This window comes from Rattus rattus, chromosome 14 (genome assembly GCF_011064425.1).
Source record: "Rattus rattus isolate New Zealand chromosome 14, Rrattus_CSIRO_v1, whole genome shotgun sequence".
NCBI classification, from domain to species: domain Eukaryota; kingdom Metazoa; phylum Chordata; class Mammalia; order Rodentia; family Muridae; genus Rattus; species Rattus rattus.
In genome coordinates, this window is record NC_046167.1 from 22,479,197 (window position 1) to 22,623,375 (window position 144,179).

Sequence of the window (144,179 nt, forward strand, 5' to 3'; positions counted from 1 at the left end):
GCTCTCGTGTGCGTCTGAAGTCACCCTGTTGGCATTACTAAGCTTCAAGAACTTGAGCACCAGCCATTAACAGGAGTTGCCTCCCGTGTGTAGAAGAGAACAGTCTCTGAGCTACTTTATATTATCTCCCCGAAGCTTCTTTCAGTGCTGCTTTACCCATTGCTTGATATTACTCACAGCGAAACCCCCTCTTACGGGGAAAAATGGTCAACCATGTTTGGAAATGAGTGGCCAGGGTCTTGGTAACCCCTTTAAACTTAATAGTTCTACATACCCGTCCAAAGCATTCCTCAAGCCAGTCAGAACCCTGCCTGCCCTAGCCTGGAGCAGAGACATCTTTCTGGTGGCATTTTTCTTTCTTGTTGAGATTTTTTTTTTTGAACACGGAACATGAAGTTTATGATATATTGTCTTTGTAAAAGGTTTCAGCTCAGCGTCTGTTCCCAAGGAGAGAAACTTAGAATCTACTCCAACTCTTAAAATGCGATCAGTACACATGAAGGTTGAAGGACGAAATGGCCACAGCTGTGGGTGTTCAGCTCTATGATTGATCACACCCTTGTCTACTTTGGAGCTGTTAAATCAAGTTCCTTTAGTCGAGTTTCACACAATGACAGAAATACACTCCTTCCAGTGAGGTTCGGAAAGCCACTCTCCTTAAAGGGCCAGCTTCAAAGAAAAGACACGCAGAAGATGAAATGCAAAGGCGTGGGTGGGGTTGCAGCTCAGTTGGCAGCATCCTTGCCTTGCATGAATGAGATTCTAAGTTAGATCCTCAATACCACATCAACTGGTATGGCAGTGCGTGCAAGCCTGCAGTCCAAGAGCTTCAGAGGTAGAGTCATTTGGAGGCTCAGAGGTGCTCTGTCACTCTTGGCTCTAGATTGAATTTGAGACCAGCTTTGGCCAGAGACCTTGTCTCAAGAAGAAAGAAGATGAAGCATGAATAGAGCTAAAGATGATCGCGATGATGATCACGATACTGACGACAAGGCCAAGTACTGATACACCTCAAAGCAGTCGCTCTCAGCCCCCTACTCTTCCATTAAAAATTGCTTGACTACACCTAAAATTGAACTCAGAAAGAACTTCAGAGGTATGTCTGCGTGTGAACATTTTTGTATGTGCATGTACATGTGTGTGTGCGTGCATGTGGAAGTCAGAAATCAACCATAGGCATCATTTTCTTTCAGTAACCGTATACCTAGTTTCTGAGCTCTAATCTGGAACTCTCCAAGAAAGCTAGCCTGGCTGGCTAGTGAGCCCAGTAATGTGTATTTCTAACTTCCCAGGGATGAGATTATAAGCATATGCTACGAGTGCCTGGCTTTGGTTGTTGTGCAGTGCTAGGGAATGAACTCAGGTCTTTATGCTTATAAAGCAAGCCCTGTACTGAATGAGCTACCCCAGGTCCTAACATTGGCTTCCTTGCTCAGAACTCAGGTTAGCCATACCATTTTGACAAATACCTGGCCCTTATTCTAAAAAGTAAATTTCATGAACTCTTCAACAAGAGCTAAGTTTGCTTCTGAGAAGAAGTGAGCTCAGGCAAAAGAGCAGAAGCGTGATTCTTCAGATTCAGAAAATGGATTTCTAGTCCCGGCAGGGTCATCGGTCATCTCTCTGGCTGTCAAGCTGCTTTGCTCTGTCAGGAAATGTAGCCACACTTAACAGGTAGCTCAGGGGAGTGACTTACCTTTATAAACAACAACACTTAAAGATATCATAATATTAATGACAAGAGCACTAGTCCCCAAGAGGCAGGAAGTATTGGAGAATAGAACAGGGAATTTAACTCCCAGACAGCAATGAGTTGTCCTATAGAGTAACATGGTGCAATTTTTAGAATCTAAGAGAAGAAGAAAAAAATGTCAGAAAAAAATGATTGGTCAAGATATAGCTCAGTGGCAGAACACTTTCCTAACATGCATAAGAAAAACAGATAAAAACCAAAGTACAGAGACTTAGAGCAATTGTTCACTGCAACTAAGAGAAGGGGTGTTAGTGTTAAGGCCAAGATGCCATTAGACGTTCTGACTTTGTGAAGTAAGGCGAGACTGAGACCATAGAGAGAGACTGAAAATATAGGTGCTTCCTTAAAAGACTTCACTGGAACAAGAACAAGATAGACCAGTGGAACCGAGGAGGCTAGTTGGAGGGGTGAGCGTTCAACATACGGAGCTCAAGTGGGTATGCTCAGAAAAGAAGCTTGGCTCTTCTAGACATAACCGGAACCATTCAGGGACCAGTACAGGCAGGGGAAACCTCCAGAACTGACCTTATATGACCTTGTTCCCACTGCTATCCTGGACCCAACTCACCTTAGACGCAAACCAGATGTCACTGGAAAATCTTACGCGAGGAAAACCTTGGCCAGTATGGAAACTCTACCAAGACCCAGATTTGAGGCTTATGACTTTGCTCTGATTCTTTACTAAGGCACCCTCGGTGCTTCGCACACAGCTTTATTTAATAACTGTTCAAATAAGCAAAGGAATGTGCATTTCTATTGATGATGGGAACAACGCAGTAGGCAGCATAGAAGCAAGACTTGAGCAAGGCCAGGCTAATCTTTGTAGGCACTCGGCACAATTGCAAGCATTACTACCTTGCCATTTTAGCTTCTCTAAGTTAGACAGCACTCCGAGACTCAACACTGAGCAAACCTAAAAGTGCTTCTACCCTCTTTTCCTTTTGAAACCAAGACCTTAAACTGGAAATGCTCAGGAACGCACCCCTACTGCGCATGCTCTATAATGTGCCTGACCCTATCACACATACCAAGTGGGGAGGAAGAGACGAACCCATACAGATACACTCGGGCTCCCAAATGAAATCCTCACGCTTCCTTCGTTCAGAAAAGTCAATCTTTGGAAACAGCTCCTATGCATTCCTTAATGCTGGAGGTGTTAAACCTTTCTCCTCTTTTGTGCTTCTTGGATGTACTTATTCAGGTTCTGTGCCCACCACCATGCGAACCTACTGACTTTAATTCCATCATCTTCCCCATTCTCAGGGGAGTCCATAATCCAAGACTGGCATGGAAAACAAAAGTTGCCCTTCTTGCCCTCGGGAAGTGTAATTCTTCTTTACAATCTCCCCATGGAATCAAGCTGAAGCCCAATTTATCCCTGGCATTCTTCTTGATACCTTTGTTCTGAACGCACGGTCACTCTCTAGGTAAATCCCATGCTTCTGGCTTCCTCTCAGGCTCTGCGTCCGGCATCAGCCAGATAGGGAATTCTCCCCGCTATGGAAATGTGTCCAGGAGCTTGGCGTCCACAACGAACTGCAGCCCTTTATAAGGAATCTTTTGTTGTGTTTAAAAAGGGGAAATATTTCTTCCTGCTCTTGAAAATCGTTCTTCGTTTTTTGTTCTCAGCATAGCCAGAGTCACGGGTCGGTCGGTCACTTTTGTTGAGATTCTAAGCTTGTCCTGGTGAGTTAGAGAGTTTGTGAGAATCTGTTTTCAAAAGAGACCACGAGACTTCTCGGCCAATACTTACGCTAAACTTCACTCAAGTCTACGGAGTGGAGTGAATCCACTGCAGACATGAGGTCAGCCACTCACGGTCTGTCCCATGCCTTCATCGTTGTAAAGTCATGAGACGGATGAAGAAAGCAGAAGGGAACGAGCTATAATTGTTTTTGTTTTTTTTATTTTAAACAAATCTCCATAACATATGACTAAAAGGCTATGAAGCTGTATGCTCCTGTGACTAAATATGGAATGGAGAAAAGACGCGCCTTTACTTCTACATGAACTCAGGAGGATCTAGAGAGCACAGGGTGCCTGAAACCCTGAAGCCCAGATCTAGGGTACCTCCAAATGACAGGAATGCCCCTTGCACACCAATATGCCTCCTAAGGAGCCCTCACACAATTTCTCAAGTAGGTAGCCTGGAATATTTTTGCAAATATTTAATTGACATAAAGAACCTTGCCCCACCTTAGAATATGAAGACTTTAGAGGTGCAGTTCCCAAATTAGCATGCATAGCAAGAGTCCAGGAACAAAGCTCATTTTCGCTGGAGGCGTGTTCTAACCTACTGCTCAGGAAAGGTGCCCACTGCCTTTCCTAGGCCTTCCTGTTTCCTAAACTTCTTGTCCTCACAGGCCCTGACCCAGGCATTCTTCCTAGCTGGAGTTTCTCTTTCAAGGAAAGCAGTCTAACTCCTGACTGCATAAATTTAACTCGGCCATTAAGCCTCTTTGCATAAATATCAAAGACTGGTGTCTTGAAATTTTCTGTTCCCTGGGAAGAGCTATTTGCATTTCAAAAGAACCAGTACTACCCTGAAAGATCACTGGTGAAGACAGGGGCTACTCTGTGGATGGCACAATCTATTATCAAGTTCAGATTATCATGTCCATCCATCCAAAAGAAAGGGGGGATGTAAAAGCCAGACTGGGATCCGCTTTGCAGCTTTACCCTTAAGTGAGTTTTGTACATAATCGAGCTGCAGAACACTCTTCGCTGCTTTTCTTGCCCCGTGCCAGATGTGTGTGTGTGTGTGTGTGTGTGTGTGTGTGTGTGTGTGTGAGTTGTTTTCTGACAGTGAGCAGAAGATAATTTCACAAAGGCCGGCTGATGTCAGAAAGACCTCTGTCCTCTGTGCTTTCCAAAAGCTTCCATACTTACTCTCTTGCATCTCCAACTCTTCACTTGTTAATAGAATGATAACACCTGCATTGAAGGACCATTACAAAGGGTGACATGAGATGAGGTCCTAGAAGACAAAAGTAAGCACAAAGTGACTAACAGTAATGGTGGAGTTAGAATCAAGGCAGATGCTTTCCCCCACGTCCTACTCTCCTGGATGATCCCCATTTTCCCACCATTACTGGAACATCATCTGGTCATTGTACAAATGACTCAAGGTAACCACCATAGTAACCCTTTGAGCTCCCAAACTCCTTAATAAGTAAATATGTATTGAGCCTTACTGAGAACAAATCACAAGACCAAGTCCTTGGGAATAACAAAAAGAATAGGTGTTATTCTGGCTAGCTTTAACTGTTATCCTGACCTGGATTACCTGGGGAGAGAATATCAATTGAGGAATTACCCAGGTCATGTTATCCTGCGGGCATGTGTGTAACAGATTACCGTGATTGTTAGCTGATGTAAGAGTGGCCAAACTATTTTTGGCGGCACCATTCCCTAGGCAGGTAGTCCGGACTGCGTAGGGGCTGTAGAAATAGCTTAGCAGTTAAGAATGCCAGCTGTTCTTCTAGAGAATCTGGGCTCAATTTCCAAGCACCTACAAGGCAGCTCATAGCCACCTATAAATCGATCCCAAAGGATTTGATACCCTCTGTGGCCTCCTCAGGCATCAGAGGCAGACATGGTGCACAGACATACCTGAAGTAACAGCACCTTTACACATAAAATATTTTTTAATTAAAAAAAAAATCAGAGAATTTCCTAGCCGGCCTGCCTGCTAGCAAGAATACATCCGCCATGATTCCTAGCAGACTCCTTTAGTTGTGGAGTAAGATTCTTGGTCAGAAGCATGAAATAGCAGATAGACATGTCTTCAAGCTCCTGCCTTGACTTCCCTTAATGCTGGACCTGAAATTGTCAGCCAAATAAACCTTTCCCTGCCTCCTCATGTTGCTTTAGGTCATGATGTTTATATCACAGCAAAAGAAGAAGAAGGAGGAGGAGGAAGAGGAGGAGGAAGAGGAAGAGGAAGAGGAGGAGGAGGAGGAGGAAGAAGAGGAGGAGGAGGAGGAAAAGGAAGAGGAAGAAAAGAATAGAAGCTAAAGCAGGTACTTCCTGATATCTGGTATCAGAACTTGACAGATATGTTGATTAAACAGAACTTGAAAGCATAAAGAAATTGAATAGCAAACGCGGCATAGAAGTCGTATGGAAAAACCATAATAGCTCAGTGATAATGTGGAAAGCGTAGCAAATGAAAATCAAAGAAAACCATCAGAGCATTTCAAGCAAGAACAGACTGGAGCAGTGAGTGGCAGGTGATATTTGAGGAAAATAAGGAGACAAAGGTAGGAGGAGGAAACAAAGTCGGAGGCACGGAAAGCGACTCGGGAGAAAATAAAAAGCAGCGGTTTTATTTTTAATTAGCACACGAAGTAATAGGTTTCATCTGTTACGGCGAGGAGAAAGCACTGAGAAGCGGAGGGCCTCAGCGCGACTGCGTGAAGCACATAGGATAGCACTCAAAACCCGAATTCCTGGCGTGTGTGAGCTGTCATTGTGAACAAAGGTTCTTGGAACCCAGCTGCACCTTCCATCGAACTCGCCACAAAGCTTAACTGATTAGAACTCCACAGTCATGGAGACGTTGAAACATTGCAAGTTCGGGCCCCTAAATAGCTCTGCCTTGGCTACCTAACCTAACATCTTCGTCACTAAGAGGTGAAAAATCTCTTGGAATACATCAGCAGTTTTCACCAGCAAAGGGCCAAGAGTTTTCGCGAGACAGCATCTGAGGCCAGAGATTGCCCTGCTTTGTTTTAGCCTCCCACCGATGCGTTTGAGAAGTGCCTTGATTTACGACTCTTCATTCTGTCATTCATTAGACTCTTGTCACACTGGAACAGAGAACTTGAGGTGACCTGAAACTGTGTTCCCAAGCCATAGTCATTCAGGGGAGAATAAATTATCCCTTATCCCCTTTGAGGTGAGATATTGACAGTGCAGTTGCTTTGTTTTGTTGTTTTGTTATTGGTGTCATCGTCGTCGGCATTTAAGAGAGAAGGAAAATAAAGAAAATGTTTATTATGTACATATCATACAGCGTTCTGCCTGCATGGATAACTGCAGGCCAGAAGAGGGCGCCAGATCTCATTACAGGTGGTTGTGAGCCACCAAGTGGTTGCTGAGAATTGAACTCAGGACCTCTGGAAGAGCAGACAGTGCTCTTCACCTCTGAGCCATCTCTCTCCAGCCCAAGAAAATGTTACACCAGCCTGTTAACTGACCCATTATTATTAGACATCAGGAGAAAACTGTGCCTTGTGTCCAGGTTCATGTTATTCCCGCTTTGTCTAGACTGTATGCCGAAACAGCACCTCTTAGTCCTTGGAATACATTAACATGTGATCCAAAACTAAGAGCATTGCTAGAGGACCTAACTACACCAAAAAATTTTACGATAGATGGGCAGTGGTGGCCCAAGCCTTTAATCCCATCACTCAGGAGGCAGAGGCAGGCATAACTCTGAGTTCGAGGCCAGCCTGGTCCACAGAGTGAGTTCCAGGACACAGAGAAACCCTATCTTGAAAAATGAAAGCAAACAAACAAAACTCGGTTATAGTTGGAATCTCATGGAGAATCACAGAGGCGACTGATTATACATGGATGGGTTTTGGGGTTATTCACAATAGCAAAGAAGCCGGGCCAGTGCGGAAAAATGGGAGTGGAGCTGTAGTGCACATGTGAGGAAGGGGGACAAGGATAAAATGCATATGACATGGAAGTGAGGAGGAATTACTAGAGGCAAAATAGTCCAGGTGAGGACAGGAGGATGAGGGAGATGATGCAGAAGTGGGAAGGAAGGTCATAAAAAGAGAGCACTGTCTTGATACAATCACAGACGAGGGTGGTTCAGTGACCAAAAAGTTTAAAATATAAGGTTCCACACCACATCCGGAGCAGGCTGGTCTGCATTTGCTAAGAAACCCAAGCCAGTTCCAGCGCCTGTAGTGTCTGCTGCTCTTCCCCTGGCCTGTAGAGGGGGCACTTTCCTCCATCTCAAGAAGCTTATCATCAAAGGATTTTTATTGGTCACTGAAGAAGAACGCAAAGAAAACAGCGCTGGGTACGAGATCTTATGTCACAGAATCCACGGTGCTAGTGGGCAAAGCCGCCTGATCCGAAGCTTCAGTCGACAGAGAATCGCTCACGACTCAACGTCGTTAGATCTGACTAATTGATGAGCGTCAACGGCGAATGCTTTTCCTGACCGTTTCTAGAGCCTTTAAAGACACAGCCTCTCCCTTTGAGAAATTAGAGATTTCAGTATACTTGGGGGAAAGAAAGGATAAGGAAAACCTAGTTCGTCTGCACAGCGTGATTTTCTTCAGTCACCAAGATGTGGACAGGAACACATAGAGAACTGAAGAGCATTACGTTCTTAACATAAGCCAGGTTTAGGACGACAAATATCACTGTTTCCTTTTGTGTGTGGGATCTAGATTTAAATACGCGTGTGGGCATGCCTGAAAGCAGAGAGGGAACTGTGAGTGAGGAGGGAGACAAAGATGTTAATGGAAGGAGATTTGGGGGAAATAACGGGTAACAGAATACATGTAGCACAGAATCAAGTGCACGAACCCGCCCGTGTGCTGGAAAGGGGCTGTGCTTCATCACTGCACAGAAGCTTCTGGACTTGGGATCCATGCACACTTCATCTGTGTACCTCTTATCTGTCTCTTCATTATCATCTTCATAATAAGCTTAAACGTTTCCTTGAACCCCGTGGGTCTTCTTAGCAAATAAACCCAATATATCCAGGTAGATAGTATCAAAACTAAACTAAATAGCACCCTGTGGGTGACCGCTGGAGAGATACGTGGTGTCGGGGGATGAACATGCACCTGACCGTGGTGCTGAGCTGTGAATGTGTGAATGAAACTGTTCTTCTTAACAGTGTGGCCTCATACTGTGTGTTTATACATACAGAATGCATGCATATTTCCTTGTTCTGGCCAAGAAATAATAGCCCTCCCTCCCTCTCTGCAGCAACGAGAACTACAAACACCCGAATCTTGGCTCCTATACATCATCCAGGAGGAAAATGTCATCGCCCAGCGATTCTATGGAGAATTGGGTCATTTTTGGTCAGGGACAGGGAAAATGCACTATAAGCCTCAAATACCTTGTTGTACCAAAAGGTAATGGTGTCAAAAGAAGAAAGTGCACACGCACAATAGGGAGGTGGAGTCCAGGAACAGAGATGTCAACCTGAAAGAGATCCTTCCAATAGCCACGCATGGAACTGCTGTAGATGGACAGAAAGGAATGCAGTTCCCGGTCATAGCACTAAGTAACACAAATGCACATGTAAACTGGTTATTTAAGCAAGGGGTAAGAGGCTGGTGAGACCGTTCTTCCAGAGGTCCTGAGTTTGGTTCTCAGCACCTACATCAGGCAGGGCATAACCACCTCTAACTCCAGGTCCAGAGGCATTGTTCACCTCTGGTTTCTGCAGGCACCTGCACACACATACACACACACACACATACACACACAGACACATGCATACTCATAATCAAAACCAATAAAAATCTTAAAACTACTCAGAACAATGTAAAACACAAATGATTGCTGAGAATAGACAAATTTTCCTCATAGAATATTCCCAATGAAATAAGGAGGTGCCCCTCCCCCTTAGAAGGTAGAAATTAATTCACCCACACTTCCAATTCTAAGGAAGGGCTAAATGAAAGAAATGTTTCCAAAAACAGTTGGGGGGTACCTAGTTGTGGAAGCAGAACCTAGTTTTAAAACATACATTATATATTATATGTCATATATTACACATTATATATTATATATTAATTATATATTTTATAATCTATATTATATATTACATATTATATATTTTGGAAAAAAGTGTGAATATGTGTGTGCAAGTACCACAGTGTGTAAGTGAAGGTCACAGGTTAACTTTGAGGGATTAAGTCGGTTCTATCCTTCCACTGTGTGGGTTCTGGGATAGAATGTGGGTCAGCAGGTACAGCAATAAACATCTTTACCACCTGAGCATCTTGCTGGTCAAAAACCTAGTACTCTTAGAGTGGAGAGACATGGTTAGAAACTCATCAACTAAGGCCAACTCTTTCCCATACAATAAGGAGGTGCCCCTCTCCTTTAGAAGGTCTCCCACCTTCTAAATGTGGCAAATCACACTGATATGATGTGTCCCCAGATTATGCCATGAACATGAAGCATTCTTCCATAAAATATATCCCAACAGCCTAGTCTAACTGTGATACGAACAAGGTAGAAGCCCAAAGTAATGACTTGACCTCAAAGGACACCACTCCTCAAAACTGTCAAGGTCGGAGAAATAGGACCAAGCTGGTGTCAAAGGCATCCTGGACACTTTTGGACAAATGACGGTGAAGTGCAGTTCGGGGGGTCTTGGACGGAACCCTGGGACAGAAAAATATAAGTGGGAAAACTCAGAAAGGCAAAGAGAAGTCTGAAGGGTTTAGTCTATGCTCTTGAGCTGTTGTCAATCTGTTGGTGTTGAGTTTTCTCTAGTCACAAAGAAATATCCCAGAAGAGTATATACAGGAATTCTCCCTGCGTGCTGTTTCCAAGTTTTCTGAAAGTCTAAAATTATTCCAACATATATAACATAAGGAAAAGGAAAACAAGCCCTTAGGAAATTTAACCTATTAAAATCAATACAAATATTAATTGCTTTTCCTTTTTTGGACACCATATAGAAATACTTTCGATTTTTTAAAATATCACGTGGGTGGTTGTGTCTATGTGAGGTAGCCTGTGAACAAAATGTCTGAAGAGGCCAGAAGAGGGCGCCAGATCCTGTGGAGGTGGAGACAGAGGCAGTGGTGAGCCACTTAAAATGGGTGCTGGGAACCAAACCAGGATCCTGTGCAACCAACTGCAGTTTCAGGTCCAGAGGGTCGAACGCCCTCTTCTGGCTTCCATGGGTACTGTATGCGTACAGTGCACAGACATACATGCCAGGAAAAAACCCCATACACATAAAATAAAAATAAGTTATTTTAAAGACCTAAAGCTCTCTCACCATGTATCGGAGTGAGAAATCCTTTATAAGATTACATAGAAAACTACATCATCCTTGGGCTAGGCAAGGACTTTATGGATAAGATATAAAAATAAAACCTTGTAAAGAAAAAAAATAGGTAAACTTGAGAGATTAAAATTTTTAAATCCCTAGAATGGAAGATATGGGCAGCCTGCACAGTTGTCAAAATATCAGTTAATTATTCAAGGGGAAAAATCCAACCTCAGCAAAAAGTGAAACAGTTAGATACTATCCCTAACAGGGGAGATGTTCAGCAAAGACAAGGAAAGATCAGCCAAACCTCTGTGATGGCAGAAATGCAAATCACGAGCCGAGAGTAAATCTAATTACATGATAACCAGGCTAATACACGATTTAAACGTTTGAAAATGCCAGACACTGATGAAATGTCAAATATGAGATCATTTTCACATATGGCTGGCGGACTACACGCGGGTCAACAATTTTACATAATTCTCAAGACCAGCTGCCCACTATTCCTAGTACAAAATGTAAAAGCAAGATCCCTACTGATAACACACATACGAAGACAGCAGTAGAGGTTTACCAAGCTATCAAGGTGGCCCCATATCCATGTACACAGGGGAAGGCCAAATTAGACTTTAGGAAGGAGGAGGGGGAGGGGGAGGGGTAAGAGGGAGATGGGTGGGGGAGAAAGAGGAGGCGATGGGGAAGGGAGAGGGGAGAGGGGGTAGGGAGAAGGGAAGGAGAAAGAAGAGGAAGGGGAAGGAGAAAAGGGAGACAAAAGGAGGAGGAGAGAAGTCAGCCTTTGTACCGCAGCATGAAGTAGAGAAGAGGAAGTGAAGGGTGATGTGGAAGAAACTATGGGTGAGATGGGGCAGATCCGAGTGTATTTCATTATATACATGCAAAATAAGACTAAAGCCAGCAAGATGGCTCAGTAGGTGAGGATGCTTGCTAGCAAGCCTGACAGTCTGACTTGCATCACCAGGATACCTGAGGTAAAATGAGGGAGCTGACTCCCAAAGGCTGTCATGTAACTTTCACATGCACAGCACACACATGCACAGCATACAGCATGCACATGCACATGCACTAAATAATAATAATAATAATAATAATAATAATAATAATAATAATAATAATAAAGTTTAATAATCAAAGTCAAAATGGCAGTAGCAGAACTATACATCAGGTGAGGACCCCTGTGTTCCCAAGAAGCCAGATCCGATTATAAACATGGCTAAACATGTGAATATCTGACAGCACATGCATTCAGCATCTGTGATTGGCCCAAAAGAATGTCTGTACATGCACACAAATAGACATAATGTTTTGTTCATAACAGTAAATCTGCATTGTGTACTCAGAACAAGGAAGACTTAATGGGGAGCTCATAAGAATGTCTGTGCTAAGAGCGGCTGGAGACAGAATTGTCTCCACCGTGACCCCAGAGCAGCAGGACTTCTTCAGTGTTCCTGTCCCTCTACCAGAGACCGTGGGTTCACGGCTTGAGGATGCCGGTCCTTGCACCAGGCACAGAATCCCTCCAGTGTGACATACAAAATCACCACGTACCACTCCACAGCTGACTCCACACTGAGTCATTTTTCAAAATAAAGCAAAGTGTCAGGCAGGTTTCCGAAATTCCCTCCCAGGCCTGGCAAGCAATGGCCCCGGGGACTCCTGAAGGTGTGGGGAGGAAGCCAGAGCTGGGGATGTGGACAGGCAGAGCCAGGACATTCTGAAGGTTGAAATTAATCACCAGATGGCCTCAGAAGCTCATTTCTCCACACACCACCAACAGGAGTGGAATTTCTCATGAAATCTCAGAAGCAAAAACAAATGGGCACTTGAAGAAGCTTGAGGGTTTCGTGGAACAGTGTTCAGCACCTCCAATACCTGGGGTCCTATGCTTGTTGCTGGGAGGTAGAGACGGATAAACAAGGCTACCTTTGTGGAGCACGGTGTTCTGCTGAAGAAAACAGGCAGGTGGGGTTTTACAGGACATGGAAATCCTGAGAAAGAGCAGCATCTGTCTGCTGACCACTATGGTAGGTAAATGCTTCTTCATACATGATACAGGGAAAAGGGCCTTCACAACCTGTCACTAGAACACACCAGATAAATCTGCATCCCAGAGGGCTATGGTGCTAAACTTGGTCATACAGTTCATTTTTTTAAAGGTTACCAGTGTGTTACAAGATCCTGAGTTTTCTAGAAAAATCTGGAACAAGAAAATCATCATAATCCCTGTTGCCAGGAGAGCTGGCACAAGCCGGTAATCCCAGACTTGGGGAGACAGAGACAGGAGAATACCTGGGTCTTGCTGACCACCCTAATCTAGTTTCGTTAATGAGACCCAGGCCAATGAGAGATCCTATCTCAAAGGAGGTGGACATTTACCTCCTGTAACTCCAGCTCCAGAGGATCCAACACCTTCTTCCAGACATCAAGTACACCTGCACTCACATGTACATGCTCTAACACAGATTCACACACATACACAGTGTGTATTCAACAGTGGACATAATGCTCCTTCAGTGGTAAAGGATGAGTTTTGATGGTGAGGGGAAACAAGAGGAGAGGTAGCAGCTAGCCTTGGCCACTGGGAACCGGGCAAGAACACAAACTCCAAGTTTCTCTCCTTGGGCTTCCCTGTGAGGCCAGCTGCTTTTGTTTCAGATGGAGAGAGCCGTGTGCTGACTCCTTCCCATCCTCGTGTCTGCGTGACCCTATTTGGATCTCCTCTGTTGGCTATTTTTCTTACTGTTCCGACAAAAGCAACTTACGGGGGAAAGCATTTGTGCCACCCAACAGTCTGCAGGCACAACCCGTCACGAGAGGGGAGATGTCCAGTCAGCGGCATGACATAGCCCAACATGACATTGCATCTGTTGTCGGGACCCCAGCCCATGGGATAGCACTGCCCACATTCAGCGTGGGTCTCCCCTCCTCCCTTAATGCCTTCACAGACACCCCCAGGGGTGTGTCTCCTAGCAGATTCTAATTTTAGTCGGGCCGATAGTGACATTAACCATCACAGACTCCAAAGCCTGGGGCTCTTCTGCACATTCCTTTCCGGCCCACCAACTGCGCTTAGTGAACCTATGTGCTTAGATGCATGGATGGATATCTATGCCCATCAGCTGGCCCTCACATGGGTCCTAAGTTTATACAGACGCAGAGTCTTTTCGGGGTTGGGGATTTAGCTCAGTGGTAGAGCGCTTGCCTAGGAAGCGCAAGGGCCCCAGCACCGGAAAAAAAAAAACCAAAAAAAAAAAAAAAAAAAAAATGGAGTCTTTTCTTTTGCCAGGGGGAACGGGGGGGGTAGCTAATTGAGTCTCACTGTGTATCTCAGGCTTTTCTGGAACTTTCTCCCTCCTCCACCCCCTCAGGCCTCGGCTTGCAGACATGGGCCGTGCAGCCCAACTGAAGACATGTTGAAAGCCGTATTTCCAGTGTTCGCTGTGGGGGTGACCACAGAAGACCCAAAGGTGAAGGGTTTTCACCCTTAAGCTCCAGATCCTTCCCGTCTAACATCTTCCTCCGGGGCCCACTGCGGCAGAGTTGTGAAGATGTAGCCTTTGTGCACCAAGTTCCCTATGGGATGTGTTCACGCTACTCACCCTTAAGAGATCAGAAGAGAGGGAAATCGGCAAGATGACTCTCAGGATCTCTGCGTACGGCTTAGGAGTTGCTCACTTAGATGTCTGTATTGACAGATAACAGAAGGTTGTTTTTTGGTTGTTTTTTTTTTTTTTTTTCCCTCCAGAAGGCATCCCATATGGAGGCTCAGAAAATGGCGCTCTTCCTCTTGCAGTAAGAGAGTGCACATGCACGCACGCATAGGCTAACACACACGCCTTGCTAAACTCTTCTGAGCCAGCTTTGGAGAGAGCGTCTTCCCTCCATTACCCTCCTTAAAACGGATATCTGTTACACATCGCATCCTTTAAAAAAATCGTCTATGTATTAAGGGAAGCCATCGAATGCAGTCCGCAAGAGTGCTTATCGGGCTCAGAAACGAAAACCACACCGCTGTTTTTGATGAATTTGTTCTGTTCGTCTAAACACGGTGTGAGGAAAGTTAATGAGTGAGGTCCAGGTAAGCCTGAGGGGCTTCTCTAAATCAGTGCATCAAAAGTCCTAGCACACTCCCAACGGCTTTAAGAGCGGCTGTTGATGGGCATATTTCAAAGCAAACAACACCGCTGCTCTGACAAGCCAATTATATTACCTTACAGTGCCTACAGGCACATAAATTATACACTAACACATTATAGCCTACTCTTAAGAAAGCCGGTGCTTCTCCGGCAGACCCGACAGCATGTCTGCCCTCTGGTGGGCTCTCAGGGAAATACTCTGTCCCAACTGCACCATGCCCAGGGAGCTTGTGGAGTATCAAATACGTGAGCTCAGAGCCTTAGGACAGTGATTTGCATGCAGAGATGATTTGAAGGGTGAACCCAGCCTCAGAGTCTGTGGGGGGCGGGGGAGTTAGGCACCCTTTTAAAAACTTTTTAATTATTTTATTATCTTACGCTTATAAATGTTTTTCTTGCATGCATGTATGTGTCCCTGGAATTCCTCGGAAATCAGAAAAGGGTGTTGGATCCCCTGGAACTGGAGCTATGGGTGTTTGTGAGCCATTGTGTGGGTTCTAGAAACCGAACGTTGGTCCTCTGGAAGAGCAACGATTGTTCTTAGTTGTAGAGCCGACCCTCTGGACCCAAACAACCAGAATCCTAGGCTTCTGTTCTGATGTTAGGCAGAAGTCAAGAAGAGATGGTGACGTCTCAGTCTTTCACAGCTCTCATCGTGGGTCCTGCCAAACCATCTCCAAAAGCGGTAGAAAATTTCAAATCTTCTGAAGTGACCCAAACAAATCTATTGAGAGCTTTCCTCTTTCTATACCCAGCTGATACTCTCTCAACGGTTATCAGAAAAGTCCTGCAAAGAACCCAGGACTTGGGACGTGAAACCTTCGAAACACTGGTAGAGGCTGGAGAAGACGTTCAGCTGGTAACGTGCTTTAGCATAAGGACCTCAGCTCAGTGTCCAAATGTAATAATCCTGGTTCTGAAGAGGCAGACAGATCCCTGGGGCTCACTGATCAGATGACACAGCCTGCTTGTCAAGCTCTAAGCTATCAAAAGTTCTTATCTCAAAAATAAGGTGGATGACACCTGAGGAATGACACACAGCATTGACCTCTGGTCTCCATGCATGAGGTATACACACTCACACACACATACACATATGCACACATATATGTGCACACATACATATATGCATGCAACATGCATGTATATGTGCACATACATGTATGCATACATACATACATGGTTACATACATGGATACATACACATATGCACATACACATATATATACACATATGTATACATACATGCATACATACATACTGTCTTAGTCAGGGTTTCTATTCCTGCACAAATATCATGACCACGAAGCAAGCTGGGAAGGAAAGGGTTTATTCAGCTTACACTTCCACATTGCAGTTCTTCACCAAAGGAAGTCAGGACTGGAACTCAAGCAGGTCAGGAGGCAGGAGCTGATGCAGAGGCCATGGAGGGATGTTACTTACTGGCTTGCTTCCCCTGGCTTGCTCAGCTTCCTTTCTTATAGAACCCAAGACCACCAGCCCAGGGATGGCACCACCCACAATGGGCTGGGCCCTCCCAACTTGATCACTAATTGAAAATGCCTTGCAGCTGGATCTCATGGAGGCATTTCTTCAAGGGAGGCTCTGTTCTCTGTAATAACTCCAGCTTGTGTCAAGTTGACACACAAAACCAGACAGTACACACACATACACACATGCATACATACATGCATGCATGCATACACACACATTCACACATGCATGATTTTCGTGATTTTTGTTTTAAAGATCGTGAGAGTAAAGTGTAATCTAACTCCCATTTTCACTGGAACTCTTCAAATATGGACCACTGCCAAGATTACTTTCTACACCTGACGTGTATGCATATTCACAAATCAAAGCAATTTCCCATTTCCCAAACAAGCAGGAAGAAAGCAAATAATGCAAAAGTGCTGTGTCCTCTGTGAGCATTTCTGGCTGAGTTCGACCTACATTTTACAGAGGTTGGTCTTGAATGCCAGGAAGACTTCTGGTGAAGCCTAACGTTCTGGTCTCTCCCATTATAGACATTTGGTGCAAGATTTTGGTGCTGTTTATTGCTTTACCTATAGCAATATTATACCAGTTATTTCCACGACTTTAGGAAACATAGCAAATCTAATTTCTGGGATTCATGCTGTGATACCAACTAGTATTAGGCTCACCATGACCATCAGAGAGGCAAAGTCAGTTCAGCATTATACTCTACCTTCCCAAGTAGCAAACAGAGTCCTTTCACACCATTTCCTGTTGGCATAAAGCTCTGTGTTCCAAGTTCGGAGAAATTAAATTCGGGTGATAGGGAACTTTTGATTCATCCATTGCCAGAGCCAACCATCTGAAGCTTCTAAATAAGGTGAACATTCAGACGCTTGTGGGACAGTTTCAGCTTTCAAAGGAAGAAACTGGGAGGGTTTAAATCTCTGTGTGTGTGCAGGAAACTCGTGCACAAAATGCCGACCACATGGACATGGTCCGGCCTCAGTACGCTGTAATATAGAAGGTGAGCTTATTGCAGTGAGGAAAAAATAATTCTCTTCCTCCAAGGACCTGAAGTTTTTGGAAGAGAGAAACCCTCCTATGTGGCTCACTGTGGCACAGCATAGCGTGGGTATCTCTTTTGGCTGCCCCTGAAGCCCCTTTTGCAATTTGGGAAATCCTTACTTTCTATGGGAACCGGATGAATACGTGGAGGCCACGCCCTGGCTGGGGGTTTGTTCGACTGATGGTTATGAACACTACGATGCTCTCCATTTTCTTAAATATGTGCATGTGTGTGGGCTTGGACATAACACAGCATACGGACTGGTATGCACAGTAGAGGACACCTTTCAGGAATCAGTTCTCTGCATCCACCCACGGGTCCCGTTGGTGACGACAAGATTCCGTTCACACGAAGCCATCTATCTCACTAGCCCAGCAGCATTAACGCTTTTGATCAAGCTCTCTAAAGATTCTTTATGGGATGTAATCTTCGTTTACAAATGTTGAAAACTCAGGAAAGACTGTCATAAACCTCTGAATTGTGTTTAAAGGGGTAGCAAGGAACAATGGCGGACTACTGGAACATTTTCCTTTTATTCCTTTCCATTACTTCTTATTTTAAAAATGTCTTCATTCCATTCACATATATGATGCATTTCCGCCATTTCATCCCACTGTGCCTCTCACCTCTCCTCCTCCCAGGGGAGAAAAATCTCTGGGTCTTAGTGGAAGGTACATAATTCTCTCTGCCACGAATGACACTGTAAAATGCTTGAGCTTTGACCCAAGACTGTTACTGGTTGTGCTGTGAGAGCAGCCATTCTTGGGAATGGTGACTTCCCACTCTGTGGCCTTTACTAAGAAGACTGGAGCTGTCCCAGTCCAGAAGATTATCAGAATATGGTCAAAGCTTTTTTTCCATTTAAATCCACAGATTTAATGAACCTGCAACTGAGGGATTTGGCTGACTCATGCTGGTACCTGATAAACGGTACTGGTAGAAGTCCTGGTAAAGACCTAGATCTGTCTCACAACTCATCCAATAGCTACAAACCACAGCGTCCCATCCCTTAAAGATGTTGCTCTTTTCACACAGCCACCTTCCACCCTCCAGTGAGTTCCCACATTAAGTCAAGAATTCAAGTGGCACTGCTCTTAAGACAGTCACTGCTGCTTTTGCTCTATGAGCCATTTGGGAAAGGAGGTGCAATAGTTACTCTTCGATGTCAACTGAACTGGACTGACTTACCTAAGAGGGGAGACTTGAGGCACATCAATGAGGTGTTTCCGTAGATGCTTAACTAAGGTGGATCATCCACGAACTGAATAAAAGAGTGTGGGGTGAATAATAAAGCAAGCCAAGCACAAGAATCTACCTCCCTCCCTCTCCTTCCCTTTCTCTCTCTCCTCCCTCTCCACCCTGCCCTGGCCACCAGACTGGGGACACAGTGTGACTAGTCACCACAATGTGACTAGACATCGTACCATGTTCCTTCCTCAGCATGCCTTCCTGCCATGGTAGACTGTGCCTTTTGTCATATCCTTTGCCACAGCAACCAGAAAAGTAACTAACACAGACAAGAGAGTAAGACTAGGTGATGTGATAACCATTCACATGAAGAGTTTATTTCTTTTTTTTTTTTTTTTTTTTTTTTTTTTTTTACTAATTTGCAAGAGGAAATGGTAGCTGTTTGGAACCTAAAAATATTGCGAATGGAAAGCTTGGTGGGCTGTTATAATGATGCTGTGGAAGACCAGAAAGTGAAGAGACATGTGTACCGTGGGATCCCTGCACAGGATGTCTTAGAGGAGAACAAGGATTCTATTGGGCATTGGACTGGGCCGGTGCATTTTACAATCTGGCAAAATTATGGCTATATCCTGCACATGTCGTGAAAACTAAAAGGAGACTGGAATACAAAATACTGGACTGCCTGTTTGGCAGAGGAAATGTTGGGGGAGCATGGCAGTGAGGCTACCGCACAGTTACTACACAGCCCTGTGATGGGAGAATGGAAAGATAGGAAAAACGCTTGGCAGAAAGTGAGTCTTAAGATGCAACAAGGCAAACGTGGAAAAAGCAACTGTCACTGCCAAAGTAGTTAATGCCATTAGAGAGAAATCAACCCTCTCTACAGGAAAGGCTTCCTTAGGACAAGACAAGGAGCTGTAGATACAAGCATCACCAACAGAATACAAGAGATAGAAGAGAGAATCTCAGAAGCAGAAGATTCCATAAAAATCATCGATACGACTGTCAAAGATAATGTAAAACAGAAAAAGCTACTGGACCAAAACATACAGGAAATCCAGGACACAATGAGAAGATCAAACCTAAGGATAATAGGTATAGGAGAGAGTGAAGACTCACAACTCAAAGGACCAGTAAATATCTTCAACAAAAATCATAGAAGAAAACTTCCCTAACCTAAAGAAAGAGATGCCCATAAACATACAAGAAGCCTACAGAACTCCAAATAGATTGGACCAGAAAAGAAACTCTTCCCGTCATATAATAGTCAAAACACCAAATGCACAAAACAAAGAAAGAATATTAAAGGCAGTAAGGGGAAAAGGTCAAGTAACATATAAAGGCAGACCTATCAGAATTACACCAGAGACTATGAAAGCCAGAACATCCTGGACAGATGTCATACAGACCCTAAGAGAACACAAATGCCAGCCCAGGTTACTGTATCCAGCAAAATTCTCAATTAACATAGATGGAGAAACCAAGAAATTCCATGATAAAACGAAATTTACACAATATCTTTCTACAAATCCAGCTCTACAAAGGATAATAAATGGTAAAGCCCAACACAAGGAGGCAAGTTACACTCTAGAAAAAGCAAAAAACTAATCGTTTTGCAACAAAACAAAGAGAAGACAAGCACACAAACGTAATCTCACCTCCAAATACGAAGACAACAGGAACAAACAATCACTATTCCTTAATATCTATCAACATCAATGGACTCAATTCCCCAATAAAAAGACACAGATTAACAAACTGGATACATAATGAGGACCCAGCATTTTGCTGCCTACAGGAAACACACCTCAGAGACAAAGACAGACACTACCTCAGAGTAAAAGGCTGGAAAACAACTTTCCAAGCAAATGGTCCGAAGAAGCAAGCTGGAGTAGCCATTCTAATATCGAATAAAATTGCTTTTCAACCAAAAGTCATCAAAAAAGATAAGGAAAGACACTTCATATTCATCAAAGGAAAAACCCACCAAGATGAACTCTCAATTCTAAATATCTATGCTCAAATACAAGGGCACTTACATACATAAAAGAAACCTTACTAAACCTCAAAGCACACATTGCTCCTCACGCAATAATAGTAGGAGATTTCAACCCCACTCTTATCAATGGAAAAGAAATCAAACAGAAACATAGACAGACTAATAGAAGTTATGAACCAAATGGACTTGACAGATATTTATCCTATCTACATTAACATTCTATCCTAAAACAAAATGATATACCTTCTCACCACCTCATGGTACTTTCTCCAAAATTGACCATATATTCGAGCACAAAACAGGCCTCAACAGATACAGAAAGATAGAAATAATCCCATGGGTCCTATCAGATCTTCAATAACAATAAGGAAAGAACACCCACATATACATGGAAGTTGAACAATGCTCTACTCAATGATAACCTGGTCAAGGAAGAAATAAAGAAAGAAATTAAACACTTCTTAGAATTTAATGAAAATGAAGGTACAACATACCCAAACTTATGGGACATAATGAAAGTTGTGCTAAGAGGAAAACTCATAGCTCTGAGTGCCTGCAGAAAGAAACAGGAGAGAGTATATATCAGCAGCTTGACAGCACACCTAAAAGCTCTGGAAGAAAAAAAAGCAAATACACCTAGGAGGAGTAGAAGGCAGGAAATAATCAAACTCAAAGCTGAAATCAACCAAGTAGAAACAAAAAGAACTATACAAAGAATCAACAGAACCAAAAGCTAGTTCTTTGAGAAAATCAACAATATAAATAAACCCTTAGCCAGACTAACCAGAGGACACAGAGAGTGTGTCCAAATTAACAAAATCAGAAATGAAAATGGAGACATAACAACAGAACCAGAGGAAATTCAAAAAATCATCAGATCCTACTACAAAAGCCTATATTCAACAAAACTTGAAAATCTGGAGGAAATGGACAATTTCCTAGACAGATACCAGGTACCAAAGTTAAATCAGGAACATTTAAATAACTCCATAACTCCTAAAGAAACAGAAGCAGTCATTAAAAGTCTCCCATCCAAAAAGAGCCCAGGTCCAGATGGGTTCAGTGCAGAATTCTATCAGACCTTCATAGAAGAGCTCATACCAATACTATCCAAACTATTCCACAAAATTGAAGCAGATGGAGCGCTACCGAATTCCTTCTATGAAGCCACAGTTACTCTTATACCTAAACCACACAAAGGCCCAACAAAGAAAGAGAACTTCAGACCAGTTTCCCTTATGAATATCGACGCAAAATACTCAATAAAATTCTTGCAAACCGAATCCTATAGCACATCAAAACAATCATCCACCATGATCAAGTAGGCTTCATCCCAGGTATTCAGGGATGGTTATATACACAGAAAACCATCAATGTAATCCACAATATAAACAAACTGAAAGATAAAAACCACATGATCATTTCATTAGATGCTGAGAAAGCATTTGACAAAATTCAACACCCCTTCATGATAAAAGTCCTGGAAAGAACAGGAATTCAAGGCCCATACCCAAACATAATAAAAGCCATATACAGCAAACCAGTAGCTAACATTAAACTAAATAGAGAGAAGCTTGAAAAAAATCCTACTAAAATCAGGGACTAGACAAGGCTGCCCACTCTCTCCCTACTTATTCAATATAGTTCTCGAAGTCCTAGCCAGAGCAATCAGACAACAAAAGGAGGTCAAAGGGATACAGATTGGAAAAGAAGCCAAAATATCATTATTTGCAGATGATATGATAGTGTATTTAAGTGATCCCAAAAGTTCCACCACAGAACTACTAAACCTGATAAACACCTTAATCAAAGTGGCTAGGTATAAAATTAACTCAAATAAATCAGTAGCCTTCCTCTACATAAAAGAGACACAAGCCGAGAAAGAAATTAGGGAAATGACACCCTTCATAATAGTCCCAAATAATATAAAATACCTTGGTGTGACTTTAACCAAGCAAGTGAAAGATCTGTACGAAAAGAACTTCAAGCCTCTGAAGAAAGAAATTGAAGAAGACCTCAGAAAATGGAAAGATCTCCCATGCTCATGGATTGGCAGGATTAATATAGTAAAAATGGCCATTTTACCAAAAGCAATCTACAGATTCAATGCAATCCCCACCAAAATACCAATCCAATTCTTCAGAGAGTTAGACAGAACAATTTGCAAATTCATCTGGAATAACAAAAAACCCAGGATAGCTAAAACTATCCTCAACAATAAAAAGGACTTCAGGGAATGCTATCCCTGAACTCAAGCAGTATTACAGAGCAATAGTGATAAAAACTGTATGGTATTGGTACAGGGACAGGCAGATAGACAAGTGGAATAGAATTGAAGACCCAGAAATGAACCCACACACCTATGGGCACTTGATTTTTGACAAAGGAGCCAAAACCATCCAATGGAAAAAGATAGCATTTTCAGCAAATGGTGCTGGTTCAACCTGAGGTCAGCATGTAGAAGAATGCAGATCGATCCATGCTTATCACCCTTATAAAGCTTAAGTCCAAGTGGATCAAGGACCTCCACATCAAACCCGATATACTCAAACTAATAGAAGAAAAAGTGGGGAAGCATCTCGAACACATGGGCACTGGAGAAAATTTCCTGAACAAAACACCGATGGTCTATGCTCTAAGATCAAGAATCAACAAATGGAATCTCATAAAACTGCAAAGCTTCTGTAAGGCAAAGGACACTGTTGTTAGGACAAAACGGCAACCAACAGGTTGGGAAAAGATCTTTACTAATCCTACAACAGATAGAGGGCTTATATCCAAAATATACAAAGAACTCAAGAAGTTAGACAGCAGGGAGACAAATAACCCTATTTAAAAATGGGGTTCAGAGCTAAACAAAGAATTCACAGCTGAGGAATATCGAATGGCTGAGAAGCACCTAAAGAAATGTTCAACATCTTTAGGCATAAGGGAAATGAAAATCAAAACAACCCTGAGATTCCACCTCACACCAGTCAAAATGGCTAAGATCAAAAACTCAGGTGACAGCAGATGCTGGAGAGGATGTGGAGAAAGAGGAACACTCCTCCATTGTTGGTGGGATTGCAGACTGGTACAACCATTCTGGAAATCAGTCTGGAGGTTCCTCAGAGAATTGGACATTGAACTACCTGAGGACCCAGCTATACCTCTCTTGGGCATATACCCAAAAGATGCCCCAACATATAGCAAAGACACATGTTCCACTATGTTCAAAGCAGCCTTATTTAAAATAGCCAGAAGCTGGAAAGAACCCAGATGCCCTTCAACAGAGGAATGGATACAGAAAATGTGGTACATCTACACAATGGACTACTACTCAACTATCAAAAACAATGACTTTATGAAATTCATAGGCAAATGGAAGGAACTGGAAAATATCATCCTGAGTGAGCTAACCCAATCACAGAAAAACACACATGGTATGCATTCATTGATATTAGCCCAAATTGATATTAGCTCAGTGGATATTAGCCCAAATGCTCGAATTACCCACGATGCATAGAACACATGAAACTCAAGAAGGACGACCAAAATGCGGATGCTTCACTCCTTCTTTAAAAGGGGAACAAGAATACCCTTAGGAGAGGATAAGGAGGCAAAGTTTAGAACAGAGACTGAAGGATCGTCCATTCACAGCCTGCCCCACATGTGGCCCATACATATATTCAGACACCAAACTAGATAAGATGGATGAAGCAAAGAGGTGCAGGATGACAGGAACCGGATGTAGATCTCTTCTGAGAGACACAGCCAGAATATGGCAAATACATAGGCGAATGCCAGCAGCAAACCACTGAACTGAGAACGGGACCCCCGCTGAAGGAATCAGAGAAAGGACTGAAAGAGCTGAAGAGGCTCGAGACCCCATATGAACAACAATGCCAACCAACCAGAGCTTCCAGGGACTAAGCCACTACCCAAAGACTATACATGGACTGACCCTGGGCTCCAACTGCATAGATAGCAATGAATAGCCTAGTAAGGGCACCAGTGGAAGGGGAAGCCTTTGGTCTTGCCAAGGCTGGACCCCCAGTGAACGGAATTCTTGGGGGGAGGGCAGCAATGGGGGGAGGATGGGGAGGGGAACACCCATGTAGAAGGGGAGGGTAAGGGATTAGGGGGATGTTGACCTGGAAATCGGGAAAGAGAATAATATTTGAAATGTAAATAAGAAATACCCAATTTAATAAAGATTGAAAAATAAAAAAGAAAAGAAAATCCTATTTCGTCTGAATGAAGAGACCCTGAACTTAGAATGTCAACAAAGTTCTGTCCTTAAAAATAACCACCTAGGAAGCCAAGAGTGGCGGTGCTCTCCTTTAATCCCAGCACTCTGGAGACAGAGGTAGGCAGGCCAGCCTGGTCTAGAAAGCGGGTTCCAGGACAGCTAGGTCTGCTACACGGAGAAATCTTATCTAGAACAAACACCACCTAGGGATGTCTTCCCCTAAGCTCAGTCACCAACACTCACAAAGTCCACACAGCTGTGTAAAACGTACAAGTTCTGCATCAGAACCTGACCAAGTTATCCACATGGTGATGCTTCTGTAGGCATGCAAAATCCAGGTGTCCAGGTGTCGTGGAGGCTGCGCCCCAGCACGAGAAAGCCGCAGGCCAGCGTTCTACAGCAGAGAGATCGGTACGCGAAGCTGTGAAAGCGAGGCATTCTCCGTTGCATTTAGACTCCGGGCTTATCGAGAGTGTTTTCAGAGAGGCTCTATGAGAAGATGTACTTTAAATGTTGGCGGAAACATGCCGGGGCTCCAGATTAAATTTTAAAAAGTTTAAAGAGTGAAAATGAACTAAACACAAGCACTCACCTCTCTCTTCTACCTGAGTGCAGGTGCAATGAGGTCTTGACTTCCTGCTGCGCAGTGACAGCTGCCTTTATGGCCACACCCCAGACTGTGGGGTAAAATAATCCCTTCGTCGAAGTTGCTTTGGTCAGGAATTTTCCTATAGCAATGAGAAAAGTCACTAATAAAAAAAGCATTAAGGTCCCCATTTAGTCAATGTGACTGTATCCCACAAGGGTACACCGTCTCCTAGTTATCACAAACAGAACAGAATACATCCTCTAAAAGTATAGGGTGTATCTTATTTTAGAAAGACAGTTCAATTTATGATTCTGGAAAACTACCCATTGAACTGTGATGGTTTGTATCTGCTTGGTCCTCGGAGTGGCACTATTTGGAGGTGTGGCCCTATTGGAGGAAGTGTGTCACTGTGGGTGTGGGTTTTAAGACCCTCCTCCTAACCACATGGAAACCAGTCTCCTAGCAGCCTTCAGATGAAGATATAGAACTCTCAGCTCCTGCTGCACCATGCCTGCCTGGATGCTGCCATGCTCCTGCCTTGATGATAATGGACTGAACCTCTGAACCTGTAATCAGCCCCAATTAAATGTTGTCCTCGTAAGAGTTGCCTTGGTCATGGTGTCTGTTCACAGCAATAAAAACCCTAAGACATAAACCAATTCGAATTCTATCCTTCTTTTATTTTTCCTAAATTTCCTGAACTGGACCATGAAGACTATTGTACACGATAAATACGATTTAGTTCTTTGAAGTGTCCGATGTCCTCATGGAGACTCTTACTGTCCACTGCTTCTCATGAGGAGGCCTTCTGACATCACTTATCTTACCTTTCTTCACCAGCAGCCTCCATTAGCTTAGCTAAACCCCCCCCCACCTCCCTCCTTCCTCCCTCCTCTCTCTTGTGACCTCTAGCCTGACAGGACACCTTGAGGACGCCCCAGGCCTTCTTCCCAACTCCATTTCCTGTCACTTTGTAGGATTAACTACAAAGATCCACAACACCCTGGGAGTATCTTTCCAACCCTTTATGCCAGCCACGCATTCATCCTGGAAGGCAGCGCATCGATGACACCAAGTTCCGTCCGGCGAGTGTGGGTGGCACAGCTCCACCCGGCTGAGGTTCCTAGATGCAGACACATGCTGGGTGGATCATCTGACCGTACAAGACATGGCAAAACATGGAGCGCCGGGGTATCTGCAACTGAGGCAGGAAGAGCCACACAGGTGCCTCTGCCATGTTTCCGTGGTGCACATGTACATGAATCTCCTCAAACATGCTTGCATGTGACTACTCCCCTATATTCACACATGCAGTTTGTGTGCGGTCAGAGGTCATGGGTGTGTGCAGTGATGTGTGCTGCATATCTCCATTGTATAGTGTGAATGTGTATGCATGTGTCTTCAGCACTGTTCTGTGGTTGTGGAGAGACAACCATGACTGCAGCAACTCTTACAAAGGAAAGCATTTAACTGGGGCTTGCTTGCGGTTTTAGGGGTTTAGTCCATTATCACCATGGCAAGGAACATACAGGTAGACAAAGTGCTGGAGAAGTAGCTGAGGGTTCTAATCTGTATCTGCAGGCAGCGGGCAGGGAGAGATACTAGGTCTGGCTTGGGCTTTTAAAACCTGAAAGCCCACCCCAGTGACCCACTCCAACACCACCACACCTCCTAATCCGTCTCAAGTCGGGCCTCTCCCCGATGACCGAGCACCCAAATATATTCACTCACCTGTGGGGGCCATTTGTATTCAAGCCACCACATCGTACCTACATAAGTATGCTGTGAGCCTGTACAGGCATGTGTGTGTGTGGTGGGTACGTGTTTATGCTTACCTGTGCGTGTGCATATTTGTGTAGTGGGTATCTGTGTGAGAAAAAGAGGAGAGAGAGGAGGAGAGGAGAGGAGGAGGGGAGGGGAGGGGAGGGGAGAGGACAGGGGTAGAGAGGAGAGAAGAAGAGGAGAGGGGAGGGGAGGAAGAGAGATCAAGTGGAATTGAAGACCCAGGAGAGACAAACAACAAAAGGGAGCCCAAAGGCAAAGCTGACCATTGTCTCTGAGCATCCCCTGCAGCACCGCTTACCAGCTCCAGGCCTAGGTCAGGCCTCCTGTGTCACATGGGCTCTTGAGACCAGTTAAAAATGTCCCTGCTGTCGGTTAGGATCAATAGCTTCAGAAGGGCAGAGATTGTAGAAAATATTCCCTGTGTCCTTATTTCTCTCTCCTCCACAGAGAAAGGCAGCCAGAGCCCCTCAGTCTCGCAACAGATCGGGGTAGGTTTTTTTTTTCCTACCAGGCACTGATTTGCAGACAGGACTAATGTGCAGATTAAAACTGGACGCTGCTGAGTAAAGCGATTTCCACCCCGTGACATTTGAAAACACTGATAACTACCATAGAAACCCACCCGGTGGACATCAGCTTCCATCAGCCGTGACTATGATGGCTAAGAGGTTAAGACAGTGTTTGTGCCAAGCCAGGCAGAAATGTGGCTGGGACACTTGAAAGGAATTGGATGCTTTTTAAATTAGGGTCACATTGAAGGTATTTGTTTACTTATCTATTGACTTGTTTAGGGGTCCTAGGAGTTGAACTTGGGGCTTTGTGCACGATCAGCATGGACCCTACAACTAAACTACAGCTCCAGCCCCAAGAATGCAGAATACTGATTGCAAAGGCTACATGATAGAAGTGCGGACTTCTCACTGTAGGAATCTTTCCGTTGTTTCTCTATGGCCTTAAGATTTGGGAGTCTGGAACTCTGTGGAAACACTTTTCCTGCTATAATATTTTTTATCCAGGGCGTAAAATCCAACGCAAAATCTACCAGATGTTCTCAACCTGCTCACATCAAAAAAACGACATCATCAACAGAGCCTGTGCTGATGAACGGAGCAACTGAGTGCCATCAAAAATACATTTAGCCAAAACTGTCACAATGTTTCAAGTAAGTTTATAACTTTGTCCTGAGCTGCGTTCATCACTATCCTAGCCACACAGACTGTGGGTGATGGGTTGACATGTCTGACACCGTAGAAGCTGTCTCTGGAGATAACCATCTAGGCAATGATTGGCACCCGTGTGATGGACATTCACAGTCCTTCAAGATCCAGGTGGTTAATGGCACTGAGCAAAGTAGTGTAGAGTTGCTCAGGCTGCCCTAGATCACCCTCAGCCATGCAACCAGACCCCTGGCTCTCAGCTCCAGCTAAATGAAATATGGAAATTCTGGTTGCATTTTGTCTGGTTCCAATATTTTCAAGACGGAGTGGGGTGGGGTGGAGTCAAGTTGTAATTTGCATAAATAATGAGGTAGCACTTGCCTAGGTCAGTTCCTTTCTGCTAGCCCAGTTGTCTTCCTCCATGTGTTTCCGGACTATGAGATGGTAGGATGCTTCCTCTCCTCTTAACCAGTCATCTCTGGAAATGCCTTCACAGGTACAACCAGAGGTGCTTCGCTGACTTTCCAGAAGCTTCTCAATACAGTGAGTCTGATAACCAACAACTCTACCACAGTAGCCATTAAAGAATTGGAGCGATCCTAAGTGAACACTGGGGCCGTATGAGGCAGAAGTGACAGTGTTTAAAGCACACTGACAGCAGTAACTGACGGGCTCTATCAGTTACTTGTCTCACTGCTAACACAAAGCGCCTGACAGGAAGCAATTTAAGTAAATGGGGGTCTATTCTGGCTTACAGTTCAAGGGGATAGGGAAAGGAAATGGAGCCATGGTATAAAATCTCAAGGCTCACACCCAGCGAGCCACTTCCCCCAGCAAGGCCCCACCCCTTCCACAGGGCCACCAGCTGGGAGTTCAAACCTACAAGTCTCTCAGGGGCCTTTCCCATTCAAACCACAGCACCAGTACCTTTTAAAATTCTGCAGTGAGGGGTTGGGGATTTAGCTCAGTGGTAGAGCGCTTGCCTAGAAAGCGCAAGGCCCTGGGTTCAGTCCTCAGCTCCGAAAAAAAGAAAGGAAAAAAAAATCTGCAATGAGCAAGTCACACAAAAGTCTCAACGCCTATTGCTCTTCCAAAGGACCCAAGTGTAGTTCATGGTGCTCGCACGCCTGCTTTTTTTTTTTTTTTTTTTTTTTTCCATAAAGAGAAGCACAGTTTTTATTTAAAAACATATTTTGTTGGGTATACAAATCTTATTTAAAGGCTATACTGACCCAATAATATTTTTTTTATTAACTTGAATATTTCTTATATACATTTCGAGTGTTATTCCCTTTCCCGGTTTCCGGGCAAACATCCCCCCCCCCCCCCTTCCTTATGGGTGTTCCCCTCCCCACCCTCCCCCCATTGCCGCCCTCCCCCGACAGTCTAGTTCACTGGGGGGTTCAGTCTTAGCAGGACCCAGGGCTTCCCCTTCCACTGGTGCTCTTACTAGGATATTCATTGCTACCTATGAGGTCAGAGCCCAGGGTCAGTCCATGTATAGTCTTTAGGTAGTGGCTTAGTCCCTGGAAGCTCTGGTTGCTTGGCATTGTTGTACATATGGGGTCTCGAGCCCCTTCAAGCTCTTCCAGTTCTTTCTCTGATTCCTTCAACGAGGGTCCTATTCTCAGTTCAGTGGTTTGCTGCTGGCATTCGCCTCTGTATTTGCTGTATTCTGGCTGTGTCTCTCAGGAGCGATCTACACTTCTGCACATCTTTGCTTCATCCATCTTGTCTAATTGGGTGGCTGTATATATATGGGCCACATGTGGGGCAGGCTCTGAATGGGTGTCCCTTCAGTCTCTGTTTTAATCTTTGCCTCTCTCTTCCCTGCCAAGGGTATTCTTGTTCCCCTTTTAAAGAAGGAGTGAAGCATTCACATTTTGATCATCCGTCTTGAGTTTCATTTGTTCTAGGCATCTAGGGTAATTCAGGCATTTGGGCTAATAGCCACTTATCAATGAGTGCATACCATGTATGTCTTTCTGTGATTGGGTTAGGTCACTCAGGATGATATTTTCCAGTTCCAACCATTTGCCTACGAATTTCATAAAGTCGTTGTTTTTGATAGCTGAGTAATATTCCATTGTGTAGATGTACCACATTTTCTGTATCCATTCCTCTGTTGAAGGACATCTGGGTTCTTTCCAGCTTCTGGCTATTATAAATAAGGCTGCGATGAACATAGTGGAGCACGTGTCTTTTTATATGTTGGGGCATCTTTTGGGTATATGCCCAAGAGAGGTATAGCTGGATCCTCAGGCAGTTCAATGTCCAATTTTCTGAGGAACCTCCAGACTGATTTCCAGAATGGTTGTACCAGTCTGCAATCCCACCAACAATGGAGGAGTGTTCCTCTTTCTCCGCATCTCGCCAGCATTTGCTGTCACCTGAGTTTTTGATCTTAGCCATTCTAGGCAAAGGACACTGTGGTTAGGACAAAACGGCAACCAACAGATTGGGAAAAGATCTTTACCAATCCTACAACAGATAGAGGCCTTATATCCAAAATATACAAAGAACTCAAAAAGTTAGACCGCAGGGAGACAAATAACCCTATTAAAAAATGGGGTTCAGAGCTAAACAAAGAATTCACAGCTGAGGAATGCCGAATGGCTGAGAAACACCTAAAGAAATGTTCAACATCTTTAGTCATCAGGGAAATGCAAATCAAAACAACCCTGAGATTTCACCTGCTTTTTAATGTCTCTCCTCACAAATCACTGTTCACAAAAGGTGCTGCTTTCTCACTCACTCAACATATCTAGAGATGATAAAGTCTGTTTCTGACAACACTGACAAGGAAGCGTCATGAAATCACAGGGGCACATGATATCACAGGGGAAGAGAGATGTGAGTGGGAGCATGGGCTCGATAGAGTTTTGCACCCAGAATACAATGACTGCTGTGAAGTCCACAGAGATCCTACACCATCCAGAGCTACTGGCGGTGTTCACAATCACTTCATTTGCACTTCTTCCTACTGAATCAGCCCTGTGCGTATTCCAAACAGAGGCAGACTTCAGCTCTTTTCAGGCTCTGATGTTTACAATTCTTTTAAATTCAGTTCTACATTTTAAAAATACACATCCATTCTTCAGGAAGTGACTATTTGATGATGTTTCACATGGACAAAATTTTCGAGAAATATTATTTGGTTAAAGTAAACACAACCATAACAATTACCTTTGCCAACTTAACACAATCTAGCATCACCTGGGAAGTGTCTCTCAACAAGGGATTATCTTGAGTTGGCATGAACATGGACGTATCTGTAAGAGGTTGCTTGTCATGAGTAAATTATTGGTGAAGGCACAGCCCTCTGTGGACAGCACCATTCCCTAGGCAGAGGGTCTGGAGTTATGCAAAAGTAGAGAAATACAGCACAGCTGACCAAGGTAAATGAGTATGTATACATTTGTTTCTCTCTGCTCTTGATTGTGGACGGAATATGACCAGCTGTTTAAAGTTCCTGGACATAACCTGGAAATGTGAACCCTTTTTAAGTTGCTTTCTATCAGGGTATTTTATCACAATCACAATGAAAGTAAATTACCCACCATTGGGTAGTGTGTGTGTGTGTGTGTATCTACTTTTATTAAAATGTTTTTGCTTTAAAATAAAAGGAACAATAACTCAAAATAAAAATCATATAATATCAGTATTAAGAGATACTCATGAATATCAAGATTTTCATTATGTATTCAAAGCTGGCTTCAAACTCATAATCCTTCTGTCTTGGCTTTCTGAGTTAATGTTTCGTGTGTGTATCAAAGCCTGCATGGTTTAATTCATCTGTTACAAATACAAAAATGGCCCGAGTTCTGACTAACCTTGCAAAAGCAGCTCAACAGCATGAAAGGTAAAGGCTGGTAGTGTTTATAGGCCTACGTTTTCTCTCTGCTTTCCACAAGGAGTAGTTCGTGTAGTGTGGTGAGTTCTTCGGAATCTAGAGTCTAAACTGAAGGAGGGCCCTTCACTTACCAACTGACCACTGACCAGTGTGTCCACATGAAAACAAACAAACAAACAAACCAGAGACCATAAGAGACAGAGGAACTGTTAAAGATGACATGGAATTAAGACTAATTAATGATTGTCCCCTTTAGACAGAGCAGTGGGCACTGTGTAGTGTCAGAAAGATCTTTCCTCTGTTGTATAAAGTACCTAACGTGGGGAAAGCATCATTCTGGTTCTACCTAACACATCTTAAAAACAAGATCCAAAACCAAACAAACTACAACAACAAAAAAAAACAAAAACAAAAACAAAACAAACAAAAAATGCATTTAAAAATGACCATATGACTGGCCCAAGATCAAGAATATTTGTAGAAATATTAAAATATCCAGCACATTAAAAGATAAAATTCACTAGCTAACATATAATCAAATCTCACCATCTATATAAGAATACAAAATTAGAGTTAAAAATGGAAAAAAATCTGACATAGTTTCCTGTTGTTAGACTTAGCAAACATATTAAACGCTATTTTAATTAATCCCCATATGTTCCACACAGTAAAGTTGCTGAGTAGAGAGAAAAGAAGACACTAACTGGAATACCAGAGGTGACCACTCAGTCCAACTTAAAAGACATGGGATGAAGCTAATGTTAAACACAAGGTTACAAAACACAACACACAAGCATCAGGTTTATTGCAGAGACAGTGTTGGTGAGGATGTGCAGGGAAGGTCATACTCTCGCGCACTGTTGGAGAAAGGTTAGGTAGCATATCCACTAATAAAAGCAGTATGAATATTCCTTCCCCCAAATAAAAACAAAACCATCAAGTGATCCAGAAATCCCACCACTGGGCATTTATCCGAAGCAGAGGAAAGAGATCTGCATCCCCAATGTTTACAACAGCACTCCTCCCAACAGTCAGGAGATTAGGTCAGGCTGATGAATGCTTAAAGAGACTCTGGCATACACACACAGAGACAGACAGACAGACAGACAGACACACACACACACACACACACACACACGGACACACCGTAGGGACACACCACAGGGACACACACACAAACACACCAGACACAGTGGCAGACAGAGAAATGCACAGTCATACAGAGAGACACATGAATCCTTTTCAGCCATTGAGAGAGATGGAATCTTGCTATCTGCATCAATGTGAATATAATCCAGCGAGTCACGACAAACCCAGAAGGGTAAAGGGCACACAATTTCCCCACACATGTGTGATATACAAAGACTGATTCTCTAGAAGTTGAGAAGTAGAATGGCAGTGACTAGAAGCTGGACAGTGAAGAGGGAAGGAAGGGATGAGGAAAGTCAGTCAATGGTACTGTTATGATTAAATAGGTTATGCTAGTTCTGCTGCAGAGTGACTGTAGGAGATGTATATATATATATATATATATATATATATACACACACACACATACTAGGATTAACAGCAAGAAATGTTTGTAGAGATAGTTACACAATTTTAACACTATACAATGTACCCCTGTATCCAAACCACATGGCACTTCATACATATATGAGGTTATATATTGGGATATATACATATATGGGGATACATATTATTTATATATATATATACATATATATATACATATATATATCTGTATCCAAATATCAATAGTACTCCATATGTGTGTGTGTTTCTGAGTATATGTATGTAATAATATTGTACTATAGTGTCAATTTAAACATATATATTTTATATGTCAATTTAAAAATCCAAAATTGGCCTAGCAAGATGGTTCAATGGCTAAAAATGCTTGCTTCCAAGTCTGACATGAGTTCAAGCCCCAGAACCCACACAGGAGAAAAGACTCTCATTAAGTTGTCCTCTGACCTCCACATACATGCCATGGAGTAATAGTACATAGTAATACATACATACAACATACATCATACATACATGTATACATACATACATGCATACATAAAAGATCTCACTATGTAGCCTTGACTGTCCTGGAATTTGCCATGTAGATCAGGCTGGCCTCGAAAGCACAGAGATCCTTCTGCCTCTGCCTTCCTAGTGCTGGGACCAAAGGCATGTACCATGATGCCTGGGTAAATATAAAACTTTTTAAAAATGCAGAATAAAATGTTTTGGAAGACGAAACAAGTGAAAAATCATGAAACATGAGACACAAGGAGAAAAGGGACTAAAAGAAAATTTGAAGAGTCCATTATAGAAAACATGAGGCAATTGGATGGATAGATTGATTACTGGGGCCACTGAAACAGAACAAGGAACAGAGTGAGGTGAGATATTTGAAGAAACCATAGGCGAGTGAAACTTTGAAGGCACAGACATTTAATCCTATATTACAACTGCAGTCCCAGTATGCAAGATTATGAGCTCAGATTGAACCCCCTCGCTTACAGCAAGACGGGGGGAGGGGGGAGGAAGAGAAGAGGGAGATGGAGTTAAGAAATGAAGGAGGGAGAGAAAGGGGAGCAGAGAGCATAATGATGGGTAAATATATACAATAAAACTCCTCAAGCTCAACTCTTGAACTGTTTAGTGTCGTGTGTCCATGACAGCAAAACACAGCTGCTGAAAAACGGAGGGGAAGTGGATTTAGCTCCATCTAACAGAAATTAGTTACAGGAGAGAAATACATTTACCAACTGTACATTTTGCTTTTCTGCAGGGCTAGGGATGAGACCCAAGCACCACACCCCTGGGCTACACCCCGGCCCTGTTGCAAGAACGTTTTAGTATTATTGGAGAAGCAACTGGAATCAGAAAACGTGTGTAAAGCATACGTGTGGGAGAAAATGGCCCGATCCTGCAGAACATCCCCACCTATCCCTAAGATGCTGTTTTCACAAAACACAACCTGAAAGAATAAAAATGCATCTCTGCTCAACACAATTCTTGGACCGCCTCCCAGATCTGCAATGATCTTCAGTCTCAGTGTAAGAGCAACATAAGAAAATGACTTTGTTGTTTTACGTTCACACCTGGTAAATGAAATCCTTATTACAGTTGCTGCTTGGACACATGGAGTTGTAAAATGTATTTGAAAACAGCCCAATTCTGACACAGTATATAGCATACTGCCTTTGTCCAATTTCCTTAGTGACCATTTTTTCAAGAACACAAAATTGGCTTCATGGCCTCTTATGGGATATGTACAAACTGAATGACTGAGGATGAGCCGTCCATAAATGACGAAAGAACTGAAGAATCTGAAGTGAATAAAATAAAGAGACTATCATAAAGCATCAGCATTCACTTTACACACATTTGAAATAGCACACATTTTCCCTTTAATTTTAAGATTTACTCTTAATTATATACTATTATGATACACTAAAGGAATATTACATGTTATGAATTATGAAAAACTGAAACACCAAGATCCATGTTCTTACCATCCTTAAGGACAGGTGCGAGATGGCTCACGATCAGAGTTCAATCCCAACAAACTACATAAGCATAAAGAGAAAGCCTACTCCACTAAGGCGTCCTTTGACCTCCACACGTACGCCCTAGCACGTGCACGCATGCACACATACTTCTTAAAACTTGTCTTCACACAAATTAAACATGGGACTTGCAAAGCCCGAGCTTTCCCTATTTGACCCTCTGCCTTCCTACCCCGGCCATGCCAGCCCAGAAGACGTTAGACTAAATCTTGCATTTTGGTTTCTGTGTGATAACAGATAAGATGTGTAATTGTGATAGACAGACTTACATCTTCACTCACCATAAGGATCCAAAGAGCTCCTTGGGTTTAGCTGATAGCAATATTTCAGTGTGTAGACTTACCATCACTTATATATATGCCTGCCCCCCACAGATATTTGCACCTTCTAACTGCCGGATTATAGAAATAAACATTGTACCATACGACTTTCCAGAGACTGCAGTATCTCCTATCCCAGTTGACAATGTGCAAAAGTTCCAGTAGTCTGTATCATTAGTAGCTCCTTCAATCTAACGATGGGTCTCATTCCTGTTCCCGGTCTTCATTCTTACCTGCTGTCAGCTTCCGGTTCTCCTGTCGACATGTACAACTTTGATACAATACTCTCACATATATTGACTACTGACTTTCACCTCACTTTGTTTTTACAATGTCTCGCAATGAATGAAATCCATTATTTTACTTAAAAATAAGCAAAAACCCCTTTGCCTTTAATGTAATTTTCTTAAACCTTTATAGCATGGTTAACGCATTTTTATTGACTGCTCTTTTTGACAAGTTCACTCATATAAGCGCACACACACTAGTGTCTTTCTTTTAACGCTACCTTTGGTAGTAACTGATGGAGTGAGTAACCACTTTCTATTATTTTAATGTGTTATTTTGTGTGTCTGTTTGTCCAAGGAGGCTGGAGAGTGTATTAGATCCACTGGAGCTGGAGTTACTGATAGTTGAGAACTGCCGATGTGGGTGCTGGGAACCAAATTCTTAGTCTTCTAAAAGAGCGGCAAGCACCATTAACCGCTGCTGAGCCACACTGAAGCCCACGTGTTTTTATTTTTAAGTGATTGCACTTGAAAAACTTACATTTACCAATTTAAAAAGACTGCGATCCCTATCTCAATGCCCCAATTAAAGAAAGCTAAAAAGCCAGTAACATTAATCAGACATAACTGTCTGCTGATGCCTTTGGTTCATTTTAAAACCATTTCCTCCCTAACTTATTTCACACTTATTCTTCACATGTAGTTTCTCGCTGAGAACACACTTTGAAACACTCCCTGCTGTTTTCCCCTCAGATTAAAAGCATCACTAATAATTCTTGGAGCTTTACAGTTTACTTAAGAGAGAAACTGGCTCAACCAAGTCTCAGTCCAAAAGTTCAAGGGAGAGTCCTGATTGGCCATAGAAAAGAAGGGACTGCTCCTACTGTGTGTTTGTGGCTAAGTTGCGGGCACTACGTCAACTATGCCAATACTAGTGACAGTGCTAAGTGATAGTGACAAACTATCAAATTAACTTAGCAATGCTAACTTAATGTCTCACATGGTTGAAATTTCCTAATGTATTGTTTTTAAGGGGGAAATCCTTACCATCAGTATCTTAAATGACTTAGAGACCCTGACGAATGCGTTCACGAAGGTAGAATAGGCAGCTCTTCAGATACGTTCTGGATTGTGGCTGAAGTAATGCTTCCTTCCTGCAAGAACTACCTGTGTTAGCCCCAAAATAAACCTCAACCACATCTCCATGAAGAAGGAACAGATGGGGAGTGAGATGGTACCTCGCCCCAGGTCACCCACCTCACCCTATGCACTGCCACACTGTGGTGAGAGCCTGCATCCCACCAACTTCCTTCTCTGCCATCTGTGCGCGCAGCAACCTACCAACAGGAAGTGGTCCTGCAACTTTTTTTTTTTTCCTTTTCTTTTTTTTGGAGCTGGGGAACGAACCCAGGGCCTTGCGCTTCCTAGGCAAGCGCTCTACCACTGAGCTAAATCCCCAACCCCCGGTCCTGCAGCTTCTTATCTACTTACAACATTTAGGCTTTGGTTAAACGATGCCGTAACAAAGGCTTCTTGGCTAAACGATGTGACAGAGCTACTGAACGCCTCTGGACCTAGGCCCACAAGTCATGAGTCCCTAGGACACTGCCATCATTTCTTTCACACAGAATGCCCAGCATGCCAAAGATCCCTGCAATCTACTGTCATTTTGACCAAAGCTGCTGAACAAAAGCTATTTTAATGAAGCTAAAGTTAAATCTTGCAACCTCCATGACTTCATTTTCAGCTCCTTTCCACAACATGGCCCATACTCTTTTGCATAAGTGAAATGTTCCCAGTTTTCAAACATTTTTTTAATCCTAAGTTATTAGCAAAACCCAACATCTATAGATCTTATGCTATGAGAGATAAAAGATAAAAAATATAACTGGGTTTATGTCTAAGATAAAAATATTTTCAAACAGGCATTATAAGCAATGCACTCAATTTCTGGACAGCTATGATAGTTCTGTAACTCAGCAATGCTTCACAAAGTAACACATGAGGGGCGCAGTAAGAACACAAGACTCTCAACAACATAAGTCTTTATAATAGTAATTATGGAACACAGAGGTTTTAATGAACTTCGTATTTCAATGAAGACACTGAACATTTACAAACAGTTACATCAATACAGTAAGGATAACTGATTCCACAGAACACTTATAAATGCACTTTTCCCTCAAAAAAAAAAAAACACAAAACAAAATACAACCTTTTTTCACAGATTTAAGTAACAAATGATTTACATAGTCTTCAGATTCCCAAATATGTACAAAGTTTTTTTGACGCTACAGAAATCGGTATGCATCGGTTACGGTGGGGGCTGGGATATTCTGTTCAACAAATCTCTTGGGAAATTTTGTATTAATGCACATTTAGTAACCACATATTTCCCCTCCATTATTAAGTGAAATTCTGGACACTCCAGCACATAATAGTTCCAAACACTACTTCTGATAAGATGACTTGTGGCTGACAGCATGACTTATTGTCAGCCACATGCACACCAGCCTGCCAACATTCATGAGCCCGAGCCCGTGCCAGTCATGAACTCTTAAAGATAACACTGTGGTCACAGCAGCAGTGTGATGAGAACAGATGACGAACAGCAGCTAATAGAAGTCACATCCCGCTCCTGAGCTCTCATCGAGCACCATTAGGGTCTTCTGCCCTCATGGAATGAGTGAGGAGCCTCGATTCTGTGTCAGAGGCTGGTCCCTCCAGTTAGCCAAAGAAAATAAGCAGCCGCTGGCAGTGAAGATCACTGGTCTGCACAAAGTCGATGGTCACCAGGAACGATTTCTAAAGCTCCAAGACTATCGGGTAGGTCTTCTGTTGACTCTGCTGCTCACATTTGCATGCACATTCTCAATGCCCCTAACTATACCTCGACCTTCAGATTAAGATGCCAAGAACATAAGAGTGTGGCTTGTCACCGACATTAACAACTCTGACGAGAGTGGACTGGAGGGGATACGGAAACCTGCAGTGGCTGTGAAGCAGGCCACCAGGAACATCATACAGTGCTCCACCATCAAGCAAATACATTCCAGACAGCCAGAGCTGGCTCTTAACACTCTAGTCATCTACAGGGACCAGCCTGACTCAGCTCTCAAATACGCCGTGGTGAGACTTGTCATCAGAAACGGTCAGACTTTAAAAATACAGCCTCTTTTTTTTTTTTTTTTTTTTTTTTAAGTTGAAAAAACAAAATTACTCAAAGAATCTCTCTAAATGAGTCAGATACAAAGTTCCTAAGATCAGCAACTTTGGTGCCCGAGTCAAAGATGCCAATGACCAAGTTCCCAGTGGTGGAAAGTTACACATTACACATCTTACAGCCACTTCCTACCACTTAGTAGTTCAGGTGCCCTCCTGTGCCACCCGAGAGAAAACCAGGGCTAGGGGAGGGCAGGAGGTGAGGTAACCATAACAGCATAGATCACTCCTCTTCCCCCTAAACAGTCACTCTCCAAAGGGCAGTATGGACAGGATTAAGATACGAGGGGCAGTAACTGAGATGTCTCTTTATCAAAACTGTAACTCTGTACGAAACACAAACTCACGAACATCAGATGAACAGTGATCTCTAGAAGGCGAGAACAAAGGCTCACTCGTGCAGTAGAAGGACTGGTGTGAGAGGTCTCCAGGCTGTTCAAGACCTGTGAACTATCTGATATCACCTTCCGGCTACCTAGAGAGCCTTTCACCGTCAAGGTACATACGGTATGGTTGTCTTTCTCCTTCTACCTTGAAGTCAGTATTCCAGCTTTAAAGCAAGTGCTTATCCAGGCAGCAGTGAGACTCCAAAGGTTTCCCAATATTTATTTTGAGGTAGTGCTCATTTATTTGCATTCTTGGCTCTCAAACACCACCAAGGAAGTGAACCCATTTAAAAATATGAAAACTAAAGATGTAGAAAATAAATAAGATTTTGTCTTCAGGTAGCAGGGCCTTTGTATAAAGGTCAAGTCACATTCAATGGATAAATCATTTGAAACTTCTAAAAACTGTTTATAACCACAGCTATAAATTAAAGTGCTTTGAATTTTGTTTAATGTCTAAAATCAGTGATTAGAATAATCGTATTTTAAAATTTGCTTGTATGAGACCTCAAGAGATTGAAATAATTTTCTATAAAATAGCAGAAACATTTTCTTCTCAAAAGAAATTCTGCACAAACGTTGCAAATCCAGGTTACTTTTACAGAACTGGAACAGAAATCAAGAGTTGAAATGGAATTACACGACAGCGCATTCTACAACTTCACATAAACCAAGTACAAAATCCGTCTGTCCTGCCTCTTGCTAGCCTATGCGAATGAGCTCTGCAGTCTTCCCAGGACAAGGTAGTTGTGCAGTTACTCCAGACAACGTAACAGACGTTTATGTCTCACACGGATACACAGTTCACATTGGATTCATACAATGTAACGTAATGCCCTACTGCTCATCCGTCAGCATCAAGAACTCAAAGCATTTTGTATGCTATGTGGGAGGTGAGCTTCACTTCTACTGACCAGAGGATGCCAATATACACAAGACAAAAATAAAAACAGAATCACACATCTCTCTGTACACTTCATGCAAGCTGGGCACAATGTGAAAAGAACATATACAAGGCACCCTTCCCAGGGTCAAACGCTCACTAAAATGGCTGATTAATATGCAGAAGAGCCTGCATGAATCAAAAGTCCATGGCAAACTTCGAGCTAAGGAACATCAGTGACTTATTTTTCTTGTAACAGTGCAGGAATATTGATGTTCCAGCCAATAGCTTGCCTATCGAACCCACAGGTAAATAGATTGCATATGGGGTGGTCTTCACTCCACGCTGAGCAGCACACCATTCGTCTGTGACCCTAGCAACGAACACACAACACAAAATTAATGCATTATTCCTGAAACAAAATGTAATACTTGTGCCATGCTAGCTACAATCCTTAAATGAATAATGTAATAGCGAAACCCAACACACATGTAGCCAAGGGGGCCAAAAGCTGCTGTGCATGGCAAGGGGCTTTCAGAGCCAAGCATCAGGTGGGCAGTGTGTGTGAGAATGGGGAGTGATGGGGCTCGCACCAAATCATCACTGGTCTCCTGAGAAGACGACTAAGTGTGCAGTCACACACAAAGATGGTCACTTGGAAATGTTTAAATGAACAAATGAAGCTAGAAGACATATTTTCATACACACTAAACCAAATCAACTCAAAGACCTCAAATATCATATAATAAAGAGTTCCAATAATAAAAGAACTAAGTATGTGTGTGTTACACATACATATATACATATATATGTACACATATATATATGATACAAAATGAAACAAAAATAAGAAATGACCTTTTGTCTAGATCCTAGAATCATCAGGATTTCTAATTAAATATCAAAATATTGAAGGAAATTACTACAAAATAGTTTTGTAGTTTTGACTAGCTCATCATCTCATAAAACACATGCTAAAGTTAATTTTTATGTCTTCTACATGTTTTAATGTATCCTGTTTATATTTCCCCACGGCACCACTGATGTAAAACCGGAACTGTAAATTCCTGCATGTTCGCAATGAACCACCGTAACAATACCTGTCGGCTGCTCCGGGGAAGCCGTGCCAGTCGCACACCTGACATGTCAAACAACCGCACTTGCCGGTTGTCATGGGGGAGAGCTATGATTTTTTGGCCAACACATACATTGATCCTACAAAGAAGATACAGAAACAAGTTTGTAAAAACATGACAGGATAATGTTTTGAAATTACAGAAAATAATTTACATTTCAAGACAAACTAAATGAGTAAACCATAAGACTAGTCCGTCTATGACACTGGACAGAGATTAAGGCACACTCGACTGCCAGATCACAAGTGACCCCACACACATGCACAGTACAGTCACACACTGTCCAATAGCAGACAGGGCCTCAGAGAGTTCTCAAAGCCCTAAAACACCTGGCTACCAAAGGCCATGTCTGATCCTGTCTTACTACACTAACATACTACACAAGTGAGTAAGTTTAAGTAGTCACAGATACTGAATTCAAATAAGAGGATTCCCCAGGAAGTTGAACCCTCTTCCCAAAAACTGTATGGTCAAACAAGAAAATAGATTACAACTAACCCTTACCTATTAATGGCAGAGTCTGTACGAATTGTTGCAATTGGAGATCTCATATTTTTTAAATCCCAGACTTTTACTGTGCGGTCATCACTGCCTGAAACGACGTTGTCTCCCACAGTGAACACAGCAGAGGTCACAGTGCTACAAGTAAAGGTCAGACACAGTTAGAGTTCAGGATGTACCCATCACCCCCTCACAGTACATGCTACAGTTTTGCTTCCAGAGCGAGCAACAGAGGGCAAGGAAGTTGGAAACGTGCAGGCTTACAGTGTTTTCCACTCTGCAGGCCTGTGCCCCCTTCTTAAATTCTCCTTGTATATGTTAAAGACCTTCTTTATGTCCTAATAGAGGAGGGAAAACGTACTGTCTACTCTGTCCTATCATCCTCACACAGTGCAGCAAGATATTACTAGAAAAATATGGATTAAACAACCTACCAAATATCTATATAGTGGGATGAATTAAATAAAGATCTAATCCAATTGCAAATTTCAATTCAATCAAAACACAGGATTTGCAGAAAACACTGGGTAATTCACAAGTGGCAAAGTTCAACTGAGATTTTTTCCAAATAAGACACACCCGTGAGATGGCTCTGTCAGTAAAATGACTGCCACACAAGCATTAGTCCCAAATTCAATCCCCCAGATATCCCATATAAAAGCCAGGCATGGCGGCATGTAATCCTAGGGCTGAGGGGGTGAAGATTGGAGGATTTTCCTGTCTTCTGAAATCTGTGAACTCCAGATTCAATGAAAGAATCTGTCTCAAAAACTAAAGAGAACAGCAAATGAGTGATGAAGATACTAGATGTACACCTGCAGCCTCAACGTGCACACGTGTACATTTACTTACACACACACACACTCACACTCATACACACACTCATACACACACACTCATACACACACTCATACTCACACACTCATACACACACTCATACACACACACACACACACTCATACACACACTCACACACACTCATACACACACACACACACTCACACACTCACACACACACCACCACCACCACCACTACTCATTAGGAAAGTTGTCTCCATTAGAAGTGGCCACAGCCTACTGAGTTAATGTGTGATGCAGCCCTTCCTTTCAAGCCAAAGTCACCAACCATTTGCTAAGAAAGGGCTAAAATAATAAAATGGCACCTGAAGAAAACAACCTCAACACAACTACCTCTCTTCACTGGAGAGTTCTGTAAGAAGCCATGATACAAGCCTACGTCCCATGAACTAAGGACTGATAGTCCATTCTTTAAAACGCAACCTAAAGGGCTTGGGGATTTAGCTCAGCGGTAGAGCGCTTGCCTAGCGAGCGCAAGGCCCTGGGTTCGGTCCCCAGCTCCGAAAAAAAAATAAATAAATAAAAAATAAAACGCAACCTGGCACATCATGTAGGAATAATTCAGAGATGCTACTGTTTTGACTTCATATAGGCTAGTCTCCTCCATTTTACCATGCATCTCTGTAGTAGAACTGTTCAGGCCTTGCTTCCTGCCTGGTACAGTGTGGGCTGTGTGTGTTGGTTAATGTTTTAATATCTAATCTCCCCAGGATCAGTACATAAAGCAGAACACTGCCTGATTCCAAATGCCCAAATCAGCAGATCCAAAGATGCCAACGCAGAGGCCTTTCAAGACGCCAGCTTCACCTCCCAGCACTACAAAACCCAGGGCCATCCCTCCCTCCCACAGGAAGGCTCAGCACTCATAGGTGACAAGCAGGTAAGCTTGGTTATGGTGTCTTTTTATCCTCACAAATCATTAATTTGTAGAAACAAAAGCTTTGTTTCTGTTCCAAAATTTACACATCAACTGCTAAGAACTCAGAATTCCAATTTAAATGATACTTGGTCCTGTTCCACAATCTGTACAAAGATGTGATTTTATGTTCTATTTAGACTCTTGAGAGGAATCTAATCAGTCACTAGGTCCGATTTATGAAAACTCTATTAATGTGAATAGGCACAGCTAAGTTCTAATTAAGTCTAAGTTCTACTACATTAATCAAGGATTTTAAACACCACCACCAATGTAGCTACTAAGAACCAAAGGATCTGACAACAAACTATGGTCCAACACTGAAGGCCAGAGCACAACCAGAACTAACACTGGGCTTGTAAAACCATCTTCACATTAACACATCGTGCCTTATGCAGGGCAGCCTTTGCCACGGCACAGGCACAGCCCTAGAACTGTCTGACGGTGTACGTGCTGGACACTGACAAGTACTGCAGCCTTCTTCCCTCTACAAGATGATACCAGCGGGTACCTCCTCCCTGCATGTGACAATCAATGACTCACAGAACCATCTGTGTTAGAAACAGTGCACTACGTTTGGATGGGGCATAAATGACACATAATACACAGAAAGATATGATACCGGAGAAATGGACATATGGACAAACCTGTAAATCATGACTGACCAATCTGTATTATTTGATGATTATCTTTATTTTGAATGCACTGGGGTTTTGTCTGTGTGTATGTCTCTGTAGGATGTCGAATCCCTGGTACTAGTGTTACAGACAGCTCTGAGCTGCCACATAAATGCTGGGAACCGACACCAGGCTCCCTGGAAGAGGAGACAGTGCTGTTAACTGCTGAGTCATCTCTCCAACCCCACATATTCTTTATTTAAATAAGTAACAGAATAGGCCTGACTTTAAATGATGTATAGCAGAGGTTACAGGACCATTTAAAAACCTTTTTATACTGCCAGAGATTTCAAAAGCATGAGGTAAAGATATCCACTGACTTCTGTTTGCAGTATATTCTATATTCTAGGAGGTTTTGGCCAAGTTAAATTTCAGCTAGCATCTTGCTCAATTAATACAAAGGAAAAAAAGCCTCAACAAAAAGATCATCTGACCCTATGTTAATGAAATGCTAGAAGACATTAGGTTCTTAATAAATCACGATCCTGACAGGTATTGTAGGACATCAAAAGAAAAACCTGGCAAAGAGGCAGTAGTTTTAAAGGCACCCTTGGACCATGGGTCCCACAGGGAGGCTAGTGAGCTACAATCACTCACTGGAAAAGCTTCAGACTCTGCCAAACTGCAGCAAAGCTCATTTATCTTGTCGTGGAGGGCAGCCGAGCATGTACTTCCAGCTGACAGAATGGTACCTTCTCACCACACACCACTGCCTGATCTGGAACATTCTGCTCCCTCCGTGGGTCTCAATCAACGGAAATACTGTAATGCTAGCACTCCTCATTAGGACTAACAGCTGTCTTCCCAGTCACACAGAGACACAAAACTGTTTTGCATAACAATCTGCTGAAATTTCACAGCTAAGAAAAAAATATATGATGTGGAAAACACTGGACCATGAAATGCTAATGCAGTGTGCTTTTCTGGCATCATCTCAAAACTGACTACCAGGTCGCCATCCCTTGTTTGTTTGTTTGTTTGTTTGTTTGTTTAAAATTTCAGCTCCTACAAAAGAACAATTTTGTATCTGTGGAGCAGTAGACCTGGTGTTTACAGAAGGTAAGCAGTCCCTAAGCAGAAACACAACTGTACAAAACATCCCCTATTAGAACACAGGCTTCTGTGTTCCAGCACACATAATCCATCTTTGAAAAGAATGTGTTTCTCCCCCTGTCCACTTTAGCATGTCTACTGTTGTCCTTGCTCAACTCATGTTTAGGCAGTCCTGTTGATGTGACTTATGGTTATCCCCTCTGACACTACTAGGAGAACAATCTCATAGATGATCCCCTAATCCCCTTAACATCTTTTGGGAGTTGCTGTGGATGTAGCATAGAACAATAAAAAAAGAGGCCGTGAATTTGAAGGAGAACAAAGAAGGGTACATAGGAAGGAAAGAGGGGGAAAGAGAAGGAGAAATAATACATTTTAGTTATATTATAATCTCAAAAGCTATTTTAAAAGACATGTACAGGGAGCTGGAGATGGTTCAGCAGGTAAGAGACCTTGCTCTTGCAGAAGACTTGGGTTTGGTTCCTAGAACACAAATGGTAGCTCATAAACATCAGTTTAAGAATACAAATATATTTAAAATTATTACTAAAAAGTTAAAATACTAAGATTCATACAATAAGCTAGGCAGTGGTGATAAACACCTTTAATCCCAGCCCTGAGGCAGATCTCTGAGTTCAAGGCCAGCCTGGTCTACAAGAGCAAGTTCCAGGACAGCCAGGGCTACACAGAGAAACTGTCTCGAAAACCCAGAAGGCTTCATACAATGTCATCCTTGCAACAGCAAATGGCAAGGCTTATTTGCTTTCCTGAAACCTGGTCTTTCTGACTTAGAGCAATTGTAAGTTTAGAACACTTTTAATTATATCAATAATTTTAAAGAAACTGGCAACAAATATATCGTTTAAACTTAGTGAAAAGTGACCTCCCTCAGCCCAGAAAAAAAAAAAATGCTATAATGGCATTCTTGCAACCTCAAGGGTCAATTTGTTCTTTCTTAAAACCTGGTCTTTCTGACTTAAAAACATTGTATAGAGTGTTTTATTTTATTCTAAAGTAGTTTAGAATATTTTTAATTATATTGATAATTTTAAAGAAACTGGCAACAACTGTATTGTTTGAACTTGGTGAGAAGTGACCTCCCCTGGGTTTTAATTATTTAACTTTCCATTTATTTTTTGAACCCAAGATACTGACTGTCAATTAACAGTGACCAGCATCTCAAAAGCAGATATTATGAATTCATTTTTAAATATAAAAATTTGAAGGTTCTATTTTTTGAAATATTATAAATTACATTCTATAACAACTTTTAACATAATAGAATGCTTGGGCTGATGAGACGGCTGGGAAAAGAAAAAGGCGCTTCCCCCCTGACAGGCCTGACGGCCTGAGTCTGATTTCCAGACCCGTACGGTGGGAGGAGGAACTGACTCTCAAGGTGACCTCCAGACACCTGCCTAAGTGCCCTCTCATGTTCATACACATATGCACATGCACATGATACATACAGAATGTAAGTACCTTAATATAGTGCAGAAAAGACTTATTCATTAGAAAGATTAGAGAAGGTGAAGCTACTACAGTATAATTTTTTTTACTCTTAAATATTAACAAATTAGAAAAACCTCAAATGTCAAAACAAAACTCACTCCTGCTTGAATAAACAGAAGATAAGTCACTAAAGGCACCACACAGAGCAGAGTGGGCCACGTGGGGTACTTGTGCCCAGGCCTGGGTCAGCAGTGACTGTTCCAGGGCCTGAGAAAGGCCTTCACCCCAAAACAAGGAAGCTGACCAAAATGATTCCCCACTTGAGAATGGGGTTACTTCTACCTAATACTGGACTGAGTGTGCTGAAAGCAGCTGGCTACATCTTGAGCCACAAGGAGAGAAAACCTCTCAGAGGTGGAGTACGGTGTATATATCTACATGTGTGCACAGTATATATGTGTAGAACATTCCTACAACCTCCCCCAGACAGAAATAGATGCTACCAACAAGCAGACAAGGAACCCTTTAAAGCAAGGTACACTTGATTCTGCCCCTCATTGAGAAGGCTAAGGGAATAATAAGATGGTGTCAAGAAGGACCTGTGGGCTCTAGGCTTAGGCAAGGAAGAAAGACTGAAAATAAAATGTCACTTTTAAAGTTCAAAATGACATTAGGCATCGCAGTTCATGCCATAATTCAAAAGATGAAACAGGAGAGTTACCAAAAGATTGAAGCTAGCCTGTGCTACATAATTAGGTGCAGTTCAGCCTAGGTACAAGTTGAGATTCTGTTTCAAAAGGACAAGTCCACAAAAAAACCTTCAGAGTGGGTTATCATCACAACTCTCTAACACACAGGAATTCTTTAAAGAGAGCAAGCCAAGAAAACAGCTCAGTGCTTTCCCCCAGCATGTGGAGCATTCACACCCTGTCTACTTGCGGTTATTGGAGGACTGACACTTGATGGCAACCTTTATACGACATCAAAAACCCTCCATCCTTTACAATATGATGATGCCACAATGGTAAGCAGCCCTAGAGCGTCCATCATCAGACTGCTGGCAGAAATTCCTATAACTGCCCCTCCAACCTAGAAAAGCAGTGTGTCTCCGTCCAGCATCCCCACCAGATGTGGCTGACACAGGAGCAGGGAAGAGTTGTGACTGAAGCTCTGCAACGGGAAAGCCATGCCCTACTCATATTCATCAAGCTGGGGCCAGCACAAGCTAATGAGTGACACAGGCCAATCGACTTGCCTTCAAAGGGCCCACCAGTGCTGACTGGTAGGGAATGGCAGCCATGGTGCTACTGGTTTCTTCCTTGAAAGTTTCAGAGTCCAGACTACTAGACATTCTAATAGACTCAAGGTAGCTACGGATCTATAATCTTCATGACACCTTTGTAAACTTCCTCAATACGCTCTAGCCTGTCTGGCTTCCTTTGCGTTCCCCTGGAGAAACCACAACCTAATTCTGCAGCTCTGCACATCCCACACCTGCCTCTCCAAAGCAGACGCAATGGCCCTCATGCTCCTGGACTACGCCTGCTGATGCTCCACGCTACCCAGCCTCAGATGCCTGCCTACTTCTTCCCTTCACCGTTTACTTGAAGTGACTTCCATACCTAACTTCCAGGAAATGCCAAAAGCCACAGAGACCATTCAACCACCAGATTCTGCATTACCATCTGCCTGTGCGTGACAGGAAATGGCCACCATGAGGCCTCCCTCTGCTCTCCCAAGTGCTCAGCTCTAAGGCATTCTCCCAAACCCTCCCATCTAAAAACAAACCTTTAGAGTCCTCTCCACACCTCTTCAACAAACTCCTCAGAAATCAATGCCTGACCCCACAAAAGGAACAGGTAACGTCACTGCCAGCAGACAAGCTGTGACACAGGATGCAGCTCTACTGTTAGCCCCCGACAGCCATGGTAGCAGCTGGCCTAAGCTTCACTTCCACCTCACTGCCAGTAACTATCCATTTCACACTGAAGAATTAATTTTGTCTCATTCTTTTAAAATGGCAATTCATACCTACACCATTCATCAAAGATAGGTGTTTTTCCTAGTGAAATTTCACAGCTGTGTAATACGTGACATGTTTCAAATCATCTTCTTAGAAAAGATGCATACTGGCACAAATATAGTAACTTACTTTTTAAAACCTTCTCCACAGTACATGTTACTTGAAAAGCTACAATACTAACACCCTACAATATGCGGCAGCTTCCCTTCAACATGAGGCAAATGACACTTTTATTATGAACCAAATTTAACTACTTTTCTGAAACTGATTATAATTACTACTCTGAATACATACAAAGTTTTACCTTATTGCCTCAACACTGCAAACATAGTGACAGCCCTTTGGAGTTATTAACTAAGCAGAAGAAAAACATAGCATCTTGGTCATTTTACAAAGGGAAGCAGAATCACTGTAGAAATGCAACCCACGGTGCTAGAACAGCACTCTGCTTGGTGCTCTCTAGACTAAGCAGCAGTACTCATCTACCTCAGTGCTCTCTAGACTAAGCAGCAGTACTCATCTACCTCAGTGTCCTCTAGACTAAGCAGCAGTACTCATCTACCTCAGTGCCCTCTAGACTAAGCAACAGCACTCATCTACCTCAGTGCCCCCTAGACTAAGCAGCAGTACTCATCTACCTCAGTGCTCTCTAGACTAAGCAGCAGTACTCATCTACCTCAGTGCCCTCTAGACTAAGCAGCACTCATCTACCTCAGTGCCCTCTAGACTAAGCAGCAGTACTCATCTACCTCAGTGCTCTCTAGACTAAGCAGCAGTACTCATCTACCTCAGTGCCCTCTAGACTAAGCAGCAGTACTCATCTACCTCAGTGCCCTCTAGACTAAGCAGCAGTACTCATCTACCTCAGAGCTCTCTAGACTAAGCAGCAGTACTCATCTACCTCAGAGCTCTCTAGACTAACCAGCAGTACTCATCTACCTCAGTGTTCTCTAGACTAAGCAGCAGTACTCATCTACCTCAGTGCCCTCTAGACTAAGCAGCAGTACTCATCTACTCAGAGCTCTCTAGGCTAAGCAGCAGTATAAAACTATATGCTCTTGGCCCATTTTATAACACAGAAGGGAATACCTAAAACCCACACATTCAAGTCCTTGCTTTATAGGAATGTGCCTTAAGCTATTACTTAGAATTGACGTATGTTGATATGCCACCTGTGGTGGTTTGAATATGGTTGGCCTGGGAAGGGGCACTATTAGGAGGTACAGTTTTGTAGAGATGGACTTTGAGTTTTGTCTTAGAGTTTTATTGCTGTGAACAGACACCATGATCAATGCAAGTTTTATAAAGGCCAACATTTAATTGGGGCTGGCTTACAGGTTCAGAGGTTCAGTCCATTATTATCAAGGTAGGAGCATGGCAGCATCCAGGCAGACACGGTGCAGGAGGAGCTGAGTTCTACATCTTCACCCCAAAGAAGCCAGGAGCAGACTGAGCACCCTCAGGCAGCTAGGAGTAGGGTCTCCAAGCCCACCCCCACAGTGACACACTTCCTCCAACAAGGCCACACCTTCTAATAGTGCCACTCCCCCGGCCAAGCATATGCAAACCATCACAAGATCCTATGCTCAAGCTCTTCCCAGTGCAAAAGAAAGCCTTTTCATGGTTGCCTACAGAGGGAGTCTCTCCTGGTTGCCCTCAAACCAAGATGCAAAACTCTCAGCTCTTTCTCCAGCACCCTGTTTGCCTAGACACCGACATGCTTCCTGCTATGATGTTTGCCTGGACACTGACATGCTTCCTGCTATGATGTTTGCCTGGACACTGCCATGCTTCCTGCTATGATGTTTGCCTGGACACTGCCATGCTTCCTGCTATGATGTTTGCCTGGACACTGACATGCTTCCTGCTATGATGTTTGCCTGGACACTGACATGCTTCCTGCTATGATGTTTGCCTGGACACTGACATGCTTCCTGCTATGTTTGCCTGGACACTGACATGCTTCCTGCTATGATGATAGTGGACTAGACCAATGAACCTGTAAGCCAGCCCCAATTAAACGGTTGCCTTTGTAAGAGTTGCCTTTGTCACGGTGTCTCTTCACAGCAATGGAAACCCTAACTAAAACACTACCTTAAAATGTAAGGAGCAGGCAGGAAAGTAACTCAGTGGCAGAATGATTCCCTACCATATGAGGGTCAGAGTTTAATCACCAATATTTCTTCACCCTGGTATATCCATATATATACACACAAACATATTTATTTCTTTTAATATATGGAGCAGTAAATGAAGAAAATGAGGACTGAAAAAAGAAAGTATCATTAGACATTGTTTTAGACACTGTTCCATTGGCACCATGACCAAAGAAAAATATTTAATTGAGGCTGGCTTACAGTTCAGAGGTTTAGTCCATTACCAGCATGGTGGGAAGTAGGGCAGCACACAAGCAGACATGGTGCTGAAGAAGCAACAGGCAATTCCAACATCCGGATCCCAGGGAGCAGGCCAACAAGACCACACATCCTAAGCCTTCTCAAGTAGTGTCACTCCCTAATGACTAAGCATTCAAATATGAGCCTATGGTAGCCATTCCTATTCAAATCACCACAGACATTAGCAAAAGAACCATAACTGACTTCCAAAAAAGCCAAAACAAAAGACAAAGCAGAATGCCAACCTCGAAATGCACCAGTCCGTTTGATGTGGAAACAACATAATTCATACAGGATTCCTCACGGTATCCACATCTGTCTTGCTTTACTCAAACATGATATAGAGGAGCGAAAGTCATTTTCAAAGTTATAGTTCTTAAGATATTTGCAGATTTGAGTTCATCTGTTTATTTTTACTGTTTCAGAATTTCATACACACAAAGACTGTGTTTTAATCAAGTCTGGGCACCAGTCCTCCCTTCCAACTCCTTCCCTAACCCTTATCACCATTTCTGCCCAATGTCATGTGTGTGGTTTTAGCGCACTGAGTCCAGTCAGTGCTACAAGTGTGTGCACATGAGGGCCATCGACTGGCACATGGACAGCCTTTGAAGAGCCAAGTCCCTGGAGAACTCAGGTGTGATTCTGAAGCCACTGCAATCTTACACATCTTTTTATTTCTCAAACAGCCATTTCTACTTATGAACACACTTCTGGAGTCATACTGTCCCTAGAAAGCATTACTCACTGGTATCTGTGATCCCAAACTACTTCCTCCTCACACAGGAGAGGGGAAGGCTATTGTGGTGCTCACCTGGGAGAGAAGTTCAGGCTTACCCTCAGCGATACATTCAGTTCAATGCTAACCCGAGTTAAAAATAAAAAAAAGATTTTAGCATAGATTTAAGTGTAGTTATTAAGGAAGAGAGAGGCTCCATGAAACTCTGTCTCAAAAAAAAAAAAAAAAACACAAAACAAAATTTAAACAAATAATAACTAAAATAAAAAAACAAGTACCATCCTCTAAACTCTCCATCATGAGGCAGCTTGACAACAGAAAGCCATCCACTTCTCCCGAGCCTGTACCAGTGATTCCCACATGCTGACTTGGACAAAGAACAAAATACAGTTCTAATTAAAATCGACTACCATCTAGATACAAATGTCATTTTCCAAATAGTCTTTCTTAAAAGCAAAGAAAAAGATCCTGTTGCTATAAGACAAAGCTTCTTCCACATTGCCAAGTCTACCTGGAATTAAGCATTTAGTAGTAACTACCTCCCACCCACCAGATACTTTCCAATAAAGGCACACGAAAATCTCATAGCCTCAAAATAATCATTATGATTTCAAGATAATTCTTTTGTTTTGTTAGGTGCATTTCAGTTTCCTTAGAAGAAATCACCAAAGCTCACATTAAAAATAAAGTTACAGTTGTGTATAAGAAAACGTCAAAAAAAAAAAAAAAAAAAAAAAAACCCTCCGTTCTCAAATATTCGTCCACGCTGAGCTAATTTCAGACTGTTCTCAATGCCAAAGTTTATTCACACTTGTAAATAAACTGTCAGTCGGGTATAAACTAGAGTCATTGGCCACCCATTGAGAAAGTTTAATGACCAGTGACTGCCTCAACTGTCAACTCCTTCTCATAGTAAGGGAAACAAAACAAAGAGAGGGAGGGGAAGAGGAGGTTCAGAATGAGGAATGGGGGAGAGTGGAGAGGAAAGGAAAAATGCCACGCATGCAGACAAGACAATGGTACCAAGAGGATGAATCTGAGAAGACTGGAGTTGGGGCCTCAGGTTATTTGTAAGCAATCAATAGTCATCTGGAGTTAACCTAACAACCTCCATATTGGTAAGAGCCCCCTGCACATGCACGTCATCCACATAGTTCAAGACCTGTGTAGAGTCCAGCTCAAGAGGAGAGTGCTGGGTGAAGAGGGGAAACACTGGCTTGGGAAGTACATACTTGGGCTACTAACACTACCAGGTAAAAACCACATTATTATATAAAAGGGCCAATTCAGAAGAAAAACATTGAATTTTTCTGCCAGCTTAAGATAGAAATTCATGGAAAATAATCATTTCAGTCACTAGCTGAAATTCCTATATCAAATTTTTCAAAGTAATCATCTATTTTTCCAAAAGCAAGGCATGCAGTTTTGCATTCCTGCTACTAGGAAAAAAAAAAAGCTATATAGAGTACCTAAAATTATTCTGTAAACAAACTGGTATCCACAGAGCTACTAAAGACGGATCCAATAACAGATGCACCATTACATTCAATGAATACTACAACAGTAGATTTCCTATTATAATGAAGAAATACAGGATGAAAATCAATGGAACACATCAAAAACGTGTGCTAGAAGTAAGAGCCTTGAACACAGCTGACATCAAGAGCTCTGTCTGTACCCAGCAAACATAATGACAGTACACATCTCAAGGGACCATTTGGCTAGGTTTTTTTTTTTTTATCTTACAGTGAAGTATTATATCTTAAGCCCTAGTTTTTCAAAAAGGCACCCACACCACAGAAAAGTAGAGTGATAACAGAAAGAGAAAATGAAAAGGGAAAAAAAACCTCTCTCAATTCCTTGAGAAATTGAATCACAAAACTGAGCTAACAATCTTGATGCTTATATAATTACACTGCCTTTAAAAAAAAAATCAATATACAGAAATCCAGATTAACTAGACAGCTGTTAATTGTCCACACTAAAGGTATTGGTTCTTTATAAAGAACTTATGGTGAATTTCCATAAATAAGAACATACCTTAAAATACCATTTTCAAAAGAGCTGCCTATCGTGTTAATAGGGAATATGCAAGAATGGCCTCTGTAGAAATACTGTCTATCTCTAATCAAAGATTCACTAAACAACCTTCTCATATTCACCTTTTAGAGCTACACCAGTAAGAACAGCAAACCTAAGGGCTGAGAATGTGACTTCTGCTTGTAAGCGTTCAGGAAAAGACTCCAGAAAGAACGCACTAAAAGCCCCTTGCCGTCACTCACTCAGAGGATCCTCCAAACAGAGCATCAGGGTGCTACAGTCCACTGCAAGAGGCCTGCAGGGCCTCCGAGCTCTGCAACCCCACTGAATAGTAAAGTAGGAAGGCAGGGCCTGTTCTCTTAAGTCATGTTCAGAACAGCAGACTAAATGACTGACGAGAACACACGCACACTGCAGTCCCTGGCCATTCTTCCGTTCTTAACGGAGTCTGCTTTTAATAAAAGTATGCCCTTTATGGATCACACATGCACATCTATATGCATTTATTACCTGCTATTTGGTTGTATAGCTCAGGCTTCCGGAATCCATGACAAAGGCAGAAGGCAACAGTCACTATGAAGATCCCTCAGATAAAACCACAAGAAATGTCTTGTTTCCTGTTCTTCTAAATGTGAAGTGTTTCTAAAAGCTTACTGCTTACCGATCATTACTAGAAATATTCTGTGTTCAGTAAAGATATCTGCAGCTCCACCTGCTGACCAAGTCCTAAACCCACACGAGAAAGGCCAGCGGCTACTTTAACTCGGCTACGTTTTTTAATTTTATTTTATGTGTATGGGTGTTTTTCCTTTGTGCATGTATGTCTGTCCATCAAAGATCTGCTCACTTTTGCTGAGTGTGTCTGATTTTTAAATAGGGACTTGTGTGTGTTGTTCTGAGGAGGCCAGGAGAGTGCTTTGGATCCCCTGGACTAGCGTTCCAGACTGTAGGGCTGGAAATCAGACCCATCTCCTGTACAGAGCAGCTAATGCTCTTGACCACTGAGCCAACTACACAAAGTCTAGAAGCAAAAGAATCCAGCCAACTCCCGCCAATCCAGACAGGCCTTAAAATTTTTAAATGTGTCCTTTTTGACAGAGCAAGGAAATTAGTATCAAAGAAAAACCATTTGGATGCTTTTTAGATATACACATCAATGCAATGCTAGTTCTTGACTAATCAAGAAAGAAAAGAAAAACGTAAACAATCTGGGTTAGAATAACACCGATTCGTATATTTTACTCTCATTAAAATTCACGTTTATCCTGTGGTTAAAGCCAATCTAACAATATCCTACATCTCAGGAAAGCTGGGGGGGGAGACAAGGCTCGTGTGAATTAGAGACAATTACTCTAAGCCGCCTCCTCTTGGTCCCTATTTTAAAAATCAGACACACTCAGCAAAAGCGAGCAGATCTTTGAGCTCAAGTTTAGTCTAATTTACAAAGTGAGTTCCAGGACACTCAAAGCTATGTAAAGAGATCCTGTCTCAAGGTGTGCACCTGGAGTTGGGGGTGGGGGGCCAACAAACCTGTGAAATAGCCTTTATTAAAAATAAGGACTCAAGAGCTGCCCCTACCCCTGCCCCTACCCCTGCCCCTGCCCCTGCCGGCTGCAGCACTGGGTGAGCCAGCCCAAGGCAGGGCTGGAGAGCTCGCCCTGGTGGTCCGGGTGCAGGAGACCAACTCAGCGAACCCAGGCCCAGACGCAGGGCTTTGAGTTGAGCACCACAACACTTACCTCATCTATAAACAACTGAACAGTGTCAAGAAGTCAGTGTGCAGATGCAAAGCTGCCGGACCTCCATGACACAGGGCAACAACAGGGTATCTGAGAGCAGTCCTAGTGAGGGTCCAGTATTGATAGTGTAGCAGAAGCCAGAGGCCTCAAACCAGAACAATTACTCATTGCCGTGTACAGGTATGTGGACAAAAAGGTATACTGTGGGTCACATTACAGCTTTCATGACAAGATCTCATTTCTGTTTTGTTTTGGGTCCTTTTATTGGGGGGGGTGTTACAAGGGTAGAGGGCAAATATGAAGGAATGGAGAGACAAGTGGGATTGGGGTGCATGATGTAAAACTCACAAAGAATAGATAAAAGGTTATAAAAAATGAATGAATAAATGAATGAATGAATGCTCCTTAGGCCAGATGTGGTAGCACATGCCTTTAACCAGTGCAGGAGGATCTATGAGTTCAAGGTTAATCTAGTCTATACAGTGAGTTCCAGGACAACAACAGCCACATTGTAAGACCTTGCCTCACAAAGGGGGGTGGGGGGGGTGTCACAATCAGTAATGTTCCTCATGTTGCTAAAACAACTTCTATTTCATGTAATAGCAAGACCTAAAAGCAGTAACATGCATCTCCATCAGTTACCAATAATGTAAACATATTCTCCTCTCAAAGCATGAAACACAAATAAAAATATTTTAAATAACCAGAGTGTGGATTTTAAGTCTGTAAACAGCACCATGTGGCAAGCTGAGGACAGCAGAAAGAGTAATGTAGAGCACCCCTAGAATTAAAGCTCACTGAAGCCAGGCTGCCTCCTGGCCTCTCTGGCTTACTTCTCTGGAATGAAGATGATACCTGCCAAGACCTGGCAACCTCAGATCCAGTCTGTGACTTCTGACTGCATCTGGACAGGCACACCAAGGACTACAGAGCCGTGGCTGTCTGTACCTTTATCTGGACACAAGGCTCCAGCCTTCATCAGCTCCCCACAACTTCTATTCAGTCCTTGAAGCGTGGTTAAAGACAAGCTAGCCAGTGTCCCTTCCCGGTGATCCCCATCTGCTCTACCCTACCAAGTAAAGCTGTCTTACTCTCTGAAAACAAAACTCTCTTCTTGACCCAACTCAAATCTCTGATAGATTTTGCTTGCTCCAGTACAAGTAAACAGAACCAACTGAGTGAGATACCAGTGCTATTTTCCAGCCTAGGGCATCATCTCACCATAGGAAAAGGACAGCAATGGCTACGGACCTCGGCCAAGTAGAAGGTTCATGGCATCAAGAGCCAAAATTAAAATGACAATGAAGGACAATGACTATCAAAATGACAAGCATATCCAGAAATTTGTGTTTATTCTCAAAGGGTGAGGGCTGGCCATTGGGAGTGAATGGCAGAATGAGAAACCTGACCCCAGCACAACACTCTGGTACTAAGTTGGCACTCATCATCAATGTTAGACTCATGTGATAAAAGCTGCTGGGAAAAAGATAGCCACATATCTCAAAAAGTGTCATTTTAGCACCTCTAAACTGGAAGAATAACTTTCCAGAGAGGGACCTGGCAGACATTCCCTTAACTGTGTCATGAGGAGCTGACAAACAGTCTCCTTGTTTATTGAAAAGACCAAAGAATATACGTTTGTGAAAGAACTGTTAAGGTAGCCTTGTGCTTAACTTGCTTGACAGGAATGAGAGGGACACATACTAGACTGATGACATGTACGCTTGTGTGCGTATACACAGGTATAGAAACCTCCTCTCACTCAGTGTATCCATGTCTGTGTTGGGAGCCATGAGAGGGGCTGGAAAGTAGATCATAACGGAGGTGGGAAATAGAGAGTGTTGGAGTATGTAAGAGGAAAGCGTAAGGAGGCAAACTGGAGAAGTAAGGGAGCCAGATAAGGAAAGGGGAACATCTGAGAACAAAGTATAATGACACATGGGTATGTCAATGCCATTATCACACCCAATACTCTATTTGCTAGTCTAAATCAACTAATTTGCCAATCGATTAATTGTAAAGACAAATTACCATAATTTGTGAGTAAGCTGTGAAGAGCTTAAATTGGGCCCCTTAACAGATAACAAGGATTATGCTCCCACTAACCATGCCTGGAGTACTTGTTGATTTTTCCCTCACTGAGCCACCCACTCCCAGCCCCTGCCAGATTCAATCCCATTCAATTTCTTGAAAGACCACCAGAGCCTTCTTTTATAGTCTTCTTCTACGTCTTTGGAACCACATACCAAAATGTTTAGAGACAGAGTGATCATTGTGAAAAGGAGATAAATTTCAAACAGTAGAAATTAAGATTAAAGTTTCAATGGCAACCTACAAAACTTTCTTCATAGATAGTTAAGATCTCTAAAGAACTGTAACTCACTCCGTGTGTCCTTGGAAAACATTCACAGAGTGGATGGAAGGGTCCCTGAAATCCCAGAGACGGAAAGTTGTGTCACGGGAGGAGGTCACCACGAGCCGCTGGGTGGGGTGAGTGCAACAATGTGTTAACTCCTGGTCATGCCCTACAACCAAATACAACAAGATACAAGGTCATCCACCTGCAGACACACAATGACAGTGAAGCTTTTTAAAAACATAAGAATCAAAAATGTCCACCATCTTTACAGGCACCACTAATATCGAATGGAAAAGTAAACCTTGAGGAGTTACGTAAGTGGTGTGGAAGGCTATCTCTTCAGATGCCTCAAGTCTCTTCGCTATCTACATAAAAGAGTAGGGAACTAGATAAATCATAACTCAATTTCTAGTCGTAACAGCTAGAAGCTCAGACAAATTAACAGGCCGGCTGCAACAAGAATAACTGCTAATGGTGCCATTTTTATAGGCCATTGGAACACCCTGTCTTGCATTCGGGCAAAACCTGTAAATATATCTGTCTATAAATAGAATATACACTAGACCAAAGGAAATATCACATGTAACTAAGGTCCCTAAATCAGTCAACTCTCTGTTAATCAAAAGAAAGGCCTGGTCTAAACCACTGAAAAGACCAAAGTCCACCCAGAAACTAGAGAATCCAGGGCAAATGAGGCATGTCCTGCTGGCCTACAAGCCAGCACCCTGCATATGGGAAGGGGCCTTTCCTCAGACTCCTGGATGCTCAGACGAGACCCTAACTGACCACTACAAGGAGACACCCACAGCTGAGGAGCAGCCACCACAGGCATAAAAAGGCTGACAAGGAAACATTGAGTTAATAGTCTCCTGTTATTTACGTTTACTTAAAGGGTGGGAGGCTTATCAAAGAGAACAGAATACCAAGTACCACACTTGGGTACAAGAAACTGAATGGGTTTTCCCAGGAGCCAGTGAGCATGGAAGAACTCCAGTCCCAGAGACCCTGCCCAAGCTGTACCTTCACTTCGACCAAGGAGACACCCACAGCTGAGGGGCAGCCGCCACAGACACAGAACGGCTGACGAGGAAACACTGAGGTAATAGACTCCTGCCTGTTGTTTAAGTTTATTTAAGAGAGGTGGCAGGGGGTGGGGTGGGGTGGGGTGGGGTTGGGGGTGTCAAAGAGAAACAGAATACCAATATGACCATATTTCAAATGTTAAAATACCACATGCTACAGTTAACCTCCTGAAGATAAGATGCAATTAGCTACAAAGAGTTCTATTAATCAATCAGAAAGGGTCTCCAGGATGACAACCAAAGAGTCAAGAGCATTAAAACTAAGAGAGTGCTGGCCTGGAAGTAATTTATAAGTTCGACATAAAAACAGCCCAACCAGGAAGAATTTCAGATGTTTACTGCAAGATACCTGTCAGAGAATGAACAAGCTCAGATGTCTCCACATCATACAGGTTGGCAGTTCTGTCCCATGAGGCTGTCACCACTTGTTTCCCACCAACCAGCCAGTCAGCAGCAATAACCACGCCCTGATGGCTTTTGAGAGATGTCAGTGGGATGCGGACAGTAGGGCAGTCACTGGACACGTCTCCATCAAGGTCAGGCTCATCTTTATCAGAGCACTCTATTTCATCTTCACCAGAAATCTGTTGCTAAGGGTAAAAATCAGAAAAAAAGACTTTGTAGGAATCTTTAGTTTTTTTCTGAAAAGGCTACACCATATTACCTTTCTAGATTTAGTCACCATTAGGGTCAATGTAAGCATAGCATCTGACATGTAACTGGTGCTTAAGGAACGTTTTCTCAATGTTAAGTCTTAACTATAAAAATCAGAGCTATAATATCCTGAAAAATGCTAAAGCCACTATGGCACCAAAAGAATTAAAGTTCATTTTCACTAATCAATAAAACAGCAAATAAGCAATTTTTAACATTTTCCATTTTTACCACTTAATAAAAAACCCAGTAAGAAATTTAAAAAATACATTAAAAGTCAATATATCATAATACAAAATGCATTTTGATTCTTAGGAGCCTGTTTAAAATACTTAAAAGACTTCTAAGTTATAATAACTTATAATTCCATTGTTTTAACAATGAGAGATCACTTAATTTTCCTGTATCAATTAAATCTTTTGTTAAAAACCAGATAACACAAAAATGTAACAGCCAGTCTATAGTCCATCTCTTCAAGAAAATGTTTATTCGTTCAATAAATATTGATTAAACTGTCATGCTGTTTATACAGCAGAGAAGACAGAGGACATCCGTCATACCTAAGATGATGCTTACTGTAAATGATAAAAATGCTGGCATAAATACAATTGGCAAAGTTCCTGTCCTTAGAGGAGAGAGGTACGACACACACCCACAAAGCATACACACAGTGGCTAATATAAGAATGAACTTCATGGGCTGGAGAGACGGCTCAGTGATTGCTCTTGCCAAGGTCCTAAGTTCAATTCCCAGCAACCACATGGTGGTTTACAACCATCTGCAATGGGATCTGATGCCCTCTTCTGGTGTGTCTGAAGACAGCTACAGTGTACTCACACATACATACAATAAAAAAAAATTTTAATAAAAAAATGAATGTCATGTGTGTATACATACTAGTCTGAGCATATATCTCCTGAACAAAATACACAAGGAAGTATGTCGTCCATGTCTTCTGCACTCACGTGGTACGGAATGCACTGCATACACAATCAGGTGGGAGTGAATATGTTGAAGAAAATAAGAAAGGGAGCGGAAGACATAGGCAGCTGAAGGACTGCTGTCTTACACAAAATTACTGAAGAGAGACTAACAACAACTGAGTCCAATTCTGGAGAACAAACGAGAAAGGTATACAGACAGTGAAGGAATATCCTTCCAGGGAGAAAAACTAGTATAAAGACTTTTCTCTGCTACATAACTGGGCTTGCTAGTGTGTGCAGGGACACAGAGACAGGCTGAGAAGCCACGTAGCAGGTGATACGGAAAGCCTGGTGGGCCATGGAAAGGACTCTGCTCTACTCTGTACGTGGTAGAAAATCATCACTCTGAGCAGAGACATGTCACCTGAGTTAAACTCAGGAAAACGAGAGGAGGCTGCTGTGCCACCCACACTCACATGCCCAAGTCCCATCTCCAAGACCTCAGAATGTGACCCCAGTAGAAAAAGGCCCTTAAGAGGCGATTAAAGTTAGGCTGAGTGTAGGATCCAGTCTACCATGACTGATGTACTGCACTAAACATTACAATAGAGACACAAGGAAAGGTCATGCAAGGCACAGTGACAAGGTGACAACCTGCGAGGCAAGGACAGAGGCCTTAGAATAAACCAATCCTTCTGCTACCTTGCTCTTAGACTTCTAGTCTACAGACTGTGGGAACATAAATTTGATGCTAAAGTCACCAGCTATGGGAAGAACCAGGGAAAATATAACTAGTGGAAAGAGAAGTCTAGATGTGGATATGGTAATGAAGGTGATATCCACATGGAAAACACACACGTACACACACGCATGCGCGCACACGTACACTTTGAAAATTTAAAGGTCTATGGTCCAAACTCCTGAGTAGACTGGTGATAGCATAGCTGAAATGAGCAACAGGAAAAAAGCAGCAGTTGGGGAACATCCAGAACCCAGTAGCAAATACAGAACATCCAAACCAAGTAGGGATTAGTTACCTGAGGTCTGGAGTTGAAAGGAAAGTCAGTATACAAATTTTGAGACCCACAGCAATAGCTGGTGCTAAAGCCATAGATGCCGGATGAGACCAACTAGGACTAGTATAAGAAAGCAACAGTTGAGCAGCACACTCACGGTTACAGAACATCAGAGAGCCACCCAATAAGATGTAAGGGAAGGAAGAACAGGAGGAAAGGGTGTGTTAGAGTCTCCAAAAGCAGCTTCAGTGTCTGCTGGAGGAGCAGCCATGAAGGCAACACTGATGTCAGCAGTTGGGGGACACTAAACTAGACAGAGTGGGACTCGGGGGAAAAGTGAATTTTCACAGGCACTGCTGAAGGTGATGGTGTGGGTAGGGAAGTCAGTGAGCTAATAGCTCTGGGACAAACGTGTGCTGGTGTTATAAGAACTGTTCTAAGGACACAGGGAAGCACTGCAGAACATCATCAACAAGAGGAACAGAACTCTAATGACAAGGAATTAATTACTAGACTGTGCTAACATCTGCTAAGACTAGTGTAACTCTTCACGGAAGCCACACATGAGTGGCAGGAGAAGGAAGGAGAGCTTGGGGAAAACAGGTAGAGCCCAGGAAAGGAAAGAAGGTGATAGCTATACGGCTTTAAGCGTAGCCACGTTCAGTATGGGTTAGAGTGCAGAAGGAGTACAGACTAACCCCAGAAAGGTTTACAAAGGGAAACCAGAGCAGACCTCTAGTCCAAGAATGCAATAACTCCTGCCTATAATCCCTGCACTTTGGAGGCTAAGGCAGGGTCACCCTAAGTTCAAGGCCACCCAGAGTTAAACACTGAGGCTCTTTTAAAAGCAAACAACAGAAAGGCAAAGAAAGAACTCCATCTCAGAAGCAAAAAGGAGCCACTTACGTATGTATCAACATATCCATTATTCTAGAAAGACAACTCCTGACAAATTATGAAAGGGAGCCACAGTGGGATGCCACTAGATTAGATTTAACTGGCTAATATGGACAGTCTAAAAACTGTGAAAAGGTTAAAGGTCTGCAAAACCAGCTCCCTTCTGCATGCGATGAGCACTTCATTCCCAGGTTGTGCCGGTCAAGAGAATAATGACTCCCAGCATATAAACATATCAAGACAGGAAGGGCTGCTACAATCACTGGAAATGCCTGATGGGAACTTCTGCTGCAGCAACCCTAGGGCTCTGTTTCTGGATGCCTTCCAGCTCTGCTGTTGATCGCACTGTTCAGAAGCCTCCCCCCCACCCCCCACCCCGGTCTTTGTCATGGGGCTCCTCAGCTCCCACACCTGCACCTGAGAACTCTTACACCCCGTGCCTGTACTGCTGCACAGTTCTGGACAGCTCTGTGGACAAGGATCTCTTTGGCTAGGATCCCAACACGGCTTCAACAAAGAATATTGAATCTGACACATGGTCTTGTCTCTGTCTTATACTTCCTAGGTAACTATGTCCAATGGTGACCCGTAGGAAAACTCAGTGGGTATCTCTTTTGGATGCTATATAACTGTTTCCCAATGCACAGAAAAGACTGAACAACTAAACCCTTAAGATTTCATGAAGTGGCTAGAAACAGAGCAGAGATAAAGAGTGTGTCATAGAGAATTCCAAACTTCATGATAGGTGTGTTAACTGCTGGACTCCTGACTACAATAGTGAGCACAATAGGCTTTTACCTAGAGAACAAAAAATAAAAATAAAAAGACAGGCAGGCAGGCAGGCAGACAGACAGACCTCGAATGGAGTTAACTCCTCAGCTCCTCAGACAAGCAACACACAGAGGGAAGGATTTGAGAGTTAAGACCATGTATATATATGGTTTGGGCCATGTGTAGTATTAAGCACCTGTTCCACTGGAGACCACATAAAAAAGGCCCAAAAAAACCTGAATCCTCAGGTTGTAGAAGGTGAAATGGCATAGGTTAATTTTGGAGAGCAGACCTTGCTTTCTGATGAAAGGTCTTTCCTGCCAGGCAAACAGCTGCCTTTCACAGAATGGGGAAGTAAGAAAGCAGAGTCTCTGATGTCTTAAGAGCACTAATGTCATCAGACCAAGACCCCATTCTATGGTCTCATTAACCTGAACTACTTTCTTAAAGATATTGCCTCCAATTATAGCCACATTAGCATACAAATTTTGGGGTGACACAAACACCCAATTGTGGTTTGAATACGAATGGTTAGCCCATAGACTCATGTGTATGAATGCTTGGCCTACAAGGAGGGCACTATTAGGATGTGGCCTTGTTGGAGGAAGTGTGTCACTGTGGAGGTGGGCTTTGAGGTCTTAGAGGCTGAAGCCAGTTCACTTCCTGCTGCCTGTGGATCAAGATGTAGAATTCTCAGCTCCTTCCCCAGCATCGTGTCCACCTGCATGCTGCCACCATGCATTCTGAGATGTTGGCAGTGGACTAAACCTCTGCACCTGTGAGCCAGCCCCAGTTAAGTGTTTGCCTTTATAAAAGTTGCCTTGGTCATGGTATCGCTTCATAGCAATACAAACCCTAAGACACCATCCATAACATTCTAACCCTGTGCCTCCAAATTATAGAGCTTTTTTACACTGAAAAATATATTTATTCTATCCCAAAACATCAACTCATTCGAGCATTAATACTGAAGTCAAATGTACATTCCTAACAAAATACCATTCAGACTGGGAAGTCTGCATGAGAATCAAGATACACTTCACACCCAGGGAAATTCAAATCTAGCTACAGACCACAGAAAACAAACAAGTCATATTTATATAAAATACAACATCGAAGAAGTTCAGGACAGGTAATTCTATTTCAAAAGAGAGCCAAAGAAAAGAATGGGAGGACAGTGGGTTCCAAACATACCCCAAGTCCAGCAAAGCAAAATCCATTAGAGTTAAGTCTCAACATCAATGCTCTTAGGCTCCATTCCTTACCTTTCAGATCCACTGAGGTAGCGTCTTCACCAGTGACAGCTAGCTGGGCAGCCCCACCCACCCCTGCTGTGGCTTCCTACCTCCTCCCCAAACCAGAGAGAGGCCAAATAGACTGGCACAGGCTTATAATCCCAGCTCTAAGGAGGCTGGGGAAGAATGCAAAGTCAAGGTCAGCTTGGGTTGGGCTACAATGAAACCATGTCTCTTAAAAAGAAAAAGGGAGGAGAGAAAGAGGAAAATAAAACAGAAAGGCAGGGAGGATGAAAACCAAGAAGCCAGTTCTTTCAAAATGAGGATGAGCCAGCCCCAGGACTATGACATGGGAGTGACTATCTCTTATCACTAAATCACTCTCGGATCCTTGTTCCTCTGTCCAAAGGAAGGCGCTTTTATAGCCGGGCCGTTCCATTTCCTCATGTCTAGAGATCCCTGCACTCTGACAGCCTTCCTCCTTCTCACCCAATGTTCTGTTTCCTTTACCCCATCTGTCTACTAAGGTGGCTGATTAAATTCACAGTTCACAGCTACACTAATCTTTTAAAACATAAGTCAGTTAAGCCACATTCAACCACACCAGATACCATCAGCTTATTCTAAAATTTGAAAACATCCAGTCCTACATGAATAGACCAACGGAAAACTGTCAAGAGTAACTAAGCATGCTTACACTAGTGTCAGCAACAGGCTGAGGTGTCGGAAGCTGTACCACGTATCTCCAAATATGAGCAGTCTGATCTCCAGAAGCTAAAGAGACAAATGGGGAAGATTATCCACAGGGCACACCATGCATAAAGTAAGTGCTTCTTACACTTGTGGCCAAACATCAACCATGCATTTCTAACTTTCTGAACATTTGGTGAAACAAACATACTTTACTTAAACAGTGATTTCTGTACAAGGCTATTAATAGAATACATGTATTAAATTAGGATTATTATTCCTAATACTAAAGAAAACAATCCCCTTTCATTTGAGAAAATTTTTGAAGATTAAAAAATATTTAGATATTTTAATCTATGTAATAAATATTCTATTGCATTACACTTATGACTAGAACGGAGTCTGACATGTTTCCGGGACAGTGAATGATACTTTCATCCATTCATTATTAGTAGGACTTTACAATAAGCATCATTTATTCATGTTTGTGTTGCTTTCCTATTCCTGAAGCAGGAGTTTGCAAGGAAATGCTTTGACTAGGAATGAAAGACAAAGGACAACCACACAGGGCACTGAAGACCCTTCCTCTCCAGAGTGGTTGCTCTCACTCCTCACCACTCCCTTCACTGCTGCAGAACTTACCTAAAGAAGTTACCATGCACTGAAAGAGCATGTGTGATGGCCGAGTGAGCATCCTGACTTGCCAATTTCTCTTCAGTCAACACTATGTAAGAATTGCAGTCTAATTTTCTTTTCTCCTTTAGCTGTCTCAAAGTTCCTATTATTTCCTTTTTTAGATATCACTTGGTTTCACCTCTCCTTTCTAAGCCTTTGGTTGATATCCAAACACATCCAAATGCCCACTGGTCTGGTGTCCTCTCTCTCTACCAATCACATAATAAACCTTCAGGGTCTTACTCACTTTCACTCCTCAGATCTGTATTAAAGTAAATAAATCTTGGCTGTGACCACCTAGGACTGGGAAAATGATTAGAGAATCTTCCCACTACATCCTCCCACATGTGACGGTCTGACCAAAATGAGTAATCGCTGTACACCACACATGAAGAACTCATGTTGGACTCCATCTTTAATACATCACCTACACAAAGTACCCACCCTGTCATCTCAGCTTGCAGACACTACAAGTCAGCAGAATATGGCCCATGGGAAAAGCACAGGCACGTCCCTGTTTTTATAAATGAACAGTCAGGTCCCTTCATCTGCTGCGGATATATACTTTTGTGCCACAAAAGCAGGACAGAGCAGAGACAGGTGGATACGGTCTTTTTCAGAAATATACCAACCTCTGGCCCATCAAAACCAACACATACTCTCCAAGATTATCATCTGTATCCCAAAATATGACCCCATAGCTGACAATTTTATAGAAATAATCCTCAGTAAAAAAGGCTACTTTCCAAAGACAGCAAATGAAGCTATGTTTTTAATTGTTTAACTGGTTGGTTTGGTTGTTTTTTGAGACAGGATTTCTCTGTGTAGCCCTGGCTGTCCTGGAACTCACTCTCACTCTCAGAGATCTCCCTGCCTCTGCCTCCCGAGTCCTGAGATTAAAGAAATGTGCCAGCACTGCTGGAGCCAGCACAGAACGGGATGCATACAAGCTACTAAAGCTTAGATAAACGACCTAGAGGAATACAGTAATTCATAAAATACCTAACTTCCCTAAGTACCATGGGTAACTTTGCTAGCACTAACAAAAATTAAAATTATAGTTGTTTTAAGATTATTAATAATTTCATTCAAGAAAGAAGAAAAGCCAACATACCAGTAAGCGCCAACTGCTCTGAGGGATGGAATTTTATAGAATTTACTGCAAAATAAAAATATTACAAAAACAGGTTTAACATAACAAAAACATGATGCTAATATTTATTAACTATTTTATATATTACAAAGTTAATTATAAATTTAAAAAATTATGATAGTTCATTAGATCCTCTGATCTGATTAAACTATGAGTTAATGTATAAGTTAGAACAGAGGTATAATAAAAAGACTAAAATATGAATTAACTTGCAAAATTACAGAATATACAAGAAAGAATATTACCAATCTACTTTTATACACAGATTAAGTAATTTAGAGTTAAAATAAATCAGGATGAACAAAGAAAACAAGGTTATCTGACAAGAAGCAAAAGCAAACTGTAGTGTACAGTCACTGCCCACTGGCCTCACCCTGAATCTTCCCCAGCTTACAGAACCCTCATCTACTCCACAACAAATGAGACCACAGGAAAGAATTTCAACCAGACTCAAGTATGAATGGGGATTGCATTCTGTCCTCTCATTTTCTTACCCACCTTCAAGACACTCAAAGGTTAAGTTTTAGCAATGTTTCCTGAGGAAGTTTTCATTTTCTTAATAAGAAAGGATAAAGCCAACAAACAGACTCCCAGAGCCCCAGCAGCCTTCTGCCGTCCTTCTTTGTATTCGGCTGGACTATTTTAGTGGCTGGTCAGCAAGCTAACAAGCATGCACCCAACTCAATGGTCAGGTACTAAAAGATTGTAGGCCCATCTCCCTAGTCAGGACTTTGCTAAAGCAAACCCCAGGCTTTAGAATAGACTGAAACCAGGATTAGTCTAACCAGGAAGCCAAGAAGAAAGAAGCAACCTTCATGACTCTGCTTCACAAAGAAAATGCTTATCCCTTAGGCAGAATTGAAAAAATTCTACCAAATCTCAAAAAATTATGTCAGTACAATTTTATTAGCTATGCCTTTAAAATGATGGTATACTAAGAAACTACATTAAAGAGAGAGAGAATTCTATGTGTTTTCAATACTGGAATATAAATAATGTAGTAGAGCTGGTAAAAATGTTGTCATAAGTATTAAATGTTAAGCTATAATGCTACAAATAAGCAAATTTATCTTAAAAGTAAATTGAGAGTGGGGGATTAAGAGCTCCTGCTATTTTATAGAAAACCCAGGTTTGGACTGAAGAGATGGCTGAGCCATTAAAGGCCAGGCTCACAACCAAAAATATAAGAAAACCCAGGTTCAGCTCCCAGCATCCATGTAGCTGCTTGCAAGCTGCTGTAACTTGCATTCCAAGAGATTCAATACCCTCTTCTGACCTCCTTCGCACCAGGCACACATATGGGGCATATATTTTCAGACAAAAACAATACACATAAAATGAAAATAAATATATTTTTTTAAAGACATGGAGAAGGTAATACATGTTTTACAAACTTTTTTTTTTCTTTTTTTCGGAGCTGGGGACCGAACCCAGGGCCTTGCGTTTGCTAGGCAAGCGCTCTACCACTGAGCTAAATCTCCAACCCCTACAAACTTTTATCATAGTTTTGAGTCCCTAGTAATTAAAAATATACTTTAGGCACTGTATTTATAAACTAAAAAAGAAAAGACTAGGAAGAAAGAAAAAAAAAAAAAACAAGAGAGACAAGTAGCAGCAAGAACAGCTAAAGAAAAAGAAGAATTGGGGTCTACCAGTTAGAGCCCTCACCATAGAGCACACCACCAAGATGGTCAGGAAGGTGCTGGATTAAATTAGGATTCATTCATGGGTGTGGCTTTGCACAAGCTAAAAGGTGATGTTGAGTCTATAAATGTGAACCTAGGCTGAACTCCAATGGGAGCAGAGATATTCTCAAGAAAGACACTTGTATCCCTCTCTTTGGCTACCAAACTCTAACCTTTTCTCCACTGACAGAGCTGTCATGTTTTAACAGACATGCTGGAGTCCAGCTGAAGCTGACCTCCTCCAAAAACAAAAGGCTTCCACTCCATACACATAACTTAATCTACAAATAAAAAACGCTCAGGACTGGAGTGAGTGGGGATTGTATATATCCCAAAAGAGTCCTTCAAAAGTGAGATCTTTAAACTCCCTCTTTGGCTGAGACTTAGCACAAAGTTTCTGTGAGGAAACGGAGAAAACCTGGCTAAGTGGTAAGGGATCCTGCTGTTCTCACAGAGAACCCAGGGTCAGCTCCCAGCACCCACCAAGTTCCTTCCCTAGAGACGGTCTCATTGCTAAATTCATATTATGTTCTAGCCTTTGTCTTGTTGACTTCTATGAATTAGTGCAATCTTCAAAGGCACAGTGGAGAAGAATTCTCACACACTCATACACACACACACACACACACACACACACACACAAAGGTTCATGGACCTGAGTGCCCAATATCGAGACTATCTATCAAAGCTAAGGAACAGTGGAAGGGGGTGCATAGGTTGGCAGCCTTGCACAAAGACTGGATGAAGACATTCTAGGTGGAAGAAATTTGCATACATTTAGGAGAAAAGTACAAAAATAAAATTTGGTCAGAACACTGCTAATACCTAGGTATAACTGAAGGCAGAAGAGAGCTACTATAAAATATTATAAACTACAGTGTCATCAAATACACAATCAGTGGGAGCTTGACCAAAGCATTACAGATTAATCTCTAATACATGGTTTATAGTAAATAATTATAAAGTTATACAATGTAGACTAATATGTAGCAGCACTTAAACATTAAGCTTTTTCCCTTTATTACTCATACAAAGTAAAAACCAATTTATTCTAGTCTCTGACTACATTACACTGTACCCCGACCACCAAAATATTAAAATTTATATCAAGTGTAAAACTTTCTACTAATACTGTTAGTACTGTGAAAATTTTTAAAAAGAGGAACCAGGTGAAATACAAGTTCTGATTATTGTGTTCATTGAGGTTAATGCTTACCTGAGCCCACATGGCCGGCATATTTGACAAGACATTTGCCAGTCTCTATGCTCCACAACAAAGCCGTGTGATCTACAAAATGAAGAGTCATAGTTTAGCCATCACTAATTTTATAGACCCTTTAAAAACACAGTAATACTCTAAAATGGCAAGTCACATCACCCCTAACAGTTATTTTTATTTTTATTTTATGTGGATGGGCATTTTGCCTGCATGTGTGCCTTTGTATGCAGTACCCTTAAAGGACAGAAGAGGGCACTGGATCCATTGGGACTGGACAGTGTGAGCTTCTGAGTAGGTGCTGAGAATCGAAAGTTGAACCTAGATCTCTGGAAGAACAGCCAGTGCTCTGAACCACTGAGTCATCTCTCCATCCCTCAAACAGTTCCTGCAACTCTGATTCTACTACTCTGTACAACTCAACTGACCTAAGAAAAGTCTCCAACATCAGCGAGTCACGAGGCTGTGGCTTGTCTGAAGCCACAGAACTGGAAATGGACAAAAGGACTTGGTTTCCTAACTAGACCATTACACCAAGGCTATCCTGTGTGCAGCTGGCACACAGAAGCCATTGATACCACAGTTACATTATTTTATCCAAGTATTAGAGCTTTCCAGAACATCTTATCATTCTCGAAATCAGTTGTCTCCAAATTCAGTTCAATCATGTGAAATAACAGCTGTTCCTCTGTACTCTCATAGCTGTCCTCTCATAGGTACTGGGGGGGAGGGGAGAAAATTCTGAGAAGAGTTGCCAATTATCTAAATGAAATTTCAGAAATATTAGAAAAGTCATTTTAACTAATACGTTCAAACCATGGAAGATGTTTAAAGGATGAGAACAATTTCAAACAGGAAAAGAAACTCTCAAACACTCTAACTAGGTTTCATGTGTTATTTTACTTTTAAAAGTCAGAATCTAGGGGTTGGGGATTTAGCTCAGTGGTAGAGCGCTTGCCTAACAAGTGCAAGGCCCTGGGTTCGGTCCCCAGCTCCGAAAAAAAGAAAAAAAAGAAAAAAGAAGAAAAGTCAGAATCTAGTGAGAAAGTAACTTCTCACAAGCTAAGAAAGTCATTTTCAACGGCCAACCATCATTTTTAATTTTGGTAATTTTTACCTGAAAAGGTAGCATGTTAACTAGTCTGAGTTTTCACAAACTATCGAGCTGGGGTGAGACCTGTGACTCCTGAAGAGCAAACTCCTCTGACAACAAAGCTGGATAGAGAATATGCAGTTTTCGGTTGTTAGCATAACACTTTCATTGGTGGAAGAAAAATGACAAAACCTATCGCCCCCATGTTGTTCCTACCATGTAAATATTGATACCCTCACCTAATACATAACACACTTAGCTAAAGCCACGTATCCGCTTCCTCAAAAACAAGAGTCCAGCTTTGGCCGTGACATCCACCATAAGACTGCTACCAAGAAGACTACAGGTCTCAGGAAAACCAGGCATTCCCAAGTCAAAACGAAAGCTTCTCCTTTCCTTTTTCCTTCTTTCCCCTTTAGCTCATCTTTTTGTTTGAGACAGTGTGACAGGTTTTTACGTTGCAGCCCATGCTGGCCTAGAACTCCACCCTGCCACAAGTGGATCCAAAAGCTCGAGCTTGGAAAACTCTTCCAGCACACTGTTTTGTCCAGGAACTGCTCTGCTGCTGCCAAGTCAAAGTCACATCTATCAGTTATCAATCAAAGTCCTATCTTAATAAGCCAGCTGCAACAGTGTCTGGCTCACCGGCAGACGCTGTCCCAAGAACAATAGGCTGTGTCCTTGCAACACTGACATCCCAGATGCCATCCCTGTGGCCAATATACTCCTTCACAAGCTGGCAGATGGCCCTGGATGTGGTAGTCTTAAAGCTGGAGACAATCTAAATTGAGAAGAAAAGAAGCACTTTTAAACACTTACTAAATTAAATTTCTAAGTTAAAAAATGCAAACATCAAAAAGACATCTTTAAAAATACGTTAGTCACTTAATAGACTATGGTAAACACCACCAGAATATAATACAAGCATGAACAAAACTGAGATGCCTCGAACGGTAAGACTGGTCTCGCTCAGCTTGCTATCAGAGGCTTCAGAAACATTTCCCCACTCCACTAGTGGACAGAAGTCAGGCGGGTAGCTAATGTCTAACTGCAGAAGAAAGGCACAGATGGGCCTTTTTAAGACATTCATCCCCAAATCTCAATCACCAAACAAAATTCCCCATCTTTAAAACATACACAAAGAAAAAGAGACAGGGAGACAGAAAGAGAGAGAAAGACAGTCAGGGAGACAGAATCATAGAAACTAAGAGAAGGGGTTGGGGATTTAGCTCAGTGGTAGAGCGCTTGCCTAGCAAGCGCAAGGCCCTGGGTTCAGTCCCCAGCTCCTAAAAAAAAAAAAAAAAAAAAAAAAAGAAACTAAGAGAGAAGAGAGATAGTCAAAGAGGGAGAGTCATAGAGAGACAGAAAAAGACAAAGACCAGACTGATAGACAGACAGAGATATAAACAGACATGGAAAAGTTGAAGAAGAAAAAAAGTACCCCAACCTAATAACACTAAAGAAGGGTGCTCACAAAAGAACGTTCATCTTTTTCTGAATGTGATCATTTTACACCAACCACATATCAAAACAAAAAAAGCCCATGATGTAAGAGGAATCAAAAGACCACACTTGTAACAGATGAGGAGGTTTGTTAAAGATTGTTTATTGAGCACTTGCTTGAAGCCACGTGCTGCATTAGATGAAGACAGCTGAGAGATACAAAGAAGCTCTTAGAAGCTCTTAGTCTAATGGAAACAGACATGAGGTGATACAGACGAGGAACACACAATTAGATACTGTCCCATTTAATGACACATAATGAACAACTCTCATTTCCCTCATAATGAAGAATATAAAGTGAGGAAGATACTAAATGCAAAATATTCTTTAAACTTTGTAGTAGTGAAGCTGTTCTCAGATAAATGATAAAGTTTCAACTGTTAAAGTAAAACAGAAAAAATATAAAGAATAATGGATCTATTAAATCAAGCAAAAAAATCAGAATTTAATGAATTCATACAGCTTGCTTTTTAACAATTCTGCAGAGCCCAGGACATGTATATAAATTTACTCTTACATAAATATATGCAGATACAATCTATTACATCAATTAGGAATGTGCTTTCAGATTATCCCCAACACAGTAAAGACAAAAATAGAAAGCTCAAGAGACTGACATTTTACAAGTAATATAAATCAATTCTATTTACTTGGTTTAAACTTTACAGAAAACAGAAAAGGACTTGCTCAAATCTCAAACCCATCATTGTCAGCTTACCTTTCTGAAAGCTAGCCTCCCTCCTACAATCAACAAAAGCATCCCTCTACAATGCATAAGAGCTCCTGTTTACAGAAAACACCACTGAGATGCCGAACAGTAGTACATTTTAGGGGAGAGAAGTCACAGACCACATAAAACTTACTACCATCGTAAGTTATGGTAAATATCAACATTTCTAATATAAAGAAAGCTAGAATAAGAAACTACTGAGTCACACCGCTTACCTATCCCACTCACAGGGTAGAGTGGAAGCGCATTACCATGGAAATACAACCTTGTACATGAGACACAGGACACTCGGTGCTCATAAATGCCGTGGCAGCATCCCATTTCCCATGCTACTTCCACATGCTCAGTATACTTTACAAAACAAAGACACTGACTCAAGCCCGGGCACGGTGGAGCACACCTTTAATCCTAACAGTCATGAGGCATAGGTAGGAGACTCAGTTCTAGGACAGCCTCATTCACATAGGGAGTTCCAGGACAGTCAGGACTACATAGAGAGACCCTGTCTTAATAAAAAAACAGACAGACAAGCAAACACTGACTTGGTCAAGATAACAAAGAGAGCCAAAGACACAACTAAATGACTTAGAAGGAACGTTTGGACAGAACAGCAGCAGAGTAACAATGGTAGAATGGTTTCCTGGCATCCTAAATTTTTAACTAGAACACAGCCTACAGCACTTTAAAAACAAATCAAAAAGGGCCTTTTCCACTACAAAAAAATACCCTCTAAAGAATATCTGCAAACATTTCCACAGGTTTCTTTAAAGTAGTTTTCAGAGTAGAGTGTCTCCCCCATCCCACCCCATAAGCATTAGCAAACAGTTATGAGTTGCCCAGGCAATGGGAACCTCTGGGTTGACTTCATACACTTCTGCGCTCCCACTGTCTCACCAACATGCTACTTGCCTTTCATGGCTCTGAGTCACAAGGAGGGCAAGTACTGAATCTAGACTGTAGCATGTTCTTGTGGCATTCGTGCTTAGCTTTAATACCAAGAAGCCATGCTGTGGTACAAATCAGAATATAGCGTTACCAAATTATCTCTTCAATTTAGATGTCTTGCGTTTCATTATTTTTAAGATGAGTACATACAGTGTACAAATTGCTGCAAAGTTCATAGGAATATGCTTCTGACATATTCTAATCCTAAAATGCCTGCCATTAAATATTGTAGAACTCTAATATATTTTAAAGCAAAATACTATTGTGCATGCCCTTACCTTTGTCCAAACTTTGTTTTTTATTGATCATGGTAAAAGACTGCTATATATAAGCATATCTTCCTCTACTTCAGAAATAACCAGAAAGTTTTAAATCATAAGACCACACATTGTATACACAGAACTGTAAACATCAGAATAATCTAATTTAATTCAAATAATTCAAAATAATGTAACAAAAAATGAAGAACATAATTTTGCACTTCATTTTGAAGAAAAACTGAATTACAAATTTCAAAAGTAAGATGAATTAGACATTACAACGAACAAAAATCCAATGAAACAATTTACATTCCAGATGTTATCAAAGCACACAGTAGCAAAATGTCAACAATACTCATGTTCTCTCCTAAATAAAAATCACCAAGAATTTTTAAATAAGGAGAGCAGGCAGAAAGGCTAGACTTGTCCCCTTAACTGAAGTTTTCCTCAGTAGTCCTGCCGAATAAATGACTGTCAGTCCAAGACGATGAATTGTAAAAGTGAAAGGCTGGGAATATTCATGTAATCACGGCACACATTTCAATTTCTCCTCTCACATTTAACCAAAGGAGTATACATTCACCAAAGTTAGGTAATTGATTTATCTTTTATATATTCAAAATACTCCAAATTTGATATGTACAATATTACATCAAAATACTATTATACAATAGATTTCCAAACAGTTAACTCCTCGCCACTTCAAGTCAGTCCTAGGCATTGTGAAGGAGAACTCCTTGAACACCCTACATGCCTTACAAGCAAACCCTCACTTCTTTCTTGTACTTAGAAAATAGAAAAATAATAATGAAAATGTAATTTTAGCCAGATAGAACTTTCCCCCTATATATTTATCAATTATCTATCTCTCTGAATCCATATACTTTTTTATCAAGCCAATCAGCAGTACAAAAATGTTGTTCTTCTAATAATAAAAAATTGCTAATACACAATACATAGATCTCACTGGAGTTTGAATCTAAGTATTTAAGCATCTATATACTGTAACCATTTGGCAATGGTTGTTTCTAGAAACCAGACATTTTCCTATTACACATTTCTAACTGGAAAATATGCAAGTTAAAGTACACATCTGCACACCGCAAGCACCACATGACTGGCTCCAGAGCCAGTGCCTTGCATACCTTGCTGGTGGAAGCCTTGTAGGTGGTCTTAAGCTTCTGAGAAAGCTGACTAGTACTGTGACTGGCTGTGGAGACAGAGAATCGACAATCAACATCCTCAAACTCAAGAAGTGCAGCACGCCAACGTGCAGCTATGTCTTAGAAAGACAGGGAGACATAAAGAAGACACGGGGACAACAGCGGCACTAGCGGGGACCCAGGCTCTTTCTCATCTGACTTGTACCTGAATTATGTATTCCAAGTCTGGGGAACAGTAGAGAGCAAAGAGTCAGAATCCTCCATGAAATCCCAGTTTCCTTGATAAGTAATCTACATGCAATACCTTATAAATATCTTACCTTTTGTTTTGAGCTGGCCCTTACTCAATTCTGCCCCATCAATCGCTTGTCCTTCACCAGCTAAACGTTCATTAAGAGTATCAATTTCTCTGCGCACTAGAAATAAAAACATTTTTATATAAAAATGCATTCATCACTTGTAAACTAAAATACATGAGTGTTGAATTGGGACTGTCAAAACAAACACATGAAAAATATTCTAAAAAGCAAGGTGATAATTTATACTTTCCAAACACTCAAGCCATCATTCCATGAACAAAAAGTCAGGGCTGAGGATGCAGCTTGGTTGGTGGCGTGCTCACCGGCATGCGTGAAGAGCTGCTTCACCCACACACCACACAGACTGCCTGTGGATGCCTACAATCTCACACTTAGAAGGTGGACACAAGAAAACCAGAAGTTCAGGGTCATCCTCAGCTACATTTCAAGTTTAAGACCACTCTGGGCTACATGATACCCAATTTTTAGAAATAAATAAATGGAAATTCACTCTTGTGACCTGTGAAGGTGTTACTGTCAGGGTCTTAACCACACCGCTTGCACATATCCACATTCTTATTCAGTACAGCTTCTTTTTTGCTAATTTCATGCACTTAAAAACATTCTGAAACTGCCTAAAATTCAGTAAAATATTTATAGTTTACCTGCAACTGAAGAAAAACATAATATGTAACCACTGTCACATGACACCAGAAAAATCTCCACATCAGAACTATGTATAACCAAGATTTTAACATTCCAGAATGAAAAATTAGTAGGAAATTCAGGATTGGGAGTGTCAGGGGAGAGAAACATAGAAACTGAAGATACAGAAAACTCTGATCCTCCTTGCTACCTGAGGACATAGGGAATAACCTCAGGCATCCTCACTATAAACCCGAGAAATGACTTGCCCAAAAGTAATTGGTCTAAAAGCACCAAGTCGTAACCTAGCACAACTAGGACCTGGCTTACACACGTCATCCAGCTCCAGGGCCTACATGCTCGCCAGGACACCGTGAAGCCTCCTGGGACTGCAGGATACTTGTGAGGAACAGGCTAAGGACAAAGGCTCTATCCAGAACCCAGACTAAGCAATGAGGGCTTTATCTTATGGGCACCAAGAAGCTACAAACTCTCTCATGCTAGACAACATAAGATCAAAGTGCCTTTCAACATTAGTAATTTTTAAGGATTTATTTTTAACTGGGGTGGGGGTGGAGTGTTTTGTGAAAGAATGTCTTAAATCACAATGAAAACATCAAAAATATTTCAGTTGTTAAAACGTTGATGCTTATTAGTATCCATTCAATTCTTAGAGAAAGCACAAAGTCCTGTGATAGTTCATTTAAATGGTGTATGTGTTATAAACCCCCCCCCCATGAAAACTACCCCATAACAGAACACCAAAAGGGATAAAAGACACTAATTTCCCAATGGTGAAGCATTAACACATCTGGTCTCATCTAAAACTGACTGGAAGAAGATCACTTATGCTCAAAGAAACAATAACCAGAAGAACTCAAAGCAGCAAAAAAAAACAAAACAACAACAACAAAGGCACAAAGGCACAGTTAATGCATTCTGTCATCACACAAAATAAGTAGGAAATGTTTGTCCCTGGAGGTTCCAAAAAGGAACACAACTCTGCCAGGATTCAACACCATCCTGGAAGACTCACACTAGGCCCATAGAACTGTAAGATTCTTTTTTATGCGTATGACTTTTCTCCTGCATGTATGTCCATATACTACATGAATGCCTGGTGCCCTCTGAGGCCAGAAGAGGGCATCAGATCTCCTGAAACCAAAATTACAGTCATATGGATGCTGAGAACTGAACCCAGGACTTCTGGAAGAACAGCCAATGTTCTTAACAGCTGAACCACTGCTCCAGCCCCAATTAATATGATTAAGTCGGCATGTTTAACAACAGAGTGCAAAGTGAATAGAGTGATGAATCTCAACCCACAAACACTGTTCTCAGAGACTTCTATGGACAGGTAAGAATTTCTTTCTAAAAATACATTAAGATAGGAGATACTCACATTCTAAGTTTTCGATGTAAAGATTTTCAAATTCTCTTTCTATCTGACCAAACAGTTCCAGCAGTGTACTGCGTACTGAGGACGGTAGTTTAGAATCCTGTACAAGAGAAATATTTTCTGTTTAAAATAAATGAATAAATCATTTTAATACCAGGCAACAATATATTTTTTCAAAGTGAATTATCTTTATAAACTCTTACTTTATATAATGTATTTCTTATATGTATGGAGGCTTCAAGGGTTTAGAATTGGTTAGGGACACAGCTGAGGGACATAGCTCTGTCAGAGCATGTACTTAACACAGGTTCAATCCCTAAGACTCAAGAAAATCTAAGGCTCAAGTTTCTACAAAGTTGACAATTATCAAAATGTATTCCTAAAGGGATAAAAGATGTAAGAGCACAGAATAACCTAAGCTTTCCTTCTGCACATGTGAACGTACTTCTCTGAAGAAGCTGCGGATCCTCAAGACTGACTGACAGAAGCCACACACCTTCACTGTGGAGATGGAACGCTTCAGATTGAGAACCCCAGTGACCTTTTTAACAGCTCTGTACTGTCGGCCTCTGTGCCTACCTAACGTCCTGACTGTTCGGTAATCCTTTTAGAGTGCACTGTGACTGCACACCCCTAGGCATTCACCAAGCCTACAGCTAAGACTGTCAGAACATCTGACACCTACAGCAAAGACTCCCTGCTTTGCTAGGGCCTGCCTGCCAGATGTCCAGAGAATACATGTGGGTTAGTGCACCGATGTATGACCTTCCTCTGTTGTGTGACTGCAAAAGGCCTCCACCCTCTTCCACAACAGAATGTGTTATACAGGTGAACATAATCTGTGTTCTTGGGCCTTGGTCACACACACTAGGCTTAGAGTGAACTTTTTCCCACTGAAGGAAAAGCTCTGTTTTGCACTGACCCAGAGGGAACATGAGTTTACTTTATTCAAAATGTCCAAATTTGTAGAGAAGCAAGGCCATTCCCAAAAGTGAATCTGTTACAAATGCCTTTAGACTCTACCGCATGCTATTAAAAAACAAACAAACAACAGGTATGTCAATTGAGTATCTCAGTGGACTATACACACTAGGAGAAAGAGGTACCTCACCACCTAATTAGATCCATTGTGCTTCAATCTAAACAAACTGAGACCTCCTATAACTCTGAAACTAAGACACGATAAAGGGGGTGAGGCGGGTAGAAGATCTTGCCTACAATAGGAACAAAACATCTAGTAGTTTAGTCAACTTATAAAGCAGGTACCCATTTGGGCCACATTGCTCGTGCCTTTGCACATCGCCCCTTCCTTCTTCGTCTCTAAAGCAAACTGAAGGCAACAGGAGGCAGCAGCTCTCCAAGGCACCAAGTACATTCACAAAAGAATTTACTTTGCCCAAACACTGAGTAAACAGTGACTAGTTGATAAGCCATCTACTCTACTCTACCTACTCTACTCTACGCTCCACACGGGCATATCTCCATCATAATAGTATGTGTGCCCCACCCCTCCTCAGCACAAAAAGTGTATTTCAAAACTAAAAATCTCAAATACTTCTAATTAATATTCCAATATTTAAGTAACATCAGTATAATCTTCAAGTGATTTTTCAAGTTTATATACAGCACCAATATTTATTAAATTCTACCTCAAGTTCACTTCTTAGAACTATAAATTTCAGGAAAAAGTAAACATTTCCACAATTTGAGTTTTTCAATAATCATGTATTCTCATAAATTTCATAAACCACTTAAAATAAATACATGCTAGCTTAAACAATGAATCTGGTGGAGATGGCAATCTTAACATCCCTCTAAAAGTTTCACATTTACGACTTCAAGACACAGAACATTAATATAATCCCATGGAGAGTAATGGTCACCTTCTTTTTGATACTGTTCCCTAATAACGGAAAGAGCAGTGCTACACTGAGACTAATGACCACTCCAGTACATCAAGACTGCTGCCATGCAGTGCATCTCCACTCTCCCACTCAGTCAGTCCACTTACACCCACCATGCCAGCTGCAGGGTCAGACACCATCACTCTCCTCCCTCCTGTAAAGGGGAGGGTCACACTGGCCACTTATAGAGCCATCTATCATGCAAGTTGGTTCCAATTCAAGTAACTATACTCAGTAAACAATAAGCACTATCTAGCTAACAGGGGAAACTCAGAGAACCCTAAGAGCAGCACACAGGTCTGCGTTGCTCAGGTGAAAAGAATTGTGAATCACCTTGTAACGGTTACTACGAGCTACAATTATTACCTTATACTCCATCACAATGGAAGGCAACACTAAAAACAAAGTCACCTCGTGTGGGAGTAAGTCTAGAATATGCCAGCAAACAAAGTAGAATTTTCACTGGTAGAAATATAAGTCAAAAACGTTTAAGAACTGTTTTAGATTGTTTATCTCTACTGCCCAATTAGTAGCCACCAGCCATATATGACCATTTAAATTTCAATGTAATTCATGTTTGTTTAATCTACATTTTAAATCCTAAATCACACCAACCATGTTTAACTGACTACATGCTATATCCACCCTGTGACACCTTTATCAAAAGTGACACTTCCACCAAAGAAATCCTACCATGCAGCTGCAGCTTTACTCTTTCAAATGGACTGTGCCCCAAACCTGAATACCCCTGAATGTAAGTATATCAGAAGTCAAGATCTTTACTGAAGTGACCAATAAAATGCAGTCATAAGGTGATCCTAATTGATGATGACTGCTGGAGTTCTTAAAAGAATTAAGGAAGGGGCTAGAGAGATGGCTCAGAGGTGAAGAACACGGACTGTTCTTCTAGAGTCCTGAGTTCAAATCCCAGCAACCACATGGTGGCTCACAACCATCTGTAATGGGATCGGATGCCTTCTACTGGTGTGTCTGAAGACAGCTACAGTGCACTTATATATAAAAATAAATATAAAAAAAAAAAAAGAGTTAAGGAAAACACACAAAGAGGAAAGACCATGAGGATGCAAGAGGTGACAGCCGCAAGCTATAAGTGAGGCCTTGGGAGGCCCTTGATCTTGGATTTCATCCTCCAGAATTATGAAAAAAAAATTATGTTGTCTACCTACCTAATTTATAGCACTTTGTTACAACCTAACAAAGGTAAACACTGTCAAAGCTATTTTTATATTTTTATATCCACCACTAATTAAAATGTAACTTTTTATATAAAGCAGACAGGGCAGAGCTGAGCTTCTGTATTCAAAGTTGAATATCCATAGAGTCAACCAACTAACTGTAGGTGAGAAACATTTAGGCAAAAGCAAGAGAACACACAGCATGCCTATAATCCCAAGGCATGAGGAACTGTGACCAAAGGATCAAGTCCAAGTCCAAAGTCAGACTGGCCTATATATAACAAGACCCTCTCTTAAAACAACAGAAAAAATATAGCATGCACGTGTGTGTGTGTGTGTGTGTGTGTGTGTGTGTGTGTGTGTGAGAGAGAGTGTGCGAGAGCACACACGCGCGCGCGCGCATGCTGTAGCCAAAAAAAAAAAAAAAAAAAGAAGAAGAACCTGTAAAGAGTAGCCTGCACTGAACAAGTAGCAACCTTTCATCATTATTTCCTAAAGACAGTGTAACAATTACGTTCCCAGCATCAACACTATTAACTCTACAGCAGGCCATAATCCTTTTGGTTTTTTAGCTGAGCACTACTGCCAACAGTATTAAAGTATGGAATATAGAATTTATATACGAGAAGTCACATGTAGGAAGTTGCTTACACGGTTCTAATAAGATCCAACATTCATTTCTCATATTCAAGCCTTTTTATCCTACAGAACTATTGCTGATACAGTCTAATTGTGGAAAAAAAGCTACAAAAGTCTAAGTGCATTCTTACATAGGTAGCACTATATATGATTATTTTAATTAAGTTTACTTTATCTAAATTTCACAATAATACCCTTCAAAAAAACCTACCATTTTTTGACATCTATAAAGGCACTAGAAAAGTATAGGCAACACTTAACATTATTGGTCACGTATTAGTACATTCATCCAAAGACAGTATATTCACTATATATAACAGAGACAAGAACAAAGCAAGTCACTTCAGAAGCAGAAAGAGCATCAAAATTTTAATTCCCCTCTTTTCTTGAGAGCATTAGAAACAAAAAAACTTGGCTTGAAAATCTAGACAACTAGACTATACAAAGAATAAAATAAGTTCTTATTGTAATTGTCACACCCATATATTTTTGTTATAAACATACTAACCTTAGCCAGGCATGGTGGCACATGCCTTTAATTTTAGCACTTGGGAGGCAGGGTCAGGTGGATCTCTATGAGTTCGAGGCTAGCCTGGTCTATATACCAAGTTCTAAGACAGACAGGACTACATAGAGAGACTGTATCTCTAATAATAATAATGATGGATGATGATGATGATGGTGGTGGTCGTAGTGGTGGTGGTGATGATGATGATGATGATAAATAACCGAGAAATCTAATTCTCTCCATGTGTATGCTGCCAAATTTACTGCATTCTGTTTGGCCGTGTAAGCCTTCCTTCGGCTTTAGAAACCTACATGCATTAGTTTATTTCAATTACACTACAAGCATGACAGTCATCTGTAAGGTGGGCACTGACCAATGCTGACTTACTTGTCCTTCTAACATTTCTCTTGGTAGTCCAGTCCTCTCTTGTTCTGAGCTGTTAGTTCTTCGTATAGAAAGGCTATGAGATTTGCGCTTTTGTTTTGCTTGGCGAGCAGTTGAACAACTTCCGCTTTCTGTGGGCATTACTTCTAGAAGGCAGTGTCCTGGTCACTCCTGCAATGCGCTAAACAACAGCAGGGAAAACAGTGCTTCATTTCTGACACAGCAAATGGAAAGAATCAGCAGACAAGGGAAGGATTTCTTACTAAGGTTAGAGCTCACTAAACCATACAGAACTCAAGTTGAAGTCAGTTAAAATGATTCTTGTTTAAATCTTTCTCAAAACTGTTTAGCTATTCTAGTTCCTTAATATAACCCTCTAATTTCAAAAGATTTTTTTCACTCTCAAAAACTGCTGCTTTGTGGGTTAGAGATCACTCAGTGGTAAAGAGCCTGAGAGTTCAATTCCCCACACCCACGAGTTACCGTCTGTAACTCCAGTTCCAGGCGATCTGGCCTCCAGTGGCGCCAGGCACACATACTGCATAGACACACATGAAAGCACACCACCCATACAAGTAAAACTTTTTCTTTAATTCTTGCTATAACTTTAAAAAGAATTTTGCTAACTCTGTTATCAATTTGGGCCTTCAAACCAATGAAACATTTAATCTTTCATCAGTCTCCAGTTTACTGCTAAATGAACAACCCAATTCACTACAATATCTTTTATACTTTTTAAGCATTTTAAACACTATTTTCCTTTGCTTTCATATGTTAACTGCTAATATACAAAAATATAAACGACTACTGTGTATTGAGCTTATATCTGGCATTCTTACTGAATTTCTTTATAAATTTTAGGAAAAAAATTCTATAAATTACTTTGTCATGTTTTTTAATGTAAATTACCGTTCCACCTGAAAGAACAAGGACATTTCTTTCTTTTTAATTTGCAAGTCTATTTCCTTATACTTTTAGCTAGACATTTTAGTATATCCTGTTTTTTTTTTTTTTTTTTTTTTTTTTTTTTTTTTTTTTTTTTTCACCCCTGAGAATAAAGCTAGCTACAGGTTTTCTCTAGTTATTTCCCCGGGTGATATTTCTTTCGCATGTATTTTCTATGAGTGTGTTTCCTAAGTCCTGAATTGCCATGCTTTCTCTGTACAGATTAATATGCGGCCATAGATTCTCTTTGTTGACCTAAACAGGGTTTCATTACATTGATTATTTTCAAACACACAGCAATACTGATACCCATGGAAATTCAGTCTCCCTCTATCTCTACTTTCTTGTAGATTACCTAAACATGTTTAAACTTTTACACTGGGGACAGGGAGATGGCTTGGCAGGTAAAATCCACGTAAGGCTAACAACACAAGCTCAACCCCTTGAACTCATGAACCAAAACAAAAGACAAGAAACAGAATGCTGTGGCCCAAATCTATAATATAAACCCAGGAGCTGTCAAGCTAGCCCATACAGTACTATTATAAAACATACTTAGCTTTCTGAGGAGTCTCCCACTGACTGACAGCGTGAATGAACTGGTTTACATTCCCACCAACAGTATACAGAATCCGCTTTTCTCTACATCTTAGACAACATTTGGTTGTTTGGTTGGTTGGTTGTTTTCCTTTAAGATAGGTATACTGGCTGACACAACTTGACACAAATCTAGATATACCTGGGAAGAAGGCCTCTTAACTAAGAGTATGTCTCCACAGACTGACGACGTAGGGCCCAGCCCACTGTGGGAGACACCATCCCTGGGTTGTGTAGGGAAGCAAAGCAGGCTAAGCAATCCAAGGGGAATAACCAGTAAGCGCACTCCTCTGCGATCTCCACTTTAGCTCCTGTCTCCAGACTCTCCCTTGAGTTCCTCCTTGGAACACACTATAATCCATATATCAATTATACCCTTTGCACCCAGAGTTGCTTTTGGTCATGATGTTTAAGCACACAACAGAAAAACCAAATAAGAGTCAGGTGGTGTAGCACTTGAAAGGCAGAGGCAGAGAGATCTCCCAGTTGGAGGCCAGCCTTGTCTACAGATCAAGTTGCAGGGCAGCCTGAGCTACATAAACAGTTTCAAAAAACCAAAAATGAAGAAAAAAAAAAAAAGAAGAAAGAAGAAATTAGAAGAAAGACAAAAGCCAACTAAGATAACAGGCATTCTAACCGGGTGGAACAAAATCTCAACCTAGTCTGGATTTGCATTCACTGATGGATAAAGATGCTGAATATTAGCCATTTATAGTTCTTCATTTGAAAAGTATTTGGGGTTGGAGAGATGGCTCAGCAAGTAAAAGCACTGGCTGCTCTTCCAGAGGACCAGAGTTCAAATCCCAGTAATAGGGCAGCTCACACTGCCACATGTCACATGTCTGCAGGAGAACTGACACTCTCACACAGACATACATAAATGCAAAACACCAATGCACATAAAATTTTAAAAAGATAAAGTAAAAATTATCTTTGAAAAAGTATTTGCTCAATTCATTTTTTCCATGTATTGACTTTACTGATTCAGTTGTTTTTTGGTATGTAATTTTTAAAGTCTCTATATTCTGAATATTCTCTTTGGCTAGATAAATAGGTATCCAAAAAACATCCTGCCATTCTAAATGGTGTTTCTTCACTCTGCTGTTTCTTTTGCTGTGAAGCACCTTTGAATTACTGAAACCCCATCTGTCAATCCTTGTTATTTTCATAATAACTTCAGAGTCCTGGTGGGAAACCTCTTAACTGACTGTATCTTGAACTGTTTTCCTCTAGCAGTTTCAAATTTCCCATCTTCCAGGAAGATCTCTAATGCATTTGAGTAGATTTTGACAGGGTAGAAGGTTCTAATTTCAATCTTCTACATGTATATACAGAGTTTTTTCAACACAAATCAATGTTTTTCATACCTGTCAAAACTCAGATGCCTGTATTTGCATGATTTTCCTGGTTCTTCATACACCAACTGATTATTAATTGAAACCCTGACCCTTTGGACATGATGCTATCAGTCTTGGGATCTGCTTTGACAAACAGGAGTATTGCTTACTGCTGCAAGATGAGTAAGGAAAGCAGAATTGAATGAAGGCTCCCTATTCATGTACCATCACATGGGGAAGACTCCTAGTAACTTCTGAGAGGTAACACAGTAGGTCCACCTCCTCTCTGGCTCTCACTCAGATTGCCACGGCTGAGGATGCTCATTAGTGTTCCCCACAATTTCCTTGCCGCTACAGAGGGATAGCCCATTTTGATGTTTGAGTGTTTTGACTGTATGTATGCCTAGTGCCACCAAGACCAAGAAGGGCATCTGATTCGCTGGAGCTGCTGGAAATCAAACCACGGTGCCCTGCAAGAGCAACAACATGTGCTCTAAACTGCTGAGCCATCCCTCTGCCCCGGACAGAGATCTAGTTGATTTCTTTCTTCTGTTCTGTACTGTTCTTTGCCTGAGCCCTTTTGCTGTCCCTGGGTTGCAGACTTCTACAGCAACAAAGCAGGAACATGTGATGGAAAAGGAAACTAAATTGTACCTCACGTTTCAGATGCCAAGGAACTTACCCAGGCAATCTATTTACCTCTCCAGCTTTCAGTCTTCCATTCATTTTATGGACAAAACTGGGCTTCACTTTTTCTCTGTGGGAAATTATTTTTGTTAGTTTTCCCCAACCTTTTTTCCCCAAAAGCAGTGTTTTTATTTCCAGAGTTCTACCCTCATCAAAAAAAGTACAAAAGTACTCATCATCAAAAGTACAGGGATCTTTTATCATTCCAGGGGCCTCTATGCTGATATGTTATTAGCACACATACAGGCATGCAATATGCTGGATTTGATAAACTAATGACAATATTTAGTCTCTCTCTAGTAGAGCAACAGGTGTCAACTGGCCTTTGCTTCCATAGAATCCTGGATTTAGGATATTCATCCACAATTTTTATTTGTGAAGGTTTGGAAACAACTGAGAGAACAGTAGGCAGGAAAGAAAATGCAGTTTCCACCATGTAGTCAAATATCCAATTAAATTTCTTCATTTATTCTTCAAGAAAACTGGCTGATTCAGTTGCTTTAAATCCAGTCAGAATATGCAAGATCCCAAGAAGATGAAGCCTTATTCTTCATCTATTCCAATTAAAGAATACATCACAGTGCTCTCATTTTAGCATTTTGTGTGCAATTCTTTTGCATAGTATTCACAGTTTATTTCCAATTACTGCCTCATATTTTCTGTAACTGGGATATGTTGTCAGCTGTCACCCCTAGAATCACAGGCATCTAGTGATTGAACAAATGAGACACTATTGGAACCCAATAACTTGTCAGGTGCTTTTTTCCATATGACATTCTTGTCTTCTAACAGCCACTGATGTTGAGGTTACTATTAATAGCCTGAAAAGCAGACTGTAGCTAGGAAAGTTAGCCCCAGGTAATGTGGTAATGTGGAGGCCAAAACCAGCACTGGACCTACCAGACATGTCTGCACCCACAACTTCAAACTCAGCCTCTGAACCTGCAGCTCCTACCGTGGACACCAGCTCCTCTCAGTAGCTGTATCTGTCATCAGACACTCTCTGTGACAACTTCCTCCTCTTTACTTTTGCTTCTAGATTGATAACCTCTACCTTTCCCCTCAGCAATCTGTGCTGGTCCTGTGCCTGTTGACTTAACTGAATTAAATACAGAGGAATGAGCCACACATTTGATTGCATCTGTGAGATAAAATCTGTGAGAGAGCGGAGAGGAAGACACACATCCTAGTCTGTACATTGCCAGCTCTTGGGCTGGGGTCCGGGACTGAATGAAAAGGAGGGAGAAAGCTAGCAGAGCACCAACTCTGTGTGCTTCCTGACTGGTGCCATGGACTGGAGCACCCCTGACAACATGCCTTGATGGGCTGTATTCCTCTCCACTGTGAACCAAAACAAACCTCCCTGCTTTAGTTGCTTTGTGTTAGAAAGTTGGCCTCCGTGATAAAAGTAACTTCCAGGTCCTGTTATCATTTCCTTCCATTCACACTACATCAAAATATTAAAGAATATGAAAGCTTCTGCCCTGGTTCCAATGAGCCTGGTCCTGAGAGTGGGAAGTGTGGCACATTGGAGTGGGCGTGTCCTTGTTAGAGGAAGCAGATGCCTCCTAGATGCCTATAGACAGTCTTCTTCTCCTGTTTGACTTCAGAACAAGATGAAGAACTCTCAGCTCCTCCTGTACCATGTCTGCCTGGACTGAACCTCTGAACCTATAAGCCAGCCACAATTAAATGTCCTTTATAAGAGTTGCCCTGTCATGGTGTCTCTTCACTGCAATGGAAACCCTAACTAAAACAGCTTCCAAACCATGTACTGGTATTAACAAAAAAGTAATCAGAGAAGAAGTGGCAGGAGGATCAAAATTCTAATCTAGCCTTGGCTGAAAAGAGAATTCAAGGCCATCCTGGGTTACCTGAAACCCTGTCTGAAAAAAATAAAAAGATGACTCAGAGGTTAAGAGCCCATGGTGCTCTTCCAAAGAATCCAAGTTCACTGCAAAAACAGTCAACTCACCACTACCTGCAACTCCAGCTCTAGGGCTTGACCTTACTAATGCTGCAACCCTTTAATACAGTTCTTCACGTCGTCATGACCCCTATCATAAAACTGCTTCATTGCTACTTCATAAGTGTAAGTTTGCTACTGTATGAATCATAATGTAAATATCTTTGTTCTCCAATGGTCTCAGGCAACCCCTGTGAAGGTCAGAACCCAAAACTGAGAACCTCTGCTCTAGAGAACCTGATTTCCTCTTCCATCTTCTGTGGCCACTGCACTTACATGGCACTGATGCAGATACAATTAATCAAATGTTTGAATTACTAAATTTCAGAGGCTTGAGGTTTGTTATCCTAGCAAGAAGGTACACAAGGTAGTAATTACTTGTAAAAGAAATACTGAAACAGTATGCACAGACCCAAGGTAGACAAGTGAAAACAGAAAGAATAGAGAGGAAAGGGGAGAAAGTCGATTGTGGGAAGACTGAGGTTGAAAAACTACCACCAGCTGTTGCTTATGAGACTGAAACTTGATTAACAAATACAGAGGCACTGATCCTCATAAAAAACCACTGTGAGGGAGAATTTTCAAATTCAATTCATAGTCTGATGGTATTTACAAAACTAGACAGTATTAAAAAGGTAACTGAAAAGAGAAAGAAAACTCTTGCACTCTGAAAATAAGATAGGTCTACCTGAGCATAATGGTGCACCCCTTTAATCCTAGCACTGGGGGGAGAAGGGGATGAGTAGAAACAGGTGGATCTCTGAGTTCAAGGCCAGTCTAATCTGCTCTACATAGAGAGTCCCAGGACAAGACAGCCAAGACAGAGGAACTCTGTCTTAAAAGGAAAGAGAAAATGGTTCAGGGGTGGGATGAGCTCAATGGGAAGGAGACTGATTGCTAATCACGGCTGAGACCTTGGGTTTCCTCACCAGCACCACACCAAAACATCATTTTCTAAAGTTACTTTTACTATGCATTACTTCACCTATACATGCTTTTAAAAGGAAATCCGAAGCTCCAAAAGGCAATTACTTTCTTTCAAGATACATCAATTCACCCAATTCAGTAAGATGTGAAACTACAATAGGTTCCTCCTGCATCTTAACTGATGGCCTGTCAAACTCATTTGTCCTTAGTACAAGCTGTCATGGGCATCTCCTCTCCTCTGCTGTTTGTAAGCAAGGCAGAACAATACTTGTCCAGCTCTAGGGCACATATTTAACAAATGAATAGCACCTCTACACACGCTGTTAGATTACAGAATTCACCACTTTGGCAAACGCTGTAACATTAAACAGCATCAGTGAACTCTTAGCTTTCTCTCTTTTCAAAGGCTCTTTTTAGTATGTATGCTCAAAGTAAGGTGTTACAGCATCACATTTTTATTAAGTACATAAAACCAAAAAGGGAGCCTGCTGAAGTACGTTTTACAAGCAATACAACAAACTCTTAATTTGTGCTTTTACTTGAAATAATATAAAACACTGCTTTCCATTTCATACCTTGGAGGAAGAATTTTTAATTTTCTTTCAACAAGAAAAAAAACCTGATTTATTTCAAAATAAATACCCGGTTTATTTCAAAAATGTTAGTTATATATAAAAGAATGGTTATATAATTTGCAGATGGTAGTATAAACTATAAAATGTCACTGAACATCCAGAAGTTCAATAAAGGTACTAATATTATTAATATTTTAAGTGTTTATTGTAATAGTACTTTTAAAATTAATTTCTAGAGAGCTGAACACCAACTCAATATCTAATTAGAAACAGAGAAGAAAATGGTCTCTACAAGCAACCTTGGAAATCTATCACTAGAATTAAGTTATTTAAAATGCTCTGTCACTGGTGAGATGAAGGCACACAATCGCACACTTATCGAGTCTAAGGATGACACTGAGCTCATAGGCAGCATTAATTAAATAAGCTATCACCAAAAATTTTCTTAATAACCAAAAAAAAAAAAAAAGAAATTCAAATCTAGAAAGCATATCTTTCCTTAGAGAAATCAGGACAGGACAACTAACCAAACTCTTTAGTTTCACAGTATCACTGCTGGAGGAAATACCCAACCCCAAGGATTTTAGCTCAAATCAAGGGCAAAGTAAGTTAACGGACCAACATACCTATACAAAAAGAAGTATCAACACAGAGTAAGAAAACCGAAGGAAACATAGTTAGGTCTCGTGTCCTGAAATTTCTGCAAGAAGGCTCGATATACTCAACCTTCCAACTGCAAAAATGTACCTATCATAAACATCAAGGTCACATTGCTAGTACATGTGGCTACTGCCCACACTGCCCTGTCACCCATGGGCAACACTAATAGAAGGGCTCTATTTACTTGGTCAGGATATATATATATATATATATATGTATATATATATATCATGCTCAAGTATGGGGACTAGATGTCACAAACACTTGAATCAGCAAAGTTACCAAAACAGCAAGGAAGGTACCATTATAGAAGATTTCTTAGAAAAGGGAGAAGTATCCTGGAGGCTTATTATCATCAGCTGTATTGCTTGGAGGTAAAAAGGTTTCAGTAATGCTTTGATGGCATACTTTGTAGGTCAAAATAATCAATGTAAAGAAAACCCATCGGAACTTCAAAGAAATTGCCTAGCAATCTAACATCCGCGCAAAACAGTGGTGTAAAGCTAACGGTCCTGGTCTTCAAGCACAAAAAACGTCGAAGAGTTCAAGTTAGATGATAAAACCTCTAAGAACCTGATCAATCGTTCGGTTATGTCTGCTCGTAAATTGGAACGGCATATTTATGCAACTTTTTTGGTAAAACTGGCCCATTAGGATGCCTTAAAACTTCGGAGATGGAAGTGTACGGGAAAGAAAAAGAGGAGTCTTCAGAAAGAGAAACAAAGGCGTGGCGGGGTTTTACGACTTCAGCATCTGCTTACCTCTCACTCTCTGCCCCCCACCCTTACTCCTTCCCAGAGGCCATACCCCGTCTTTGCAGGATCGAAGGCCACCATCTTCGAAAATCCTGGGCTTCCCTCAGGACACAGGCAGCCAGGCAGCCGCCACTTGAGTACACAGGGAGCCAGAGAGGGCGCGCAGGGTTAAGCCTGTATCCTTCGTCCACCTCAAAGCCTCATTCCTACCCCCACCCCCACTCCCTGCCATCCGGACACCTTACATCCCCCGAGCACCCGAGAAGGACGCCAAGCCAGACAGCTGAGAAGATGGCGTCACCTGTCACAGCAGCAGCACTCGCGTCCGCCTGGAACCAGCCTAGGAAGTACTCAATTCGTAGATTCCGCCCCCGACGAGGTTCCCAGGACAGACCCAGAGCAGCAAAGAAAACCGGCCGACTACCGCACTGACACGACCCGGCGACCCGAACTGGCGCGCCCGCACTTCCGGTAACTGCGGAAGTCCCGCCCCCAAATGTGTTCATTAAAAAGCAGACCGGAAGCTCCGCCCCACGCTCAACGGCTGCGGAAGTTCTTTCCTGATCTCCTTCGCACAGTTCCACAGGATTGTTCCGTGCGGATAGTCTCCTGTTTTGGCTTTCGGCCTTGACGCCAGTTCCTGGAGACCTGGACTATGGCCTAGCTGTGCGCTGAGCCAAGACCCAGCGAATGACTGCAGAACGAGTATGGCGTCCCCTAGTGGCGCAAGTAGGCTCAGCGCTTTCCCTGTTAGAAGCTTCTCCAAGACGCCAGTCACAGGCACTACTAGACCCCAAATTCTGCCCCACACACCAACGGTACACGCGATTGTTGCATGAATTGCTCCCCGAGACCCCGTAGCGTTGGTAACATGGGAAAAGCACACGCAGCCATCGGGGCCGTGGGTACTTACCACTGCAGGGATTCCGGTGAGGGATCCACGGTCAGGCAGGTTTTAAGTCCATCTGTCCTAAAAACTCGCACAAGCCCAAGAACTGAAAAAGGAAAATAATCTATTAAAATGTAGAGTCAAGTGTACTATTTAACGTAATCGGTTTCAGAATCTCTCAAATCCAACTGCTTTACAGGCTGGCTTGCTAGGAATGGCTTCTCAAGCAGGGCTCAGTGGGAGGCTTGCTAGCTGGATGCAGGAGAGCCTAGTGGAGATAGAACTATTAATATTTCAGCTTATCTGCAGAAGATGACTCACCCAGTTTCCTTCTGAAATATCTGATCACCATTGGCTAGGAAGGGAAAACAGAATCAGCTGTTCACTGCAAAAGGTGGGACTTGAGCTGCTTTTTTCCTCTTTAATCTAGGTTGGGAAGACCTACATAATAACAGACTGGAACCGTTATATAAACAGCCTTGTCTTTACGAGCAACTTTAACTGGATGTATAAAATTCACCTAAAGTAAAAGCACTAAAGTATTTTCCTCCTATATGGGTCAACATTTTTCCTCGTCCTATAAGATAAAACTAAAGGTTCAGATTCAAGAAGCAGAAATGCAATGTTTGCTGGAGAAGAAACAAATTTATCGCAGTTGGAGACTCGAATACCCAAAACATTTTGTAAAAGAAAATGCGGGGTTACTTGTGTATTAAGTATAATATTCAAAGCTTATCGCTAGTAACAATTCTATAAATATGAACTGAGGGAAAAGATTTGGCTTCTCACAGAAGTTACTGTCAAACTTGGGGGCTGTGATATTTAAGAATATTTTAACTAGTAACAATGGATATATAAGACATTCTCCTGTTGATGGTAGCCAGCAGAAAGCACTATAAACCACAATTCCATATCCAAGCAACATTCCACTAGGTTTAGAACAAAGCAGCCACATGTGGATGGCACTTAAGATATTTTTAATGGAAGTACATTTTATCTTTGATATATTTAGAGTTCCACAAAAAAAAAAAAGCAATAGGGTGTGGTGGTTTGAATAAAATGGCTCTTATAGGCCCATAGGGAGTGACAATATTGGAGATGTAACCTTGCTGGAGTAGGTGTGTTGTTGGAGGAAGTATGGGCCTGGTGCAGACTTTGAGGTCTCAAGTTCAAGTGTGGCAAGTAAGTCTCCATCTCCTGCTGCCTTTGGATCAAGATACAGAGCTCTCAGCTCATCTGCAGTCCTATGCCTGCCTGCATGCTGCCTTGCTTCTCACCAAGACGATAATGGACTGAGCCTCTGAACTGTTACCAGCTCCAGTTAGATGTCCTTTGTAAGAACTGCAATGAAACCCTAAGAGGGAGCTGTCTGTTAAGAGCACTGAGTACTCATGCAGAAGACCCAAGTTAAATTCCCAGCACCCACATGATAGGTCACAACTGTCTGTTGTTAGGGTCCAGAAAGTGCATTACAAACCATATTAACACAGATCCTAGGTAAGCAAGAATGGTTTATAGAACACATACCACAAGACTGATCAGTCAGGACCATAGAAGGGACTCAGGAACCTAATTTTGTGGTACCAGTCTGTTCTTGGGGCAGGCTTTTTATAGGAAAACCAGGTTCAGAGGTTTAAAAGACAAGGCGGGAGCAGTACAAAATTTTGCCTAACTAGACAAAAGTAGTATCAGCTAACCTTTAAGCTGATTGGTCCTGAGCGAGGTAAGAGGGGTGGTGGTAAATGGGAATTTCAGAGCACTGAGATAACAGCATAAGCATTATAATCATAACGTTTTGGCTTATTAGTGGCATTGTTCAGCGTCAGCTATGAATCATTACTTCTGGGAAGTGGAGTCTGGGAACCTGAACTTAATTTCACCTTATGAGCAAAATAGAGACTGAATGCAAAATGGCTACAGTTATGTTAAAAGGAGCAGGCCTCAACATCTGCAGTTTTATGAACTCCAATGCCTTTCTTCTGATCTCCTCAGGTATGAGACACACATATGGTATACATGTATGCAAAATATTCATACACATGAAATAAAATTCAAAAACTTTAAAGAAAACAATCAGCAGGGCACCAGCCTAAAGTCACAGAATAAGAGGCAGAAGTGAAACTCTTTGCATAATAGCAGGCATTTAGAAAGAGCTGAATAAATCTGAGTTACATAAGGGAGCATAGTGTCCTGGTATTGTACATCCCAAACTCTATGTTTCACCATCTCAAGAGTATATACAAAGACATCATTGTGAAGATATCATCCGACCAGATCTCATGGCAATACCTAAATAACAGATTCTTCACAAAGTACAGTGTTGAAATGCAAATATGATGATATTGTGTTAGTTTTCTGTTGCTTGGTCAAGATGCCTTTTATCAAGATAAAAAAGGAAGGGATTTCTTCTGGTACATGGTTCCAGGGGAATTAGCTCACAGTCGCTTGTGCAGGATATCATGGTGGTAGAAACATTTGGCAGAAGAAATTCTTCACCTAATGCCAGACAAGAAGCAAAGAATAAGGCAAGGAGGCAAGGAATAATACACCCTTAAAGACTTATCTCCAGTCTTAGACCCCATCTACAGAGTATCCTGACTCTTCCAAAGTAGCACCCCCATCTAAAGAACATGCACCCAAAATGTAACCCTGTAGAGATCTTTTTATTTCAAACCATACCATTCTGCCCTTGGCCTCCAAAGATTCATAGTCACCTCATAATGCTAAGTGTGTTTAGTCTACTGCCAAGAGTCCACCAAACTCTGTAACAATTCCAAAATGCGCTCCAAAGACTTAAGTTCAAGATCTATAATTTTTAAAGTATGTTCGTGTGTGTGTGTGTGTGTGTGTGTGTGTGTGTGTACATGACTACAGTTGTCTAAGGAGTCCAGAAAATAGTGTGGATCTCCTAGAGTTATAGGCACTATAAGCATTTGGACATAGTTCTAAGAATCAAACTTAAGCCCACTACAAGAGCAGTTCTTACTGTTAACAGCTGAGCAGTCTTGACAGCCATCTCAAATACTTAGATTCAAGATTCTTCTGAAACCCAAAACAAACTTAGCTATGAGCCCATATAAAAACAAGTTACATCTTCCAACATTCAAAGGCAAAAAACAAATGTTGCTATTATACAAGGATGAATACGAGTCCAAGATATAATTCCCGAACTTCATCTTTGTATACTTCCCATATAGAGAGGTAGTTGTATGACTCTAAATTGCATAAAGAGGCCTATGCATGCAGAGAAGACTTCTATCATACATTCAGAATCATGCATTTGCATTGGACCAAAGCAAGACTACAAATCAGCATTGGAAGCATTAACACATGGAAGAGGTGGGGAAAGGACTGAGGAATCCAGAGAGGATAGGAAGTCCATAAGAAGACCAAGACCTGGTTGGGGATTTAGCTCAGTGGTAGAGTGCTTGCCTGGCAAGTGCAAGGCCCTGGGTTTGGTCCCCAGCTCCAAAAAAAAGAAAAAAAAAAAGACCAAGACCAACAAAGTCAACTACTGAACCCGTGGGGACTCCTAGAGACTGAACCACCAGTGAGCACACAAGGGCTGCACCTAGGTCTACCCTGACATAGGTACTGTATGTGCAGCTTGGACTTCATGTGAGTCCCCCAACAACCAGTGCGATGGTTTACCCTGACTGTTGCCTGCATGCCCTTATGTGGCCTCAGTGGGAGAGGATGTACAGGCATCCAATGATAGTGGATAGTCATGCAGTGATTTGAGGTGCCAGGATGGGTTGGTACCCAGGAGAAACCTTCCCCCTTCTTAGGGGTAAAGGGGAGGGAGAAATGGGGGAAGGGGTCATGTGACGGGGAGACTAGAAGGAGAGTACCTACAATTAGGATAAAAAGTAAAATCAATTAATGGAAAAGGACACATAGCTCCATATCTGATGTTCACAGTGGGACTTTTGACAGCCTTTTGGGCTGATCACTGTGGCTTTCTTTAGCAAATATTCTGTATTTCTAGCATTCTGGGGTCTCTATTGCAGCTTAAGATTCACATTCACAGCCCCCTGTATCATCTCTCAGAGGCTGTCTATGGGGGATCCTGACCTGATGAACATCTCCTGTCATCTGAGTCCTTCCTGTGAAATCTTGGTGGAATCCTCCATGACTACATTCATTGTTCTTGCACCGTGTAAGCCTGCAAAACCAGTATCATGTGAGTAGTACCAAGTTCAACTACAGAGACCCAGACCCTTTGGGTCACAACAGTACTGGCCTCAGATTCTGGGTGGCTGACTTGAGAAAAGTATTTCTTGAGGTGGCCCTATACCTCTCAAGAGAATGTCAAATGGATTTATAGTTTTACACCTGAGTTCATGATGGGAAGAGTTGGCCAATTCCCAAAATCTTCTGAAGACATCTTTTTTACTGTCCCTGTGCACACTGCATCTTTCCATTTTGTTTGTTTTGTCTCTGCTTGAGACAGGATCTCATGCAGCCCAGGGTACCTTCAGACTCACTATGTAGCCAAGAATTTTGAGACCCTGTCTCAAACAAATATAAGTGCTGAGATTATAGAAACTGCATCTAGTTTTCTAAAAAGTAAAATTTTCGTTGGCCTACAAAATAATGGTTTCATTATGACACATATATTGTCTACCCCAAAGTATGAACACTAAGCTGTCTTGAATTTTTTCTGTTTAAAGGTAATTAGTTCATTACCTTTAAACGTCACACCTGTGAAAGTCTCAGGACGTGGGCAAAAAGTAGGCAAATTCTTAGCTAGAACCTAACATGAGTGGCCTCTGGAGTGATACCAAATAGAGTATTTTGAAATTTTTGTAACCACTAGAGGCCTCCAGAACATTGCTTCCTGTCTGCTTTCTACTACATTCTGGTCTACAGAGCTCATACAGAATAGCAAAGCATTCTAAGCCTTCTCTAGACTACTCCAAACTCTTACAAATTCCTCCTGCAAAGCAATACCAGTTGTTACTGGGTGTGGTGGCTCAAACTGTAACTCCGGACCTTGGAAGCTGAAGCAGAATGATCACCAGATTTAGACAAGCCTAGGCTATGCATAGCTCCAGGCCAATCTGAACTACAAAGTGAGACCCAGAATAAACAACAAACAAACAGTCAACATTGTCAGACGGTCACAGCAGTGATTCTGCTTCCTCCACTTACTAGTGTTTATGTCTCTGTCACCAAATACCTGACAGAAATAACTTTAGCATGTCCTGGGCTTGTGGCAAAAGCATATGGCAGTAAGGAGAAGCCAGGGTAAGCTATAGCCCAGGCCTGTCCTCAGTGGCCTACCTCCTCCAGTAGGCCACCTTCTCACCTTTCACCAGTTGCTAATACCATAGTAATTCCACTGTTATAAATCTATCACACATTAGGCCGCAGGCCAACCTCAGATGGCATTCCTTAGGCACTGTCCACCTTTCACTAGAGAGAAGGTCTCTCCCTGACCTGGAGCTCATCAGGTAAGCTAGGCTGGTTGGCCAGAGAGCCCCAGGGATTTATGTATCTCTGCCTTGAGAACTCTGGGTTTACCAGAATACCCACCATTCCCAAATTTTGTTTGTTTGTTGATTGTTTTTGAGACTGGGTTTTCACTATGTAGCCTTGGCTGGCAGAACTCACATTTATCTCAAAAGTCCATTTATCTGTGCCTCCTGACTGCTGGGATTAAGGTGTGTATCAGCAGACCCAGTTCATACCCGTCTTTTTTATGTGGGTTCTGGGAATCGAACTCAAGTCCGCATGCTTGCACTTCAGCACCTAAGCCATCCCCCAGTCTTCAAATGCTGTATTTTAAATATTCCAAGAATATTCTTACATGTTTCATTGTCTCCTTCCTAAAGGATTCCCAGTATTCAAAGAATATAGAGTGAAGTCTATGAAAGAATCAATAAGCTTGCAGCTCAGATCTGTCCCACACTAACTCAGGAACCTGAGATGGGAGGACCACTTGTCCAGGGACTGGCTCATGGTTTCTAAAGTGAGAAGAAAGGGGTGAGTATGGACGGAGCCCAGTGGTGCACTGCTCAGCTAACATGCATGAGGCCCCAGGCTCAGTCTTCAACAATGGGTATAAGAACACCTCTGCAGTGCCTAAGATTTTACTGTGACACTCACTGACTAGTTTTCAAACTGACTGTGGGGGTTGGGGATTTAGCTCAGTGGTAGAGCGCTTGCCTAGGAAGCGCAAGGCCCTGGGTTTGGTCCCCAGCTCCGAAAAAAAGAACCAAAAACAAAAACAAACAAACAAACAAAAAAAAAAACCTGAGTGTGTTCGTGAGTGTTCCATTTCAGTGATCACATACGAGAGTAAAGAAAGGAGTGTCAGACCATGGTCATGAGGCTGTGCTGACCTTGGGCCTGTGCAAACAAGAAGGCAGTCATGACATACAGGGCAGGACAGAGCAAAGCTGACCCGACCTTACTGAAGCCAGAAGTGCATAAGCAGAAACAAACCATAACCTTCAGGAGTGTGTGCCCAGTAAGTTCCTCCCAGTCAGCCCCGGCCTGAAACTGTCGATTAGCGCCTAACAATCCCATCAGTTGCCAGTACAATGGGATTAACCTGTTGATAAGATCATAATGCTCATATTAACATGACCCCAGGTTCAACCGTTGACTCCTGTATTGCTACGTTGGGGACTAAGCCTTCAACACATGGCCTTTGTGGGCAATTTTCTATCCAAACCATGAACAATAAGAAAAAAGAATTTCCATAAATGTGTTTCTAAGATTTTTAAAACTCAGTCTATTGGTTGGATTATTCTGCCACTTTGTCTCTTGCTTCATCACCCATAAATACATAAAAACATAAAACTGCTTACAAAACTAATCATAATGTAGTATGCAACAGTTGGAGAAAACCACTGAAATAATGCCTCAGGTTCAATGCCTGTACACTGCAACCATGTGAAATTAGGAAAAAGGGTAACGATTATATTTCTAAACTCCTATATTGTTCATCTCTGCTTATCCTTTCAACCTTAGACTCACATTCTTCTTCTTTTTCTGATTCAGCCTTATTTTAATAGAAAGGTTCTATATGTCTGGGTTTTTTCCATTTTTTTAAATTGGGTATATCTTATTTACATTTCAAATGTTATTCTCGTTCCCAGTTTCCTGTCCATCAGCCTTCTAACCCCTCCACCTTCTGTTATGGATGTTCCCCTCCCCATACTCCCCCCATTACCGCCCTCCCCCCAACAATCACGTTCACTGGGGGTTCAGTCTTGGCAGGACCAAGGGCTTCCCCTTCCACTGGTGCTCTTACTAGGCTATTAATTGCTATCTATGAATTTGGACCGCAGGGTCAGTCCATGTATAGTCTTTGGGTAGTGGCTTAGTCCCTGGAAGCTCTGGTTGCTTGGCATTGTTGTTCATATGGGGTCTCGAGCCCCTTCAGCTCTTTCAGTTCTTTCTCTCATTCCATCAACCAGGGTCCCATTCTCAGTTCAGTGGTTTGTTGCTAGCATTCACCTATGTATTTGCTGTATTCTGGCTGTGTCTCTCAGGAGAGATCTACATCCGGTTCCTGTCAGCCTGCACTTCTTTGCTTCATCCAACTTATCCAGTTTGGTGGCTGTATATGTATGGGCCACATGTGGGGCAGGCTCTGAATGGGTGTTCCTTCTGTCTCTGTTCTATACTTTGCCTCCCTATTCCCTGCCAAGGATATTCTTGTTCCCCTTTTAAAGAAGGAGTGAAGCATTCGCATTTTGGTCATCCTTCTTGAGTTTCATGTGTTCTGTGCAATGTGGATAATTCAAGCATTTGGGCTAATATCCACTTATCAATGAGTGCATACCATGTGTGTTTTTCTGTGATTGGGTTACCTCACTCAGGATGATATTTTCTAGTTCCATCCATTAGCCTATGAATTTCATAAAGTCATTGTTTTTGATAGCTGAATAATATTCCATTGTGTAGATGTACCACATTTTCTGTATCCATTCCTCTGTTGAAGGGCATCTGGGTTCTTTCCAGCTTCTGGCTATTATAACTAAGGCTGCTATGAACATAGTGGAGCACTTGTCTTTGTTATATGTTGGGGCATCTTTTGGGTATATGCCCAAGAGAGGTATAGCTGGGTCCTCAGGTAGTTCAATGTCCAATTTTCTGAGGAACCTCCAGACTGATTTCCAGAATGGTTGTACCAGTCTGCAACCCCACCAACAATGGAGGAGTGTTCCTCTTTCTCCACATCCTCGCCAGCATCTGCTGTCACCTGAGTTTTTGATCTTAGCCATTCTCACTGGTGTGAGGTGAAATCTCAGGGTTGTTTTGATTTGCATTTCCCTTATGACTAAAGATGTTGAACATTTCATTTTTAGGTGTTTCTCAGTCATTGCATTCCTCAGCTGTGAATTCTTTGTTTAGCTCTGAACCCCATTTTTAAGAGGGTTATTTGTCTCCCTGCGGTCTAACTTCTTGAGTTCTTTGTATATTTTGGATATAAGCCCTCTATCAGTTGTAGGATTGGTAAAGTTCTTTTCCCAATCTGTTGGTTGCCGTTCTGTCCTAACCACAGTGTCCTTTGCCTTACAGAAGCTTTGCAGTTTTATGAGATTCCATTTGTCGATTCTTGATCTTAGAGCATAAGCCATTGGTGTTTTGTTCAGGAAATTTTCTCCAGTGCCCATGTGTTCGAGATTCTTCCCCATTTTTTCTTCTATTAGTTTGAGTGAATCTGGTTTGATGTGGAGGTCCTTGATCCACTTGGACTTAAGCTTTGTACAGGGTGATAAGCATGGATCGATCTGTAATCTTCTACATGCTGACTTCCAGTTGAACCAGCACCATTTGCTGAAAATGCTATCTTTTTTCCATTGGATGGTTTTGGCTCCTTTGTCAAAAATTAGGTGATCATAGGTGTGTGGGTTCATTTCTGGGTCTTCAGTTCTATTCCCCTGGTCTATCTGTCTGTCTCTGTACCAATACCATGCAGTTTTTATCACTACTGCTCTGTAATACTGCTTGAGTTCAGGGATAGTGATCCCCCCTGGAAGTCCTTTTATTGTTGAGGATAGTTTTAGCTATCCTAGGTTTTTTGTTATTACAGATAAATTTGCAAATTGTTCTGTCTAACTCTCTGAAGAATTGGATTGGTATTTTGATGGGGATTGCATTGAATCTGTAGATCGCTTTTGGTAAAATGGCCATTTTTACTATGTTAATCCTGCCAATCCATGAGCATGGGAGATCTTTCCATCTTCTGAGGTCTTCTTCAATTTCTTTCTTCATAGAGTTGAAGTTCTTATCATACAGATCTTTCACTTGCTTGGTTAGAGTCACACCGAGGTATTTTATAGTATTTGGGACTATTATGAAGGGTTAGACTCACATTCTTAACACTGTTGATTGGGCCAGAATGGGATTCTGACACAAAAGCTGAAATACGAATCTAAACCAAGAAATATATAACAAAGATCAATTCGAAAAGAGTACAGGACTCTCCAAATAAGTCCTCTAGAAAGTTCAATTAAAATAGAGAGCATCTAACAACTGGGACTAAAGTTGAAAGGACCTGAAAAAACAAGGAATCCCCAGGAGACTATAACCATGAAGTATCGGAAAACTCAGAGGCCAGTAATCCAGTTTGAAGTTATGACATGTTGCTGAGTTTCCCTGAAGTATGAGAGTCTAGAACTGTCTTCCTTCTAACCTTCAACCATAAAACACAGCTAAAGTACCTATTCTTGAGCTACTAAGTTTTACTTCCCTTCTATCTTTACAACCCTCCCCCTTTTCTAGCACTCTTTGGATCAAATAAAAAGAAACATAGTAGGTTAAAATATTTCCAGCCAAACGTGGTGGTGCATGCCTGATATCCCGGCACTTAGGCAGCCCAGGCGGAAAGGCTGGAAGTACAAGAGCAGCCTAAGGCTGTATCACATCCCAAAGACTTTCCTCAGCAATAGACATTTACTACCAGTTTAAAGCCAGCCTGGGGCTACATGATATTTCAATCACTGTCCTTGCCATTGAGAAACACCACTAGTTCAAGGCCAATCTGGATTACTTAGATCTTTTCAGCTTAGCCTATGGTACATAGCACAAGACACTGTCTTAAAAAAAAAACTCCAGTCACAGGCCTTTGGTTTGGTCACTTGAGAAAATGCTGCCACTCTTACTTCCTAAGGCTTTAAAATTTTTATGTGAGTGAACTTTTGCCTACACGTATGTCTGTGCCTGATGTTAGTGAAGGCAAGAGAAGGTCTCAGATCTCCAGAATGGGAGTTGTCAATGGTTATGATCTGCAGTGTGGGTGCTGGTCCCCTGCAAGAGCAGCCAGTTCTTCATAGCTAAGCCTTTTCTCTAATGTGAACCTCTCCCCATCTTGACAGGAAAAGCTGAGGCTTCTGATGACAAAAAAAAAAAAAAAAAAAAAAAAAAAAATCTGCCATAAACCATTCCAAACATAACATTATAGCTGCAGGAGCCATGCTATCAGAGTGACACTTCAGCAGTGGGCACCTGTGCATAGCTTCCTCATGATGCCCTCAGAGTATTCAAAATGACTGGAGCTAGCATGAAGGTAGTCCAGCTAGTTAGTTAGCTGGTTGGTTGGCTACCTGGTTGGCCGGTTGGTTGGTTGGGTGGTTGATTGGCCGGATGGTTGGTTTGCTGGTTGGTTGGTAGTCCTTTGTTCAAAGAATTTTGAGCACCAGAGAGGGGATATCTGTTAATTAGGCAATCAATCCCCACTTCCCATTTCAGCTCATATAAAGGAAAAATAACATTAAAAGGAATATTAGGAATAAGGGGCTATTATTACCATTATCCATGACTTAATAGTATGTAGCAGTGTTTCAACAATGCTTCACTCTTTGAACCTTCCCAGGGAAAGGTACCTAATGTGTCTCAAGATTATTAGTGATATTAATATGATTGCTTGACAATGAATAATGAAATGTGCCAACATTTGGAACACTTGCTTAATTCAGTAACTCATTATTTTCTAAATGGCCAATGCGTATTACAAAATTATCCATGGGAAATATGCACTTGAGTTCCACATGCATTGGGCAGGGAAGAAGGTTCAGGTGAAAGGTGAAAGCTTGAAGACCTGAGCTCAGATCCCCACACCCATGGAAAAAGCCAGACATGTCAGTGTGTATCTGCAATCCCAAACATGAGGATTTGCTGGCTATACAATCTAGCTAAATCAACACGCTCCAAATTCAGTGAGATACCCTCTCTCAAAACATACAGTGGAGAGGTTGGCAAGATTGCTCACTGGGTAAAGATACTTGCCCCTAATCCTGAAGACCTGAGCTTGCTGGAATGAGAACTGATTCTCTTAGCTGTCCTCTAACCTCCACTAGCCTCTGAGCATTGTGCTATGCCCACATCCACTCACAAACAAAATATTAATGATAATATTGTGAAAACAAAATGTTAATAAAAAGCAACAGAGGAAGATATTATGCACCTTAACACACATATGCACATAATGCATACACTACACATATATACTACAAAATAATAAACGTTATTATGTAATAGATTAAATGAACTTTTTCACAACATCACATCTTATAATAATTGCTATTATTAGAGCTAATTATTATTATCATTATTATATGTATTCATGTATTGACTTGGTTGTTCGAGACATGAACTTTCCCCCAATTACATAATAATTAATTCGTTTTTCCAGACAGGGTTTCTTTGGGTAGCTCCGACTGCCGTGGAACTCACTTTGAAGATCCGCCTGCCTCTGCCTCCTGAGTGCTGAGGTTTAAGACATGTGCCACCAAATCTATAAAACCTTCACATACAATCTGTAGAAAAAGATTCCTTGCCTATAATAACCTTGAGTCACTGAATTTGTTAAGAATGGACTGCCACACGATGGTTTAATGACTGTCAAATTAATCGAGTACAAACTATTTTCCCAACCGACCTCTGCTTCATTTAACTTTGCTTTTATTCCGCATTGCAAAGCGCCTTGGGAATTATCGCTGCTGCTGCAAATCTACAGAATCTTCTTACTGGAAGTAGAGTGGACTAACATGTTGGGGAGGCAGGATGAAAGTTTCCAAACTAACACTTTAACAGTGATTTCTTAATTTTCCTTAATATCCATCAAGACCAACCCCCAAGAACTCCAGTAAGAAAACTGTAGTTGTCAGAGCGCGCATCTCAAGGCGTCTGACATCATCACGCACACGCGCACACAAGCTGAGTCAGGGGCCTGCCCTAGCCTTGCCTCCAGCTGATTGGTGAGCCCGGGCATGGTCGAAGATGCCATTGGCTGGCGACCGACCAGACCGATCCCCCTCCTCAAGAAGTCTCCCCAGTGAGGAAGCTTCCCCATCGCAAAGCTGCTAGACGTGCGGGCAGTCTCAGCTGGCCACTGGGAGTCGCCAACACCCTCTCTTGGGCTCCAGGGCCGCAATCACTACCGGGGATCTCCAGCAAGTCTTCCGGACCCACGCGTAGAGGAGGTGGTGCCACCGCGCGCAAACCTGGCGCGGTCGTGACGTCAGGACTACGCTAGATTGGCAATTGGCTGGAGGCATGTGGCGCGGACGGGTACTGGCGCGAGGGATTGGATCAGCTCTTAAGGGGCGGGGTCTGGAGGCGGAGCATGCTGCGGAGAGCGTTGAAGTACGGCGCTCCGCACAGCTTCTCGACACTCCTGTCTGGAATCGCTGGTAAGCCTCCCTTGTGCTTGGGGAAGGATGGCGAGAGGGGACCAGGAGGGGTCGGGTGGCTGTATGAGGCTGAGATGACACGGTTTCCCAGCTTGGCTCGCCATAGTGGCCTTTGACGTTCGGGGCTGGGTGCCTGGTCCTAGAAAGCGTTGGGTGGTCGGATGCAACCCAGTAGGGGAGCTGGTCCTCAGGGTTGTCCGTGGAAACGCCCTGAGAGCGATACAGCAGTCCGAGAAATGTAGTGGTTCATAACCCTTGGGGAGTTGAGAAAAATCTGGTCTTCGCCCCAGTATGGAACACTTGACTTGTCTTCTTCCAAAAATAAATAGGTCTACTCCTAAGCTTTCTTCTACAATAAGAGAGATTTGCAGGTGTTGTGGTCGGTAACTGTCAACGTGGATTTTATTGATGAAAACGCTTCTCTTATATGTTCTTAGGTCTTTTTCTTGAGTTCGATGATGTGCATTTGTACTTTCCGCGTCTTTAAATGAATGAGAAAATGTCACTTTATCCTGTAATCATTGAAGTCCATTCTTTATATCCTGGCATTATGAGTTAAGACGTTATTTCAGAAAGTCTAATAATTCTGCACGTTAGACATCTACTTAGCGAGGATTTTAAATTAATTTATAAGTGTTGTAGATAAATCCTGTGAGTTGAAGTCCACTTTCACTTCTAACAGTGCTTGTATTAGAATGTCTGTACTACATTTATATGCCATTTAGAAAACCATAATACAAATGACTTTTCTCTATGTTAGTGTTCTAGGTCAGATCAAACATTCTGTCACAATGCCTGAAATCAATACCAGCAATCTTGATGAAAAACAGGTTCAGCTTCTAGCAGAGATGTGTATTCTTATTGATGAAAATGACAATAAAATTGGGGCTGACACCAAGAAAAATTGTCACCTGAATGAAAACATTGACAAAGGTACTGTCTTAAGGTATTCTTTGTTATAAAGTGATTTGTCTAGACATTTCTAGTTAGCTGACAAAAATATTGAGATGAAAGGAATGCTTTCTCTTTTGGGGTTTGGAGAGGGTGTCTCACTGTGTACAACTCTGGCTGGCCGGTTGTCATAGAAATCTGCCCCCCTGGAACAAAAATATTCATAGGAGATATGGAGACAAAGTTTGAGCAGAGACTGAAGGAATGGCCATTCAGAGCCTGCCCCACATGGGGATCCATGTATATATACAGCCACCAAACCTAGACAATATTGATGAAGCCAAGAAGTGCATGCTGACAGGCGCCTGATAAAGCTGTCTCCTGAGAGGCTCCTCCAGAGCCTGACAAATACAGAGGTGAATGCTAGCAGCAAACTATTGAACTAAGAATGGGATCCCTGTTGGAGGAATTAGAGAAAAAGTTGAAGGAGCTGAAGGGGCTTGCAATCCCATAAGAACAGCAATGCCAACCAACCAGAGCTCCCAGGGACTAAACCACTACCCAAAGAGTACACATGGACAGACCCATGGCTCCAGCTGCTTATGTAGCAGAGGATGGCCTTGTTGGGCACCAATGTGAGGAGAAGCCCTTGGTCCTGCCAAGGCTGGACCCCCCAGTATAGGGGAATGTCAGGGCGGGAGGCAGGAAGGGGTGGGTGGTTGGGGAGGAGGAACACCCTGTTGGAAGAAGATAGGATGAGGGCTTATGGTCTGGAAACCGGCAAAGGGAATAACATTTGAAATGTAAATAAAGAAATATATCCAATTAAAAAAAAAAGAAATCTGCCCCCCCCGCTAAGTACTAAGAGATCCATTTCTGAATGCTAATTTCCCTTTCATGCTAGTTAAATGGTGTAGAAATAAAATCTACCTTTCTATGTCTCCTGTAATATTTCCCTCCACTCATTTTATTTTGGAATCATAAGGAAGGAATAGACCATTAATGATAGTTCTCATGTCTGTCTTTCTAAAGATTAGAGAAAGGAGAAGTTATTGAAGAGAAATATGGACCACACACACACACACACACACACACACACAGAGAGAGAGAGAGAGAGAGAGAGAGAGAGAGAGAGAGAGAGAGAGAGATGCAAATGGCCTGGGTTAACTGGCCTGGGTTAACTATTCCTGAAGGAGCATCTGACATGCATCAAAGCTCCCGTCCCTTTCTCCTGAGTCTTGCTGGTTTTCTAGAACTGTTCTCCATAACAGCCACAGAGAACTTCCTGTTAGGAGACTGGAACACAGCTGCACTGTCAGCAAGTTGCCTTCTCAACTGCAGGAGGGAGAAGTGGAGAAATAGCCAGCACACTCTGACCAATCATATCTGTTTTGCTTTTAGGACTAATACATCGAGCTTTCAGTGTCTTCTTGTTTAATACTGAAAACAAGCTCCTGTTACAGCAGAGATCGGATGCTAAAATTACCTTTCCAGGTTAGTGTACTTAAGGAATAAGGGAGACTTTGCTGGGAACGGTATTCAGTCTGACTGAACTTCTTGGAGCCAAGGTCCAAAAGGAACAGCCAGGCACCTGGCTTCATTTGTATTTTATATTAATAATCTTATCCAGTGAGTATAATCTTAATCCCTGAATTATCTGTATATTTTGATCTTGATTAAGAAAGCATTAAAACTTAGCCATAAATGTCTTTCAGAAAATACGTCTGGGAACCTGTTATAATTAACTTAAAACTATCTGATTGCTTATAAAAATTTTTCCTTGGTCTTTCAAGGATTTGAAGAAAATTCTTCTTTGTTCATATTAATATTTTCCAGGTTGTTTCACCAATAGTTGCTGTAGTCATCCATTAAATAACCCCGGGGAGCTGGAAGAAAACGATGCCATGGGTGTCAAACGAGCAGCACAGAGGCGCTTAAAGGCCGAGCTGGGGATACCCTTGGAAGAGGTAAGGGGTCTCATCTCTGTCACCGAGCAGCCCACAGCCCAGCTCTAAGCAGGCTGAGACTGGTTGTTACCAGGAAGAAGTTCTCAGCAGTGCTTCCAGCGGAACCAGAACTGTGTGCGCTCTTGGCGAGTGCGCTTCCAGTAAGTTCTATTACAGAACAGCATGGAGCCAAAGCTTGCCTTAAATTCTTGATGCTCCTGCCTCAGCCTCCCACTGACTGGGATTGCAGTAGTTCGTGGTTTGATTTTCCAACTTCCTGATAGATAGAATTAACCCCTCAATAAGGATGTCGTATGCATTTTTATTGCTTTGGTTTGGTTTTACTGTTCTGGTCTTTGCTGCCCAGCTCTCACTGGCCTCCAACCAACAATATGCTTGGTTTTGCCTCCTAAATGCCGGGATTATTGGCACACGTTCCAAACCCAGCTAAGTTTTTATTCTCTTTTTTAAGAAATACCTTTTTAGATTTGCTTATTTTATTTTGTATGTCTGAGTGTTTTGCCAATATTTATATGCACCATATGTGTGCCTGGTGCCCAAGGACACCAGAAAAGAGGGTGTTAGACGCCCGTGTGTGTGCTGGGAACTGGATCTGGATCTCCTGGTGGGCACTGCTGAGCCCATCTCTTCAGCCTCTTTTTTTTTTTTTTTTTTTTAAACAATACTGATTTTTACTTTATGTCTGTTTTCCTGCATGTATCTCAGTGTGCGCCATCTACATACAGTACCAGAGGAAGCCAAAAGAGGGAGGTGAATGCCTTGGAACTAGAGTTTAGGCCAAGTGTTAACTGCCGTGTGGTGCTGGGACTCAAACCACAGTCCTGTGGAAGAGCAAGACAGCACTTTTAACTCTTGCGCTACCTTTCCAGCCTCCCTCTCTTTTTACTTTATTTTATTATTTATTTATTTTTGAGATTCAGTGGATCAGTGAGATCTGATGTGGCTCAGTCTGACCTTGAACTTGAAGATGACCTTGATCTGATGAGCTGCCTCTATTTTCCTAGTGATGAGAGTGCACACCATGGTTCTGGGGATGGAACCCAGGGCTTCATCCATGCTTGGCAAGCCCTCAGTGAGCTAAATCCCAGCACTCAGAAGGCAGAGGTAGATGGTTCAGAGTTTCAGGTCAGTCTTATCTATGTAGAAAGTTCTAAGCTAACCAGGGCTACATGGTAAAACTTCACCTCAAGAATAGATTAGATAGGTAGGCAGGCAGGCAGGCAGGCAGGCAGACAGACAGACAGACAGACAAGGCTACATGGTAAAACTTCGCCTCAAGAATAGGTTAGGTAGGTAGACAGATAGACACACACACACACACAGATTGATAGAAAAAATGTTTTTAGAAGGAACAATTCCAAGGAAAGAAAAGTTTATTTCAATTCATTCAGATTTGTGGTTCATGTTCCTAATGAAAACATTCATTAGCTCTGATTTGATCAATTATAATAGCCAATTTGATCAAAACTTTGTGGTTTTAAGAAACAAATTTTAGGGCTAGCTAGCCTAGAGCTCATTGTAGACTGGGCTAGCCCTGAACTCCTAGAGATCTGCCTGCTTCAGCTTCCAGCCAGCATGCTAGGACTAAAGGAGTAGAGCACCAGGCCTAATTAAACTGTCCTCTTTGAAGATTAAGACAAAGTGTCTTCTCATATGCAGTTGAAATGGTAAATGTTTTTCTGTAATAGCAACTATAAAAAACAGATGCTACATTCTGGCTTGAACAACTACTTTTTGATATTTTGAAAAAAAATTAACTTATGTTGGGCCTCAGGAATAAAAAATTTAGACACTCAAGACTAATAATTTTTCCATATATTCAAAAGCTCTGATTGTGAAACTGTGCTGCTGTCATTCAGGATACTGTTAAAGGACTGGAGAGATGGCTCAGCTAGGAGCACTGGCTGCTCTTCCAGAGGACCCATGTTTACTACTCAACGCCAATATGGCGGCTCACACTGCTCTGTAACTCCAGGTCTAGGAGATCAGTTACCTGCCTCTAGTCTCCAGGGCACCAGGTACACACCTGGGACACAGGTACACATGCAAGCGACACACTCATACACAAAAACATAAATTTAAAAAATAAGATATTCTTGAGACAGATGTGTTAATTTTAAGTTCTGTTTTGTCACTAGTCAGTTTCCTTCTCTTTGGCTTTGTTTGTTTGTCTGAGACATGTCTCAGTGTGCATCCTTACTAGCTTGGAACTCACTGTGCCCTAAACTCAAGACCTCTGCCTCCTGAGTACTGGGACTAAAGACTGCACCACCTCATTGATAGTATTATTAACTGATTTTTCTCTTTATGTTGCAGGTCGATCTAAATGAAATGAATTATCTAACAAGAATTTACTACAAGGCCCAATCTGATGGTATCTGGGGTGAACATGAAATTGATTACATTTTGTTCCTGAGGAAGAATGTAACCTTGAATCCGGATCCCAACGAGATTAAAAGCTATTGCTATGTATCAAAGGAAGAGCTCAAAGAAATTTTGAAGAAGGCAGCCAGGGGTGAAATTAAGTTAACTCCATGGTTTAAGATTATTGCAGACGCTTTTCTCTTTAAATGGTGGGATAACTTAAACCAATTGAGTCCTTTTGTTGACCATGAGAAAATACATAGAATGTGAATGTGTAAATGATTTGAGATTTTTTTTTCTACCTACTAAGAATGGTTTGATTTTGTTTTAAATTGGGCTCCCTTGTATGATACATAGATATTTTACAACCAGAATTTGTTTTGAGAAAAGAAAAAAAAAAAAAAAAAAAGAAAAATTCAACTATCTTACAGTTACATATATATATGTATATACATATATATATGATGCTTGTAAAAGATATTTAGGAGAGGTTATTATGAAATTATGCCATAAGGAAAACTTAATTTAGCCTGTACAAATACCTGGCTATGACAAGATTAAAGGAATAAGTAGAACTCCTCATGTTTTACTTTCTGACACTTTCAGAACACTTTGCTAATTGCCAAGTGTTTTTTTATATCATTAGATTTTTATCATAGAAAATTGAACAGAGGACACTGCTTAGCTGCTTTGAAACAGCACTAAGAGATTAAACGAACTTGGGGTACAGCTCAGTGATACCATGATTGCCTTGCAGGCATGATGTCATGGGTTGTCAAGTCCCTAATCCTAAAGATAATTGTAACAACAATAATAACAGAGAGCAGGTTCAGAGGAAAGCAAGTGGCTCCCTCAACCTTCACACAGGATGATGAATTTCAGGAACTCCTGTATAACCAATATTCTGGATGCTCAAGCCTATAGAAAATGATAGAACTTATAAACATCTTCCCCACATTTCATCTCTGGCATGGTCGTAGCACTGAATTCAGTGTAAATGCTAATGTAAATGATTGTTGTACTATGCTTTATGATAAGGAGAAATCTGTATGTGTGGTACAAATCAAATATTAATATACAATTGCTTTGAACCCTTGGGTGTTTGACCCACACATTTGAAAGGTCAGTTCTGTATACTAATTTTTGTCATTCTCAGTTGATTTTGTGCTTTAACCATCCTGAAATTATTTTACTATTTAAAGATGACTGTTACATTTGGTAGTCTTGGTAACTGATTAGCTATTCTGCAATCTGTTTACAATCAGAGTGAAAAAGATGGGTTAATCTTAAGATGAGAGTGAGCTATGCTTTAAACAGTTGAGAAAACCTTTGGCACTACCACCACTGGCCTGGCTTGTCTTTGGGTCTGGCCTGTGTCGAATGATTAGTAGCATTCGCACCCCTTTGTTAAGACAACCAAAAACAAGAAAAACTGGGGAAGTGGGAGGGGTGTTTTGAGACAGGGTTTCTTTCCCTGTGTAGCCCTGGCTATTCTAGAACGCAGTCTGTAGACCAGGCTAGCCTCAGAACTTAGAGATCCATCTATCTGCTAAGTGTTGGGATTAAAGATGTGTACCACATGCCCAGCAACAACCAGAATTTTAATGGGTGATACCAAGGGTCCCATAATGGGCTCACTGCACCATAATCAGGGCTTAATTTAGAGGTGGAAGTGGGAGGGAGTGGCAATGAGGGATGTTCGGAATAGGCACATGCTAAGATTTGATGTTATAGAATAGGGATATACTGATATGTGTTTTCACTAATCTTTTTAAAACTTTCCACAGGTGTGTCAAATTTGAGCTCTTCAGACAGCTTTATTCTTAAATGGTGCATAATAATTTTTTTTCTTACAAAAATTTTGTAAATCTAATTTCTTGGTAACTCAGAACAGTTGATTTATCATTGGGGATATGACTATGTAGCAAGTATTTATTGAAAATTAAAAATAAATTATTTTAATATTGTCTGGCTTGTTAATATCTGGGTATAATGGTTAATCTGTATATTGTATCTTAAATATGATAAATGCTATGTACCTTTAGCATTTAAAATACTTGTAGTTTTATTTTCTAAGAATTGGCTGACTGCACATGATTAGTTCCCAGTAGTTTATAAAGCCAGTGGTTATTACATTGAACAGTAGTCTTAAACTATAACCTGGGACTGCAAGGGTTGGATATTGCTTTATTGCCAGAATGCTGTGAGGACGTGATGTGTACGAATAGCTGGGTCCCATAAACTCCTAGTATGAGTATAATATATATACACACACACACATACACATACATACATACATACACACACATACCCTTCCTGGAGCTGAGGACCGAACCCAAGGCCTTTGAGCTAAATCCCCAACCCCACAAGCATCTTTTAAAATAAGAAATTGTATCCCTCCCCCAAAGCATAGCTACCTCTGACCTTAGGACTGTAACACAGATGTGTTAGTCTTGAAGGATAGTTAAGGTGTTTGGTTCTTTATTGTATTCTTTACCCTACTGGATGGGGGTGGGAACAGTGGCTTTTGAGTGGAGGAAACACATTAGCACGACATGCCTAAAATGGATCCTAGCTAAAGTTGTCTTTATTCCCTGGGACACATCTGGTGAGGTGGTGACATTCCCTTAGTTGGATCAGCCTCATCCATTGGACCCTTACCAGGGTACGAAGGACAGAAATCTTATTGGTTGACTACCTTGCAAAGGTAAACTATTTTTTTAAAAGGTTTTTGCTTTTGTTTTTTAGCCTTACTTTCTACATAGTGAATTTGAGCATATTATACTTGTATATCTGGCAGACAGCTTTCTGCCTTAAATTTTTATATTCATGTATGTGGTATTGTTAAGGTCAGGAATTTCCAGAGAATAATATCCCAGGCTCAAATAGTTTGCAAAAGCAAAGGGTGTTTATTCAGCTGAATCTCCTGCATGCAGGGGTCTCCCTATTTGGGAATGGAGACGCCTTGTGAACTCTCAGGCCCAGCTCTTTCTGTTGGGAATTCCAGGGAGGGGTTGTACCCTTACATCTTGAGTGGGTAGCTCTGTCTCTAGGGCCCTGGTGTAGGAGGTTGCTTACTCATTCTAGCTATCTTCTTACTCCGGGCCAAATGACAAAGATGTCCTCGGATTGTCTGCCCGAGGCTGTGGCTGGCTACCACAGGTTCCTGGATCCAGGTTCTCATTTCTGGGACACAAACTAGGCCTAGTCTCCCAAACTGCCAGTTTGCAGCCTGTTGTGGAGTCAGCCTGGCTCTGGCTAATTCAGTCCTCACAGTATGTATGCACATGTGTGCCAGGATGGCATACATGTAAAGACTAGAGGAGGAAGTTAGGCGTCTTAGGTCCTCTCTGAACATGAAGGTAGGCTTGCTGGCTAGTGAGCTCCTCTGATCTACCTACCCTTGTCCCTGATCTACCTAACAATGCTAGGTTATTAGGACAAGGGAATCATGGCTTTTACATGGGTACAGGGGGTTTGAACTCTGGTCCTCTTCCCAGCAAGAGCATATGCCTCCTAAGCTGCCATCTCCATCTTCACATCCTTTATGCTAGATTTATGGTCTGCATGGTTGAGATTCCCAAATGTACATTTTAGCATAGAAATCTGTTACATTCATAGAATGGGATGAATGAACAACATGGAGCATTCAGACAAACATTCCATGCTAGAAAGAAATGAGCTACGGAGAGGATGGATTCAATCCATAAAGTGCTGGCTGATAATCATGAGGCCTGGTTTTGGATCCCGGCCACTCCTGTGACAGCTGGGTACTTAGGCATGTATCTTGAACCCAATGCTGACTGAGGGCAAGCAAAGGTGGATTTCTGGAGCTGATTGGCCAGCTAGCCTAATCAAATCAATAAACTCCAGGTTCAGAGAGAGAGAGAGAGAGAGAGAGAGAGAGAGAGAGAGAGAGAGAGAGAGCTCAAGCCTCAAAGAACAAAGTGGAGAAGCTGAGCGTGCTAACTCATGCCAATCTCAATGCCAGGTGGCAGAGGCAGAACTCTGAGAATAGGCCTACAAATGAGAGCCCGTGTGGAAAACAAAGCAAAATAAATCCAACATTTTAGAGATGAACCTTACCATAAACACACACACACACACACACACACACACACACACACACACACACACAAACATACACACACACCACCCTGTGATTGGTATGTGTTGTGTTGAAGGAGAAGTTTGTACTCAAACCCTGCCTGATGAGAGACTTACCTAGAAGATTGGCTTGACTACCATTTCTTAATCGTGGCTCAGATTCAGACTCTGGCCCTCATTAAACAAACCCACTGGCATTTTTCTTGAGCCAAGAAATCAGTGACACACTCACATTCTCTGAGAAACTAGATCTCTCCTAGGTTCTCAAATTAACCCCTCTTTGTATATAGGACTGTCCTAGAACTTGCTGTGTAGACCAGGCTGGCCCCCATAGAGGTTCTCCCTCTGCCTGCGAAGGGTTGGAATCAAAGGTGTGCCACCATACCCAGCAGTCATACTACCTTTCAATAGGTGATACACTGTGAGTCCTTTTGTCTGTATCTGTGTCTATGTGTGTACACCTACCTATGTGTAGAAGTCAGAGGTCGAGGTCAGATGTCTTTCATCCATCACAAGCTACCTTATTCATCAAAACAAAGTTTCTCACTGGATCCAGAGCTAAGCAATTGGCTAGCCAGTGAGTTCTGCTCCACACAGAACTCCATGATACACCTCTAGTGCTAGGGTTACAGACACGTACCTGTACAGACACCACTTCTGGCTTTTACCTAGGGTGCTAGGGATCCAGATTCAGGCCCCCAAGCTTACATAACTCCTCATGTTTACGTAACAGGCACTTTACCATCTGTCCTCTTACATGGAGCTCCTACTAGTTTATGACATCCCAGCCGAACAGCTATAATGAGTAAATCCTTGGTACTTATGACTTGCTATTGAGCAATGAAAAGAACAAGTATGGTACCCACAATAGTAGGACAGGCCACTCTAGCATAGAAGCCAGAAACAAAGAGTAAGCACTCCATTACGATGGCTTGAAGTTCAAAGACAGGCCGTTGAAGTTGGAGGCCAGAATAAGTGTCTATGTCAGAATAATCGAAGTTTAAGGTTTGTTCACGGTGTATGTTAGCTGAATAAATGAAAGAATGTAGAATTAATGTCAAGTAGGGGCAGCAGCAGTGGCCATTCACAGCAGCAGACTTCTGAGGACTGCTGCCTACTACTTCCTGGGATGAGATTTAATCAGTTGGTGGAGCCACACGTCACCTACGCAGAAAAGAGAGTAACTGTGGGTATCAGTCCCTAAAGCCAGTGTGTCTTGTCCAGCAACTGATTACGGTGTTAACCTGCACACATCTCATGAAAAACAATACATCGCCCTCAGAAGAGACCGTTCATTTGGCCATGTAATGTATGATGTGTACAGAGTCCCTGCTGTGTTCTGTTTATGAAGAACAAAGGAGTATACACAAACTGAGGCAGAGAATGGTGTCCACTTAAGGGAACAGGTATAGCACCAGCTGGAGCGACTCTTTACCTCTTGGTTTCAAGGGTTAAACTTTTTTTTTCCCGGAGGTGAGGACCGAACCCAGGGCCTTGCGCTTGCTAGGCAAGCGCTCTACCACTGAGCTAAATCCCCAACCCCAAGGGTTAAACTTTTGCATCTAGAATACGCATTTTTATATTTTTTCTTCTACCTGGAACATGTGTTCTCTTAGTTTGCACCTGGTTGAATTTGACTCAAGACTTAAATCCTTACCTTCCATGTCATTCTGAACAGTTCTTCTAGACTGACAAATTGAAGTTATGAAAGCAACCTGAGTGGATCTGCCTATTGGTCAAATGAATGGATGAGTGAGTAAAAATTTCAATACCTACAGGTGTCCATCTTGCATACAGCAACCATAACTTTCAGGTCAAAGGCTGTTGGTATATTTCTTCAGGCAGACATCCCAAGAGTTCTGCTTTGGTTTCTGTGGTTATAATAAAGCAGCTTTGACCAAAAGGAAAGGGTCTATTTTATCTTACAGACCACAGTCCTTACAGAAGGAAACCAAGACAGGAGCTTGAAGCAAACCATGGAGGAATCCTGCTTACTGGATGGCTCCCTAGCTTATGTTCAGCTACCTGTTCTATAAAACCCAGTCCTGCCTGCATAGGGATGGTGCTGCCCACAGTGGGCTGAGCCCTCCTACACCAGGCAACAAGATGTGATCTCTCTGGCCTAGAACAGACTTCAGAAATTGAGTAGCTCTAAAAACCACTGGACCAAATTCCAGAGATGGCATTCTATGCTGACTCTGTCATGGTGCATTGCCTAATACAAGGAAAATAACAGAAAGGTGGGAAAATGGAGTATGGCTTTTGACACATAAGAATAGGGAAGCAGGGCTGGAGAGATGGCTCAGTGGTTAAGAGCACTGACTGCTCTTCCAGAGAACCTGAGTTCAAATCCCAGCAACCACATGGTGGCTCACAGCCATCTGTAATGGGATCCGATGCCCTCTTCTGGTGTGTCTGAAGACAGTTACAGTATACTTATATATAATAAATAAATAAACATTTAAGAATAGGGAAGCAAAGACCAGAAGTCCTGCTGAGAGTGCTGGCTCAGGTTGGAATCCCAGGATTAGATCCTAGAGGAGCAAGAAAATACTGATTCTCACTGGAAGTTAGGCCCAGCCTGTAACTACCTCAAAAAATATCATCTCTGAAAAGGAACAATATTTCACAGACTCCAAGTTCTTTTCCCATAGTGTCTATTGCTCAAACTAATACTCATTAGGGTTTTGCTGCTGTGAACAGACCAAGGCAACTCTTATAAGGACAACATTTACAGGTTCAGAGGTTCAGTCCATTATTATCAAGGCAGGAATATGATAGCATCCAGGCAGGCATGGTACAGGAGGAGCTGAGTTCTACATCTGAAGACTGCTAGCAGAAGACTGGCTTCTAGGCAGCTAGGATGAGGGTCTTAAAGCCCACACCCTCAGTGTCACACCTAATGCAACAGGGTCACACCTTCTACTAGTGCCACTCCCTGGGGCTGAACATACACAATCACAATTAGATAAGGTGACAAGCTAACATGGCTAATACCACGTAGCTAAAAGCCCATTAGTTAACCCTCAGAACACAGGCGTTAATTGCCCACACATCAGAATATAAATCTGAATATCATCAAGGACATCAAAGACAGGGCTGGTTGTGGTTTGAGTAAAAAAGGGCCCTATAGGCTCATAGGAAGTGGTAATATTAGAAGGTGTGACCTTTAAAATAGATGTGACTTTGTTAGGAAGAGTGTCTCACTAGCACAGGGGTGGGAGGAATGAGATCTCAAGCTCAAACCAGGCCTACTAGTGGCCTTCTCTTCCTGCTGCCTGTGGATCCAGACGAAGAACTCTCAGCTAACTCTCCAGCACTTTGCCTGCATACCTCCATGGTGATAACGAACTAAACCTCTGAACTGTAAGCCAGCCCCCATTAAATAGTTTTCTTTATAACAGTTGTGTCATGGTATCTCCTCACAGCAACAGAAACCTATGAATTTATTTTAGGAAATTGGACATTGTTTTAAAAGGCCCTAGCAATCAGACTTAAGAGGATTAATCCAAAGACCCTTAAGTCCAGGCAGAAATCACTATAGTGGCTCTCAAACCCATAGCTTCTTATTAGAGATTTATTCCAAACTGTGCCCAGAACCTGTTCACAGTAACAGCTCAGAAACTGTTAATGGGAGGAAAGAAAGAGGGAAGCTGGGTGTTTATAAACAGTTTACTGAGGAGGTGCTGGAACAGGGCCTGAGACATGGCCTGTGCCGAGCTTTGGGCCCTTGTTGAGCAAAGCTGTTTCTCTGTCTGTTTTCATGGATAAGAACATTTCCTGACAGTATCATGCACAGCCCGAAAAAGGGACAATTTACAAGCCTATCCCATCAAGCCTGAAAGCCACTTTTCTTTTAAAATCTTGGGATGTTTATGCTTCTGGCCACCAGCATCTTCAGAGTTTATGGCCTTCACAATACAATCATGGCATAAGGGCATCCTAAGGCACGCACGTGTACTTTGAAACACTCCTCGGAAGAACGTCAGTGAAATATATACTACCCATTGCTTGGGGCAGTCAAGTTTAGCCAGCAAATCCATGGAATCTTCTTCAGGTCCTAACCTTTGGCCTTTACCATCCATGAGCTCAGGATCTTTTTTTGTTTCCGTTTAGTTTGCTAGTTAGTGTGTCTATGTGTTACGGCACTCATATGGGCATCAGAGTACAAGTTGAAATATGCATCTTTCCTCTCATTCATGTTCTGAGGACCAAACTCGGGTCATCGGGCTTTGTGGCAAGTGCTTTTATCGGTAAAGAATCTTACCAGAATGCAAATTTTAATAAGTTAGCTTCTCTGATTCTGAGGAGCGATCTAGTCATGGGAGTTTGGCCAGTTATACTGACATCCAGCTACTTATTATCTATTAATAAGGCAAAACAAAATGTTAAATATACAGAGATAAGTACATATGTGCACTCAAATCAATTGAATTGCTTATATCTTTAATGATTCAGTATCCTAAGGTAGATAGACAGGACATGTTGAGTTTGACATACATCACAGTGTGTATCGTGCGTGCGTGCATGCGTGCGTTAGCGTCGTGCGTGCGTGCTGCGTATCGTGCGTGCGTGCATGCGAAAGCGATAACTTTGTAAAACTAACGTGCTTGCGTGTATTGCCTGCGTGCCTGCGTGCTTTGCGTGCTGCGTTTTGCGTGCTTGCGTGCGTGTGTGCATGCATCTCAGATAGAATTTCACGTGTCCTGGGCTGGACCCGTGATAGCTGGGGAGTGTAAGAAGCAGCCTGTGATGGTCCATCTTCAGTATGCGGTGTGCTTAGAGTTCATCAGAGCTGCGGATAAGCAGGAGGGTCTAGGCCGGTCTTTACTGCAGCTTCTGCTGGTACATGGCTCTCACAGAACTCGGAGACTTGGAAAGTTCCAGGTCATCTGCTGAGTGATTGAGCCCCCACAATCAGAAAAGAGGACAATCCCAAAGGCTCAAATTATTAACTAGACAAGCCTTTGTGTCCTAAACCAATGAAATGGGAGATTTGGGAAGGGGGCAAGTCCTGGCTTATGGGAGAAAAGAACAAGAATTTCCCAAGATAGAGGACCATATAAACCACCGTTTTGCCTCAAATCATCACACCAGCCATTTCTCTCTGCTGGCTTCCCTTTCTGTAGAACTGTAGGTTTAAAACTGCTCCATTTCCCCCAGTCTCTTGAATTTGTTGTGATCATATTCCAGCAAGAACAACTGGATTTCTGATCCTCTCGCCTATCTCCCCAGTGACAGATTATCAAACATGGACCACCACACCAAGTAAAACCTTGTTTCTTGTTGTTGGTTTTTTTTTTTTTTGTTTTTTTTTGGTTCTTTTTTTTTCGGAGCTGGGGACGGAACCCAGGGCCTTGCGCTTCCTAGGCAAGCGCTCTACCACTGAGCTAAATCCCCAACCCCTAAAACCTTGTTTCTTATTTACTTTTTGCCACTCTATTGCAGCCTTTCAACTTTACAACAGTTTGATTTCTACAAAGTTCACGGAGAACTGATGGTCAAATTACAAAAGCAAAAAAAAAAAAAAAAAAAAAAAAAAACCCTGCAAAAATATCTTGAAGTTTTAACTAAGTTTATGATTTATTTGCATTGGTAATTTTCCAGAATGTATGTCTGTGTGAGCATGTTAGATTCCCTGGAACTGGAGTTACAGACAGTTGTGAGCTGCCATGTCATTGCTGGGAATTGAACCCAGGTCCCCTGGAAGAGCAGCCAGTGCTCTTAACTGCTGAGCCATCTCACCAACCCCAAGAAGCATCTATTTTCTGTTAAATATGAATGCTAAATACTTCCCTTCTGGGAATATTTCAACCATTCTTCATGTTCAAACCCTGTCTGCTGAACCACACTGCCATCGGATCTTTCTGAACCAGCCACAAAAAGCCAATGGTGGTTTTGCCTTGGAAAGCATTCAAGGCCGGGCAGGGGAATGAACGCAAAGGTGGGCCAGCCAGTGCAAACTACTCGTTCACTTTTAAAGACGATAATGGGGCTGGGGATTTAGCTCAGTGGTAGAGCGCTTACCTAGGAAGCGCAAGGCCCTGGGTTCGGTCCCCAGCTCCGAAAAAAAGAACAAAAAAAAAAAAAAAAGACGATGATGCCTGGGGACTGGGAGATGGTTCTGCAGGTTCACCATACAAGTCTGGTGAGCTGACTTCAGCCCTTGGATGTAGTGATGCACAGCTGTAATCTCAGCTTTCCCAGGGTGACGCAGGAGCACAGGCAGGAGACTTGGCAGGAAACTAGTGTGTAAGGAGAGAGACCCTGCCTCAAAACAAGAAGTACTTAGCTTTTCACTTTTTCTTCCTTTGTTTTGCAAAGGAAGGACAAGTTAGTACTTCAGGTCACCTTATAAATAGGAAACTATGTTCTATAGATAAGGTGACCTGACATAGAAAATTTAGACTTTAAATTTTTTTCCTATTTTATTGTATGTGTATGAGTGCTTTGCCCGCATGTTGTTTGTATGCATGCATATAGGCTTGGATTTTGTCCAAAGTTCTTCAAGACCTTACCAGTCCATCTGAGTCCATGGAAGCAGCAAGCAGCAAGCAGCCTCCAGAATAAAAGGAGAATGAAAAGTTCTTCGGTGAGTTTCTCTCTACAAAGTCATGACAAGCAAAGATCAGCAACAAGATGTAAGGTGAACCAATGCCAGAGCCTCCTCCCACTGGCCGTGGGGTCATATTTCTATTCTTTCTAAACATCGTATGTCCTCTCATGTGTTTGCTTCAGCAAAACATCCTTTCACCTATCTTCCCCAACAAAACATCATATGACATAACTGAGTTTCCAAAGAAACCATAAATTACCACTTCGTGTGTGTGTGTGTGTGTGTGTGTGTGTGTGTGTGTGTGTGTGTGTACATATATACCTGCAGAGATGAGAAGAGAACATGAGACCTCCTGGAGTTGGGTTGCAGATGGTTGAGAACCACCACACTAATGGGAACTGTACCACAATTGGGTACGACTGAAACCCTCTGAGAACTTCTTTATCCAATGTAACAAACACAACGTAGTAGACGTGTGTCGTAGGGTGATGAGACTATCACTGTGATAAAACTCCAAAGAAACTTGGGGAGGGAAGGGTTTATTTAGCTTATGGTTCAAAGGAAATCAGGACAGGAACTCAAGCAGGACAAGGGCCTGCAGGCAGGAGGGGGGTGCTGCTTACTGGCTTGTTTCTGATGACTCTCTCAACCTGCTTTCTTACAGAACCCCGGACCACCAGCCCAGGGATGGCACCACCCATAAGTTCTCAGTTCTCCACCATTAATCACTAATTTAAAAATGCCCTACAGCTTACCTACAGCCTGATTTTATGGAGGCATTTCTGAGGTGAGGCACCCCTCTCTCTGATGACTCTAGCTTGTATCGAGTTGGCATAAAACTAGCCAGAACAACCCGATTTCGTTAAGTGATACCAGTTGAAAATAGATTCTTCAATAGATTTTTCAGTGGACCTAAGAGAACTAGACAACCCTGTGCGGCCACCATTCTGTCATTCAGCAAGTACACAATGAACCATTTAACAAAGCCTTTGTTAACCTGTCATCTTCGGTAACTCATCATCTGAAAGTCGGTGAGCCCTTGCTCCAGGTCCTATGCCTACACTGTTTTTTTCCCTTTTGTTTAATTCACTGAAATACTAACACTGCTGCCAAGTAAAGCTTGCTTTAGTGCGCATTGTTGCGTGTGATTTACATCAATGCTAGGCTCTTTTTGTTCCTCCTCCCATGTTTGCGCAACTTTTTTCATACTCAATAATTATCTTTATTTCTCTGGGGATAAAGTGTCCTAATCATAGCCACACAGTAGAAAGTCACCTAGACTAAAATCACCTGGAAAGAAACATTAGAGCACGCTGTACTTCAGGGTATTAAACACACGCATGCACGCACGCACGCACACATGCACACACACATGCACGCATGCATGCACGCAAATCTTAAAAAATATTTTCAAGGAAAACTTGACCTAGAATTTTTATAGCAAGTCGTAGGGACAGGGAAGACCTATCTTGAATCCACGAGTATATTCTCAACAAGTCATCCTAAACTGACTTACTCCTGAGGTGGAGAGCTGGGAATGTAGATTTTAAAAAGTGACAGTTTAGGAGCTAAAGAAAGGGTTCAGTCAGTAAAGTGTCTGTCCTGCAAGAACATGAATCCCCTGCACCCAGGTAACAAGCCAAGTGCAGCAGTGAGCACCTGTAAACCTGGTGACAATGCTGGGAGGAGGGGAGGAAGGGGAGGGTATCAGGCACACATTGGCTGGCCTGCCTAACGGAGTCACTGAGCTTCAGGCACAGCGACAGATCTTGTCTCAATAAATAAGGCAGAGAGGAGAACAGTTGAAGGCAACAATGTCAGCATCTGGCCTCCAAACACATGCACACATCCACATGAATATGTACACATGCATACACAGAGAGAGAGAGACAGACAGACAGACAGACAGACAGACAGACAGACAGACAGAGACAAACAGACAGAATAACATGGAAGACCAGACTGGACTCTCTACTCTGGATAGCTGACTATCTGGGTCCTGGGACAAGAAAGTGCATGTTCACGGGCCAACAAATTAATTATTAATGTGTTCTATGTACACAGGGTGGTTTTTCCCTCATTTTTCCATCTGAATATATTGTGAGACATAATGATTACCACAATAACAGGCAAGATGAAAACAAATGCCTATTCACTCAGATAGGACATCAATGACAGACCAAAGTATGAGTCCACCAGAATCCAGGTTGGTGACTCGGTGTGTTCATTTCCTTATGGAGCATGGAGCAAGGGTACATTACAATAATTTGGGTGACTTCAAAATGGCTGAGTCAATTCACAGTCCTTGCAATATAGAAGCTGCATCATGGAGTCTTCCTTCAATCAGCCGTCTATTTCTTGAATGCTCTAGCATTTTCCAAGATCATTTGAAGATGGTGGAGTGGGAAAGACAGAAAGGATGAATGGCTTAAATCCCAAGTGAAGATCCTTTGAGTTTACTCCACCCATCTACTAGTATCATTAGCCCCATGACTGTCACCATAGATCTGACTATCATTCTATCACTCTGCTCTACTAATCATTACTTTCCATGTCTACCTCCCCTTTTCTTCAACTCTTACATTCTCTCTATCCTCTTGTCTACAGTGTTCCTTGAACCCTGGAAGGGGTGATATACTCATAATCCCTCTTTTAATGTTGGACGGCAATAACACCCTAACCTTCATCTCTTCCTGAGATTTTAGCCAGTGGTAAATCTATCAGCAACCACTACCCATTTGTTGTTTTCTTCCACAACAAATGTGGAACAGCAGCTGTAGTCTATAGGCATCAACACAAATGTTTAGAGAGAGGACAATTTGACAGGTACCCTACTCAACCAGACAGTCGCTGTTGCTTCCATAATGGGGCCTAGGACTTCACAAATCACAAGTTTGTCCTTGACTACAGTACCAGACATGACTTTCCTTTATGGAGCAGTTCTTAAATCCAACCAGGAATCTGTTGCTCTGTTCATAACCATTGTACCTATGCCACTACTGTACTAGATGGCAAATCTTATTGTTCATGTTGATAAGGTTCACCCCTGCACAGAACAGTTGTCGAAAATGCTCCCTTGACATCTTGGATAATAATAACTTCCAGTGACCGTAAAAGTCACCCTTCAGAAGGGAGCTTTCAGCTCAGTCTCTGGTTGTCTTCTTCACATGCTACATGATCTTTTTTTTTTCTTTTTTTTTTTTGGAGCTGGGGCTGAACCCAGGGGCATTGTGCTTGCTAGGCAAGTGCTCTACCACTGAGCTAAATCCCCAACCCCGCTACATGATCTTAAGCCTACAGTTATACCATCTAGCTCGGGCATGCAACCAATAGCATTAGTGATACTCTGTCATTTTAGGGGCCTCTGGGTCTTCCTGATCAACTATTTGCAGGGAATGATGCCATCCCTTGCACTGGAATTTTCATTTAATACCCTTTTGGATCAGGGTGGGGGGAGGGTTTAAGCCCCTTTTCATGCAGGCAGGATACCACTTAAAAATTCTGATTTTTTTCCAAGTGTTTCTCCAATTCTATAAGCACTCAGAGGCTAGCAGTATGTCACCCATGTGATACAATCTTTGTATTTATTCATCGAGGAATGGAAGGATCTCTGAGGGCCCACAGCTGTCCAGCCCAAACTGAACCAGAAATCAGCAATGAAAGCAATACTAGGGGTTGGGGATTTAGCTCAGTGGTAGAGCGTTTGCCTAGCAAGCGCCAGGCCCTGGGTTCAGTCCCCAGCTCTGAAAAAAAAGAAAAGAAAAGAAAGAAAGAAAAAAGAAAGCGATACTAAAGCAAAATGTTTACAAGGAACAAGACAGGATGAAACAAGTCCATAACTTGCTTCATCAAAAGACCAATGCTGAGTTCAATGCAAGGGTGGGAAGGCACTGCTTTATTTAGATTGCTAACATCCACAGATGTTCTCCATAAACAGGTTTGCCTCCTTATCCCAAAGTGTTGCCATGGGTCTTCTAATCACCCTCCCATCCCCGTGGAGTTAGGAGAGGCCGGCTCAACTAAATCCTAACACATCTGCCTTTACATGACCTGAATGAATCTCTTTGCCTTTTGAACTCTATCTGACAAACACATACTGAGGAGCCTCATATGTTAAGGATTCTACAAGGTCAAATGATGGAACCTATGATTATAGAGAGTTAAAATATAACAGGTTAGAGCCAATTACTTTGGGCTAATTTCAGTTCCTTTGGAAGCCATTCTTCTATGTCATTCTTTTATATCTCTGTTACTATCCAATTCTCTTAGAAAAACACTAGCCTTCAGCAGTTTGAAAGCCAAAGAATATCACTGGAAAATACTTGGGTCATTAACAGAGATTTCCTTAGTTCGTATCTACCTATTGTCCTCCACCAATGTGTTTGGTGAAAGTCCCTTTATTTATTTATTTTTTTGCTCACTTTGTTCTATAACTAATAAAATTCCATGTGACTACACTTTCACAGTGGAACATGAGATTTGAGATAACCGGAATCTGTGTTCCCACCTGGTGATCACTCATATTTGACAATAATATCTTATTCCCCTTGAGTTGAGAGTTTCGTTTTTGTGTTGACAGTTTTGTGTGGATAAATCTGGGCACCCCAAACAATCTGTGTTCACCAAACGAGTCACCCAGGTAGACACCGGATACCAGCACGGGACCTCGTGATCAGCCATCTGATATTGCCACCCCAAGTGGATTGTTAGGAAGTTCTTTCTGGGCTGGGACCTTCATGTTTTTGCTGATGGTCCACTCTTTTGCTGATGGTTTACTCTGAGCTCGATTTTCAGATGTATTTGGGTGCCATTTTGCTGCTTTCAATAAGCGGTTTAAGGTATCCTTTTGTTTGTGTGCTCACTTGAACCTTTCATCTGTCATCACTCTGATGTCTAATTTGACAGAAAGAGGAAATGGTGGCAGGGGAAACTGTAATTTGGTACTTTAGCTGCTCCTGTGTTTTATGATTATGTTAATTCAACTCATGAGGATTTGGGGAAAATGGGAAGGCTAGCTACAAAGAACTTGGCTTTCTTCCTGCCTTATGGGGAAACCCTTGACCCTGTATGGTTGGGATTTCTTTTCCTCACTCTACTGAAAGTTTTAACTGAAGGTCACACATGAACAGGCTGCTGTGATTAAAATTTAAAAATAAGGAAAATCATTCAAGGAGACATTAAAAATAAATAGAAAACTAAGAAAAACTTAAAGGTCATGTCAGAACTAATGATAAAGTCTGAGGGGAAAAAAATCACACTTTTCTCAACCATCTGCTTTCACGTTGCTCCAACCTTGCCTAGTCATTCTTTCTCTCTAATCATGGCAGAATTCTAGATCAAAGAAAAAGATGGTTATGACATATTTCAGAATCAAAACTAGAGGGGAGGAGAGATTCTGTAAAATACTAAAAATTCTCACTTTTAGCTGGACAATGGTGGAAGATACCTTTAATCTCAGAACTCAGGAGGCAGAGGCAGGCAGATCTTTGTGAGTTTGAGGCCAGCCTGGTCTACAGAGTGAGTTCCAGGACAGATGGGGCTGCACAGAAAAACCCTATTTTGAACCCCCCACCTCCCAAAAAAATCTCAGTTTTGAAGACAGTACTCTCTTTTTATTCATTTAGATTTTTTTTTAATTTTATGTGTATGAATACATTTCAGGATAGGCTGAGACGTGGACTAGAATTTAATAACTGTAAAGGGAAATAGAATCATATGAGATCAATAAGATTAAACCACAAATCAATAACAGGAGGAAATTTATAAAATCCAAACATTTGGAAGCTAAATCACACACTTCTTCTAGGTAACTTACAATTCAAAGATATCACAAAGGAAATTAGCGAAATATATTTAATCAAGTGAGGGACACCCACAACATATTGATAAATAATGCTGGGGGAGCAGTTATAACTATAAATGCCCATATCAGAAAAAAAGGTCGAATGGGTTGGTGAGATGGCACCGTTGTAGAGTATTTTCCTCCATAGAGTGAGGATTGGAGTTCTGATCTCTAGATTCCACATTGAAAAGCTGGGTGTGGTGGCAGCCTTGTACCTCTGGTGATGGTGAGACAGGAAAAAGCAACAGACAAAACCTTCTGAAGCTTGCTAGTAGGGACAGATGCAGGATAATAAGAGACCCCATATCGAATAGCAGATAAAGGTCACCTGGAGACAGACACCCAGGGTTATGCACGCATGTGTGCACGGGTGTGTTCTCATGTCTGTATGGGTTCAAGTGCACATGTGTGGCAGTGTGAGGTTGATATGCAGAATCTCCCTTGATTGTCCTTCCGAATTACTTTACCTTTTTCTGTTTTAAAGAGTCAGCCACTTAAAGAATAAAGACAACCTCAATACAGAAGGAAACATAGCATATTGTCCCAACCACATGACATCCTGGAAAAGAAAAGGTGGTGTCAGCCAAGACATTACAAAGCCAAATAAGGAAGGATGTGAGGTTGGAGGAGGATGTGAAGAGAGGAATCCAGGAGAAGTTGATGGGAATATGAGGTCAACAAGATAGAAATACATTATATGCACATATGAAGATCTCAGAGAATGAATTTAACATATTAAAATAGAGAAAGTTAGGGACCCGGAGAGAAGGCTCTGTGGTTAAGAGCACTGGCTGCTCTTAGAGAAGATCTGAACCTGTTTCCAGCACTCACATGGCAGCTCAGAGCCATCTGTTACTCCAGTTCCAGGGGATCTGACACCTCTCCTAGCCTTTGGGGAACCATGAATTTATATGCTGTACATAAAAAATGAAGGAAAAACACCCATACACATAGAATAAAATAAAACTATTCTTTTAAATGGAGGCAGTTAAAAGATCAATGGTGATGGGCTGGAAATTAGGGAGAATGTCGGAATAGGGAGGATGCCTTTGGGATTGTAATCCTGGTTGTTCAGAGAAACTCTGACTCATTAATCAGGTTCATCCCTGATTAACTGTGAAACTTCTGTGTGCAACTACAATGACAAGTATGTGTCATTATACATCTGTCGAAAGAAAGTACACCAAGGATTAGCCTTCTTGTAAACTGTTGACCTTATATGACACTAAGGTGTCAATGTAGGTTCACTGGTAATAATAAATGTATCGTACTAAAGCAAAGTAGCAATAACAGGGACAGGAGTGGCGTGCATATGAGGAGACTACATGAAAATGTGCTTTCTCCTCATTTTTCTGTAAATAAAAACTTCTCTAAAGTGATCTACTAGCTTTTTTAAAAAATACCAAAAATCAATAAGAAAAACATCTGTACTGCCTTCACATTGATAGGATCATTTTTTTTTTTTTTAAGGATATGCCCAACTCTCATGAGGAGAGAGAGGAAAGGGACATGACTTAAGAGAGATCAGAACAGAGAAAGAGAGAGGGCAGTTTTTTTTAAAGATGTATTTATTTTATTTATATGAGTACACTGTAGCTGTCTTCAGACACATCAGAAGAGGGCATCAGATCCCATTACAGATGGTTGTGAGACACCATGTGGTTGCTGGGGATTGAACTCAGGACCTCTGGAAGAGCAGTCAGTGCTCTTAACCACTGAGCCATCTCTCCAGCCCCATATTTTTAAAATTAGTGATGGAATTGATAAATAATTGCTTGATACAGGGATGTGAATCCATTCCTGTATACCTCTTTAAGAGATGAGCAATTAAAATCTTCCCGCAGAGAAAGGATACGCAGGGTGGCCTCACTGGAGAGCTCGACCAAACATTTGAAAAGAAAATAGGACAGAGATGCCGTTCACTTTCTTAGCACATGTGCAGCTTTGGGTTTCATTGCCAGAATTCCACCATGGCCTAACAAATAAATCATGGAAAAGGATATCAATTCTTCACAGGGTCTCCCCTAGAAGAAAGCGCTTCACTTACTGAACCTCTCCCAGCCCTATCCGTCTGAATTCAATAATACTAATTCAGTTTTTTCTTTTGAGACAATGCCTCTCTATGTAGCCCTGACAGTCCTGAAACTCACTCTGTAGACCAGGCTACACCCAGCAAGCATAAGCTGGGCTACTGTTTTTCAAAGTACACATGTTTGTTTTGTTTTTTATTGTTTTGTTTTTGTGTGCATGTGTCTCCCTCATATATGTACTGCTCTTCTAATTCTTTTTTTTTTTATTAACTTGAGTTTTTCTTATTTACATTTTGAGTGTTATTTCCTTTCCCAGATTCCGGGCAAACATCCCCTTAATCCCTCCCCCCTTTTTTTATGGGTGTTCCTCTCCCCATCCTCCCCCCATTGCCGCCCTCCCCCCAACAATCACGTTCACTGGGGGTTCAGTCTTAGCAGGACCCAGGGCTTCCCCTTCCACTGGTGCTCTTACTAGGATATTCACTGCTACCTATGAGGTCAGAGTCCAGGGTCAGTCCATGTATAGTCTTTAGGTAGTGGCTTAGTCCCTGGAAGCTCTGCTTGCTTGGCATTGTTGTACATATGGGGTCTCGAGCCCCTTCAAGCTCTTCCAGTCCTTTCTCTGATTCCTTCAACGGGGGTCGTATTCTCAGTTCAGTGGTTTGCTACTGGCATTCGCCTCTGTATTTGCTGTATTCTGGCTGTGTCTCTCAGGAGAAATCTACATCCAGCTCCTGTCGGCCTGCACTTCTTTGCTTCATCCATCTTGTCCAATTGGGTGGCTGTATATGTATGGGCCACATGTGGGGGGCTCATGGGTGTTCCTTCTGTGTCTGTTTTAATCTTTGCCTCTCTATTCCCTGTCAAGGGTATTCTTGTTCCCCTTTTAAAGAAGGAGTGAAGCATTCACATTTTGATCATCTGTCTTGAGTTTCATGTGTTCTATGCATCTAGGGTAATTCAAGCATTTGGGCTAATAGCCACTTATCAATGAGTGCATACCATGTGTGTTTTTCTGTGATTGGGTTACCTCACTCAGGATGATATTTTCCAGTTCCAACCATTTGTCTATGAATTTCATAAAGGCATTGTTTTTGATAGCTGAGTAATATTCCATTGTGTAGATGTTCCACAATTTCTGTATCCATTCCTCTGTTGAAGAGCATACTAAACAAGGCTGCCCACTCTCTCCCTACTTATTCAATATAGTTCTTGAAGTTCTAGCCAGAGCAATCAGACAACAAAAGGAAATCAAGGAGATACAGATTGGAAAAGAAGAAGTCAAAATATCACTATTTGCAGATGATATGATAGTATATTTAAGGGATCCCAAAAGTTCCACCAGAGAACTACTAAAGCTGATAAACAACTTCAGCAAAGTGGCTGGGTATAAAATTAACTCAAATAAATTAGTAGCCTTCCTCTACACAAAAGAGAAACAAGCCGAGAAAGAAATTAGGGAAATGACACCCTTCATAATAGACCCAAACAATATAAAGTACCTCGGTGTGACTTTAACCAAGCAAGTAAAAGATCTGTACAATAAGAACTTCAAGACACTGAAGAAAGAAATTGAAGAAGACCTCAGAAGATGGAAAGATCTCCCATGCTCATGGATTGGCAGGATTAATATAGTAAAAATGGCCATTTTACCAAAAAAGCGATCTACAGATTCAATGCAATCCCCATCAAAATACCAATCCAATTCTTCAAAGAGTTAGACAGAACAATTTGCAAATTCATCTGAATAACAAAAACCCAGGATAGCTAAAACTATTTTCAACAATAAAAGGATTTCAGGGGGAATCACTATCCCTGAACTCAAGCAATATTACAGAGCAATAGTGATAAAAACTGCATGGTATTGGTACAGAGACTGACAGATAGACCAATGGAACAGAATTGAAGACCCAGAAATGAACCCACCCTCCTATGGGCACTTGATTTTTGACAAAGGAGCCAAAACCATTCAATGGAAAAAAGATATCATTTTCAGCAAATGGTGCTGGTTCAACTGGAGGTCTACATGTAGAAGAATCTAAATCAATCCATGCTTATCACCCTGTACAAAGCTTAAGTCCAAGTGGATCAAGGACCTCCACATCAAACCAGATACCCTCAAACTAATAGAAGAAAAACTAGGGCAGCATCTCGAAGACATGGGCACTGGAAAAAATTTCCTGAACAAAACACCAATGGCTTATGCTCTAAGATCAAGAATCAACAAATGGGATCTCATAAAACTGCAAAGCTTCTGTAAGGCAAAGGACACTGTGGTTAGGACAAAACAACAACCAACAGATTGAGAAAAGATCTTTACCAATCCTACAACTGATAGAGGGCTTATATCCAAAATATACAAAGAACTCAAGAAGTTAGACCGCAGGGAGACAAATAACCCTATTAAAAAATGGGGTTCAGAGCTAAACAAAGAATTCACAGCTGAGGAATGCTGAATGGCTGAGAAACACCTAAAGAAATGTTCAACATCTTTAGTCATAAGGGAAATGCAAATCAAAACAACCCAGAGATTTCACCTCACACCAGTGAGAATGGCTAAGATCAAAAACTCAGGTGACAACAAATGCTGGCGAGGATGCGGAGAAAAAGGAACACTCCTCCATTGTTGGTGGGATTGCAGACTGGTAAAACCATTCTGGAAATAAGCCTGGAGGTTCCTCAGAAAATTGGACATTGAACTACCTGAGGATCCAGCTATACCTCTCTTGGGCATATACCCACAAGATGCCCCAACATATAACAAAGACAAGTGCTCCACTATGTTCATTGCAGCCTTATTTATAATAGCCAGAAACTGGAAAGAATCTTCTAATTCTTTTTAACCCAATCTTTTTGCAGTTCTTAATCTTTGTTTCAAACATTTTATTATCATGTTATATGTGAGGGTATTTTGCCTACATGGCTGTCTATGTACTACATGCACCCAAGTGCCTGTGAGGGTCAGAAAAGAGCATCAGATTCCCTGGAACTGAGTTACAGATACTTGTGAGACAAAATGTGGGAGCTGAGAATCAAACCCAGGTCTTTGGGAAGAGCAACCCCAAGTTTTATGCACTGAAATTTCACTCTCCCAGCGATTGCTTGCCTTTCTTCTAGCCCTGTCTTTCTCTATCTCCCCTTGATAGCTCATACTCTTTCTGCTATTTCTAGTTTGTCTCCATGTATTATAACAATCCTTCCTAGTAATTGTCTGACTTTATTAATCCTCTTCTAAGGCTTTCCTGTGTACCATCTTGGTTATGAACTGCACCTCTGAAAACCATAACAGTGGGAATCTTGCACAGTGGTAGAGCCTTAGTGAGATCCAAGGTTCCCTTCAGCAATGAAAAAAAAAGTTGTGAAAACTGTTTTAGGAAAATTCCTTGTCTTCTTCAACCACGATCTCCACCCCTATCTTTCTTTCTTCTTCCTTCTGTACTGTCTCTTCTCCCTTCTCTCCTCTCATTCTTTCTCTTCATGACTTGTATTTCTGTTCTCTACGTATCAGATCCCGATTCCTCCACTAAGCCAGTGGCAACATTCCTTCTCTTATGCCCTGGAGCATGTTGAAAAGGGATAGAGAATACTGAGTGAATTTGCCTGTAGTACATTCTGTGCTTAATTTTGTTCTACAGGTTATGAGCCACCATAGGGTGATGGGAACTGAACCTGGGTCCTTTCACAGAGAAGTAATCTCTCATAACTGCTGAATCATCTCTCCAACCCCATTTTAAAATGTTCTTTTATCTTTTCATCTTTAAAAGGAAGGGAAATAAATTTCATAACGCACTACTTAAAGACATTAATGCACCATTTAAAGACATGAGGTTCTTTGTTTTGTCCTTTTGAAAAGAGATTTAGCTATCTTTATTTTATTGTATCTATGAGTGCCCACGTGTATGAATAGGCACTGTATGCAGGAAGTGCCTGTGGAGGCCAGAAGAGGGTATCAGATATCCTAACCTGGACTTTGATGGTTGAGAGAAGCCATAGGGGGTGCCAGGGAACTGAATCTGAATCCTCTACAAAAGCAACAAGTGTGTCCATCTTACCACCATCCTCTTTTGTCTTGTTTATGACAATGCCTCACTATGTAGGCTACATTAGTCTTGAATTCCTGATCTTCCTGCTTTACCTTCTGGAGTGTTGGAGTAACAGGTGTATTCCACTAAACCAGGCTTGTCAGTGATGGGAATGCCAGTGAATTATACAAGCTATAATATGAAACTTTCTGATGTTACTTACTAAATTATCTCACGGCATCATTTTCCTACTGTTTTGAAGTATAGACATATGTTTAATGTTGGTTGTAGCACCTATAAAATGTCATCTATGGCTTCAGCTTTTGTCAATGGTCTATTACCTGGTCCCAAACACAGATATTTCATGAACTCTTGAAAATACTTCTCTTGGTAGGATGTTGAGTTTTATTTACAAAAAAAAAAAATCTAACTTCTATTCTGCTCTCATGGTTTCTGTCTTATGTTTTTACTTTAAGCTGGGCAATCTTTTAGAAACTGAGTAATAAAGCCCTCTCATCAGCTACAGGAATTATAAGTATGTTACTTTTAAGTGAGGGTTAACTTTATGTGGGAACTTACAACACTAACCTCAGGTAGGAATCAAATATTATTTCTTTGTGTATCTATGAAATGGTTAGCCTATCAACTTGAAGAAATTCAAAATCACCTATGAGACACACCTCTGGGCAGCTCTTGGCCGAGAGTTCCAGACTGAATTAAGAGGGGTGGGGGCGATAGAAAGACGGCTGAATTCGTCTTTGTCCTTTTGTTTTGTTTGTGGTGTAACCAGCTGCCTCACTTTCCTGTCCACTCATTTAAACTCCTTTGTCACCCCACCTTCCTAGCATCATGGGCAGCCTCCTCAAACCGCGAGCTCAATAAGCATTCTTTCTTTAATTTTCTTTCGTCAGGCATTTTCTCATAGAGACGAGAGATTTTCCAGGGAGTTCCTGGAAGAGATTAGCACTGGATTTGTAGATTAAGTGGGAGAGGTTTCCCTGACACCGGGCTGGCCACTGTCCATTCTTCAGAAGGCCTGCCTAGAATAAAAGGGAGGAGGAGAAGCCCATGTCTCCACTGCACTGAGAATTTGGTCGACTGCCCTCCGACGGAAGAGATCTCCCTTCAGCAGGTTTCTTTATATTTAAATCATATATTTATGCTCTTCTGTGATCTCCTACTATGCACATTTTTATTGTAAAGTAAGAACTTCTGATAACGTGATAGGTCTATAATATGTCAGGAAGATAAAATTTTGCATTTTGATTTGTCCTGTTCTTTGTGCATGTCTTTCCCGAGGTGGATACTTACTAGTGGTTCGGTTGTCTTGAAATGTGTGCTATTATATTAGTATCTAGAAAGGATCTTTCTAAGAGAATCTTACCTACCCTGTTCATGAATGTATTTTTCTAGTTCTTTTATACTTCCTTTGTTTTTTATAATTTTGCCCCGTCCCATGGCACTAGAGATAGTTGATGCCTGGAACATTTGTTCAAGGGTTGAAGAAGAGAAGAAGAGAACAGATTGCACAAGGAAGGCAACAAGATAAAGTGAGACACAGAGAGACTAGGGCGAGGATTCCTGTTCAAAACACTAAGACTTGGAGACCTCCTAACTGTGGCCCTTTCACACCCGAAGGTCCCAGGTCAGCCTGGACATCACCGCCACAATTTCCAATAGCCAGGAGTGATTAGTATCTTTCACTCTAGAAAGTCCTTTGCTGAGGAAGTCGTCAATATACTTTTAAAATTCTTCCTCCCCACCCTCCTTGGATTTTTGCTCCATCCCATGCTCTGAGATCTAGCTAAGCAGCCTCTTCCCTGAGACAATGATTTTGTAGGGAAATAAGAGGATGAGGATGGACAGCAGAAGTGAATTACAAAGTCTTTAATGTGACTGTTTGCTTCTCTTACTAACATACGTTTGCTGTACACAATAATGGGTCTCACTCTGACATTTTCTATACCCACATAAGGAATTGACTGTATTTAACCTCCCTCTTCATATTTCTTTAAAGAGGGCAAAAGCTGGGCATAGGGACCCGTGCCAATCTTACCGGTCCTTAGGAGGCTTTTGCAGAAGGATAATGAATTAAATTGATCCCAACCTGGATTACATAGAAAAACTGTCTTGGACTCACAAACAAGAGGGGAAAGAAAATAGAAACACTTGGTCAAAACAATTGTTACTGACAATATGTTCTTAGAAAATCCATTTGGACATTGTTAAGGTTTGTATATGCTCGGCCGTGGGAGTGGCACTATTAGAAGGTGAGGTCCCGTTACAGGTGTGTCACTGTGGGTGTGGGTTTTAAGACCCACATCCTAGCTGCCTGGAATCTAGTATTCTGCTAGCAGCCTTCAGATAAAGATGTAGAACTCTTAGCAACTCCTGCACCATGCCTGCCTGGATGCTGCCATGTGTCCCACCTTGATGATAATGGACTGAACCTCTGAACCTGTAAGCCAGCCCCAATTAAATGTTGTCCTTACAAGACTTGCCTTGGTCATGGTGTCTGTTCACAGCAGGAAAACCCTAACTAAGACAGACACTAAGAGGGAGACACTAGCCTTTCTATGGGTGAACATGACTTTCTGGAAAGACTATATAGAATGTCTCCAGGTCTGTTCCAACTTCCAGGCCTTCATTTTGAAATATGTCACAAACAGCATTACATGTACTTTTCCTCAGCATGTATTCATTTTGTGGAGATTTACCTTTGGGTCATCATTGAAAAGACTCAAGGGAACTTGAGGGCTATGTTCTCACTCAGAAAGTCATCAAGATCTTCTCTACAGAAATATACAATTGGAAACACACATACCCCGTTGGTACCTAACAACGCTATTGCGTCCGTAGATAGTGTTTTTTGTCATTGAGGGAAGAAGGTGTGTGATGACCTTGGAGGTGTCTGATAACAAATAGCAAAACAGTAGATGGTGATACTCTTTTACACAGGTCGGATCACAGCTAGCAGACATGTCTGATGTCACTGTTGACTGGATCGATAAACACCAGCTGCAGCGTTTAGATGAGATGCTGATTGTTGTTGATGAAAACGATAAGGTCATTGGTGCAGACACTAAGAGGAACTGCCATCAGAATAAAAACATTGAGAAAGGTAATTTTGTTTTGTCTATTGTACAATAGTTTCTCCCTCTCCCTCTCCCTCTCCCTCTCCCTCTCCCTCTCCTTCTGTCTCGTTCTCTCTTCCTCTTATTCCCTCTCCATTCATTCCCTCTTCCCTCCCTTTCTCCTCCTCTCCCTTTTTATTTGATAAAGAGGCAAAGATGAAAATGAGGAGGTGACTTGGACAGAGGATTGTCTCTTTAAACCATCCAGCATCAGAATTCTGAATCTTATAGGCAGCTGCGCACTTCCCTCTAAAATCCTATGGGATAAGAATCCTGCTAGGATCAAAAAGAATTCCCCATCCTGAAACTCAATCGTGTTTTCAAGCCCTATCACAGGGGGTATTGGATATCTAGGTGTTGTTTGTTTGTTCTGAGACAGAGTCTCATTGTACAGTCCTGGCTGGTCTGAAACTTGCTAGGAAAACCAGGCAGACCTGAAACTCACAGAGACCTGCCTACCTCTGCCTCAAAACTGCATGTATGTCCAAGGCCAGCTGAACATACCAATTTCTCCCAACTCTCCTTATTCCTTGTCTTTCTTCCCATTTAGACATTTCCCCTCACCTCCACTCTGTCACTTGAGACAGAGTTGGTCCCAAATCTACACCGAGGTCTCTTTTGTCCCAGTTACAATAATCCTGAATAAAATCTTTGTGTGCGGATTTTGCTTCGCTAGCAGCTAGATCTGGTTTTCCCTCACAAGTTTGTCAAATAAGTTTTAAATAGCTGGATGGTATGAAACCTTGGTCCTATGAAGCATGCAACTGCTAAAAGCATCTAGGTTTCTTTGGAGACATGGAGATTGAAGACAGGATGCAGGCAACCGTCACAAGTCTGTCACGCATGCGCACACGAGGACCTTTGCCTTTTCAGGGCTGCTGCACCGAGCCTTCAGTGTCGTTTTGTTCAACTCAGAGAAGAAAGTTCTGATTCAGCGCCGAGCAGACACGAAGCTTACCTTCCCTGGTAGGTTCACAGTGGCTTAACAAGAACAGGCCTACGCGATTTGATTCAGTAGAATCTCCAACACAACTCTCTCTTCTCTCTTTCTCTTCCTCGCTTCTCCCAAAGGGAGAACTGTGCTGGCTTGGTGTGATCTGTCCGGAATGTCAACTAACACTTAGTTTTTCAACTAACAACATCACAGCCCTGGAAGCAAGGACCCTGGTTCCCTTCACTTCTCTCCTCTCTCATGCCTCAATGATCCTGTGAGGGCTGCAGTTCTGTTGCATCTATCCTATCTCCAGGGATAAATAAGAATATTGTTTCTCATGTGTCTTCTCTACAGGGTACTATACCGATTCCTGTTGTAGTCATCCACTGAGTAATCCTGAAGAAATGGAGGAGAAGGACGCCTTGGGAGTGAAGAGGGCAGCCCTGAGACGGCTGCAGGCTGAGCTGGGCATCCCCCAGGACCAGGTACCCATGTCTGTGCCCCTGGCCTCAGCTCACATGGGGCTGTGAGAAAGAGGTGGTGGGGCTTGGCGAATTCAATATCTGGGCTAGGTCAAGTCTACTGAGGAATCTGGCTTTTGGGAAAACCTTGAGGTTTCCCAAAATATGCAAATATGCACTGAAAAGAATGTCTAGGATTGGCTGTGCACATCCCTTCATTTATCCACTGGAGCAGGAGCTTGAGAGGAGATAGATATTTTCCACAGAAAACTGCCGAGCTTGCATGGTGATCTCTGAAATAGGGGGTGGAATAGTTTCTTCTTTAAAGGATACAGGCCATTTCAATGGGTCTAACTAAGATTTAGTTATCTAAATTAAGGTAAAGAAAAAAATAAGCCAACAATCTCAATAGCAAATGGACAAATGAGTGAACCCAAGTTCATAACACAAGTGCAAACAGCCCGTAAGTCTGTAACGTTCTTTGTCCTTGGGGGAAATATAACTGAAGAACTGAAATACACTGAGGTTCTGTCTTATTACTATCAAAAATGGCTTCTTGGGAAGAATGGCAAATGCTGACAGAGACGTGGTTAGAAAGAAAGAAGCTCTCTTATTCTGCTAGTGGGGTGTAAACTAGTGTATCCACCATGGAAATCAGCATGGAAATTCCTCAAAAAAATAGAATGAAGACTTCTATAGGACATACTTATTATCTCTTGCTATGTGGGAAGCTACTCCCACCTCTGGACCCTGACTTCATCCTTGACTTTGGACCTACAAAAAACTATAAGGTTTCCACACTAGTACAATGTCTTTGGAACCAAAAGTAGTAGATTTCAATGAGACATGGAATAAAAGCCCATGGAATAGAAGCCATCGTGTTAGAATATGTCGAGAGCAGTGTGGAATGACCAACTCTTACCTGGGCTTTATGCGTGGTCTACCCTGAACTTCGTAGGGAAAGAGTTTACAAAGGTACAAGGTGGTTTGTCTGGTTTTGGTTTGGAAATCATGTTGTACATCGGCACAAGAGCATCCTGGAGTCTGAGAAACGAGTCCTAGGCAGACAGTAGTAGCCAGGTTGAGATTAAAGGGATTGCTTAAATAGGTGTGTCATTACCCAGTTTACTAAAAAGGATAAGTTGACAGAAGCTGATCTGGCAGAAAGAGCAGAGCCAAGGTTAGACATGCGGCACCAATCCATGGTTGAACTCCTTCAAACCACCCTTACCCAAGGCTACAACAAGAAATCAAAATGACTGTGGTGGAGAAGACCCAAACCAGACAGAAATCCACAGGGTTGTTAACTCCTTGGCTCACGCTGAAGAGTTTAAGGGACTTTTTTCTCTTAAAGTTTTTTTTAGGGAATCTTGGAGTCTCCCTTTTCAACTGAAGCAGGGAGTTATTGCAAGCAAGAAACTTCACGTTTAGTATAAAAAAAATCAAATTATCACCATATAGGAAAAAGGTTCTAGGTGGACTAAAAGATAAAGAATTTCAGTGTTGAAAATCCATACAAGTCCGTATACTAAAGTGATCATGAGTGTCCCCAACGGACAACAGAAGACCCCTTACAGTTATTGCATGCAGAATGCCATATTACTTGCCAAGAGAAACATGACATGGCAAACATGTATGACTTACACCATGCCGTGTCTACTGGTTTACCTCATAATGACTCAGGAACAGAGGACTCTCATCCACAACAAGGGCCTGGGAGCGATTATGAAAAACACGCCAACACTACTTGGACAATGACTTTTGGAAGTACGTGGTAAATTTGTCCAACGTATCAACACAGCTTTGAATGTCGATCAGCATTTTACGAGTGCTCTAGATAAGGCCTCTGAGTCCTTTGTAAATTTCTGAGGACTCAAGTCTGTTTGCAAAGTGCATGAAGCACTTGCCACGAGCTGAGACAACTGGCTAAAGAAGTCAGCAAGGGTAGAGAAGGCAGAGGAGGACAGATTAAACAGCTCTGTCACCGATTAAATCTATTGATGATAAAGATGTCTTCCAAAGTTTTAATGAAATAATTATTGGCAAAATCAAGACACAGTAGTAGGTTGAAGAGCTGTCTTTTAAATACCAGTCCTTCAGACTGGCGCGGGGCCTCTCGATAGCTTCCTCTTCCATATCTGCACCTCTCCAAGAGCTAGAAGAAAGAGGCACAGATGTTTGGGTCATTCTATAGCTGTCTATGCCAAGCAGTTGCCAAGCATCATCTTCTCCAGTATCAGTGTGGGGACCCCAGTGTTCCCATGAGAAATAAAGCAAGCCCGAACCCTATTTAGCAGCCCCTGTTTCCCTTCTTTTTACACCAGTGTTGTGTCGTGAGTACCAAAGAAAATGCCTAGAGATGATGCAAGCTCATGCCACGCCCTATGGCACATCTGAAAACTTCTAAGAAAAATGGCAAAGAGTGCTGTGGAAGTATATCTCTCCCCTTCATGTCTGGAGTTCATACGGGTCTTTTATCTGTAATGTATATTAAAGGGCATGGGGTGAAACTTAAACATCATAACCATTACCCTAATAATTATAACTACATTGAAATGCCAAACAAGATGTTGCTGCTTCTTAAAGAAAAAAAAAGACTTCCATTTGAGCTGGTCCTACAGCTCTTGTACACAGGCCCATAGGAGTCCTTGTACACATACAACAAAGATACATGTGTATGTTTCTTGGGACAGTAGTCACAGCAGCCAAATTCTAGAAGTAGACTGGATTGGATGTGTAAAAGGTTGATATTATTTAAAACAAATGTGGGGATGTGTGTGTAATATATTCTTTTAAAAATATTTTAAAATTTATTTTATCATTAATTTATGTGTGTTATCACACCAAACAAAACAAGGCTAAGAAAGACAGTTATCACATTTTCTTTCATAAACAGTATCTAGATTTGTGTGTTTGTGTGTTTATCTGTGTGTGTGTCTGTCTGTGTGTACGTGTGTTTGTCTCTGTGTGTATCTGTGTGTGTGTGTGTTTATGGTGAAAACAGAAGATTGGTGGTTAGGAAAGAGGGTAACAACAAGAAGTGTAAAAAGAGGCAAGGGGTGTTAAAGGGTGTGTGTGTGTGAAGTATATTTTGCACATGTGTGAATATACTGTAAAAAATCCATCATTTATAAAATATATTACAATCACAAAAAAATGAACAAATCAGTCAACCAAATTAAGCTTTAATCAATTACCAACTACTGAACAAAGTTGTTAATCTCTCTTGAGAACACATATATTTGCTTTTATTTCTCCACGTATTCTGCATTTTACACCAGATTTGTTCTCATTGTATCAATTTCCATCACAGATTTCTCTAGAGGACATCGTGTTTATGACAAGGTATCATTATAAGGCAAAATCTGATGCAGTCTGGGGAGAACACGAAGTTTGTTACCTTCTGCTTATCAAGAAAGACGTCAAGATCTGTCCAGATCCGAGTGAAGTCAGTAGCTTCAGCTACCTGACTCGAGAGGAACTGGAAGAGCTACTAGAAAGGGGGGCCCGGGGCGAAGTCCAAGTCACCCGCTGGCTGAGATTCATCGTGGAGCAGTTCCTGTATGCATGGTGGCCTTACTTAGATGAAGTGACCCGGTTCATAGAGCTTGACAAGATATACAGAGTATGAGGAACAGGAAATCAGACACTGGCTGTGAGGATGCCCCAGTCCAACACTGAGCTCAGGGCAGACCCACAGTTCAGATGTAGCTATGCACCCGGACCAAAACAGGGAAAGGACTCTTCTTTTCCAGAAACCCAAAAATCATCATCATTAACTCTGAATCTTCTTTTCTTTTCTTTCTTGACACAGAGCTATGTATCCAAGACCAGCCTCAAACTTCTCGTGTAGCCAAGGATGACTTTGAATTTCTGATCCTCCTGCCTCCACCTCCCCTGGCCCTTGGATTCCAGGCACGCACCAGTACGCCTGCTCGGTGCTGGAGGCTGAACCTGCAGCTTCACGTACACCGCGCAAACATGCTACCAACAACCAATCCCATCCCGTGTTTTCTTGCCTTTTTTTTCCCCAGTTGCTTCATTTCTTTATTTTCAACTGCCCCAGTGTGGGAAAGAAATGCATTATTTTCCCCAAATTAGAAACAGAGGAACTAAAGAAGAGAGGATCCCCTAAAGATAGAGCCGATGTCAACGCTGTAAGAACTGAAGTTACACAACCACTGGAGGCAGCCCTTGAATGGCGGGCACGCCAGTCCTCTCAAAGGCCTGAGGCCTTGTGTGGAGGAAACCGTAAGAACATTAAATCCAGAATAATCTGTTAAGCACCCAAATTTGGCAAGACTAGAGTACCTAGCTAATACTTAACTTGTATCCTGCTCTGACTTGCAGCTACTGGATAGATAACCTGTCCGCTGGGAGCCTCTGTCTTCAATGCTATGCTAACTATTGGTATAGAACAGAGTCACACAGTCAAACTCAAATCAGTTGGGTAAATGAGTGAGCAGTCATTTAAATAAATATAATTTTTAAGAGTAGTTGATTTGACAAACTGTTTTGATGTCCTCGAAAGAACACTTTGAACTCCAGTCTCTAGCCAGCTGCTTTTTTTTTCTTACAGAGGAGAGAACACCGTTTATGAAAAAAAGTAATAGGATTTTACTGTGGGGAGCGATGCCCTTGAAGCCCTCCGTTGTTGATGTTATTATTATGGTTAGAATTAAGTATGACTGGGTTCATGGAAAATCCCCAGCGAGCTGCAGAGGACTAATACAAATATGGTGGTCAGGATGAATGATATGATAAAGACATCCTGCTGACTAATAATATGACAAACCTGTGACCTTTCTGACATCCTGTCAACATCAGCCGATTCCCTGACCACCCAAATACTGTGTCCTTGGCCTGCGTAAATGTTTCTTACTCCCTCCCTCCCTCTGTTACCCATGTTATGGTATAAATTCAGCTTTGGGAAAAATAAAATTGTCGCCTTGATCAGACTCTTGTCTTGGCGTCCTTCTTCGAGTCTCTTGTCCCCCATTCTCTTCCAGGTACCCCCAACACCCTTCGCTTACATTTTACATCTTGCTAAATTAAACCCTGTGTTTGTAAAGCAATTTCATTTCGTTTTGTCTAACCTCTGTTTGTTTTTGTTTGTTTGTGATAGCATCACACTATGTAACCCAGGTTAGCCTAGAACTCAAAATTCTTCTTCCTCAACCTCCCAACTTTTCAACCTACCATGCTTGGTAACCGTGGCTCATATTTTTACGTCTGCCCCTCAACACACACAGGCCATTGTGTGCTCACCCTGTCTATTACTGTATATTAAATTCCCCTTATATGATTGTCATCAAGCACTGAAACTGCTTAACTGGCTTGGCTCATGATCTCAGAGGGTCAGAGTCCATTATGGTGAGGAAGCAAAGCAGTGAAAACCTGAACCATGAGCTTGTGCGTGTGACACAGATGAAACAGAAGAAACTGGGTCAGAGCCAGAGGCTAAGGCTCAGACCAATACTGAGGCAACACTTCCGTATGTCAGCATGAGGATGGTCAAAAGGATGGACAGCTGAGAGAGGTTGAACATGTGGTTGTTGTTGGGAAACATGGCATTCAACTAGTACTACATAATGTTTGCCTTGGGACGTCTTTGTCATAAAGAAAGATGTCCCTCTTCACCCTAGAGCCACAAGAGTAGGCTGTGAGGAGTGTATGCACAGGATCCCAAGCTTGTTTGACCTCAGAAACCTCCAGTACCAAGAATGCCCAACCTATCTTCAAATCACTTCGTTAAAGACCACATTTTGTACAAGTCTGTGTGACCCACACATTTCTGAGCACAAACACAAGTTGGCAGACTCCAGTGATCTCTCGCCCATCCTCCGTTCTTCTTTTGCATATCCACAGTAGGGGACAAATTATCTTTTGCTGGTTGGCTTTAAATGCCCTTCTCTGCTAGCCAATATGATTTTCTCCTAAACAGACAGCCATTCATTCTTTCTAGTATAAGGAAGGTGAAATTGGATGTGGTAGTTGGTTATTGTATTCTCGTTCTACCTTTAAAATATTATGATTATTTGTGTGTGAGTGTGTGTGTGTGTGTGTGTGTGTGTGTGTGTGTGTGTGTGTGAGTGTGAGAGAGAGAGAGAGAGAGAGAGAGAGAGAGAGAGAGAGTTACCTGTATCACAGTGCAGATCTGGAGATCAGAACACAGCAGGAAGGAGATGGATCTCTCCTTCTATCCCGAGGGGCGTGGGAATTGAACTCAGGTCATCAGCCTTGATGGTATCTTTACCCACTGAGTCATCTTGCCCATCCCTAATTTAGTTTTCTGTCAACCTTAGCACCCACAGTTGCCATGAAAGTTCAGTTGAATACCCATAGGGCATAAACATCTGTGATTAGAGATTTTGTGGGCATAGCAGTCTGGAGGATACCTGAAATAGGGTAGCAAGACAGGATACCCCAACCCTGAGAATAATATAGCCCGTGACTGATACCAT

At 41.9% G+C, this 144,179-nt stretch overlaps 3 protein-coding genes and 1 long non-coding RNA gene across 5 annotated transcripts; 2 read left to right on the forward strand and 2 right to left on the reverse strand.

The window, feature by feature from the left end:
• Positions 1–38,403: 38,403 nt before the first annotated feature.
• Positions 38,404–93,060, reverse strand: Wdr37 (WD repeat domain 37). Of its 2 annotated transcripts, none has more exons than XM_032885283.1 (14): positions 92,779–93,060; positions 83,420–83,597; positions 78,789–78,885; positions 76,763–76,858; positions 76,425–76,489; positions 72,487–72,622; positions 70,749–70,820; positions 67,809–67,853; positions 66,027–66,103; positions 60,183–60,423; positions 58,776–58,917; positions 42,503–42,637; positions 41,963–42,077; positions 38,404–41,235 (listed from the first exon to the last, which is right to left on the reverse strand). In XM_032885283.1, the coding sequence occupies exons 2-14, from the start codon at positions 83,555–83,557 to the stop codon at positions 41,104–41,106; spliced, it is 1,491 nt and encodes a 496-aa protein (XP_032741174.1). In that variant the 5' UTR covers positions 83,558–83,597; positions 92,779–93,060; the 3' UTR covers positions 38,404–41,103. The 2 variants fall into 2 exon arrangements, with proteins under 2 accessions (XP_032741174.1, XP_032741175.1); XM_032885284.1 differs by lacking the exon at positions 92,779–93,060 and adding an exon at positions 92,167–92,348.
• An 11,977-nt stretch (positions 93,061–105,037) lies between these two features.
• Positions 105,038–112,616, forward strand: Idi1 (isopentenyl-diphosphate delta isomerase 1). Its single transcript, XM_032884645.1, has 5 exons — positions 105,038–105,407; positions 106,168–106,340; positions 107,700–107,792; positions 108,135–108,265; positions 110,582–112,616. Exons 1-5 carry the CDS (start codon positions 105,271–105,273, stop codon positions 110,897–110,899), a joined length of 852 nt encoding a protein of 283 aa, XP_032740536.1. The 5' UTR covers positions 105,038–105,270; the 3' UTR covers positions 110,900–112,616.
• Positions 112,617–135,058: 22,442 nt separating this feature from the next.
• Positions 135,059–137,101, reverse strand: LOC116883886. Its single transcript, XR_004385802.1, has 2 exons — positions 136,885–137,101; positions 135,059–136,278 (listed from the first exon to the last, which is right to left on the reverse strand). It is a non-coding gene; the product is annotated as an uncharacterized LOC116883886 (long non-coding RNA).
• On the forward strand, positions 136,166–141,346 carry Idi2 (isopentenyl-diphosphate delta isomerase 2). Its single transcript, XM_032885152.1, has 4 exons — positions 136,166–136,307; positions 137,194–137,286; positions 137,609–137,739; positions 141,029–141,346. Exons 1-4 carry the CDS (start codon positions 136,166–136,168, stop codon positions 141,344–141,346), a joined length of 684 nt encoding a protein of 227 aa, XP_032741043.1.
• Positions 141,347–144,179: the final 2,833 nt, after the last annotated feature.

Coding starts and splice junctions, on each gene's coding strand:
- Idi2 (XM_032885152.1), top strand. CDS start 136,166: ATGTCTGATGTCACTGTTGACTGGATCGATAAACACCAGCTGCAGCGT. Junction 137,287..137,608: donor CACGAAGCTTACCTTCCCTG/GTAGGTTCACAG, acceptor TCTTCTCTACAG/GGTACTATACCGATTCCTGT. Junction 137,740..141,028: donor TGGGCATCCCCCAGGACCAG/GTACCCATGTCT, acceptor TTTCCATCACAG/ATTTCTCTAGAGGACATCGT.
- Wdr37 (XM_032885283.1), bottom strand. CDS start 83,557: ATGCCCACAGAAAGCGGAAGTTGTTCAACTGCTCGCCAAGCAAAACAA. Junction 76,490..76,762: donor GGGCCAGCTCAAAACAAAAG/GTAAGATATTTA, acceptor CTGTCTCCACAG/CCAGTCACAGTACTAGTCAG. Junction 42,078..42,502: donor ACAGACTCTGCCATTAATAG/GTAAGGGTTAGT, acceptor TCTTCTTTGTAG/GATCAATGTATGTGTTGGCC.
- Idi1 (XM_032884645.1), top strand. CDS start 105,271: ATGTGGCGCGGACGGGTACTGGCGCGAGGGATTGGATCAGCTCTTAAG. Junction 105,408..106,167: donor ACTCCTGTCTGGAATCGCTG/GTAAGCCTCCCT, acceptor TCTCTATGTTAG/TGTTCTAGGTCAGATCAAAC. Junction 107,793..108,134: donor TGCTAAAATTACCTTTCCAG/GTTAGTGTACTT, acceptor AATATTTTCCAG/GTTGTTTCACCAATAGTTGC.